Consider the following 131,216-nt stretch of genomic DNA (forward strand, 5'->3'; position numbering starts at 1 on the left):
AACTAAATATCCTTTTAATCTTAGACAGGAACTGCTTTTAGCATGGGAATATTAGCAAACTCTTGGGATAAACAGACCAAAATGCACATCAGAATCTAAGGAATCTTTTTGTTCTACATATGATACAAGTTGTGTTTATTTTAATATGTCATTCTAATGGTTTCTTTTTGCATCAATTTTACTATTGAAAGTTATCTTTTTACTCCTAGTATTACTTCCTTAAAGAAAGCTCTTACCAAGATAAGTCTGAGAAAATGTAAATCTAAGCAAGACAACTTAGAGAACTTAATTTATAGAGATTCACATCTACAACACATTATCTTTTTTTTTAAATCTTAAAGAGATGAACTTAATTCTTATTCTGAGAGCTAAGATGGCCACAAAAGGGTTTCAGCAGAGGAATGAAATGACCAGATTTGTTTTAGGAAGATTACTTTGGCATGTGGGGATAGATTGAAGAGGATGCATTTTAAAAACAGAATCCAGTTAATAGGATGTAGCAGTTACCCAAATGAAAAGAAAACTATACTTGTACTAAGGCAGTGATAAGACAAATAGAAACAGGAAATGGACTCAAAAGATTTTAAGGAGGTGGTATCTACAGTAACTAGATTGTGTATGCAGTGCTTAGAAAGGGAGAGGTTTCAGGATAACTCGTTGATTTTTGGCTTGGGAAACTTGGGAGGATAGTGATGCTATTAATCAGAGAATTCAGGAATAAAGGCAGATTTGGAAGGAATAGATTATGAATTCAGTTTAACATATTAAGAGTTATCTGTAGGCTAAAAATGGAGTTCAATTCATACTGTAAAGTCAGCTGCAAGATCAACTTTAATTGTAAAGTCATGGTGTTAGATGGTTAGTGCATAAATATATTAAAGTCACTACTCAGGACAAAGGTAGAACTAAAAGCAGTGCTCAGGATGGTGAGCCATGTGATATTCCTAATAAATGTGCAAGAGAAGCAAGTTAGTCAATAACCCCAACTAGAAGGATATAAGGGGTAATCTAGCCAGTTGGCATGAACACCAAAAGAAGTACAACATGAAAAGAGGAACAGAAGTTTTGAGGTGGACAAAGAATGCTGACCTCACCTCACCCCCTCCCAGATCTGTGGTTTGGAACACCAAAGAGGAGCGCAGTCACCTGGTAAGGATGCGAAAGGGGTGGGGATTTGGAGAAATGCCAGGTGCTGTACTACAGATTTCTTTCTTTTTGGCCCCCCAGTATCCAAACCCTAGGTGGGAAGCAGGGTTTGGCCTTGGGAGGAAAGAAGAAGCCAAAGAAGAAAAAGACTCTCCTTCCCCCTGGCCCCTGCAAAAAGAGCGCTCACATGTAGCCTAGGTTCAGCCAGCTCCATGTCCCACACTCCACCTTGAAGCAGTCATATAAGGGTGCAGCCAACTTGAAAAATTCTTCAAGGCACAGACAGGCAGCCATTTAAATGACAAGTAGGACATGAGGCATATTGTAAACATTAAGTATTCCAACATATGATATCCTTTAAGTAACATCAACAGGGTAGGAAAACACTCCCAATACTCACTTCATGCTTAAAGGCACCATTTTCTATCATGAGAATGTATTCTTTGGTTTGCTCTAATTTGACAACTGGAGGGAAGAGGGGGGGAGGCCAGAGGGGAATAGCCAGATATGTCAATTTGAAAAATAGCAGCTGGTGGTAATTATAAACATAAAACATCTTGGTATTTTTTAACTCTAAAATGTTAATTTCCACAGGGGTGCCTGGGTGGCTCCGTCAGTTAAACGCCTGCCTTCAGCTCAGGTTAAGATCTCAGTGTCCTGGGATGGAGCCTTGCATTGCTGGGCTCCCTGCTGTGGGCGAGGGGAGAGTCTGCTTCTCCCTCTGCCCCTCCCCCTGCTCGTGCACTCTCTCTCTCTCCCCCTCCTCTCTCTCCCACTCTCTTGCGCACACTCTCTTTCTCTCAAAAAAAGAAAATGTCAAGGTATCCTAAGGGCTTTCCAAAATTAGGAATATCTCCTATCTCTCCCACACTGTGTTTTGGTTGTTTGGATGGCCATGAAAAAGAAATTATATAAAACTTGTTAGGGGCGCCTAGGTGGCTCAGTTGGTTAAGCGACTGCCTTCGGCTCAGGTCATGATCCTGGAGTCCCGGGATCGAGTCCCACATCGGGCTCCCTGCTCAGCAGGGAGTCTGCTTCTCCCTCTGACCCTCCTCCCTCTCATGCTCTCTGTCTCTCATTCTCTCTCTCAAATAAATAAGTAAAATCTTAAAAAAAAAAATAAAAAAAAAAAAGATTTAAAACTTGTTAAAAGATTTTACCCTCTATTTCTTATCAAATGCCTGCATAATTCCGACCTATGCCTGAAAGTGAGATACTACAACCATGTCAACGTTCCCGGGTTTGAGAGCTGAAACTCCCTTGGCAATGAGTTTTTTTGGGTGACAGAGGGATGGTCCTTGAACTTGACAAGAGTTAAGCCTCCATGGGTGTGACAACAGTCTTATCAAGGTAGGGCAGAGGGTGGAGGCAAGGGTAAGAAAAGAGTAATGTTCCCACCCGATTAACTGTTTCACTCAGGCACGAAGTTATGGTTCAAATTATATAGCTAGTCATAATTTTCCTTTACCTTACAAGAGCAACCTAGGGAAACATGTAAGGCAAACAACCATGACTGCTAAATGATGGGGTTTTTAGCAGATAAGTAGACCTTCCATTTTTTCTTGTATTGATTACATAGCCCATCTCTGGGAAAGGCACTGTTAAAAAACAATTCAACTCAGCAAATCTGAAGATCTAATTGGCTTTATCAACAATTGTTAACCTCTCACCTAGCAAATAGAAGGGAGCTCTGAGTAGTTATAAAAAATGGAAGGTTTTTTGGGACGCCCGGTGGCTCAGTCATTAGGCGTCTGCCTTTGGCTCACGTCATGATCCCGCGGTCCTGTGATGGGGCCCTGCATCGAGCCCCCCATCAGGCTCCCTGCTCAGCGGGAAACCTGCTTCTCCCTCTCCCACTCCCCTTGTTTGTGTTCCCTCTCCCGCTGTGTCTCTCTGTCAAATAAATAGAATCTTTAAAAAAAAAAAAATGGAAGGTTTTTATAAGCAGGAGGGTGGGGCATGGAAGGTACATGAGTAGATTACGCTGCTCAGAAAACTCCAGGCTGACTGGTTTACAATTCCACTCCTGGGAGAGGCTGACACTGCAATTAGGTTAGATATTAAGTCTTGGTGGGGCTTAGCAAAAGCGACTCCATTTGGGGCCCACGTTGTTTCTTTTTAACAGCACAAAGACTCTGGTTGCCTCACTTACACACAGCAGTTCATGGTCACAGTCCAGGCATCCTATCTGCTTCCCATGAAAAGGAAAAATAATTTCTCAAGTGTCAGGTCTCATGGAGCAGATTGTCCCCAGGTTCTCTCTATCTATATAAAATCACTTTGGTCTCTGCATCTTGGAATGAGCTTCTATCCCACAGCAATAAACTTACATATGACTGATTATGACAATTAATACATTGAACTCTAATGAGCTCAGTTTTGAAACTGTGAAATCCTTTGTGATGATAAGCAGCCCTGTTATCTGGAGAATTCCCTCATACAGGAGGTCCAAAAGGCACAGTGGAAAAAACTGACAGAGGGCAGTGGAAGGGTTAGTTTGAGAGGAAGGGGTTGCAGCACAGAGCCAAGCCAGAATGGCCATACTGGAAAGGTCACAGGCCTCAGTGGGCTGACATTTCAGGGACATAAAAGATGAGAGAGCTAGACGCAAAGTGAGATTAGCTAGGCACAGTTCTGACTGGAATGCATCACAGATTACTGTGCTGAGACAGAAAAAAGAATTGAGTGTAGCCTTGTTATTCCTGTATGGGCAGCAATCCCTACAGGGGACTGATACGCTCTGGGCTCTGAGCTGAAAACCGGTTGGAAGAAAAAAAAAAGTCTTATGCTTTAGCAAATTACAGGCACCAGTGCACTGAGTCATCAGGTAAGGGTGAGGAAATAACCAACATTCTGGCAACCTTCTAAAGAAGCAAAGCAAAATGTCCTCATACTCAAACTCACACGATTCCTGTTCTACTTTTATCTTTTCACATAACTTTCCAATCAGTCTGCTTCTTTTCTATACTCTGTAAATCTGGCAATTATAAATTGTAAGCCCAGGAGGCCAAGAACTATGTCTGTCTTGTTCTGTACCATATCCCTAGCACATAGTACAGTGCCTGATAAATAGATATATGATAAATATTTGTTGAACTAATGAATGAATCAAATTTTTTACCCAAGTGCCATATACTCTATCATCATATCTCTCACTTTATCACAATATACTGAAAAATTTAAGAGACAACTTCTAAAATATTCTTACATCATTTTTTAGGCCCTTCTTCTTGGGTATGTACAAAGCTATTATGTCCTAGATTAAGGACTTAGAGCAAACTCTATCAATTGAAATAATAAGTAGGATACTAAGAATATAATGAAAGTAAAAATAAAGTATATCAACACATGAAATCTCCTAAGTTTCACTGAGGTGTGGATAAGCTCCAGATATTCATTCCATCCATATGTGTACTACATTTCTATCAGGTGAATGTACTCTTTGCTATATTTGGACAGAAGGTGGTAATTGGGAGGGACTGGAACATGACTATCAGAACAATAGCAGCTGTATAACTTTAAACAGAAATGTCTTAACATTTATAGAGAAAGCTTTCTAAAATATCAATTTGTAGAGGCGTCTGGGTGGCTCAGTAGGTTAAGCATCTGCCTTCGGCTCTGGTCATGATCTCGGGGTCCTAGGATTGAGCCCCACATTGGGCTTCCCTGCTCATCGGGGAGTCTGCTTCTCCCTCTCCCTCTACCCCTCCACCCTGCTCATGCTCTCTCTCTCCCTCTCAAATAAATAAATAAAATATTTTTTAAGAATTAAAAATACACTTTAAAAAATTAAAAATTTAAAAGAATATTAATTTCCAGATATATCAGCAATAAACTGTGAACACTGGAAAAAAAACATGACATAAAAAACATGACTGGTGATACAAGAAATTCAGTAAAATCCTAATTAAAGTATATTTTGCATAATAACAATTCTTTTTTTTTTTTTATTTGAGGGAGAGTGAGAGAGCATGAGTGGGGGGGGGGGTTGGGCAGAGGGAGAGGGAGCTGCAGACCCCCTGCTGAGCAGGGAGTCTGACAGGGACCCTGAGATCCCAGGACCCTGAGATCATGACCTGAACCAAAGGCAGACACATAACCACCCAGGCACCCCCTGCATAATAACAGTTCTTACCAGTATATGTCTTTTAGCAAATGCTTGTAAATACCTCAGAGAAATGTGGCACAGATTTGCAGCCCTTAAACATTTCAAAAAATAATTACTTCCAAATACAAAAAAATAAAAAGGACTAATACTCTCCTGGTACTATAAGTTCTACCACTTTAGCAACTTTAAATTATTTAGAAACTATGCATTTACAGTTGAGCTAATATTATAGAACAGCCTGGAGTTATTCAAATCATTACCATTCTCCAGTTATAAATATGGAAGAAAACTGTTTTGCTTAGAGAAGATTTTTCCCCCATGAAGAAAGTATGGGTATCCACTCTTTCAGTAATCTGCCCATCTTTAACTGTCTTACAAGCTTTCTGCTCCACTGAAATGACTTTTTTTTTTCCAGGAAACCCATAAATGTTATTGCAAAATTATATCTTCCTTAATATTTTTGTAGCTCTGAATCTTCAGTTAATTCTCTTCTTCTGGAAAATGAGAATGTCCCTTCCATTCGAAGAGAAAGGAAAAGTGTGTTTGAGACCTGACTCTGCCTATAGATAAGACAGTAAACAGTCATTTAACCCCACCAGGCCACCTAAGTAAAAAAGAAATAATATTTATCTTACAGGGTTGATGAGAGAAAAATAAGTCATTGTGTGTAGCAATCCTTTGTAAAGTCTTAAGACCTATTAGTGTCTTAATATTTGGCAACTAAAATTGACTCATTCCATCAAAGATCTGTCGTCCCTACATTCATCTTCAACTTTAATGCAAACAACCCAATCCAATTCCAAAACAATACATGTTTACTATGTTAAACATTCATTCATATACTGTACTGGGAGCTAAAGATCCAAAAAAGGAATGCTCAAGGAAGGAGAAAATCATATGGGCTCAGCTGTCCCAATGTATTTAACACAACAGAACAAACTTGTGCCATGCTGTATATAAGCATAATCAAAATGCTTGAATTTTTTTAACTGAAGTTTTTTTCTCATTTTTCTCTCTTTGTTTGTTTACTTGTTAAATTTCAAGAATGCCTAGGGAGGAAACATAAATTATATTTAATTAAAAGCTTTCAGAGCACTGAAGTTGCTATAGAACACTGTGCCCTCAGAGACAACAAACCATCCTTCCCATCAATACATTTAAAATCATAGTGTAGGGCGCCTGAGTGGCTCAGTCGTTAAGCGTCTGCCTTCGGCTCAGGTCATGGTCCCAGGGTCCTGGGATCTAGTCCCACATCGGGCTCCCTGCTCGGCGGAAAGCCTGCTTCTCCCTCTCCCACTCCCCCTGCTTGTGTTCCTGCTCTCGCTGTCTCTCTCTCTGTCAAATAAATAAATAAAATCTTTATAAAAAAAATCATAGTGTAATGTAATATCAAACTTATTTCTTAGTCGTAACACATGGAAAGGCTGACAGAATCTCTCAAGTCCCTGATTCTTTCATTAACTGCCTAACCATCAGAGATCCATAAGCACGTTTCTGGTCCTAAGCCCCTAAGACCTTTCCTATTTGGATGGGCTTGGACAGATCATGTATAAATACAAAGACTACTTTGCCAGCCAAGGCTATAGTCAGACTCTCCATGTGTCTTTTATTCCCTACCTTAGTGCCTGCTAGCCTTCCCAAGTGTGAAAGTGAAAGGGGAGGTAGCCCAGAGCCCTTCTTATCAGGCAGACTGGAGAGAACAGAGAGGACAATGGAAAGGAAGGGAAGAGGAAGAGATCCAAATTACATTACCACTTCCAAAAATATCATGTGAAAAAAGCCCTTTAACCTCTTTATACTTCCCTCTCAAAGTTTCCCTATCATGCCAAATTCAACCCCCCAGTCCAGCTGTATGCACCTGAGGACTCCATTCCAGATCTGAGTTACTTTTCCCTAGATGGGAGGGAGAGGGAAGCATGAGTTCCTTAAGCCCACATAGAGACCAGAATAAGCCACTAATAGTACCAATTTAACCACTTCAATGATAGTTTTCCTTTATGAAACTCAGTCCTGAATGTATCAAAATGATAAAACCATTCACAAAGGAGGAAATTTAAATGGCTATTTTTTCAAATTTGGACCTGCCCATACCTGCTATGATCATTAAGCTCTTGTTTTTAGTTTCGTTTTTGGTGAGCTAAGAGAACAGAAACCTCTCCCTACTGAATGCCCTAAGTACCTCTCAAATTCAATTTTAATGATTTGAGTGGGGTCAAAATATATGTAAATATTGGCCTTTGAAGAATTACTACTTCTGAGATGATATCAATGGAAAGAAAACTCTATATCCAATCCTATAAAAACCTTACTTTATCAGAGGTAGAAGGAACCCTGGATTCCATCCACTCCAATGCTTTGCAAACTGAGCTCTCTACTGTAGTAGAGGAGCTTGGGAATTACTGAGAGATAAAGGGACTTTAAGGGACAGGACTCTGCTGCCTAATCTCATCCCACCCCTCACTCTCACCTCTGTCTTACCTATGAGGTTGCTGCTCAGTTTGTTTGGCTTTGCTTTTAAGAAAAAGTCCCAATACTAAATATAAATTTGAAAACCAATAGACTCCTCATTTTCCATGCAAGGAAATTACCCGGAGAGATAATTTGCCCAAGCTGCTTAATGGCATAGCCGATGAGAATGCAAGCCTTCCTATTCCATGATACTACACTGCCTCCTCTCCAAAAACATCCTTAACAGAATCAACTAAACAGAGACAGAATCTGTGCACACTTAACATGTTTTTTTCTAACTCAAATTGTTATTTTTTTGCAATAGGAATAAGAAAACTCTGTCTAACAAAGTAGCCATTAGCCTATATGATTTAAATTTTAATTAATTAAAATCAAACATTCAGTTACTCAGTCACACTAGCCATATTTCAAGCATTCAATAACTACCTGTGACTACTGTTTGACAGCACAGATAGAGAACCCATCACTGCAGAAAGTGCTATTGGCAAGTGATGGTGTAGACAGTATCCCAGCACTATCTGAACAAAACAGCATTTGACTCGTGTCACAAATGCCACAAACAGACACAAATCACCTCAATTCAGTATTATAATCTCTTTCAAAAAAGAACTGGGAAACATACACATTTTACTTCCCACTTTCTTCTGTTTAGTGAAAACACAAATATATGCCACACAAAAACTTTGGAATTTATCCTGTCACATTTCTCAGTACAGCCAATCATGTTCAAGGAGAAAGTTTACATATGGAAAAAATAATTTTTCAAATGTAATTGTTAATACTTTCCTTAATATAATCTTACATGAAACAAAGAAAAAAATGGAAATAGCATTGCCAAGATTTTTTAAATAGGGTTAGGGGAGGAATCTAGGAACTCTATACTGATACCTTAACTTCATTATTATACATTCTCCACAAGAATCAATCCAAGTAAAGTTGAGCCAGTTTTTTATAATTTAAAAGGAAATTCCTATAGTAAGGTATATTCAAAGATTACATACTTTTCTGACAATACTCTAAAGGACCATAAAGCATGCAAGAAAATAGTATTACCATTAAAAAGATTTCAGTTTAATGTTGAACCTGGCCCTAAGGTAAGTCAAATTGCTTCAGAAATTCTTTGCTAGTATAGTAAAAGAGAAATTTGTTTTTTTTAAGTCAAAAGCATCTTAAAGTGGAACTCAATGAAAAAGAAGTACTCTAAGATAAAAATTATATTAGAGACAGAAAGAAAGGGAGCTGGGAAATTTTACAGCAAGCCCTCACTTCCTGGCATTAATAATAAGTTTTATGTAAAGGTGAATATAAAGTTTAGCACCTTTACTACTCTTTCCTGGAACCGTTTAACAAGTACCAGATAATGACCTATCTAACAAAACAAGGAAATAACCATAATTTAATGTTTTCTTTTTTTTTAAGATTTTATTTATTTGAGAGAGAGACAGAGAGAGAGAACACATGAGCAGGTGGAGGGGCAGAGAGACCAGGAGACTCCCCACTGAGCCCAGAGCCTGCCATAGGGCTCGATCCCAGGACTATGGGATCAAGACCTGAGCCTAAGGCAGACACTCAATGATGGAGCCACCCAGGCATCCCCCCAACAGATGGTTTTTAAACATTTCCCAGCATGCCACTAGATTCTTCCCTCTGCTGTCAACATTTATTTATTAAAAAACAGTATCAACAATGAAATTGAAGAGGGTATTTCCTGAGGTCAGATTATATTGCTATATTTGTTACATCCACAGACAATGAAAGAAGACAGCACACTAGCACTAGAAAGGGCCTCTGTCTACCCCAAGCAGGGGTTGCTGAGGAGGCTTTCAGGCCTCTCCACTCCTGGTAACAAAGATCAGCTGCTTCAGCAGGAAAACTGAGGGCCTCGACTCCACTTCCTTCCTGTTCATTCTTTATTTCTGCCAACTCTTTACTTAGTTATCTCACTCACATCTTAAACTATTAAATCACTTATTTAACTTTATCTCTCAATTCTTTTATTTAATCTACCAAGTGCCTCAGTTTCAACTTTTTATCTAACTTTACTTCTCACTCAGTTTTATTCTTTTACTTTTGTCCTTATTTCATTTTTTTCACTTTTTTTATTATTGAAATACAACTGGCACACAATGTTGTATTAGCTTCAGGTGTACAACACTGATTCAACAATTCTATACATTACTCAATGCTTACCGCAATAAGTCTAGTCACCATCTGATACCATACAACATTATTACAGTATTATTGACAAGACTATATTCCCTAATGCTGTACTTTTCATCTCTGTGACTTATTTATTTTATAACTGGAAGTTATGAAACCTTCTAGTTTGTCCTTATTTCATGTTAAAATTGTTAGTGTTACTATAAAGAATAAAAAAATAAAAAATAAAACAAAATCGTTAATGTTACTGCTGGAATTTTAAGTTGTCTTATCCTAATTCGTTCCTCTTTCCTTTTGTTATTTTTAGCTTCTTATACATTTTTTAATTTACCTTCTACTATCTTAACCCTTTCACGTTTCTCCAGGATGAAGTCTTAATTTATTCTCATGTTTAAATCATTTTCATTGACTTATCTATACATGGGTGAGTATGAACAACATAATCTGGAGAGCATCCATATTAGATGCCTGGCACTTTGGAGGCTTTCTCCTCCCTGCCCTCATACCCTCTATTCATATCCTCCAACTCCTCCAACAACTTTATCTGTGCTCTCAGAAACCCATCTCCCAGCCCAGTGCAAGATGGCTCTGCAAAGCACCCTAAGTCCATTTCCTGGAGGACTTTAAATACAATGCTAACCATACAGTCAATTTGTTATAGATGTTGCCTGTCAATCCCATTTACAATGGCACCAAAAACAATGTAATATCTAAGAATAAACTTAACCAAAGGGGTGAAAGACCTGTACTCTGAAAACTATAGAACACTGATAAAAGAAATTCAAGATGATGCAAAGAAATGAAAAGACATTCCATGCTCAAAGACTGGAAGAACAAATATTGTTAAAATGAATATAATACCAATCTACAGATTTAAAGCTATCCCTATCAAAATACCAACAACATTTTTCACAGAACTAAAACAAGCAATCCTAAAATTTGTATGGAACCACAGAAGACCTCAAACAGCCAAAGCAATCTTGAAAAAGAAAAACAAAACTAGAGGTATCATAATTCTAGATTCCAAGTCACATTAGAAAGCAGTAGTAATTCAAACAGTATCATACTGGCATAAAAACAGGCACATAAGATCAATGGAATAGAATAGAAAGCCCAGAAATGAACCCACAATTATATAGTCAATTACTCTTTGACAAAGCAGGAAAGAATATCCAATGGGAAAAAGACAATCTCTTCAACAAATGGTGCTGGGAAAACTAGAGAGCCACATGCAAAAGAATGAAACTGGACCACTTTCTTTCACCAAACAAAAATAAACTCAATGGATTAAAAACCTAAATGTGAGACCTGAAACCATAAAAATCCTTGAAGAAAGCACAGACAGTAATCTCTCTGACATCAGCTATAGCAAGTTCTCACTAGACATGTGAAGGGAAACAAAAGCAAAAATGTACTGGGACTTCATCAAGATAAAAAGCTTTTGTACAGCAAAGGAAACAGCCAACAAAACTAAAAGGCAACCTACAGAATGGGAGAAGATATTTGCAAATGACATATCAGATAAAGGGCTAGTATCCAAAATCTATACAGAACTTACAAACTCAACACCCAAAAAACAAATAATCCAGTTAAGAAATGGGTGAAGACATGAACAGACATTTCTCCAAAGAAGACACAGAAATGGCCAATAGACCATGAAAAAATGCTAAACATCACTCAGCATCAGGGAAATACAAATCAAAACCACAATGAGATACCACCTCACACCAGTCAGAATGGCTAAAATTAACAAGTCAGGAAACGACAGATGTTGGTGAGGATGCTGAGAAAGGGAAACCCTCTTAACTGGTGGTGAGCTGGTGTAGCCACTCTGGAAAACAGTATGGAGGTTCCTCAAAAAGTTAAAAATAGAGCTACCCTACAACCCAGCAATTGCACTACTAGGTATTTATCCAAAGAATACAAACATAGTGATTCAAATGGGCATATGCACCCCAATGTTTATAGCAGCAATGTCCACAATAGCCAAACTATGGAAAGAGCCCAGATGTCCATCAATAGATGAATGGATAAAGAAGACATGTATATATATGCACAATGAAATATTACTCAGCCATCAAAAAGAATGAAATCTTGCCATTTGCAATGATGTGGATGGAACTAGAGGGTATTATGCTACGCAATATAAGTCAGAGAAAGATAAATATATGATTTCACTCATTTAGAATTTAAGAAACAAAACAGATGAACACAGGAGAAGGGAAGGAAAAATAAAATAAGATGAAAACAGAGAGGGAGGCAAATGATAAGAGATGCTGAACTACAGAGAACTGAGGGTTGCTGAAGGGGAAGTGGGTAGGGGGATGGGGTAACTGGGTGATGGGAGTTAAGGAGGGCACTTGAAGTAATGAGCATTGTGTGCTGTATGCAACTGATGAATCACTGAATTCTACCTCTGAAACTAATAATACAGTATATCTTAATTAAACTGAATTTAAATAAAAAATTTTTTTAAAAAAAGAATTCCTAGCCACAGCAATCAGACAAGAAAAATAAGAGGCAAAAAATAAAAAATTAAGAAGAATAAGAGGCATCCATATTGGTAAACAAGTTAAGCTTTCCCTATTCACAGATAACATGATACTATACATAGAAAATCCTAAAGATTCCACACACACACACACACAAAAACTGCTAGAATAAACAAATTCAGTAAAGTGGCAGGATACAAAATTAATACCCCAAAATCAGTAGTGTTTCTATATACTAACAACAAAGTTGCAGGAAATTTTAAAAATAACATAATTTACAATTGCACCAAAAAGAATAAAATACCTAAGAATAAACTTAACTAAGGAGGTGACAGACCCACACTCTGAAAACTATAAAACACTGATGAGAGAAATTGAAGATGACACAAGTGGGAAAAATATTCCATGCTCATGGATTGAAAGAATTAATATTGTCAAAATGTCAATATTACCCAAAGCAATCTACAGATTCAATACAATCCCTGTCAAAATACCAACAGCATTTTTCACAAAACTAGAACAAAGAATTTGTATGGAACCACAGAAGACCCCGAATAGCCAAAGCAATCCTGAGAAAGAAGAACAAAGTTGGAGTATCACAATTTCACATTTCAAGATATACTACAAAGCTGTAGTAAACAAAACAGTAGGGTACAGGCACACACACACACAAAAAGACACAAAGATCAATAGAACAGGAAAGCGATCCCAGAAATAAGCCCACATATATGATCAATTAAACTATGACAAAGGGGGTTAGAATATACAATGGGGAAAAGACTACCTTTCCAATAAATGGTGCTGGGAAAACTGGACAGCTACATGCAAAAGAATGAAAACGGACCACTTTCTTACACCATACATAAAAATAAGCTCAAAATGGATTAAAGGTCTAAATAAGAGACATGAAACCATTAAAACTTTAGAAGAGAACATAGGCAGTAATTTCTCTGACATCAGCCATTTTTCTAGATATATCTCTTAGGGCAGGAGAAACAAAAGTAACAATAGTAAACTACTGGTACTACATCAAAATAAAAAGCTTTTGCACAGCAAAGGAAACCAACAACCAAACAAAAAGACAACCTACTCAATGGGAGAAGATATTTGCAAATGATTCATCCACTAAGGGTTAATATCCAAAATATTTAAAGAACTCAAACAACTCAACACCAAAAAAATAAACAACTGATTAAAAAATGGGAAGAGGACCTGAATAGGCATTTTTCCAAAGAAGACATACAGATGGCCAACAGACACATGAAAAGATGCTCAACATCACTCATCATCAGAGAAGTGCAAATCAAAACCACAATGAGATACTACCTCATACCTGTCAGAAGAGCTAAAATCTAGAAGACAAGAAACAAGCGTTCATGAGGATGTGGGGAAAAAGGAATCCTCATGCACTGTTGGTGGGAATGTAAACTGGTACAACCACTTTGGAAAATAGTATGGACATTCCTCAAAAAATTAAAAATAGAACTACCATATGACCCCTAATTCTACTCTTGGGTATTCATCTAGGGAAAATGAAAACACTATTGGAAAAGATATATGTACCCCAGATGTCTATTGCAGCATTTTTTGCAGTAACAAAGACATGGAAGAAACCTAAGTGTCCATCAGTAGATGAATGGATAAGGAAAATGTGATGTATATACACAATGGAATATTACACAACCAAAAAAGGATGAGATCATGCCATTTGAGACAACTTGGATAGACCTAGAGATTATTACGCTAAGTGAAGTTAAGTCAGACTGAGAAAAACAAATAGTATATGATTCTACTCATAAATGGAATCTAAAAAAAATAACACAATGAATAAACAAACAAAAAGCAGAATGAGAACTATAAATATAGAGAACTGATTAATGGTTGCCAGAGGGGAGGTGGAAGGTTGGCAAAACACATAAAGGGGAGATGGAGATACAGGAGGAGTATGTTCTAACACATAAACACACAGACACATACATAATACTACTACTACTAATAATAATAATAAAAAGAAGGTAGGAGGAAACTTTGGGAGGTGATGGATATGTTTATGGCCTTGATAGTGGTGATGGTTTCACAGGTATATACTTATTCCCATACTCATCAAGTTGTATACATTAAATATGTACAGCTTTTTCATGTCAATCACTGCTCAGTAAAGTGGTTTAAAAATAAAGAAAGAAACAAGTAAATAATAGTGTGGGATTTGGAGTGAAACAGACTGGGGTTCAGATCCCAGTTTTGCTACTTATTAGCTGTATGACTCTGACCGAATCATTTAAACTCTCTGAATCTCACTTTGCTCATCTGTAGAATGAGGACACCACAGATGGAATAATAGGATGTCTGGGATTGTCTTTTTAACAATCCAGGTGGGAGGAGTAGGCAGGGGTATAAAGTAATCAAAACTAGTCATAGGATGATAATTGTTGAAGTTGAATGATGGGTATATAGAGGTTCATTATAACATTGTCTTTACATCATTATTACATCATTACATCTTTATATTGTTCATTACATAATTATTTTGTGTATGTTTTAAATTTCCATATTATAAAGCTTGGAAAAATTCGTTTAAAAATATGAATACCTCATCAGGAAAATGGATAATCAGAAGGAACTGTTGATAATTCATGAAAGAAATATGAATGACCTAATATTTTTAAATGTTTGGTGTTACTAATAATTTTTAAATATAAATTTTACAAATAAAAATGGAATCTCGTAAGTGATGACCATAGGTGGAATTTAAGCAACAAAACAGATGAACATGGGGAAGGGGAAAAAAGAGAGAGAAAGAGGCAAACCCTAAAAGACTTTTAACTATAGAGAACAAACTGAAGGTTGCTGAAGGGTATTAAGGGGGGCACTTGGTGGGATGAGCACTGGATGTTATATGTAAGTGATGAATCACTAAATTCTACTCCCAAAACCAATATTTTTTTTAATTCTTATGTTAATCCCCTACATTACATCATTAGTTTTAGATGAAGTGTTCCATGATTCATTGTTTGTGCATAACATCCAGTGCTCCATGCAGAATGGGCCCTCCTCAATACCCACCACCAGGCTAACCCATCCTCCCACCCCTCTCCCCTCTAGAACCCTCAGTTTGTTTTTCAGAGTCCATCGTCTCTCATGGTTCGTCTACCCCTCCGATTTCCCCCGCTTCATTCTTCTCCTCCCACTACCTTCTTCTTCTTCTTCTTTTTTTTCTTAACATATATTGCATTATTTGTTTCAGAGGTACAGATCTGAGATTCAACAGTCTTGCACAATTCACAGCGCTTACCAGAGCACACACCCTCCCCAGTGTCCATCACCCAGTCACCCCATCCCTCCCACCCCACCCCCCACTCCAGCAACCCTCAGTTTGTTTCCTGCAATTAAGAATTCCTCAAATCAGTGAGATCATATGATACATGTCTTTCTCTGTTTGACTTATTTCGCTCAACATAATACCCTCCAGTTCCATCCACGTCATTGCAAATGGCAAGATCTCATTCCTTTTGATGGCTGCATAATATTCCATTGTATATATATACCACTTCTTCTTTATCCATTCATCTGTCAATGGACATCTTGGCTCTTTCCACAGTTTGGCTATTGTGGACATTGCTGCTATAAACATCGGGGTGCACGTACCCCTTCGGATCCCTACTTTTGTATCTTTGGGGTAAATACCCAGTAGTGCAATTGCTGGATCATATGGTAGCTCTATTTTCAACTTTTTGAGGAACCTCCATACAGTTTTCCAGAGTGGCTGCACCAGCTTGCATTCCCACCAACAGTGGAGGAGGGTTCCCCTTTCTCCGCATCCCCGCCAACATCTGTCGTTTCCTGACTTGTTAATTTTAGCCATTCTGACTGGTGTGAGGTGGTCTCTCATTGAGGTTTTGATTTGGATTTCCCTGATGCCGAGCGATATTGAGCACTTTTTCATGGGTCTGTTGGCCATTTGGGTGTCTTCTTTGGAAAAATGTCTGTTCATTTCTTCTGCCCATTTCTTGATTGGATTCTTTGTTCTTTGGGTGTTGAGTTTGATGAGTTCTTTATAGATTTTGGATACTAGCCCTTTATCTGATATGTCATTTGCAAATATCTTCTCCCATTCTGTCGGTTGTCTTTTGGTTTTGTTGACTGTTTCTTTTGCTTTGCAAAAGCTTTTTATCTTGATGAAGTCCCAATAGTTCATTTTTGCCCTTGCTTCCCTTGCCTTTGGTTTCTAGGAAGAAGTTGCTTCGGCTGAGGTCAAAGAGATTGCTGCCTGTGTTCTCCTTTAGGATTTTGATGGACTCCTGTCTCACATTGAGGTCTTTCAACCATTTGGAGTCTATTTTTGTGTGTGGTGTAAGGAAATGGTCCAGTTTCATTCTTCTGCATGTGGCTATCCAATTTTCCCAACACCATTTGTTGAAGAGACTGTCTTTGTTCCATTGGACATTCTTTCCTGCTTTGTCAAAGATGAGTTGACCATAGAGTTGAGGGTCCATTTCTGGGCTCTCTATTCTGTTCCATTGATCTATGTGTCTGTTTTTGTGCCAGTACCATGCTGTCTTGATGATGACAGCTTTGTAATAGAGCTGGAAGTCCGGAATTGTGATGCCGCCGGCTTTGCTTTTCTTTTTCAACATTCCTCTGGCTATTCGGGGTCTTTTCTGGTTCCATACAAATTTTAGGATTATTTGTTCCATTTCTTTGAAAAAAGTGGATGGTATTTTGATGGGGATTGCACTGAATGTGTAGATTGCTCTAGGTAGCATTGACATCTTCACAATATTTGTTCTTCCAATGCATGAGCATGGAACGTTTTTCCATTTCTTTGTGTCTTCCTCAATTTCTTTCATGAGTATTTTATAGTTTTCTGAGTACAGATCCTTTGTCTCTTTGGTTAGATTTATTCCTAGGTATCTTATGGCTTTGGGTGCAATTGTAAATGGGATCGACTCCTTAATTTCTCTTTCTTCTGTCTTGTTGTTGGTGTATAGGAATGCCACTGACTTCTGTGCATTGATTTTATATCCTGCCACTTGACTGAATTCCTGTATGAGCTCTAGCAGTTTTGGGGTGGAGTCTTTGGGGTTTTCCACATAAAGTATCATATCATCTGCAAAGAGTGAGAGTTTGACTTCTTTGCCAATTTGGATGCCTTTGATTTCTTTTTGTTGTCTGATTGCTGTGGCTAGGACTTCCAATACTATGGTGAATAGCAGTGGTGATAGTGGACATCCCTGCTGTGTTCCTGACCTTAGGGGGAAAGCTCTCAGTTTTTCCCCATGGAGAATGATATTCGCTGTAGGTTTTTCATAGATGGCTTTTATGATATTGAGGTATGTACCCTCTATCCCTATACTCTGAAGAGTTTTGATCAAGAAAGGATGCTGTACTTTGTCAAAAGCTTTTTCTGCATCTATTGAGAGGGTATGATTCTTGTTCTTTCTTTTGTTAATGTATTGTATCACATTGATTGATTTGCGGATGTTGAACCAACCTTGCAGCCCAGGGATAAATCCCACTTGTTCATGGTGAATAATCCTTTTAATGTACTGTTGGATCCTATTGGCTAGTATTTTGGTGAGAATTTTTGCATCCATGTTCACCAGGGATATTGGTCTGTAATTCTCCTTTTTGATGGGGTCTTTGTCTGGTTTTGGGATCAAGGTAATGCTGGCCTCATAAAATGAGTTTGGAAGTTTTCCTTCCATTTCTATTTTTTGGAACAGTTTCAGAAGAATAGGCATTAATTCTTCTTGAAATGTTTGGTAGAATTCCCCTGGGAAGCCATCTGGCCCTGGGCTTTTGTTTGTTGGGAGATTTTTGATGACTGCTTCAATTTCCTTAGTGGTTATAGGTCTGTTCAGGTTTTCTATTTCTTCCTGGTTCAGTTTTGGTAGTTGATACATCTCTAGGAATGCATCCATTTCTTCCAGGTTATCTAATTTGTTGGCATAGAGTTGCTCATAATATGTTCTTATAATTGTTTGTATTTCTTGGGTGTTGGTTATGATCTCTCCTTTTTCATTCATGATTTTGTTGATTTGGGTCATTTCTCTTTTCTTTTTGATAAGTCTGGCCAGGAGGTTATCAATCTTGTTAATTCTTTCAAAGAACCAGCTCCTAGTTTCGTTGATCTGTTCTACTGTTCTTTTAGTTTCTATTTCATTGATTTCTGCTCTGATCTTTATGAGTTCTCTTGTCCTGCTGGGTTTAGGTTTTATTTGCTGTTCTTTCTCCAGCTCCTTTAGGGGTAGGGTTAGGTTGTGTACTTGAGACCTTTCTCGTTTCTTGAGAAAGGCTTGTATTGCTATATACTTTCCTCTTAGGACTGCCTTTGTTGCATCCCAAAGATTTTGAACAGTTGTGTTTTCATTTTCATTGGTTTCCATGTATTTTTTTAATTCTTCTTTAATTTCCTGGTTGACCCCTTCATTCTTCAGTAGGATGCTCTTTAGCCTCCATGTATTTGAGTTCTTTCCGACTTTCCTCTTGTGATTGAGTTCTAGTTTCAAAGCATTGTGGTCTGAAAATAGGCAGGGAATGATCCCAATCTTTTGGTACCGGTTGAGACCTGATTTATGACCTAGGATGTGATCTCTTCTGGAGAATGTTCCATGGGCACTAGAGAAGAATGTGTATTCCGTTGCTTTGGGATGGAATGTTCTGAATATGTCTGTGAAGTCCATTTGGTCCAGTGTGTCATTTAAAGTCTTTATTTCCTTGTTGATCTTTTGTTTAGACGATCTGTCCATTTCAGTGAGGGGGGTGTTAAAGTCCCCCACTATTATTGTATAGTTGTCAATGTGTTTCTTTGCTTTTGTTATTAATTGCCTTATATAATTGGCTGCTCCCATGTTAGGGGCATAGATATTTACAATTGTTAGATCTTCTTGTTGGATAGATCCTTTAAGTAGGATATAATGTCCTTCCTCATCTCTTATTACAGTCTTTGGTTTAAAATCTAATTTGTCTGATATAAGGATTGCCACCCCAGCTTTCTTTTGGTGTCCATTAGCATGGTAAATGGTTTTCCACCCCCTCACTTTCAATCTGGGGGTGTTTGGGGTCTAAAATGAGTCTCTTGCAGACAGCATATCAATGGGTCTTGTTTTTTAATCCAGTCTGATAGCCTGTGTCTTTTGATTGGGGCATTTAGCCCATTTACATTCAGGGTAACTACTGAAAGATAGGAATTTAGTGCCATTGTATTGCCTGTAAGGTGACTGTTACCGTATATTGTCTGTGTTCCTTTCTGGTCTATGTTGCTTTTAGGGTCTCTCTTTGCTTAGAGGACCCCTTTCAAGATTTCCTGTAGGGCTGGTCCAAAACCAATATTACACTATAAGTTAACTAACTAGCATTTAAATTAAACAAATTTTTTTAAGTGATGACCAAAAACAATGACAACAACAAAGTTTGTGGACTGATCCTATCTGATTTCAAGACTTCTTCTTATAAACTATAGTAATCAAGATAGTGTGGAACTAATATAAATAAAGACATAGTTCAATGGAACAAAACTAAGAATCTGGAAATAGATGCATATATCTTTGTCAATTGTTTTCAACAAAGATGCCAATGCAATTCAGTAGCAGGAAAGAAAGATTTATGAACAATTAGTGCTGTATTAATTGGCTATACATTTGGAAAAAAATAAACATTGACTTTTACCTCACACTATACATAAAAATAACTATACATAGATCATAAACCAAATTGTATAAAAGTCCTAGAAGAAAAAATAACAGAAAATGCAAATGGTCTTGGGTTCAGTAAAGATTTTTTTTAAATATTAGCAAACCAAAAACAGCAGTGTATAAAAAAGGATTATAGACTTCATCCAAGAGGGATTTATTCAGTTTGAAAGGCTACCTCATAATTTGAAAGCCAGTGAATGTTAATACATCATGTTAACAAACTGAAGAAAAATCATATGATCTTGTCAATTGACACAGAAAAGGCATCTGATAAAATACATTTAGTCATGATAAAAACTCTCAAAACAATAGGAATAGAAGGGAACTTCCCCAAGTTGATAAAAAGCATTAAAAAAAAAAATTCCAAACAAGATTCACAAGGTTCTTAAGAATTTATGCCAGCAGAAATGATACCAGCTTGGACTAAAAGGGATAGTGTATAAAATGAAAAGAAGGCTGTCATACCCTACAAATTATACTGACAGGAAGCAGGCTGATAAAAGAAGTCAGCTGTAGACACATGCTACCTTTCATAGAAAAGGGAGGATAACTCAAAGGATGGAAACAAGAGCCGAGACTTGAACCAGAGCTCAGAGGGTGGAGCCAAGAGCTGGAAGCCAAGGTGACAGCCAAGTTTTACTGAATTTACATTGGAGTCTAATCAAGAAGTTCACTTGGCTAGATTTTCAAACTGTTTTGGACAAGTAAGGCCATTTTTTTTTTCCGTATCCCGTCTTTTTAAACTGAAATAGCTGTAACTCCTAAGCTTTGCATGTCCCACCATTGTATGTTGATTATGTTGGAGGCAGGTCACTTGTTTCTTTAGTTCCACAGGTCCACTAATGGAGAGGACTTTTGCCCTGAAGTTGTGCTTAATGGATTATACCAGAAGCCTCTGTTCTTTTTTTTAATTATTATTTGACAGAGAGAGACACAGAGAAAGAGGGAACACAAGCAGGGGGAGTGGGAGAGAGAAGCAGGCTTCCCGCTGAGCAGGGAGCCCGATGTGGGGCTCGATCCCTGGACCCTGGGACCATGACCTGAGCCAAAGTCAGATGTTTAACGACTGAGCCACCCAAGTGCCCCCTGATGCCTCTGTTCTAACCTGATTTACATGACTTAAAGGATGAGATTTGAGACTTTCAAGCTGAAGAAATTTAGATGAGATCCTGGACTTTGAACTGATGGAATGATATCCTTGCAAACCTTGGGAAGGTGCTAATGTATTTTACAGTGGGACAGACATGGATCACTGGAGGCCAGAAACTGGGCCCATGGTAGGCAAAATTCTAAGAATGACTCCCAAAGAGCTTCTCACTTATAAAATCTCCTCCCCTTTGAATTTGGTTGGAACCCGTGAATATGATCACATATCACTCACAAAAGGGAGATTATTCAGGTGGGCCTGATCAAATCACCATGGCCCTTTTTAAAAGCCTTTTCTTTAGATGGCAGCACAAGGGGAAGTCAGAGAGAATCGAAGGCTAAGTACTCAATGTGCTATTGTGACTTTGAAGATAGAGGGAGCCATGGGCAAGGACTGGAGAGCAGCAGCTCCTAGGTGACAGCCATTAAAGAAACAGAACTGTACTTGGCGATCAACCTGAATGACGTTGAAAATGGATTCTTCCCTAAAGCCTCCAGATAAGAGCTCAGTCCAGCCAACACCTTGTTTTTAGTCTTCTGACATCCTAGGCAGTGACTCAGATGAGACTGCCCAGAATTCTGACCTACAAAACTGTAAACTAATAATGAGTGTTCTTTTAAATCGTTATGATTGTGGTAATTTGTTAGGGCAGCAATAGAAAACTAATACATGAAAAGATAAGATGTGGTATGTCCATACAATTTAATACTACTCAGCAATGAAGAGGAATGAATTATTGATACACATGCAAAGAATCTCAAAATAATTATGTTGAGTGAAAGGAAGCTACACAAAAATAAGAGTGAATGCTGTATAATTTCATCTATGTACAATTCTAGAAAATGCACACAATTCTACGGTACAGAATGCATATTATTGCACAGGAATAAAACGTAGATATACAGGGCTTTGACAAAATCTTCCAAGATTATGTTTATTATCTTGTTTGTGATGGTAGCTTCACAGGTATAAACAGAAGTCAAACTTCATTAAACTGTACATTGTAAGTATGTGCAATTTATATCAATTATACCTCAGCACAGCTGTAAAATAATAAAAATAATCCTACTAGACAACTCTAGAAAAGATGCCCAAATAACATTTTCATTCAAAAGGTGGAAAATACAGAGAAGTAAGTAAAAACTCCTGTTAATTTAGCCTCTGGTTCTAACAAATTGATAAAATAAATTGCATGTACTAATATCCTCTGTATTTCTAGAGAAATATAAAATATTTTAAAGTTTACAATCTAGAAAGAACAAAATGCTTTCTTTATAATTCTTCTGAACTCACACATTTTAGCTGCCTACTGTCTAGTAACATCATTACAGTTAGAAAAAAAAAAAAAAATTTAATCAGGACTTGGTTTGCTCCGTTTTCTCACATTGCTTAGTGATCTCTAAGTAATCTGCTTTTCTAAACTTCTGCATCACTTTCTGTCTATTCCACCACTTAATCTTTGACTGTACACTGTGGTTTGCTATGCTGTAATGGTTTCTTACACGAGTCTTATCTACTTAACAGAATTCAAAGATACTTGAAGGCCAAGAGTTAGTTCATTCATTCATTAAATACTGGCAGTTCCAGGTATGCTGGTAGGAGAAACATAAATAAAAATTCGTCCTCCTCTCATAAGGTATTCAAGAGGATATAAAGTCGTTTATTTTTTATTTTTTTCCAGTGAGCCACCTAAAGAATAAACCACTTTTCTCTTTCCGTGATAAATGTGAGGGAAAACCTATTTGGATAATCCATACACGTAAAAAGCGGCTCTAAGAGCAAGAAAAAAAGCCTTCCTTTAGGGGGGAAAAAAAGTGGATCATGAAGTAAGACATGTTGCCAGGAAGACTGTAAATAAAGAGAAATAAGCATATATATTGAATAACTTCTAAGTACCAGGTCCTATGCTAGGCAACTTTACATACGTTATTTCACTTCATCTTCATAATAATCCTACAAAGTCCAAAGATTAGCCTTCTTATTCTTCAGAAAACAGGAAAGCATAGTTTAAATAATTACTCAGTCACTCAGAAGATGAATATCAAGACTCAAAATATAAATCCAGCTGATCCCACAGCCTAGTTTTTTCCTGACTGAGGAAGATTCATGAGCAAAAGCACAGAGTCCTAAATTCAAATAACAACAGTCTAGTTTGACTAACGATCAGGATATATGTGGGCAATTTGGGGAGAAGCAGCTAAAAATCAATCTGGGTACCTTATGTTTTTCCTTAGAGATATTGACCAAAAATGACTTAACACTGTAAGTGACCACTCATTTGCCCTAGTTGTCATCCAAAGTTATCCCATTGTTGTGTCAGTTATCTGATAATTAGGCCAAAACCCAATCAGAGAAAGTGAATAAAAAAATAGTTTCCTCATGTTCTCCACCCCTAGAGATCAATTTGTTTTTACATGGTCCCAAGGACTTGGACTGCTACTGAAAAAGACCAAGAAGTTCCCCTCAAGTTCACATAAGTCCCAGAAGATTTATGTTAACTCCTAGGAATATTTAAGGGAAAAGGCTGGTTGTGGAGTTATCATGGTAATCTGACTTGCTTTCAAGCTGGAGCAGACTCGTCAGTAGAACCATGAATTAAGGCCGTCTATGTAGTTCTGGGTTTGTCCATACATCCAAACACTGGTAACAGATTACTATGGTACATAAAATAATTTGCACCTGTACTTACCTTATTTAATCTCTCCTTTCTCACTACTTGAATAGCCATCTTCAAATCCAAATCTGTATTTTGCATAAGAGTTTCCTTAAAAATGTGAACTTAAAATGGCTAATCTGAGGAACGCATAACTGCATGGTAAATATGCTAACGGCTTATGTCAAAGGATTTCACAGCCCATCTGATTCTGAGTGATTCTGAGTGGCACTCTATCAATCAATGTCACTAAAATCTCTAATGAAAATATTGTGTTAATAACTTAAAACTGATGATATCATATATTGAGAAGGGTATGTTTGGATGATTATATATGAACCATTCTAAATTTACTTCAGGCTACCCAATGGATCCTCTGATTAGCAGCTAATGAGCCTATTATTAAGATCTCAGGTTCATTAGCAAACACGATACATCAAGTGCATTAATTTAGGAATCAGAATTCAAGTCCTGGTTATCACTTATTAGCCATGTCAGCTAGCCTCTATGAACCTGTTCCCTCATTATAACCACAACTTTATAAAACTGCTTTGAGGGTAAAATGACATAACTGAAGTAAAAGAACTCTGATAACCAGAGAACTACGCCAACAGTGCTGTGGTGCTTCCCAGGGTGTGGCAGGCCTTCAGGGAAGGGAGGGCCTTTCATATGTTTATAATCCTCCTCTGAATCACCGTCAGTAGAAAACCCAAAGTTTCACTGAAGCTGAATATATAAAAATTCACTAAAGGTATGTCTCTAGGGTACCAAATCTGAAAAGGTGCATTTGGGGTTTCTGGTAAGAATGAGTTTGAGTCATAGAATTTGAAGGATTAGAATAGGACAAGGTAGATACAGCCTACAGCAAGGACGGAGCAAGGTAGCAATTAAAGCCAGGCCCAGACCTGAGTCATGGACTAATCTCTCTGTCCTCCTCCAAGAAGACAACCAGCCCTCAGTGACACTGGCTTTTTTGAGGGAGCTCAAATGTTGACATCCAAGAAGAAAAACCTATTCTCACTTTCAGACTATCTAAAGAAAAAGGCCTTATTTACTTGATGGGTATCTTATCAATGAGAAAATTTCTTTGGTGGTTCCAGGCTACTATAACAAATTACCATAGACTGGGTGACTTACATAATAAACATTTATTCTTTGGGGTTCCGGAGGTTGAAAGTTCAAGATCAGGTGTCAGCATGGTCAGGTTCCCAGTAAGAGCCATCTTCCTGGTTATGTCCTCACCTGGCCTTTTGTTGGTCCTTGCATGCAGAGTGAGATCCCATGTTTCTTTTTATAAAGCCATTAATCCTATTATGAGGGCCCCCCCCACTGATGACCTAATCTAACCCTAATTGCCTCCCAAAGGCCCCACCCCTAAATACGATCACATTGAGGGTTAGAGTTTCAGCATGTGAATTTTGGGAGGGTGCATTCAGTCCACAGCTGTTGCACATAAAAATCAAGGTCCTGCAAGTGTAACAGATCATCCATCAAAGTGTAACAGATCTATTCTGAACCAAAATTAATGTGACATGAGCCTAAAGTTTCTGAATATAGAAGAAACATCAGAAAGGCCACCAATTAACCACCTATGGAAGTCATCAAAGAACAATGTACAGTAACAATGAAGTTCAGAGTCAAGAGTTGAAACCCAAAGCTACATGTGGCCTTTGTTTTGTTTTTAATTATTTATTTCCAGGCAGGACCACAATGGAAATGATGGATTTCAAAGCTTCCTCGTGTATGAAACCGGGTGCAAGCTAGGAAATCTGATCTCAAGAAAAAGATCAAGAAAATATGATGTTTAGACAGAAAAACTCTGTGGACAGTATGCAGGTGAATCCCCCAAACTGGAGTACAAATTGTGAAAGAAAACCTTTTGACCTGAAACTAAAAAATATGTGAAGAGTTCAAACATTGATTGCTTAAAATATTCCAAGTACAGTTCTAAGTGCCTTACATGTGTTAACTCATTTAATCCTCATAACAACTTAAAAGATAAGAATTATTACTTCCCCTTTCTAAGAAAGGAAGACAAAAAGGACCAACTTATAGACGATCTGCTTCCAAAAGAGCAGTTACCTGCTCTGTGATTTTACTCTAATGGACCCTGAATGGGAAGGTGAAAGAGTGTCAAGAGAAAAGCCACGAATTCTAAGGATACAATCTCATGAGGCAAGATTCCCCAAAGTTTCTCGAGTGTGGTGTCCGCCGTTAACCATGTGCAGGTGAAATGGCTTTTTGTGTGGTTGCTCAGGAAGCCAATTGTGATTGCATGGCCTCCAAATCAAACCAAACTCTAGGGCTGGGCTACAAGTCAGGGAGCTGTGCATTCTAATCCTAGTTCCAATACCTACTATAGGTTTTAGGACAAAATAGTCTCCTGGGCCTCAGTTTTCTTAACTATTAAATGGAGATAATACTCTCAGGACTGCACAAGGATTAAATGCAATAAAATGTAAAAAGCATAGCAAAGAGTAACACACTATTCAACAAACATTAGCTCTATCCCTTTGTCTAAGCATTTCCAAGAGTCCTAAAAGACTTTAAGTCTGTAAAAAAATATGATAGAAAATAAAATCCTTACAGGCTTTAAAAGCAATATAAAAATCTCTGAATGAAGATATAACATTAAATGAATAATAAAGTTCATTAGGTCAGTTGGCTAAAACTCAGGGGTAATGAAGTCAAAGTTCAATGCTCTTAGTCTGGCCTTTTTGTTCTCACAAGGTATGTGACTGTTCCATTTTCCAGAATGATCTTTTGGTCAAAAAAGAGCCCAATAATTAAACAGGTATTACAAACAAGGCCCACAGGTTGTACAACTTAGGAACAGAGCTAAGACTACAACTTCTGTGTCTAAAACAAAACACACACACACAAAAAAAACCAACCCTCTGTGTCTTGAATACCACATTCAGTGAATAAAAATTCTTTTTCTCTCAAGTATCAGTATTTGTGGTGCAAAAATAAAAGTCCAAAAACTTGGTGAGAATAAAACGTTTCCACAAATTATATAAAACCTATAAATAGTACAAGAGGCTGGAAAGAGTTTCAAATAAGGTTGTGAGATGTTTGCTTCAAGTTTAATGCCTTTTTTCATTTCAATAACAAGTAAGAGTATCCCTATAAATACAAAGTTAAGCCTATAATATATATTCACACAAAGAATGAACAAACTTCAAAAATAACATTTTTTCATTGGCAAAATCAGTAAACAAATAGGCAAATGTGTCAGATAACCATCTCAATCTAACATTTTATTTAGGAGATAAATATTTGTAGAAAAGCTGTAAATTATATAAATACTTTTGTCAAAATGCTAAGTGAAAGAAGCCAGATACAATAGATTACATATTCTATGATTCTGTTTATATGAAATTCTAAGAAAGCAAAACTAATGATAGAAAACAAATCATTGTTCACCAAATGCCAGGGATGGGAGGAAGGGATTGACTGTAATTGGACACATGAGTTTTGGAGGTAAAGAAAATGTTCTATATCACGATTATGGTGGTAGACAGACAACCATAGTATATGTTTTCTAAACTCACTGAATCCTATAGTAAAAATTGGAGAATTTTATGTGAAATTGTATCTCAATTTAAAAAAAGGTTATACACAACAAATCAGCATGCTTTTCAAAGAATCATTTCAGTAAAAAATATTTTACTTAGTAAAAAAATATTTGTGGGAAATCTGTAAATAATATAAATATCTTTTAAATCATAAGCGGTATTATCTTCTGACATTTTTTTTTAAGATTTTATTTATTTATTTATTTATTTATTTATTTATTTATTTATTTATTTGACAGAGAGACAGTGAGAGAGGGAACACAAGCAGGGGGAGTGGGAGAGGGAGAAGCAGGCTTCCCGCCGAGCAGGGAGCCTGATGTGGGGCTTGACCCCAGGACGCCGGGATCATGACCTGAGCCGAAGGCAGATGATTAACGACCATCCAGGCGCCCCATCTTCTGACATTTTTATAAGAAATACTCTTTAAATCTTCTAGAAAACCAAGCAAAACTAAGAAGTACTTGAAAAGTGACCTTGAGGGGCGCCTGGGTGGCTCAGTTGGTTAAGCGACTGCCTTCGGCTCAGGTCATGATCCTGGAGTCCCGGGATCGAGTCCCGCATCGGGCTCCCTGCTCGGTGGGGAGTCTGCTTCTCCCTCTGACCCACCCCTCTCTCATGTGCTCTCTCTCTCATTCTCTCTCTCTCAAATAAATAAAAAATTTAAAAAAATAATAATAATAAAAATAAAAATAAATTAAAAAAAAAGAAAAGTGACCTTGAATGCAATTTAAAACCCTCCAAAAAGGTTTCATAAGCTCAGTACAATGATGAGGTACTTGGCAGGTCTCTCAGTATTTTTTCCAGAACGTAACAGTATACCAGAGATCATAAATTTGGGTTGCACAGGGGCCACGTAGACAATACAAGTGAGTGGCATGGAGTAAGTGTTTTTGTGGTAAACTGCAGAGCCCATGTCCCTTCCCAAGTGAGCTGCTACCACTGGGTCCTACTGACTGATGCCAGTAAAGAATACAGACCTCAATGCAGCCAGAGCTTCTGATGTTTAGAGAAAAGCGAAAATCTACACTTTATGTGTAGATTTTTCACAATGATGGTTCAAATTTTCAGAATGATGGTTCAAATTTCTTTTGTAACACCATATGGGCCAAATGAAACACATCCATAGGCAGAATTATGACCTCTGGTCCATAGTGCGTGCTTTCCGAACTTTTTCGATAACAAAGTCTTGTCATTTTTCTAACTGCTTACCTCTTTATTTGCAGTGAATCCGGAATAATGGGGACTACTAGTACAACGGAAGTAAATTCATCTCAAAATTACATAAAGACTAGTCACTTCTGGTCTTTGGCAGAAAAACCAAGTCCTGTTTACATTTCTAAGCATACTGGTTGGTGAGAAAAGGAAATATCAGTTAGAATGAAGGAAAAAGGGGTGAGGAAAAAGTGAAGAAAATCACAACTTTAAGATCATAGTCAGCTTCTAGACTGCAGAGCAACAAAATAATCCATGTGTTGAAATTTGAGAACTTCATTGCCCCAACTAGTCCAACCTGGCTGTAAATTTCGAGCAAACAATTCCAAACATTCCCCATCTGGCTTGATATAGTCTTTTAGAACCTCTGTCCAAAAAAGAGAAAAAACACAAAAATTACTGTTAAGAAAGGAATCAATTTCCTTTTAGCAGTTTAAAGCAGAAAAGCGGGAATGTTTCCTTAAACAAACAAAAAAAAGGACAGCTAATTAATTGCAAGGATTTCATCATAGGCTTTACTATTGGTAGTTAGAAGTCATTTGAAATAACCACTCCTGAGATTGGAAACACACCATCAGAAATTTCAAGAGTCTTGATTATCAGTTTTCATCTGCAGATGAGAAATAAGAATTTTAACACCCTCACAGGTGACTTTTCAGTTTTCCATTACTGCTAACATATCTCCTGAGTACTAACTTAATTTTTTTAATAAATGTAATCTGTGCATGAAAAAGAAGTATATAGAAACAACACAAAAATAACCCACTTAAAAAACTGAGATGATAAAATATAAGTTTCTGCAAGCATATATCTCAGCAAGAGAGCAGTAAATGAAGAACTGGGTACCGATAAAAATACTGAACAATATAAGTAACAAATACAATACCCTCAAAGCTAGGACTTGGTAGCACATTCCATCATTTCTAAAGTATAGATCCTTTTTACCTAAAATTTCACCATCGTATTTCCACAAGTAGTCCTTATGTAATGTAATAATAACTACTAAAAATTGTATTTTTCAGGAAAAAGCTACCTCATACAGATGTTGACTAAATGCTATGATACACAGTAACAGAAAGAAAAAACGATAAAAGCTTTTTTTTTTTTTTTAAAGCACATGTTCACTTGGATTACAAATATTTAAATCAATTTAACCTTGATCATTGCTGGTTAGCTATATTAACCACATTATAGGAACTGGGTATGAAAATAACAATTCAGGGATGAAAAGTCCTAGAAGAGCATTTTTTAAATATAGTTCTTAATTACTATAGAAGATTGAGCTTGGAAGAAATTTATCAAATTCCCTTTAGGAATGGTAAGTATTCCTTAGGAGTACTTGATATAGGTAAAGTTTAAAAGAAAATATATTAAAAAAATTTCATGTTCATAATGTTCTCCCAATCACTCTCACAGCAAAAGAACTGTTTATTTCTATAAAAGTATTGGTCCTGTTTATCAAAAATCAAAGAATTTAAAGCATTCATTGTCTATAACCCAACTGAAGTCACATTTGGGCTTTGATAGCTTTTAGGGGATGCTAACATGAGACTTCTAGTCCTTTCATAAGTGTATAATTAGGGCACCTGGGTGGTTCAGTTGGTTAAGCGACTGCCTTCGGCTCAGGTCACGATCTGGAGTCCCGGGATCGAGTCCCATATCGGGCTCCTTGCTTAGCAGGGGGTCTGCTTCTCCCTCTGATCCTCCCCCCTCTCATGTGCTCTCTCTCTCTCATTCTCTCTCTCAAATAAATAAATAAAATCTTTAAAAAAAAAATAAGTGTATAATTAAATGTTATTAAACCTGAGAGAGAAAGACTTCCCCAGAGTCTTAGAGGACAATAAACTTATATCACTCTTCCATTTTTTCTCCATGAATTCAATGCCTTACCAACCTCAATTCACTTTTAATGTGGTAAAGTTATATGAAGCAAAGTTTTCTTTGTTTCTGTTTGTTTGTTCAGTGTTTTGGTACAAATACATTAGCAACTCTATTCTTAAACCATAATCTGGAGTCCAAACAGGCGGGAGTCAGCCAGTCAAAAATGCTTACTATTCTGAGCATCCACTATAATCAGTATTATGGAACTTAACAAAGGAAACAGATATCCATGTTTTCTAAGAGTACACAATCTAGTAGAAAAAGATGGCCAGGCACTTGGGAGTTGACAAATATAGTACATAAAACCTAAACCCATTTACTACCTCCTACTTTCTCAATGTAACACATTTCTGCATGGTTTTTTTTTCCTTTCTGGTTGAGAAAAATAGAAAGTCAAGGAGTAATATTTTTAAAATGTTAACCACATTTCAAAACAAAGCAAAAGAAATAAAAGCAAATGAATGGAAATGTTTTATTCTTACTAATTTTAAATATCAGTTTAAAAGTAAACTCGAGATCTTAAAAGTTCTAATCACAAAGAAAACATTTTGTAACTATGTGTGGTAATGGATGTTAACTAGACTTATGGTGATTGGTGATCATTTCTCAATATATATATACATCAAATCATTGTACACCTGAAACTAATATACTGGTATATGTTAATTATACCTCAATTTTTAAAAAGTAAATTCAAATGTATAAATTAAAGAATAGGACAGATACATATACTTAGATAATTACATAACATCTGACATTAGCAAAACATACTTCTAATCAAAGGAGAGGAAACAATCCACGCATAGCCAGTCATTCCCTTTTTGCTCTGGGAACAAAGGGCAGGGTTAGGGGAGAAGGGGCTCCAACACAGTGCACAGAATCTTATCAAACTGTGTTTTACTCTTCAGATAGAAACTGTTAGTGAGTAAAGTAGTAAAAGGAGTGGAAATTCCTCTAAGGTAAAATATAAAAAACAATTTTGATCCAAATACTTTTAAATCTTTAAATTTTATAAACATTTATAATTATTAGATTACAAGCCATAGCTATTGAAGGCTTATCTTTTAATCTGTAGCAGGAAACTTCAAAATTTAAAAACAGAGTAAATGTAGCAATAAATTAAAAATGTTTGGGTGGGGGGATGGGTCAGCCTGGTGATGGGTATTAAAGAGGGCACGTACTGAATGGAGCACTGGGTGTTATACAAAAACAATGAATCATAGAACACTACATCAAAAACTAATGATATAATATATAGTGATTAACATAACATAATAAAAAATTAATTACTTTAAAAAATTAAATTTTTTAAAAAATCCTGGTGCCTCTAGAAGCAAAAGAGAGAACATTTTATTTTATGAATTTACATAAAACAGTTTAAGAACATTTACATGTAAAAGTTCTAAGCATTACATATAGAATAGAACATGTACTATCCTAAAACCTAGAGTTAGGATTTCAGAGTGAAATACAATGCAGAAATTGTTTTTTGATGGCTTTAATTTGTATAGCTCTATACCTAAAAATATATGCACTGGCTACGTAGTAACATAAATTCAAAAATATAGGGTTACAAATACTTCTTGTCTACCACCACCTAACCAAAATATAAGGATTACATATCAAGTCATATGGATTACCCCCTGGCCCCCCGCAAAATCTAACTTTTCTTTTTTTAAAAGTTCTCAATCCAAAAAAAAAAAAAAAAAAAAAAATGTGTTTGTGCTGCCCTCTACTGGGCATATGGCAGAACTGCACGTCATAGATACAGGCTGATTTTTATTAGGATTAATAAAAGACTAATTTTTATTTACTATTTTAAAACCTTGTTTTTTTAAGATTAATCTTTAAACATAATTTTATCCTATGTAAAAGGAATTGATAAACAGTTTAACTATAAATTGAGAATGAAAGGCTGGGTCTTGGCTTTTAAAAGTAAAAAAATAAGCCCTAAGACGAACACTAAATTACGCTTTGATACTCACTAAATGATAGAGAAAATTCAAATTAGAAGCATACAAATTAGATTTCCTCCATTGAATACTGGTACCAAACAATTTTTTTCTCAAAGAACAGTACAATGTCACTCATTTAAGTCATAATATTAATGCAATTAAGAGTCTATGACAGTACAAAGCTTAAAGATAATTATTCACTCAGCATGCCTCTAAGTCAAGAATGGATCATCAGGAAAACATCTGAGTATTTCTCAAATGAAGTAACACTACAAATTCTTCTGCATAAGCAATTTAAGATAACAGAAATCCTAAGCGCTATCAATAAAAATTACCTTGAGACTCTGTATTCACTTTCCTATGTATTCTAGCTCATGAACTAGCCCATATTCTACAAAATAATATGATAGGCTGGGGACCCTGTAGTTTTCCTGAGTGGCAGCTTAAATGTTTTGGGTTTTTTAAGCAGGGATCACCAAATTAATAAAAAAAATATTCCTCAAATTTTTTGAATAGGAAACAATCACAAATTGAGTATGTCTCAAGGACTTACATTCCTATTTTTTGGGGGGGAGCACAGAGAAAGGGAGAGAGAGAGAGAGAATCTTAAGCAGGTCCATGCCCAGTGAGGAGCCTGACATGGGGGCTTGATGTCACAACCCTGAGGATCATGACCTGAGCCAAAATCAAGAGTCAGACACTTAAGTGACTGAGCCACCCAGGTGCCCCTACATTCCTATTTTTTTAAACTCTCACTTGAAAAATTTAGCATTTACAGAGCTTCTACTATATACTACAGAATTTCAAATATATTATAAGCAATCCTCACAACTCTAAAAGATTAAATATCATTAGTCGCTCTTTAAATGAGGACTCTGAGGTAAAAAATGGTTAGAGTAACTCATTAAGTAGCAGAGCCAGGATTCAAACTCATGTTAGTCAATCTCCAAAGCTAAAACTTTCCATTATTCCTTGCTGCTTAGTTTCACTGAATGATGCACATTTTACTAAATAAAGCATTAAGGCTAGTAAGAATTCTAGGCTGCAGCAATTACCTTTCCAATAGTTCAGAAAAGCAACACTACCTCAACATAAAACTGAATCTCTACCAAGTATCAAGGGGATTCTCACTCTCTCTCTCTGTCTGCTTTTCTGAGCTCCTGGTTTCAAAACAAGCAAGGGATAGAGCCCTCATAGTGAAATAAAGCCCCTAGTAGAACTACAATCCTTAGCTGCCCCAACAGTCTTTAGCCTATCAAGGACAGTGAGGGAGTAACAACCAATAATAAGGGGAACCTAAAAAAAAATGGTATAAAAGGAAAAGCAGAGGTGAAATAAAACTAATCTATACAGCGCAGCTGGCAATCCCACAAACCTATCTCTTGCTTCAACGGTTCAATAATCTTGTTCAACAGTCTCTGGATGGAACAGACCCAGGGACCCCCTTCTTCCAATCTCTGACCACCTTCCAATCTCCTTTCCAGGAACAACCTCCAGGACCAGCCACCCCATTTTTTGTGGTTAGCTCCTTATTGCTGACAAACGGTGAGCTCCCAGATTCCTCAGAATAATTCTCCCAAGGTGGAGGCCACTGTTAACTGTCTGGTCAACCTGTATTTGCAGACCTCTTACATCCACCTCTCAGGGCTTCTATTTGGACTGTGACGATGTGACTCCGGAAGGCCTAGGCACTTCTTCCTCAAGTTGGCCAGGCATCTCTTAGAAGATGCAAAACCAGTACGGCAGCCACGCCCTTTCCAAAACATGAAGAATCCCTCCCAAAATGAGTGAGGCAAAGCCGTAGATGCCACGGAAGCTGCACGGCCCTGAAGAACAACCTGAACCAGGCCCTTCTGGATATGTATGCTCTGGGTTCTGCCCATTAAATCCCCATCTGTGTGACTTCCTGGAGAGCCACTTCCAGATGAGGAGGCAAAACTCATCAAGAACTTGGGTGACCACCTGACTAACCTCCACAGGTTGGTTGGTGGCTGGTCCTGGGCTGGGCCGGGCCAGTCAAGTATCTCTTCAAAAGGCTCATCCTCAAGCACAACTAGGAGCTTCCAGAGCCCAGCAGCCTTTGACGGGCACCTCCACATCCCCCTGATGTCAGAGTTTCTGCCTGTGCCTCTCCCTGCAGCCACTAGGCAGCCCTCTAACCATCATAGAGCCCTCTCTCAAGTCAGGGACCAAATGAAAACAATAAAGCTTTTGTAACAAAATAAATAAAAACACTATACATAAATTCTGCTGTAAAATTTTAGAGTATTAACAAAAATAAAACATCCAATTTAATTTCCAATCTCTACACCATTCAAATACTAAATTCAATCCTTTCTTCAATTTGACAGACGTCATAACAATTCTATTTTATAAAAACATACCAGCAAGCGGTGGCTTATGTGAATGAAGAGTACAGGGCACACTGACAATTAACTTGTGATCTGGAATGGGAAGTACTTTTACATCTTCATTCCTAATTAAAACAAAACAACAAAGTAAATTATATTTTAAAGACAATTTTTCATATATAAGTCACAGTTGCCTTGATTTTTTTCACCTTTCAAATAGAATCTGAATTTAAAAATAAATTCAAGAATAGAAGCAATAATGTAAATCAGCAATTTAAGTACTGAGACATTACCAAAAATTTCCTTTTCTTCAATAATGACACTTACACACTAGATAAAAGATAATATAAAATTTCATGTACCATACCATTCACACTTTTCTGGTCTGGGCCATTTTCAGATTTTCAAAAATGTAAAAATTAAGGAAAATCAATGATCACTATACTATTAATTTTGTATACATTTATACAATTTTGTATACATTTATACAATTTTGAAAAATCACTTTTCCTACCTTAATGGTACAGCAGTTTTTTCTCGAACTCTCCCCAGTATAAGACCTTCATAAGGCTTTTTGTGTGGAGAATCTAACGGGAACACAAATTCTCCTGAATTGGTGATCTGATAGGAGACAAAAAAACAAAACAAAATAGAACCATACATCTGTAAATATCCAGGAAAGAGTTTGGCTTTTTTCCTATCACTATACAGTTTCTGCCAAAGAGAAAGAAATTAAACCTCTGGGCTAGTGCTATCCAATAAAAATAAATGTAAGCCACAAATGCAAACCACATGAGTAATTTAAATTTTCTACTAACATTAAACATTAAAAAAAGTAAGAATGTGGAAGCAATTTTAATTATATATCTAGTTTAGTCTCACATATCCAAAATACTATTTCAATATGTAATAAATTCAAAAAGTTACTGAGGTAAGTTACATTTCTTCTTTCATACTAGGTGTTTGAAATCCAATGTATATTTTACACTTCACATCAATTCAATTTTTTTTTTATTTTTTTTTTAAAGATTTTTTTTTTTCTTTTTATTTATTTATTTGAGAGAGAGAATGAGATAGAGCATGAGAGGGAGGAGGGTCAGAGGGAGAAGCAGACTCCCTGCTGAGCAGGGAGCCCGACGCGGGACTCGATCCCGGGACTCCAGGATCATGACCTGAGCCGAAGGCAGTCGCTTAACCAACTGAGCCACCCAGGCGTCCCACATCAATTCAATTTTGACAAGCCACATTTCAGGTGCTAAAGAGCCACACATGGCTAGTGAGCATCACTTGGACAGAGCAGCTATAAGGGACTAACATATTTTAAATATCACTTTATCATCTTACACATAAAAATCTACTTTTCATTAAAATGTATTCCTGAAACCATGTTATCATTAATTCATTTATTCATTCAAATAATATTTACTGATTACTGGCAATGTGACTAAGTGGAGTATAATAAAGTATATCTTATTAAACTTTACAGAATACAGTGTCATTAAATACTGTCAGAGCTAGAATTAGTAATAAAAAAACCTCAGAGACTGATAAGATAGACAATACTTAGTCTAATCCCTTGGCATTTTAATCCAGAAATTCAATTTTGTCATTTCATCCTGGAGTGATCATACTCTCAAAGACTCACTTAAAGCTAATCAAATTGAAAACACAATTTATAATAGCAATATCAATTAACTAGCCATTAAAATACATATTTTCACCATCAGAATATTCACAGCTATTATCTATTGAACCTTTTACTAAATATCAAGATAACTAAAAAGCCAAATCAGTAAAGTCCTATTATCACCTCTAGGGTGATTATGGTTTCCATAATCTGTACATTACACAGGGACCCCATCACAGTGAGTCTTGAAACTATCTCAATATTCCACTATATTTTCAACCCTCAATCTATCATCTTGCTTCTTTCTTTTTTTTTTTTAAGATTTTATTTATTTGACAGAAAGAGAGAGCACAAGCAGGGGGAGCAGCAGGCAGAGGGAGAGGGAGAAGCAGGCTCTCTTCCACACAGTGCTGTATAAATACAGGCAAATTCTTATTATTTGGATATATTTTATATTCAATGCAAATTACTTCTTCTGTTATAACAGTACATATAGGTACCTAACAGTGTTTCATATAATATACTGTATTTTTGTTTTAAACTCTGGGCTTATCATATCATCTCTTATACTGATTAGTACTACAAATGAATAGGGTAGTCTTAGATTTTATGTATTAACATTTTACTGGTTTTGATTTCAGAAGGTACCCTTTTCCTGACTTTGACCCCCATCTCTGACAATAAGAGAACTGTCATAATGTACAGGGTAGAATGGAGTTTTATATTCCCATCAATGTCCTATATACCAAATCAACCAAAGCTAAGCCCAAAGTATGTTATAAAAGCAAAGATACCACTGTTAATGTTTGTTTGCTAAGTCCATTAAAATAGGTGCAAATAAACAATATACACACCTTTTAGAAGATATACCAGTATACCACAAAATACATACAAAGTACATAAAAATAGAACTCTCCCGTTTAAAATGAATGTATCAGCTATACAAATATTAAACATTCAAGTGATAACAAGTTGGCTTATCTTTTTGAAATGTAGGAGGACTTTTGCAAAATTCATCTAAGTAGACAACGCATCTTTAAAAGGATGTCCAATGGACTCTGAACTGATGCCTTATTTTTCTGTATTTTTTTGTTCTTTATAGTAAACAGAGATATTAAAGATCATTCAACCAATCCAAGAATTGGGAGTCATCTCTTTCAAAATAGGCATAGCAGCACATAAGGCACTGAGGACCTAAGTTAAAATTTCAAGTACGTAAGGTTCTTGGTTCTTTCCACCTCTTCCAAGCTGGGTTACTTAGCTATTCTCCCTCCCATCCCCAGCAACATAAGAAAAAAGAAAAAAAAACAGGAAAGAACCCACAAAGGGTGACTGAAATTGTGGATGCGTAAAGAGCAAGAAGATGAAGGACAAAACTATTTCTATGTTTCCTGATAGATTCTCCAAAGTTTTTGTTTGTTGTTTTTTAAACTACAGACATCAGAGCTTTTTAGAATGTCATCCTGATATCTCCCTGAATCAATTATTTCCTAAGGCCAGCAGTTTGAGACTCTACCACAAAAAGACACAGAACAAAAAGTAAAAAGCCTTTGAGAATAAGAAGATATAAGTATTTAGCATCAAAAAGAAACAAGTATTTAGTATCAAAGTAAAAGTTTTAAATAGACTGTTTTGAAGAAGTAGAGCAGTGCCATGTTAAGTATTAAAAATTAGATGCTATATTTATGTGACTTATATGTCACACTATATTAACAAATAAGTTAATTTTTCAACTTACTTTTACCCAGTGCCACTCAGCAACTATCTCAACAGACCAAGAAGGATAAAGTTCTTCCTTTACAAAACGCAGGTGCTTCTGTCTATTGGTCACCCAAGTAATGATAAGACAGTTTGCAGCCGCCAATTTAGGAATAGGTATCTGCTTTATTTGCAATGGTGATAAATAGCTGTACCTAAAAAAAACCAGAAAAAGATATTAGCAAAATTCACTGCAAAAAGGAAAAATAAGCAGACAGAAGACCCATGTAATATTGACTCCACAAAGCTCCTGTACCTGTTTATTTGTGTAACTAAACGTGAAGCCACAGTGACACCCAGTGGACACATTATTACATGCAAGTCAGAATTAACCCTTTTTCATTTTTAATAAGAAAATTGTCAGGCTAGCTTTATCATTTCTAAATGTATTACATTCCAGTAATTTCACTAATATGCTTGTCTCCCATTCAAAATTAATCAAATATCATTGTTTGGTTTCCATAATCTGTACATTACACATGGACCCCATCACAGTGAGTCTTGAAACTATCCCAATATTCCACTATATTTTCAACCCTCAATCTATCATCTTGCTTCTTTCTTTTTTTTTTTTAAGATTTTATTTATTTGACAGAAAGAGAGAGCACAAGCAGGGGGAGCAGCAGGCAGAGGGAGAGGGAGAAGCAGGCTCCCCACTGAGCAAAGACCCCCAACGTGGGGCTTGATCCCAGTACCCTGAGATCACAACCCGAGCCAAAGGCAGATGCTTAACTGACTGAGCCACCCAGGCGCCCCATCCTGCTTCTTTCTTATTCCAATCAATTCCACTGGCTCTTTGAAACCCTCATGCTTTCAGGGTGCCTGGGTGGCTCAGTCGGTTAAGCGTCTGTCCTCAGCTCAAGTCATGGAGCTCCCTGCTTCTCCCTCTCCTTCTGCTGCTCCCCCTGCTTGTGCTCTCTCCTCTCTCTCTTTCAAATAAATAAATAAAATCAGAAAGAAAGAAAGAAAGAAAGAAAGAAAGAAAGAAAGAAAGAAAGAAAGAAAGAAAGAAAGAAAGAAAGAAAGAAAGAAGAAAGAAAGAAAGAAAGAAAGAAAGAAAGGAAAAAAAGAAAAGAAACGAAACGAAACGAAACGAAACCCTCATGCTTTCATTTAAAAAAAATTCTATAGTCTTGCACCCCCTAGTCATTAATAGCATAAAGTTTAGTTTCTCTTGCTGGAGCTACTTGCTCTATAAAATCCAATCTAATGAATGTGGGCCTTTCTGTAACACCCAATACACACAACAGAGAGAGGAGAGTCCGTATTCTCCTAGCTCCCCTATTAGCCGCTTCCAGGCTAAAACTCCTCCACATTTGCATAAAATCCACTTCTCTGAGAGGTATGCCATCTGACTGTGCTAGAATGTAATGTTCTTTATTGAACCCATTTCTTCCTCACTCTCCATAATCAATGAAGCTTTAAGCTCTAAGATCCTTCTACCTTACTAACACAAATCTTGCCATTATCCTGGCAATTTCAAGGCACAATTTATATAATGTGTATACCTCAACTATTCTTCCCCTAAACAAATACAATTGCATTCATCCCAATAATCCATTCCAGTTACCTTAACCTGGACCTCATCATTACTCACACTGATTCCATCTCTGAAACTAAACATTGATCTATCTCTGGCTGTAACCTTCTACCCCTAACCTATTCTTTGACCTTATCAAAGCAAACCGTGCCCCATTCCTCTACTTTATTGAGTCTATCATTTCTTCCTGCACACGTGCACCTCTTCTCCACAAACTACCAATCATTTCACTGCCCTCTCATTAGCACCCTAAATTCCCATCCACCCCTTAACCCTTCACCCCACAGCTCCTTCAAACCTCTAATCTTCAATTCAACCCAACTTCCACACAATTCAATTCAACCTCTTCATATGGGGAGAAAAACGCAGAAGTGAAGAACTGGGTCAATTAAACCCATTCTCAGGCTCTCAAAATGACTCATCAATTCTTTTACTTATCCTTAGTCAACTACAAACCCTCTTCTCTTTTCAAATCTCTTACCTAAACTCACTCTTGGCAGATGAAGTTAACTCATGTATCAGTAAAAATAAAGACCACCTGACCCGTTCAACTACCTAACCCCCTCTCTCTCCTTATATACCTTCACTTATCCATTTGTATACATTTCCTCTTAAATCAAATGGTACGGCTTCACCTATCTAAAGCTTACCCCTCCAGCTGTGTTCTTATTCCCATCTTCCGGTATCTTACAATGCTAGTTATTCCTCTCCTTCTGTGTCTCAACCTCTCTAGCAGTTCCTTACCATCAGCCTAGGTTTTAAAGGAAGAAAAAGAGAGAAACAGGGGAGGTAGGGAGGGGAAGAGAGAAGAGAAATTCCCTCAATTCTACAGCTAAGCTAAGGACTGGTATGCATCTATCTTTCTACTTTGTCTCCTTTATTTTATTCCTCAGTTGACTATAATGAGGTTTCTACTACTATACCTGCTCTGGAAAAAAGTAAATGACATCCTAATGGCCAAATGCAATAAACACTGGAATCCAGTTCTCACACATAGCAACTGTATAATGTGAGGATATGATCAATAGTATTTCTTAAATAAATGAGTAAAACAATTCATATCTCATGCACCCATTTCCTACCATCCAGACCAGTGCTCTTCTAGTAGACTAGCATTTCTTATAATCAAAGTGGTAACTTAAAAAAACTAAGTTTGCCAAAGTATGAAAAACATCAGGTCAAAAATTTGAAGTTTGATGTTCCCAATAACTGCAGATTCTTTGATTGCCTTGATTTTATTTATTTGGGTTGATGTGCGGTAAGGGGGGAGGAATGAAATATTCCATTTTTTAGTTTTAATCTCCTAGAAATCACCGAGCAAATTCCAAAATATGCATCTTTATCACTAAAGTAGCATATTTAACCTGAATCTCATGAAGGAACAATCAGACAAATCCAAATGGTAGGAAATCTACAAAAAAGGAACATGGGATCTTAAAAAAGAGTCAATATCCTGAAAAGTAAAAAATGGCCAGGAGACTATTCTGCATTAAAGGAAAAAAAGAAAAATAAAGACCAAATATAATGTGTGATCCCTGACTGGAGCTTAAATCTGAAAACTGAAAAGAAAAATATAGCCATAAAAGAACACTTTGAGAAGAGGTTAAAAAAAAAAAAAATATATATATATATATATATGTATACACACACACACACATAATGTGTATTTGATAATATTATTAATGGCAATTAATGGAGATGGAGAAAGAAAATACACACAAATGTGGTAGAATATTAAAAACGGGTGAATCTAGAGGAAAGGCAATTTGATATTCATGTATTATTCTTTCACTTTTCTCAAAGTTTGGAATTTTTTAAATCAAAAGTTGAAGGAAAGAAACAATATGATAAATCATTACAAAAAAATCATAAACATATACTTACAAGCTAAAAAAATTAAAAATTTCAAAAAAAATTTTTTTAAACAGAAAATTTCAAAACATGCTTATGTAAAAGTATCATAAAATATTATAAAAGGAATGAGTCTATTTTTCAGAATTATAAAAGCTGCCTCCAAAGATATTGCTAATTATGATCAAGCATTTACTTTTTTAAAACTTCTAAAGAGTATTCAAGAATAACATATAAAAAAACTATCAATTTTCATTAAAATAAAAGGCAAATGAAATTTAAATTTAGTATTTAAAAAAAATTCTTACAGAAAACTGGAACACATTACCAAAGAATATAAAATTGGACTCTTTGATTCTTTTGAATTTAACACTTAACTCTAATAATGAGAAATAACTGGGAACAGTCTTCAACAAATGATGCTGGGACAACTGGATATCCAAACGCAAAAGGATAAAATTGTGATTCCACCACACATCATACATAAAATTAAACTCAAAATGGATCAAAGACTTAAACGTGAGAGTTGAAACTCTTAGAAAACATAGGTGTACATCATTGTGACCCTGATTAAGGCAATGGTTTCTTAAATTTTCTTAAATGCTCAGCAACAAAAAGAAAAATAGGTTAAGCTGGACTTCAACCAAGTGTAAAATTTAGTGCTTTGAGAACACGAGAAAGAAAGTGAAAAGGTAACAAGAGAAAATGGGAGAAAATACTTGCCAACCATATATGGTAAGGGCCTAATATCCAGAATGTATAAAGAACTCTTAGAAATCAACAAAAAGTAACTTAATTTTAAAATGTGCAAAGGATCTGAACGGTCAGTTCTCCAAAGAATATATAAGGATGGCCAATAAGGACATGAAAAGATGTTCAATATAATTAGTCATTAGAGAAATGCAAACCAAAACCACAGATATCACTTCATACTCATCAGGATGGCTATAACTGAAAACAAACAAAACAGAAAATAAGTGTCACTAAGAATGTGGAGAAACTGGAACCCTCGTATGTTTCCAGTGGGAATGTAAAATGTAAAATGACACATCCACTGTGAAAAATAGTTCAGTAGTTCCTCAAGAGTTAAAGGTAGAGTTACCATGTGATGCAGCAACCTTACTCCTAGGTATATACCCAAAATAAATGAAAACATGCTGTCTGGAAGTAGGCAACTACAAAGTCTGATGGAGCAGGCCTTAAGACTGCCCTCTCTTGTACAATCAACTAGACGTTTGGGCAGTTTCCAAAACCACTCTGAGGTTCAATAATTTGTCAAAAAGACTCATAGAACTTTACTGAAAGCTATTATAATCATGTTTACAGCTTATTAAAAGAGATGGCTTATTACAATTTATCACATAAAGGTTATCACAGTTTAATACAGATTAAAATCAGCCAAAAGAAGAAACTCAGAGCAGAGTCTGGGGGCTTATAAATACAGAGCCTCCAATGGTCCTCTCCCATGGAATCAGAACACATTACCCTCCTGGCATCTATGTGTGATAATACACACAGAGTACTGCTAAGCCAGCTTCAGAGTCCAGAGTTTTCACTGGAGATGCATTACATAGGCAAAATAGAGTGACTAATTGCCCAGGTGGTTGAACTCAGTCTCCAGGTTGACTAATATCACTGGGACCCAAAGCCTACCCTAAATGACATGGTTGGCCTTTCTCGTGTAGCAGTCCCCACCCTAAGATTATTTATATAGCCAGTCTCCCAACTTCCCCCCCAACCCAAGCACAGGTATAGATTCCCTCCCAGAAGCTGAAGGCAAAGGTGAAACTTTGGGCAAGGCCAAATTCTTTAATACACATGTTCACAGAAAAGCTTGTACAGGGGCGCCTGGGTGGCGCAGTTGGTTAAGTATCCAACTCTTGGTTTCAGCTCAGTGCTGTGAGATCAAGCCCATGTCAGGCTCCACATTTAGCATGCAGTCTGCTTGTGATTCACTCTCCCTCTCCTGCCCCTACTGTTCATGCATGCACGCTCTCTCTCTCAAATAAATAAATCTTAAAAAAAAAAAAGAAAAGCTTGTACACAAATGTACTGGCAGCACTATAGCCAAAAGCTGGAAACCATGCAAACATCACCCACTGATGAATGGATAAATAAAATGTTGTATGTATATATGTGTGTGTGTGTGTGTGTGTGCGCATGCACCCATCCATCCATCCAGTGGAATATTATGCACCAATTAAAAGGAAGTACTGATATATGCTAAAACATGAATGAACTATGAAAACAAATATCAAATGAAGTAAGCCAGACACAAAGGCCACGTGTCATATGATTCCATTTATATGTAATGTCCCAAAAGGTAGGCTCATGGAGACAAAGAGAAGATTAATGGTTGCAGAGACTGGGCAAAGAGGGGAAACAGGAGGAACAGGGATTCTTTTGGGGATGATAGAAATATTCTGGAATTAGATAAGGTAGTAATTGTACAACATTATGAATGAATTAAACCACTAAACTGCACACTTTAAAGTGCCTAAAATGGTTAATTTAATCTAGTTTTCAAAAACCTGAGAAGCCTGGGTGGCACAGTCGGTTAAGCACTGGACTCTTGGTTTCAGATCAGGTCGTGATCTCAGGGTCATGAGATCAAGCCCCGAGTGAGGCTCCGCACTCAGAGTGGAGTCTGCTTGGGATTCTCTCCCCCTCTCCCTCTGCCCCTTCCATTCATGCTCACTCTCTCTCTCTCTCTCAAATAAATAAATAAATCTTTTTTTTTTAAAGATTTTATTTATTTATTTATTTGAGAGAGCAAGAATGAGAGAGAGAGAGAGAGAGCACATGAGAGGGGGAAGGTCAGAGGGAGAAGCAGACTCCCTGCTGAGCAGGGAGCTTGACGTGGGACTCGATCCTGGGACTCCAGGATTATGACCTGAGCTGAAGGCAGTCGCTTAACCAACTGAGCCACCCAGGCACCCAATAAATAAATCTTAAAAAAAAACCTATATTAGGGGCGCCTGGGTGGCTCAGATGGTTAAGCGTCTGCCTTCGGCTCAGGTCGTGATCCCGGGGTCCTGGGATCGAGTCCCACATCGCGCTCCCGGCTCGGCGGGGAGCCTGCTTCTCCCTCTGACCCTCTCCCCTCTCATGCTGTTTCTCTCTCGCTCGCTCTCTAAAAAATAAATAAAATCTTTAAAAAAAAAAAAAAAACCTATATTAGTACCCTTCTCACAAAGAGCACCCAATCTAATGTTTACAATCTAATAATAAAAGAAAAAAGAGATCACTCACCAGGAGATTATGCTAAGTGTAGTAAGTCAAGCAGAGAAAGACAAGTGTCATATGGTTTAACTTTTATGTGGAATATAAGGAATAGCATGGAGAACATTAGGAGAAGGAAGGGAAAAATGAAGGGGGGGAATCAGAGGGGGAGATGAAACATGAGAGACTATGGACTACAGGAAACAAACTGAGGGTTTCAGAGGGGGTGAGGTGGGGGGATGATTAGCCTGGTGATGGGTATTAAGGAGGGCACGTATTGCATTGAGCACTGGGTGTTATATGCAAACAATGAATCATGGAACACCACATAAAAAACTAATGATGTACTGTATGGTGACTAACATAACATAAATAAATAAATAAATAACAGACCGAAAGCATTAAAATTTGCTAAGAGGGTCCAAGATGGTGGCACAGGAAGACTCTGAACTCATCTCCTCCCACACACTAAATCTATACCTATATAGAGAGACATTCCTCCAGATGAAGAAGAGAAGGCTGATTGCACAGCTTCTACACAACAAATGATAAAGGGACCAATAGGGAAAAGTAGGAGAAATATGGACATAACAGGAACCCCAGTCTTGACTAAGTGACCTGCAGTAGAGAAGGATATTAATGAGAGGCCAATGCACAGGCTCACCTGCCCTCAGGACATAGCAGTTTAAACTGCAAACAGACTATAAATGAAGGAAATCCATGTACTAACACTAGAGCCTCCAACAAAAAGGTAGAGAACCAATGGAACTCTCACTGGGGTAAGAGGAACCAGCAAGCGCCATTTTTACATTCTGCATCTACCTTCATAGTGTAAACAGAAGCTGGGTCCGGGTACTTTACCAACCTGGTAGGGCCACCCCAGCACACTCCAGACCCCTGGCCCACTCCAGCCTCCAGCTATCCCTCAAAGGCAGCCCCCACACAATACACCCCCAGTCCCCAACCACATCAGCCCTAGCTCCAGCCATCCTGCCAAGGCAGCCCTGACACAACACCCTCCAGGACCCAACTGGCCTGTGCCCACAGCACAGCACATCCTGAGACATACCAAGCTTAAGCCCACTTCTGCTCCAGTAATTCCACAGAGATGGCCACAGCACAACATGCCCCAGGACCCCCAAGTCATGCCCACTCCAGCTCCAGCCCGCCTGCCAAAGCTACCAGGCATACAGTCTATGCAGCAGGCAGTCCTACATAAGGCCACTCTTTCAATACCAGGAAACTTAGCTCTTACAGCTATTCATAGAAACACACACAGGAAATCAAATAAAATGAGGAGACAGAGAAATACGTTCCAAACAAAACAACAAGATAAAACCCCAGAAAAAAAGGAAGACCTAAAGAAAAGGAGATAAGTAATTTACCTGATAAAAAGTTCAAAGTAATGATCATAAAGATGCTCATCATTCAACTTCAACATAGAGAAAGAAAATATAAAAAACCAATCAGAGCTGAGGCATACAATAACTGAAATGAAAAATGCATTAGAAAGAACCAAAAGCAGATTACATGATAGAGAAGAATGAATCAGCAATGTGGAAAAGAGAATAGTGAAAACAGCAAAAAAATTTTTTTTAATGAGGACAGTTTTAAGGGACCTCTGGAACAACAAGCATACTAACATTCATATTATATGGGTCCCAGAAGGAAAAGAGAGAGGAAAAGGGCCAGAAAATTTGAAGAAATAATGGCTGAAAACTTCCCTAACTTGAGAAAGGAAACACATATCACATGCAAAAAGCATAGAGTCCCTAATAAAATAAAACCAAAGAAATCCACCAAGACACATTATAAATAAAATTGCAAGTTAAAGATAATGAGAGAATGTTGAAGGCGGCAACAAAAAAAAACAAAAAAAAAATTGGGGTGCCTGGGTGGCTCAGTTGTTAAGCGTCTGCCTTCAGCTCAGGTCATGATCCCAGGGTCCTGGCATCGAGCCCCACACTGGGCTCCCTGCTCAGCGGGAAGCCTGCTTCTCCCTCTCCCACTCCCCCTGTTTGTGTTCCCTCTCTCGCTGTCTCGCTCTCTGTCAAATAAATAAAATATTAAAAAAAAAAAAAAGTCATAAATGAAGAAAATCCCGTAAGATGATCAACTCATTTTTTCAGCAAAAACTTTGCAAGCCAGGAGTGCCAGGATGTATTTAAACTCCTGAAAAGGAAAAACTTACAACCAAAAATACTCTATTCAGCAAGGCTGACATTCAGAATTGAAAAAGAGATAAAGGGTTTCCCAGACAAGCAAAACCTAAAGGAATTCACCCCAACTAAACCAGCCTTACAAGAAATGTTAAAAGATCTTTAAGCAGAGGGCGCCTGGGTGGCTCAGTTGGTTAAGCGACTGCCTTCGGCTCAGGTCATGATCCTGGAGTCCCTGGATCGAGTCCCACATCAGGCTCCCTGCTCGGCAGGGAGTCTGCTTCTCCCTCTGACCCTCCCCCCTCTCATGTGCTCTCTCTCATTCTCTCTCAAATAAATAAATAAAATCTTTAAAAAAAAAAAAAAAAAGATCTTTAAGCAGAAAAGAAAATGCCATGACTAAAAACAAGAAAATATATGAAAGAAAAAATCTCACTCATAAAAGCAAAAGTATAGTAAAGGCAATGCATGAACCAATGAAAAAGCTAGTATGAGGTTAAAGACAAAAAAGTAAACTCAACTGTAACTACAATAAGTAGTTAAGGGATATACAAAATAAAAAGATGTAAAATATGATGTCAAAAACAGAAAATGTTAAGAGGCAGTAAAAAAGCAGTGCTTTTAGAATGCATTCAAACTGAAACAACTATCAGCTTAAAACAGACTGCTAAATATCTAGGTCAATATATATATACACTTCATTGGAACCACAGACCAAGAAGCTACAATAGACAAAAAATAAAGACAAAAGGGGCGCCTGGGTGGCTCAGTTGGTTAAGTGACTGCCTTTGGCTCAGGTCATGATCCTGGAGTCCCAGGACTGAGTCCCACATCAGGCTCCCTATCAGCAGGGAGTCTGCTTCTCCCTCTGACCCTCCGCCCCTCTCACGTGCTTGCTCTCTCTCTCTCAAATAAATAAATAAAATCTTTAAAAAATAATAAAATAAAGACAAAAGAACCCAAACATAACTCTAAAGAAAACCATCAAATCACAAGGGAAGAGACCACAGGAAGGACAAATAAACAGAGAAGTACAAAAATAACCAGAAAACAATTAAAGTGTAAATAAGCACATGCCTATCAGTAATTACTTTAAATATAAATGGACTAAAATGCTCCAATTAAAAGACACAGGGAAGTTAAATGGCTGAAAAAAACAAGACCCATCTATATGCTGCCTGCAAGAAATCACTTCAAATCTAAAGACAAACACAGACTAAAAATAAAGGGATGGAAAAAGGTATTCCATGCAAATAAAAACAAAATGAAGGCTGGAGTACCAATACCCATATCAGACAAAACAGACTTTACAACAAAGACTGCAACAAAAGATAAAGAAAAGAATTACATAATGATAAAGAGGTCAACCCAAGAAGATAATATAACAGTTATAAATATTTATTCATCTGATATAGTAGCACCTAAATATATAAACCAAATATCAATAGACCTAAAGGAAGAAATTGACATTAATTACAATAATGATAGAGGACTTCAACACCCCACTTACATCAATGCATAGATCACCCAGAAAGAAAATCAGTAAGGAAACTTTGCCCTTAACACATTAAACCAGATGGACTTAATACATATATACAGCACATTTCACCCAAAAACTGCAGAACGCATTTTTTTTAATGGCACATGGAACATTCTTCAGGGCAGATCATATATTAGGCCACAAAACAAGTTTCAATAAATTTAAAAAGACTTAAATCATATCGAGCATCTTTTCCAACAACAATATGAAACTAGATATCATTTAAAAGAAGAAAACTAAAAAAAATAATAATAATAATAAAAAAATAAACAAGTAGATACTAAGAAACATTACTACACAACCAATGGGTAACAAAGAAATCAAGGAGGAAATCAAAAAATACTTTGAGACAATGAAAATGGAAACACAACTTTCCAAAATTGGAACAAAAGCAGTTCTAAAAGGAAAGCTCATAGCAATACAAACCTACTTAAGAAGCAAGAAAAAAAAAAAAAAAAAAAAAAAGAAGCAAGAAAAACCCCAAGTAAACAATCTAACCTAAACTCAAAAAAGAAGAATGAAGCCCAAAGTTAGTAGAAGGAAGGATATAATAAAGATTAGAGTGGAAATAATTGAAATAGAAATTAAAAAATAAAAAAGATCAATGAAACTAAAACCTGATTCTTTGAAAAGCTAAAATTGAAAAACTCTAGCCAGACTTATCAAGAAAAAAAAAGGGGGGCTCAAAGGAATAAAAGCAAAAATGAAAAAGAAGTTACAACTGAAACCACAAAAATATATATAGGAGACTATCACAGGAGACTACTAAAAAAAATTATATGCCAACAAAACAGGAAACCTAGAAGAAACACATAAATTCCTAGAAACACACAACCTTTCAAGACTGAATCAAAAAGAAATAGAAAATCTGAATATACCAATTACAAGTAATGAAATTGAGTCAGTAATTTAAAAACTCCCAGAAAACAAAAGTCCAGGACCAGATTGCTTCATATATGAATTCTACCAAACATTTAAAGAAGAGTTAGTAAATATCCCTCTCAAATTATTCCAAAAAATTAAAGAGGAAGAAATGCTTCCAAACTCATTTTACAAGACCAGCAGAATCAAAGATACCACTAAAAAAAAGACAGGCCAATATCCCCAGCGAACACAGATGTAAAAATTCTCTTCAAAATATTAGCAAATCAAAATCAAAATACATTAATAGGATCATACTCTATGAGCCAGTGAAATTTACCAACATAATATACCACATTAACAAGATTAAAGATAAAAATATGATCATTAAATAGATGCAAAAAAGCATTTGACATATACAACATCCATTTATGATAAAAACCCTCAACAGAGCAGGTATAGAAAGAACATACCAAGTATAATAAAAGCCAGATATGATAAACCCTCAGCTAACATTATACTCAATGGTGAAAAGCTGAAAGCTTTTCCTCTAACATTAGAAACAAGACAAGGATACCCATTCTCACAACTTATTCAACATAGTATTGGAAATCCCAGCCACATCAATTAAGCAAGAAAAAAAAAATCAAAGGCATCCAAACTGAAAAAGCACTAAAATTGTTACTAATTGCAGGTGACATAATATCATATATAGAAAACCATAATGCTCCACCAAAAAACTATTAGAACCAATAAAATAGGGGTGCCTGGGTGGCTCAGTCGGTTGGGCATCTGCCTCCGGCTCAGGTCATGATCCCAGGGTCCTGGGATCGACTCCCACATCGAGCTCCTTGCTCAGCAGGGAGCCTGCTTCTCCCTCTCCCTTGGCCTGCCATTCCCCCTGCTTGTATGTACTCTTTCTCTCCATCAAATAAATGAATAAAATCTTAAAAAAAAAAAAAAAGAATAAAAGAATTCAGTAAAGTCACAGGATACAAAATGAACATATGGGAAAATTTGTTGCATTTCTATACACTAATAACAAGCTATCAGAAAGAGAAATCAAGAAAACAATCCCATTTACAATTGCATCAAAAAGAACAAAATACCTAGAAAAAAAATTTAACCCATGAAAGACCTGTACTCTGAAGAGTATAAAATGAAAAAGATTGAAGACAACAAAAATAAATGGAACTATATACTGTGCTCATGGACTGGAAAAATTAATATTGTTAGAATGTCTATACTACACAAAGCAATCTACAGACTTAATGCAGTCCCTATCGGGGCACCTGGGTGGCTCAGTCAGTTAAGTGTCTACCTTTGGCTCAGGTCATGATCCCAGGGTCCTGGGATCAAGTCCCATATTGGGCTCCCTGCTCTGCAGGGAGTCTGCTTCTCCCTCTGCCCCTTCCCCCCCTTATTCTCTCAATCTCAGTCTCTCACTCTCACTTTCTCAAATAAATAAAGCTTTTAAAAACAAGGACTTAATGCAATCCCTATCAAAATACCAATGGCATTTTTAACAGAACTAGAACAAAGAATCCTAAAATGTGTATTGAACCACAAAAGACCCTAAATAGCCAAAGTGATCTTAAAAAAAACAAAGCTGGAGGTTATCATGCTCCCTGACTTCAAAATATGTTAAAAAGCTACACTAATAAAAACAGAATGGTACTGGTACAAAAAAACACACATACATCAACGGAACAGAATAGAGAGCCCAAAAATAAACCCACACATATACAATCACCATTTGGCATTTGCCTTAATAATAATTGATTTGGGCAAGACTCATCAATAGATGTTGTATTAGTTTCCTATTGCTGCTTTCGGAAATGTCAATTTCATGAAACACCAGTAAAGACTCAGGAACTTCCAAGTTAAAGGATTCTAAAGAGGGGCATGTGGATGGCAGAATGGGTTAAGCCTCCAACTCTTGAGCCAGATGGCTTCCCAGGGGAATTCCACCAAATATTTAAAGAAGAATTAATACCTATTCTTCTGAAACTGTTCCCAAAAAATAGAAATGGAAGGAAAACTTCCAAACTCATTTTATGAGGCCAGCATTACCTTGATCCCAAAATCAGACAAAGAACCCATCAAAAAGCAGAATTACAGACAAATATCCCTGATGAACATAGATGCAAAAATTCTCACCAAAATAATAGCCAATAGGATCCAACAGTACATTAAAAGGATTATTCACCACGACCAAGTGATATTTATTCCTGGGCTGCAAGGTTGGTTCAACATCCACAAATCAATGTGATACAATACATTTAATAAAAGAAAGAACAAGAATCATATGATCCTCTCAATAGATGCAGAAAAAGCATTTGACAAAGTACAGCATCCTTTCTTGATTAAAATTCTGTTCAGAGTGTAGGGATAGAGGGTACATACCTCAATATCATAAAAGCCATCTATGAAAAACCTACAGCAAATATCATTCTCAATGGGGAAAAAATGAGAGCTTTCCCCCTAAGGTCAGGAACACGGCAGCGATGTCCACTATCACCACTGCTATTCAACATAGTATTAGAAGTCCTAGCCACAGCAATCAGAGAACAAAAAGAAATAAAAGGCATCCAAATCAGCAAAGAAGAGAAACTCTCACTGTTTGCAGAGGATATGATATTTTATGTGGAAAACCCAAAAGTCTCCACCCCAAAACTGCTAGAACTCATACAGGAATTCAGTAAAGGGGCAGGATATAAAATCAATGCACAGAAACCAGTGGCATTCTTATACACCAACAACAAGACAGAAGAAAGAGAAATTAAGGAGTCGATCCCATTTACAATTGCACCCAAAACCATAAGATTCCCAGGAATAAATCTAACCAAAGAGGCAAAGGATCTGTACTCAGAAAACTATAAAATACTCATGAAAGAAATTGAGGAAGACACAAAGAAATAGAAAAACGTTCCATGCTCATGGATTGGAAGAACAAATATTGTGAAGATGTCAATGCTACCTAGAGCAATCCACACATTCAATGCAATCCCCATCAAAATACCATCCACTTTTTTCAAAGAAATGGAACAAATAATCCTAAAATTTGTATGGAACCAGAAAAGACCCCGCATAGCCAGAGGAATGTTGAAAAAGAAAAGCAAAGCCGGCGGCATCACAATTCCGGACTTCCAGCTCTATTACAAAGCTGTCATCATCAAGACAGTATGGTACTGGCACAAAAACAGACACATAGATCAATGGAACAGAATAGAGAGCCCAGAAATGGACCCTCAACTCTATGGTCAACTCATCTTTGAAAAAGCAGGAAAGAATGTCCAATGGAACAAAGACAGTCTCTTCAACAAATGGTGTTGGGAAAATTGGACAGCCACATGCAGAAGAATGAAACTGGACCGTTTCCTTACACCACACACAAAAATAAACTCAAAATGGATGAAAGACCTAAATGTGAGACAGGAGTCCACCAAAATCCTAGAGGAGAACACAGGCAGCAACCTCTTCGACCTCAGCCGCAGCAACTTCTTCCTAGAGACATCGCCAAAGGCAAGGGAAGCAAGGGCAAAAATGAACTATTGGGACTTCATCAAGATAAAAAGCTTCTGCACAGCAAAGGAAACAGTCAACAGAAACCAAAAGACAACCGACAGAATGGGAGAAGATATTTGCAAATGACATATCAGATAAAGGGCTAGTATCCAAAATCTATAAAGAGCTTACCCAAAGAACAAAGAATCCAATCAAGAAATGGGCAGAAGACATGAACAGACATTTTTCCAAAGAAGACATCCAAATGGCCAACAGACACATGAAAAAGTGCTCAAGATCACTCAGCATCAGAGAAATCCAAATCAAAACCACAATGAGATACCACCTCACACCAGTCAGAATGGCTAAAATTAACAAGTCAGGAAATGACAGATGTTGGCGGGGATGCGGAGAAAGGGGAACCCTCCTACACTGTTGGTGGGAATGCAAGCTGGCGCAACCACTCTGGAAAACAGTATGGAGGTTCCTCAAAAAGTTGAAAATAGAGGTACCATACAATCCAGCAATTGCACTACTGGGTATTTACCCCAAAGATACAAATGTAGGGATCCGAAGGGGTATGTGCACCCCGATGTTTATAGCAGCAATGTCCACAATAGCCAAACTGTGGAAAGAGCCAAGATGTCCATCGACAGATGAATGGATAAAGAAGATGTGGTATATATATATACAATGGAATATTATGCAGCCATCAAAAAAAAAAAAAAGAAATCTTGCCATTTGCAATGATGTGGATGGAACTGGAGGGTATTATGGTCAGCGAAATAAGTCAAACAGAGAAAGTCATGCATCATATGACCTCACTGATATGAGAAATTCTTAATCTCAGGAAACAAACTGAGGGTTGCTCGAGTGTTAGAGGTGGGAGGGATGGGGTGGCTGGGTGATGGACACTGGGGAGGGTATGTGCTATGGTGAGCACTGTGACTTGTGTAAGACTGATGAATCACAGACCTGTACCTCTGAAACAAATAATACATTCTATGTTAAAAAAAAAAAAAGAAGAAGATAGTAGGAAGGGAAAAATGAAGGGGGGGGAAATTGGAGGAGGAGACGAACTATGAGACTATGGACCTTGAGAAACAAACTGAGGGTTCTAGAGGGGAGGGGGGTAGGGGATGGGTTAGCCTGGTGATGGGTATTAAAGAGGGCACGTATTGAATGGAGCACTGGGTGTTATACGCAAACAGTGAATCATGGAACACTATATCAAAAACTAATGATATAATGTATGGTGATTAACATAACATAATAAAATAAAATTGAAAAAAAAAAAGGAAATGTCCTCTCAGAAATTAATTGAACTGATTACTCTAAGAGGTGACATAAACAAAAAAGGTGACATAAAACAAATTTAAGATGGATTATACAAATTCATTCATAGCAGCTACTAAGGAAAACTATACAGGCGAGCCTCAGAGATACTGCAGTTCAGTTCCAGACCACCACCACAAAGCTAGTATTACTCTAATAAAATGAGTCAAATTAATTTTGGGGCTTCCCAGTGCATGTAACAGTTATGTTTACACTATCCTGTAGTCAACTAAGTATGCAATAGCATTATGTCTAGAAAAACAACATACATACTTCATTGCTAAAAAATGCTAACCATCATCTGAGCTTTCAATGAGTCATAATCTCTGCCACAGATCACTAAAACAAATATAATAATGAAAAAGTTTGAAATATTGCAAAATATGACATAAAGTGAGCAAATGCTATTTGAAAATGGTGCCAAGAGATGTGCTCAGTGCAGGGTTGCCACAAACCTTCAATTATTTTTTAAAAAGGCAATGTCCGCAAAGTACAATAAAGTAAAGCACAATAAAACAAGGTATGCCCATATTCTGGCACATACTTCTAAACTTTAAAATGTGATATCAAAGGAAACAAAAATGTTGCCCTTTGGTGTTACAGAAATATCCATGAACTGGTTCAGTCAGTAACCTCAATCATTAATAAGTATATTACTTGTGACATTCTTATACCCATATGTCATTCTAGAGCAAGAGAATTACCTAATCAGGGGAATTAAAAATTGAAGTGAAAATACTTTAGTAGTTTCAGACAACCTACATCTCAAAGTAATGCTTTTAGCAATGTAACCAGAATGTAAAAGGACAATAGCTTTTAGAAAAGTATGGGGTGCCTGGGTGGCTCAGTCAGTTAAGCACCTGACTCTTGGTCTCAGCTCAGGTCTTGATCTCAGGGTCGTGAGTTCAGGCCCCATGTTAGGGTCCATGCTGGAAATTGAAGGGAAAAAAACAAGGTGTATCTAATAGACAATTTATTTACACTTACCTGTTACTTCTTTTAACTGATTTGTTCTGCCATGGTGGATCCATCACAATTACATCATATGTTTTCCTACCTGAAAACAAACACACAATTTCAGAAAATACCTACCTTCTGTAGGTGATCACTTTAGAAACTAAAGTGCATTGACTACAGACACATATAATGGAATGCAACAAAAGGACTTACAACATCTATTCAAATAAAATAATCTGAAAAAATTGAGATTTCCCTTATAATTCAGTACCACGGGGATTTTAACATAAGTTTACCTATTGCTATTTTTGCAAAGACTACCTGAAAATAACTACAGGTCACTTAGCTGGACACCAATCATATGTAAATGCCCTTTAGGTCTTGACAGCCATATTAATATGGTCCTTTCAAACCTAAATGTGTTTTGTTTTTTTCATGTTTTTGCTTTACTTTTTTTAAGCTTCGTTTTGAAATAATTTATCTTAAAACTGACACACTGACCATAATAAAACTTCCTCAATTGTCTACAGGTGTCTTTTTTTCTGACCCAAGATCCAAAGCAGGATCACACACTGCATCTAATTGTCATGTCTCCTCAATCTCTTCCAATCTGGGAAAGTTCCTCAGTCTTTCTTTGTCACTTATGACCTTGACACTTTGAAGGCTATTGGCCAGTTATTTTATAGAATGTCTCTTAATTTCGGTTTGGTATTTCCTCGTGATTAAATTTAGATTATTAATGTTTGGCAAGAATTCTACCAAATAATCAGGAAATACAAGATGTCAAAATGTCTCATTATTGGTGATACTATCTTTAATCATTTGGTTAAAGGGTTGTCTACCAGGTTTCTCCAGTTTTCACTTTGTAATTAATAAGTATCTTGTAAAGAGATACTTTAAGACTGCACAAATATCCCGTGTCTCATCTTTTCACCTACTATTTTGAAATCTATTATGTTTTTTGCCAAATAGAAACTTTCTAGTTCTATCGTTCCACCTACATTTATTAACTGGAATTTTACTGTAAGGAAGAGCTGTCCCTTCTGCTTTTATAAATATAGGTATATTTTGGTAAATGTACAATTTCACAAGTAATCAAAAGAGTGCAAATTAAAATGAGGAAGTAATAGTTTTTAAACTATTAAAATGACAAAAATAAAAAAGTACAGAAAACAACGTTCAAACATAACATAATTTTCCCATTAGTTTATTATCCTGTCATTTACCCTGAAGAATTTATGACACTGTGACATGAATAACCACTCATGTGTAACATAGCTTGACAGCAATTAAAAGATAGCTTTTCCTTAATGAACTATGTCATTTAATAACTTAAAATTTTTATATTAAATATCCAAAAAACAAGAGCATATTAAATTAAATTTTCATATAATACATTTCTTTCCTACTTCATTTCTTAGAATATTATGACTTATTAAATACATATAAATCCCTGAGATAAGCAATTGATACAGATTAATTCATTTAATCTTCAAAGTGACCTTCAGAAGTAGATTATTATCATAACTATTTTATAAACTAGGAAACTGAGGCTCAGTTTTGTGAAGTGAATAGCTCAAAGATTAACAGTTAAACTTTAGAATAATCTAAATTCAAATTCAGGTGTATATGAATGTGGACTTCAATCTTTAAATTTTGTTGACATTATACAGGAAAATATTTCAAGAAATTTTAGACAATAAACTGTAACACCAGCTTAAAATGTAACCTAAAAGGCTATGGTGTTAATATTCATATCTAAAGTGTTCCTACTTTGCTATAAAGAAAAGTTAAATAAAATTGTTTGGCCAAGCCCAATTATATCATGAATTCTTAAGTACAGAGCAGCAACTACATTTGCTTTCATGGGGACCAATTACTTTTTGGCCCTTTGTTCATTAGTCTTATTTTTTAATTTTTTCAAATTTTTAAATGTTTTTAAACCAAAAGTCAGAGATTTAAAATTAAATTTGAAAGAAAAAAATCACAGAGAAAATTAAGCATTTAGTCTATCCTCATACTGCTGACCCACATTTAGCATTCAGACTAGCTCTTGACTTCCAAGGCCACAAAAAAATTATATTTTTCTAATAACATAGTAATTACTTACAGTTCAGAAGTGGATGCATGCAAGAAATGTCAGACAAAAGAAAACTGCTTTTTGGTGGCACCAGGTATTTCTGTCCCATTAAAGTAATTATTTTTGTAAAGCTAGAGTTGTTTTCAACAACCCGTGAAAATAAATCCTGTTCTGTAATAGACATATCTTCTTCCATCAATTGTAATGCCTGAAGATCCATTTCATTCAGAGAAGGCAAATGCTTTGCCATTGTACATAATTCTGACAAACTGCAGGCATCAAGTGGTAAAGTAATGGGCTCACTACACTTGTCCCATTTTTCAGAAAGTGGATGAAGAAAGCCACTTTTGAGACCTTCTTGGATTAACTCTGAAGAGCCATCCAAAATCAGTCCCCTGATCTGTAAGAAAAATTTGTTAAGATACATTAAAAGGCCATTTACATTAAGACAATTCTCTAAATAATGAAATTCCTACTATGCTTTGAATATTTGAACGTTATCGATTGAAATCAATATTTTATTTCTTTTTAAAGATTTTATTTATTTATTTGACAGAGAGACACAACATGAGAGAGAGCACAAGTAGGGGGAGTGGGAGAGGGAGAAGCAGGCTCCCAGCTGAGCAGAGAGCCTGATGTGGGGCTCAATCCCAGAGCCCTGGTACTATGACCTGAGCCGAAGCAGACACTTAACAACTGAGCCACCCACCCAGGCGCCCCTGAAATCAATGTTTTAAAGCTTACACTAAAATAATTTTATGATAAAATGTAAAGGCAAGAATGTGTGAGTATACCTTCAAATTGCTGTTTCTTAAATGTGGAATAAAACAAACTTCATAAATTCACTTACAATTAAATAACCAAACAATACACATATAAAACACATTCTTAAAAATGTATTAAGATGAATTTGAAATAAATAAATAAATAAATATGAATTTGATAACATAAATGTTTCTAGAACAAAGCAGAATTTCTAATCTATAAAGCAAACTAAGTTTAAATCACATTTAATATTAAATTTTTCTAGTGATCTAATTTTAAAATAAACTTACCTTTGAATTTATATTTCTTAAATTGTAAAGAAAAAAAAAGTAACTGTTAAATGAACATACAAAATTTTGCAAAAATACAATTACAATAATTAGAAAATTAAAATCTAAGTTCCCCTTCTGGGCAAGATGCAATACCAGAGGTCAGATTTAACTTTTCATCAGACGTTACTTTTTTTAAAAAGTATAAAGTATAAATTTTTTAAAAGGCTATCTGACTTAGATAGATGTCAAGTAGTGAAAAATACTGGTCCCTAAAAAAGGAAAAACGAATGATTGTTCCAGCTTACTGCCTTGAGAAGGTTTGCAGGCGGCAGCGCAGCAAAGGAGACCCATTCAGAGTCCAACAGTCTCTGAGTTGAGAGGATGCAGCTGGAAGTCTGAAAAGGTCAAAGCAGCTAGAGTTTGCAGGGCAGGATACCAAAGAGGAGAGAGCTGCAGAGAGAGACAGTTCTTAAAAGCTGCAGGAAGATCCACTCAAGTCTCCCCAAGGTCAGGGAAAGAAATGATGTCAAATGATCAGAGGGTACAATCCACAGAGCTCACACAGGGCTGGGAACAGCGATCCCACCAGCCAGAATGGAAACTCTCCTAATTTACAAGGCATCAGGTAGACGACTCATAGGGGTATTGCCTCATGAGTGGAGGGAAAAATAGCTCTAAAGACTGCTCTGGTCCTAACTAAAAAACCTTAAAACAAGCTTCAAAACTTTAAAAGAAAGCCACAAAAGGATCAACCAGTTTCAAAGTAACTTTGTCCAAGAACAAAGTTCAAGAATATTTATAGGAATATGAAAATATCTAGTACTCAAGAAGCTAAAATTGAAATGTCTTACAAAAAATAAAGTTACCAGATATATAAAGAAGCAGGAAAACGCAACACATTATGGAGAAATAATCACTCAATAGAAACATACAGGAATAACAGAGATGAACAAACAGTAGAAAAGGCTGGATAGGTTTACTTGCAGCCCATTTAAAAGATTAGGAACAAAAGTAGAAAAATACAATAAGGCACTTATCATAACCATATTCATATGTTCAAAAATGTACAGAAAAAAATAAGAATGTTAAAGAAACACAAAACTACTTAAAAAAATCGAGCTTCTAGAGAAAAAAACTGCATACCACAGAAATACTGTCAGTTGGGTTCCGGACCACTGGAATAAAGTCAAGTTATCACAACAAAATCAGTCATTGAAGGCAAGGGCTGTAAGCTGCAAAAGATTCGCCTGTATTTTATAAATCAGACTATATATTCTTTTCTATAATCATTACCTTTTTCGTCCCCCTTGGTGCAGTCTTTCTCAAAATACGTATTTCGACTACCTCCATTGGAATCACCTGGAGGTTGTTAAAAATAAAAATTTCTAGTCCCATACAGGAGACATTGGGGGTTTAGTTCCAGGCCACCACAATAAAGTGACTATTGCAATAAAGTGAGTCAAATTAATTTTTTGGCTTCCCAGTGCATATAAAAGTTGTATTTATACTGTATCATAGTCTATTAAGGACTCGATAGCATTACATCCTTTAAAACAATGTATATGCCTTAACTTAAAAATACCTTATTGCTAAAAAATGCAAACTACTATCTGAAATTTCAGCAAGTCATATTCTTTTTGTGGGTGGAGGGTCTTGCCTCTGTGTTGATAGCTGCTGACTCATTAGGGTGGTGGTTGCTGAAGGCTGAGGTAGCCATGGCAATTTTTAAAAATAAAACAATGAAGTTTGCCACATTAATTGACTCTTCCTTTCATGAAAGATTTCTCTGTAGCATGAATGCTGTTTGATAGCATTTTACCCACAATAGAACTTCTTTCCAAACTGGGAGTCAATACTCTCAAACCCTTTTGCTGCTTTACCAACTCAGTTTATGGAATATTCTAAGTCCTCTGTTATCATTTCAACAATGTGCACAGCATCGTCACCAGGAGTAATTTCCACCTGAAGGAATAACTTTCTTTGTTAGTCCATCAGAAGCAACCCCTCATCCACTAAAGCTTTATCATGAGCTTGCAGCAGTTGGGTCACATCTTCAGGCTCCACTTCTAATTCTAGCTCTCTTGCTGTTTCCACCACATCTGCAGTGACTTCCTCCACTGAAGTCTGGAACCCCTCAAGGTCATCCCTTAGAGTTGGAATCACCTTCTTTCACACTCCCAGTAATGTTGATACTTTGACCTCTTCCCACGAATCACAAATGTTTGTGGGTTTTTTTTAAGATTTTCTTATTTATTTATTCATTTGAGAGACAGAGAGAGCAGGAGCAGAGGGAAAGGCAGAGAGAGAGGGAGAAGCAGACTCCCCACTGAGCCGGGAGCCCGATGCAGGGCCCAATTCCAGGACCTGGAGATCATGACCCGAGCTGAAGGCAGACACTCAACCATCTGAGCCACCCAAGTGCCCCAAATCACAAATTCTTAATGGCATCTAGAATAGTGAAACTTTTCCAGAAGACTTTCCATTGACTTTGTGCCCAGATCCATCAGAGGAATCACTGTCTGTGGAAGTTACAGCCCTACGAAATGTATGTCTTCAATAAGACTTGAGTCAAAATTACTCCTTGATCCATGACCTGCCAAATGGATTTTGTGTGAGCAGGCATGAAAACAACATACATCTAACTGTACATCTCCATCAGAGCTCTTGGGTCACCAGGTGCATTATTAAAAATAATAAGTACTATTTTGAAAGGAGTCTTTTTTTCTGAGCAGTGGGTCTCAACAGTGGGTTTAAAAGATTCAGTAAGCCATGTTGTAAACAGATGTGCTGTCATCCAGGCTTTGTTGCTCCACCTATAGAGCAAACACATAGTAAATTCAGCATAGTTTTTTTTTTAAAGATTTATTTATTTATATTAGAGAAAGAGAGAGCATGAGCAGAGGGAGAGGCAGAGGGAGAGGGAGAAAATCCTCAAGCAGTCTCCCTGCTGAGTGCAGAGCCTGACACAGGGCTTGATCCCAGGACCCCGAGATCATGACCCAAGCTGAAATCAAGAATCAGATGCTTAACCAACTGAGCCACCAAGTGCCCAAATTAGCATAATTCTTAAGGCCCCTAGAATTTTCAGAATGGTAAATGAGCACTGACTTCAACTTAAAGTCACCAGCTTCATTAGCCCCTAGCAAGAGAGTCAGCCTGTTCTCTCAAACTTTGAAGTTAGGCATTCTCCTGTCTAGTTATGAAATTCCTAGATGGCATCTTTTTCCAATAGAAGACTGTTTTGTCTATATTGAAAATCTGTTTAGTGTAGCCACCTTCAGTACTGATCTTAGCTATGTCATCTGGATCACTTGCTGCGGCTTCTACATCAGCACTTGCTGTTTCACCTTGCACTTTTGATGTTATACAGACAGCTTCTTAAACCTCATGAACCAACCTCTGCCGGTTTCAAACTCTTCTACAACTTCCTCACACATCTTTGCAGCCTTCATAGAACTGAAGAGAGTTAGGGCCTTGCTCTGGATTAGGCTTTGGCTTAAGGGAATGTTGTGGCTGGCTCAATCTTCTAACCAGACCACTCAAACTTTCTCCCTATCAGCAATAAGGCTGATTTCACTTATCATTCATATGTTCATTGGGTTAGCACTTTAAATTTCCTTCAAGAACTTTTGCTTTGTATTCACAATTTCGCTAACACTTTGGTGCATGGGGCTTTTGATCTGCCTTCTTCACTGAACTTAATCATTTCCAGCTTTTGATTTAAAGCATAAGACATGTTGGGGGTTCCTGGGTGGCTCAGGTGGTTAAGCATCCAACTCTTGATTTCAGCTCAGGTCATGATCTCAGGGTCATGAGATTGAGCCCCAAGTCGGGCTCCATGCTGGCCATGGAGCCTGTTTAAGATTCTCTCTCTCCCTCTGCCCTTCCACCTCCTCGCCCCACTCACTCTCAAAAAAAGGGGGGGGGGCACCTGGGTGGCTCAGTCATTTAAGCATCTGCCTTCAGCTCAGGTCATGATCCCAGGGTCCTGGGACTGGAGCCCTGCATCAGGCTCCCTGCTCAGCAGGGTTTCTGCTTCCCCCCTTCCCCTGCTCGTGCTCTCTCTCTCACTCACTTCTAATAAATAATTTGAAGTATGAGACATGCAACTCTTCCTTTCACTTGAACACTTGGAGGCAACTGCAGGGTTATTAATTAACCTAATTTCAAGACTGCTGTATCTCAGGCAATAGGGAGGCCCAAGAAGAGGGAGAGAGACGGGAATGGCTCGTTGGTGGAGGAGTGAGAGCACACATTCATCAATTAAGTTTGCCATCTCATATGTGTGCAGCTTGTGGTGCCCCAAAACAATTACAGTAGTAACATCAAAGATCACTCATCACAGATGGCCAAGACAAATGTCATAACAAAAAAGTTTAAAATACTGCAAAAATTATCTAAATGTGACACAGAGACACAAAGTGAGCAAATGCTGTTGGAAAAATGGCACTGATAGACTTGCTTGATGCAGGGTTGCCACAAACTTTCATTTTTTAAAAAGTGGGATATCTGCAAAGTGCAATAAAGCAAAGCACAATAAAACAAGGTATGCCTGTTCACTGCAAAAAGGAAATACATACTAGGTTGTATTAACAGCAAGTATTGAAGAAGAAAAGATTAGTGCACTTGAAAACAACGTAATAAAAGTGTCCAAAATGAAGAGGACAGAAAAAATATTTGAGGAGGTAATGGCCAAAAAAATTTCCAAATTTGCTGAAACTATTAATTCATAGATTCAAGCTCAACAAACAGAGGAGGAGGGGAAAACTGCATTAAGGAACATCATAATCAAATTGCTAAAAATCAATGATAAAGAAAAAATATTCAAAGCAGCCAAAGACTTCTCCTTTCAACCAAAATGGAGTCTTAGGAACAACAGCTTTCAAGACACAGGACATCAGGCAATAAAGGACAATGAAAGAAATCATAGGTAAGCCCTATGACTGCCCCAGGCAACTGCCTGGAAAATTTCCAGGCCAAAAGAAAGAAGAATCTGAACAGAGCCTTGGAAAAATCCAGAGCGAGTAGACAAAGCAGAGAATATAGGGAGGTCAAGACAAGAATTCATAGGACAGAGTACCAAACAGAAAAGAGCTACCCAGAGAGAGAACTATGTAGATCTGTAGGCATTCACACTGGAGAAATTCCCCTAAGTACTGATGTGCTTAAGTGTATGAGGGAATTATCCAAGGCCAGGAAAAGAACTACCCAAAAGACAGAAGAAATAGTGCAGGGAGTTCCCACAGGGCCAAGAATGGTGCCCATTTCCAAATATTCAGACTGAGAAACCTCATGATTCACCAGGCAAATGGGAGATAATTTACCATGCATCTCTGAGTGAGGAGAGGCACTGACAGCTGGTCATCTGGAATATATACTACAAACAGAAGGATGGTTACACATAAGGAAAAATCAAAGGGAAATATTAGTAGAAAAATCACCTATTCAATCTCCACAGATGCTTAAAAAACATTTCATAAAATTCAATAACCATGTTTGATAATAACAATAAATAAGAACAGATGGGGGGTGCCTGGGTGGTTCAGTCAGTTAAGTGTCTGCCCTTGGCTCAGGTCACAGTCCCAGGGTCCTAGGATTGAGCCCCGCAACAGGCTCCCTCTTCCCTCTCCCTCCGCTCCCCCTCGTCACTCCCCCGCCCCCTGCTCCCGCTCATGCTCACTCTCTTACACTCTCTCAAATAAATCAATAAAATATATTTTTTTAAAAAGGTAATAAAAAAGAACAGATGGAAACTTCCTTACATGCTATTTGCAGGTCAGTCCAAAAGCCAGTATTATGCTTAGTAATGAAATCATCCCCACTGAGTCGGGAACAAGACAAGGATATACAATGTCATAAATATGATTTAATATTGTATTGTATTTTCCAGCCTATTCATTTACAAATGAGAAGTAAATCAGAGATAAAATAATTGGAAAGCTGTAATTTAAAGTATTTCTATTTTCAGGAGTTATAAGTATTAACTGGAAAACCCCAGAGATTAAAAAAAAAAACAAACACTACAGCAACTTAAGAAATTGGCAAGACTTTTATGAAGAAAATCTTATGGAATGACAATAGAAACTGAAACAAATGGAAAGAACAAATTTGTGTTATCAACATCTTAAAGATGTCAGTAGGCCCTAATTTAATTTATAAATTTCACTTGATGCCATAAAAATTCCAATTGCTTCTTTTTTCTAACCAGAATTAAACTGATCCTAATGGGAAATTCATATGGGAAAATAAACAAACAAACAAAACAGAAAAATTCTGTAAAAGAGAAATACAGAAAAAGGAGGGGTAAGCATACCAAATATTAAAACATACTCATGTTATAAAACCTGAAAAGAGACTGGAAGATAGACAAATTAAGACATAAATCCAGAAATAAACTCAAATACATATGTGTATGTGTAACTCACACTTCACACCACAATGAAATCTAAATGAATCAAAGATATAAATGTGAAATGAAACAATATCCTAGAAAAAGCATGAGAAAATTCTTTCATTTTTTTCCCATGGGAAAATTCTTCTAGAACCTTGAAGAAGAAATACCTTTTTAATTATGACTCAAAAATCCAGAAATCATAAAAGAAAAAAAATCACTCCACTATTAAATTCTAACTTTGATCAAAATAATTGTTTAATTTTTAAGAACATCCTTATTTATATAGTTTTATACTACTTCACATTAATCTTCAAATGTCATCAATGAACATTTTACACCTTACCTTTGTATGATATTCCATAGCATCCAATTCACCTTGATTGAAAACAACACATCTTTTACGCTTCTAAAGAGTAAATTACAGGAAGAAAATTATGTTGCCATCTATCACAATGTTGATATTTGGAAATATATTAGTATTTCTTTTTTATCACATTTTCCCTAGTGTGTATCTCAGTCTTCAAGAGCTTAACCAAGTAAGCTAGTAAGGTCAGAATCAGTGAAAAGTGTATGGACTAAAGAAATAAGCTTTCCCAAATAAAAAATTACTATTTATTATTATTATTATTATTATTATTATTACAAGCTTAATAAGTGATATAAGGTCACCTAAGCCTTATCTGCTATTAACAAGAACTAGTACCAATGATAAAATGTAGCACAGACATCCATGGAACACAAGAAAACTGTGACACTGTATAAAGTTACTAGTATCATCTATCAGTTGATATATATTGTACAATCCTCAACGTCATTTCTGAGGAGATGAACTACGCATATACTATCATTAAAAAAAATCCAGTACACTTTCTTTTTTTTTTTTTTTTTTAAAGATTTTATTTATTTATTTGAGAGAGAGAGAAAACCTGAGAGGGGATAGGGTCTGAGGACGAAGCAGACTCCCTGCCGAGCAGGGAGCCCAATGTGGGACTCGATCCAGGGACTCCAGGATCATGACCTGAGCCGAAGGCAGTCGCTTAACCAACTGAGCCACCCAGGCGCCCAATCCAGTACACTTTCAATAGCTCTTTATGATTGATCTGAGGGCTAGGTACAAATCAGATATACTAACACTGTTCTGTATCTAACAACTGCATAGAAAAGAACATGTAAGACAGTGCAAAATAGAGCAAGGACTTTATACCTCTTATTGCTGAAACACCAGGGCTTACATGGTAGCATACTCCCAGCAGGCTAACAATAAATGTTTGCTGGCTGAATAAATAAATGGACTGAAGATTAAGCTAATTGTACAATTTGCCTTAGCATATCAGAATTAAGGTAAGTTTTGTCAAGATAACTCATTGCATACACCCATCTATATTTTTCCATATTAAAATGAGAAATTTACCCAACATAAGTGAAAACATTAAAAGATGCCCATACTTAGTAAACTGTAAATGCTTGTTATTATTTTTCTGAATTAGTAATAGTATTGATAAATAATCTATATACTATTTTACTGAAATATCAGACATTATATATTTTCTTTCCTATGCCTGACACACAGCAAATGGTCAATAAATATTTGTCCAAGGAAAAAAAAGACACAAGAAATTACAAGAATATTAAAAGTTCTACTTCAGGAAACTAGAACAATGTAATAAATTATCCCTATTACTTGCCTTATTTCTAATTCTCAACATGCTTTCTTATTTAATAATCTTTCCTCATGGATCTCAATTGTAAGATCCATGAGGGTACCAATAATGTTTATCTTGTTTAATCCCTGTATGTACAACAGCACATAGAAAGATCTCAAACATTTGTGGGTGAGTAATAAAGTTATTCCTATCTCTATCAAAGAAAATGTTAATATAATCTATCTGAAATGGACTTTGTATAATCATCTCTGAACTCTTCAGAAACATAAAAAGTATTAAAGCATAATTAATTTGATCCTGTATAGCATTCTTGAAACTTCACCAAAAGACTGCACCAGTGTATACACAAATACATATGCTTTAAGAACATATACAATTTTCTATAGTAGCTTTCTACTTTTATTATTAAAAACTTTATGAAATATCACCCTTCTTGCAAACTTCATTATAGGAGCTTATCCCCAAAGGACAGGTCTCTAAGAATCTCCCAAAATCCATAAGCTGCTTTAGGATTTTGCAGACAAAGCGGCACGTTGTTGAACAAAAACAGTTGTAAAAACGTGCAATTAATACAAATTGAGTAAGCAAAAAGGGTTTTTTGTTATTGTTGTTTAGTTTTGTTTAATTTACAGAGCATTCACTTTTGAGCAAACTTTGCTTACTTTTGAAATATGCAAATTTGGTCTTCTAAGAATGGTAGAACATTAGGAAAGAGTTAAAAATTACACTGGCTATAACTAAAGCCTTCCTACGCTTTATGGATTGTTTTTTAGACTTAGTAAATTAGAAGATATTGGAATAATAAACTTCTGCCTGTTCTGCAGAAAAATAAAAATGTGTTAAAACTTTCTACCTTCCCAATAATAGAAATGCGGTTTTCTTCTTTAATACCATCCATTGGATCTTCCTTTTCATTCCTTTGTTGGCATTCTTTGTGAACAGCTGGAGTTATATAAGGTTTGGTGACATTAAATAGCTCAGATCGAAAAACATATCTCTGTATGAAGATTTCACAATTTCCTCTGGCATCATTATCTGGCTTAGTGGTAGAGTCAAAAGCAATAAAGGTAGCAGAGGTTCCCAAAGAGATCAAAGAATCCGTTTGAAGAGTATCAAAGTGGACAGATGAAGTGGGCTCATTTTTACTGCAACAAGGCTTATGATGTTGGTGAAGCTGATAGTTTATGTTGTTAATGAAAGAAAGATGATCTAGTAACCATCCTGGTGACAGTTGGTGCACCACAGACATTCTCTTCTCTTAAAAAAGAAAGAAAAAAAAAACTCTGAAAATGAGAGTCTAGATGTAAAATCCAATTTTCCAGATTAACTTCTTAAATGTCCTGCATTTCAATAAAAATATACTTCACATACACAGGTAGAATTCATGTGCAAGTATATAAACTTAACATATACACAAAAGAGAATTTGACATTCATGATACGTTAAGGAAAAATGTAATGTTTTAATATAAACTTTTAATTACAGGGTTGATAATTCTAATTTTTCAGCCAATTTAGCAAAAGAGAATTAAAATGGGATCTTATTTCTGGAATCCCAATTGAATCCTCTTATCTTCCTGGGCCCTCCACACAACCTCCTGTTCGCTTTTAATCTAGCCACTAGGTCCACATCCTCCAAGTCAGGAAGTCATTCAATTCTTAAAGGTGAGCGTGTCCTGTCAAAGCAAAGAATACTACATTACCTATGTGAATTCACCCTTTTTAATGAGATAAACCTAGAGAGGTCACAGAGAGGTCAGCTCTTGTTTTTTCAAAGCACATCTGCCGCAATAAGTCAGCCCATTAACACTGCCATACTTAACCACTGCTACCAACGGAGTGCAAAAAAGCATAAAATGAAAGACTGGTCTAGGCTAACTAAGCACGATGCAATTTTAACGGATTTCAGAAGTACCAAACCCTAACAAAATTGCAAGGTTATTGGTTCTGAGCAGTCCTCCTTCAGCAACTATGTTTTTTTCAAAACTTCCTTATCTTTTTACCAAAAAAAAATGATAAAGTTCTGGGTATTACCTACTAAATCTAGTATAATGGAGAACTTAACAGGGGGACAGAATAAGTATTTAACAGCACAGCAGTAATAGCAGCATTTAGAACCAAACTTCCAACTCCATGTAGTGTTAGCAGTATGACCATAGTCAAGTTATTTACTCTCACTACAGAGTCTCAAATTCATCATTTTTTATGACATCTCAGAAGGCAGCTTAGAGAATTAAATGAGATAATCTCCATGAAGTGCTGTGCAGTGCCTGACACATAGCAACTGTTCAAACAAATGCTATTAGTGATGGTAATCCTGGTACTGGCCCTCCTTTCACAGTCACCACTTGTGGTGAGGAGGTAATGTAATGGCTAGTGAGAGCAAGAAATGTAGTCAAGAAAACTGAAACTCAGAAAAGGTGACGTGCCCAAAATTACAATTCTAGTTAACCGCAAAACTGCTCCAAGAATCAGTGTCAGGACTTTGGCTCAAAGCTTTTCTCCCACCCCCATCACTTTCCAGGTACTGGGCAGTGCATGTCTTTGAGTTCAAACTCAGGGAAGCAGGGAAGTCCTATTTTAGCAAAGTGAACTACTGTGCTTTAAACTCTCTCTCTCTCGTGCTCGCTTCGGCAGCACATATACTAAAACTCTCTCCTACCTCTCCCCTTCACACCCAAACCTCCACCCCTCACCCCCTTGGGTTCCTCGTTGGCCACCACTAGAAGACCATGGAACCCCAGCGAGCACACTGCGAACCCGAACCCTAGCGGCAGCCACACCGGCTCGATCCTCGAAGCCAGCTACACCCACACTCAGCAGTTACTATCTCCTACCTCACTGCTTCCCCTGTCAGAAAAACTGCACGACGTCTCCCAGACTTGCATCATGAGAAGCAACCCTCTAAACCGTGGTCACGAAAGACGCCACTTTCATGGCAAAGGAAATTTCCTTTTCTACGAGCCAACGGGCGCGGCCATGTTGCTGTACGGAAAAGACGTTTCCAGGGCGACTTGGAGAGCTCTGTCAGCTACTCGGAGACGTACAGCGCTCGTCTCTTCGGCACTAACTTTAGAAATCCGACCAGACTTTGTAGGAGCCGCTCACACTTACCAGAGATGCCAGTGTGCTGAGCGAGGCGACAGGACGCCAGCAACACGCAGAATCCCCGCGACGGGGAGCGGCGCGCAGGAGATGAGCACGCGTTCGACGTACGTGGTGATGTAGACGCCGGCGGAGATTTTAAAATTCGAACTGCGCCGGTGGGTGGAGGGAGGAGTTGGGTGTTTTGGCGGCTGTTGTCCTGCCGGGTGAGTAGTTGCACAGGTTACAGAAATTCGGTCCCTGGGTTGTGTCAGGAAACTGGAAGAAAGGTAACTAATGACTTTGAGTTAATTTTGTGCCGGCAGAAGTGTTCTCAAGGGAGAGAGCGATGGCGCCAACACCGTAGATTTAGAGGCCCTGACAACGTTTTAGTCTACTATTCTGAGAGGCCTCCGGGCCGAGTCTGTGCGAGGCGCCAGTTTCCCGGAGTACAATAAATTTCTACTGACAGTGACTTCCAAGGGCGAAGAGGAGGACCTGGGGGCACACTGGTAGGGAGCAGAGAGTCTGGAGGGAGGAATTGATGGGAGCAGGGACAGGAGGGACAAGATGAAGAACTGTTTGAGGTGTGGCGTTTGAGATACTAGTGGGTGTGTAGGAAAGTCTTAATCTTAAATTACATTTTAAGTGGAGATTTGGAGTGCACATATAGGTGGATGGGAAAGTTGAATGGATAGCAGAAATGTATAAAGTAAAAGAAATAGGTGGCCAAGCCAAGATAGAAAGCGTGTAATCAGGTTAAAAGACAAAGGAGAGCGCAGAGAAGTGACAGGATAATCACAAATGTCCACTTCGCTGGAAACCAAGACAGAACTTGAGAGATCTAGGTGTGTAGTGTCTAATGCCAAAAGATGAGATAGGATCAAAAGATTTGTCAGTCATGAGTATTCTAGGAGGCAACTGTTTCAGTAGGTATGAAGGAAATGAAATGTTAATTTTCTGAGACATAAACTGTAGACCATTTTGTGGACCATATAATTGATCCTTGCTGGAAGGGAGATTGAAGTAAAAGGGGCACTAATTTAATATAAATGGGAAACAGTGGGTTAAGGACAGAGCAAGAGGGATGGACGTTAGGAAAAGAAAACAGAATAGCTGTATTCTCTAAGACCAAAGTAAAGGAAACATCTTGAGGTAGTTCTTGTCAGATAGCCTCTGACTTTCCCAATGAAAAGGTGCAGCCAACAGCAGTAAGGTGATCTGGGTTAGGTTTCAGGGCTTTAACTGCTGAAGATATGTGAAGGCAGAAATTATACCTTATTTATCATTGTGTCATTTCAATTGCCTTGCACACTCAGGTGTACATGGTAGGCAGTTAGTAAATATTCGTGTGTGTTGAATATTTTTAAATGAGGTTAAATACACATTCCCTGCAAATGAGAACTTCACCTTATATGAACAAAAGGGCCCAGGAAAAGATTATCTTGAAGGAACAGTGGAACTTGGCTGCTTTCTGTTTGAGGATGAAGATAACAGTTGGTGCTTAATGTAGCATCTATATCTGGAAAGATGTTTTAATACTGAATTCATGAATGCAGGTAGTAAGAATGAAGCGCAGTTCAGTTTCCACCGGTGGTGCTGGCCGCCTCTCCATGCAGGATTTAAGGTCTCAGGATTTCAATAAACAAGGCCTCCATACCCCTCAAACGTAAGTACCTCATGCGTTACCATTTTGGACAAAGAAATCTGTAAAGATGATTAACACAAAAATGTACTATGAGTGATGTTCTTATGAATCTTGTTTGTTCACAGTGGTACCTAATTTGGGTTAATGAAGGCTAAAAATTGGCATGTTATTAGGTGTGTTTTATCTCATTTGTTCCTTAAATTTCCAAAGCTACATACTTTGCCCAGCAACCCCTAAAAAGGATTGTTAATTCCCTTTCAGCACTTTTTCTTATTTTCCTCCTTTATTCTAGACCTGCTTATGTGAGCAGGCTTGTTGCTAGAACTTTGAATTTACTGAAGTATATCCAATTGGCAAAATTGTCAGAGTTATTACTTACTTGCTCAATGATAAGCTGCAGTTTAGAAGAAACTACAGAACACTTCTCCAAACTGTTTTCTCAGTATTCACTGGAAAGGGGTATTAATTATACTATCATAAACTAGTTTTTCTCTGTGAGTTTGTTCTAATTAAGAGAAGGCTGTTTGTAAGCCACTGAGGGCTATATCAATCCTCTGATACCAAGGTACAAGTTAACTGCTAACTATACTTAAATTACTTAGGTGTACATTGTATAAGCCTCAGCTACTTTTAGAAATTTGAATTATTTGTGTCTTTAACTTCTGAAATCAGAAATTTTTTGTATTGTTACACATTACATGCACTAAAACATTTATGCCTTGAATTATATTGAAAACTAAAAGGCTGCCATTGGCAATGTTTTAGGTTTGTTTTTTACATAATGTATGTTCTTAGGTGGAGCTGCATTCTAATAGAGTAGGCCTTAAAAGAAAATTGTTAAATGTAGCTATCCTATGATTGAAGATACCTATCTTTAAATTTTTTTCCTTTAAGGTTATCCATAAATGTACATATGTTAAAATGATTGAAATGAGAATGTAGATATGGTTTTTTTCTGCTTTCTTCTTAACATTTTAGCATTATTATTCGTGCATGTTGTTAGCCTATCCCATTGTAACAGCTGTGATTGCTACTAAAAATTTTCATGATTCTGAATTATTTTTATAGGTACTGGGAAAGAGGTGCTAGTTCCAACATATTTCCAAAAATTTCTTAAACTAATATTTTTTTATATTTATTTTTTAAAGTTTGTTCTTTTCATTTTGTTAAAGCAAAGAGAAACCAGCCTTTGGAAAGTTGAATATAAACAAACCCACATCTGAAAGAAAAGCCTCTGTGTTTGGTAAAAGGTAATGATATTTTTTATTAGTTTTAATGAAAGGATTCTTAAAAAAATAGGATGGCATGATTCCCTCACAAAAGAAAGTTAAAAGCTAGCTTTCTTCCATTTTAAATGGTGAAATGGTTATATCTGTTTTAGATAGTGCTAAGAGACATATCAGCACATTCAGACCACTATTTCATGTTATAAGTGAATAGTTGATTGAAAATTCTACACCTAGCTTTCAGATAGTATGGAATCATAGCATTTTAAAATTCGGAGGAACCATCATCTAGTTCAACAATTTAGTCCCAGGCTTTTTTATACTCTTAAATATTAAGATTCCAAAGAGCTTTCATTTTGTGGGCTGTATTTATGGATATTAACAATATTAGAAATTAAAACTGGAAAGTTTTTAATTATGTATTCATTGAATGTAAAATAATAATAACCCCTTACGTGTTAACAAAAATAACATACCTTTAACGTAAAAGAATTTTTTTTCCCAAAAACAACTATTTCAGTAATAAAAGTGATGTTGTTTTACATTTTTGCAAATCTCTTTAACATCTGGCAAAATAGAAGATAGCTAGCTTCTCATATCAGCTTCCCATTCAGTCTGTTAAAATATCATACATCATGTAGCCAACCTCTGAAAAACTCCAGTGTACACTCATGAGAAAATGAGAATGAAAGGGGCAAATAACATCTTAGTTTTTCAGCATGAAAATAGCTTTGTCTTCTCAGATCCCCAAGATCACACTTTGAAAACCACTGTCTAGCATAGATCAGTGTCGCCTGTGCTGAAGGTGGGGCAAGGATTGAATGTTAAGGAGTAAAAAACTTTTGCGATGATGAAAATGTTCAATATCTTTATGTCTTCATTGTGGCAGAGATTGCACAGGTATATACGTTGTCAAACCTCATCATACTGTACACTTTAAACAGGTACATTTTACTCTAAGCAAATTACACCTCAATAAAATTTATTTTTTAAGGAATGATCAACCCCAAAATTGAAAAAATAATTTGTTCTTTTATCTCACCAAAACAAAATATAACTGTTTTAAGGCAAACCTGTTCAATTGTTTTGAAAATATTTAGAGATGAAATGTTTGTTACCTTAGAAAAGTCTTTGCCTTGAAACCAAATTAAGCTCTTTCTGATATTCATTCCAGTTGGTGAAAAATCTTAAGGCATTTTTGTAATCTAACTCTTCTCTCAGTGGTGAACTTCACAGATAATGATGATAATTACTATAAAATCTAACATTTGCTGAGCATTTTTATAAGCCAGACGTTGTTATAAGTGCTTTGTCTGTATTAACTCTTTTAATCAATCCTCAGAACTGCCCTATGAATAGATACTATTATTGTATCCATTTTATAGAAAAGGAATTGAAGCACAGAGAGGTTAAGTAATTTTAAGACAGAATTTGAAACCACAGACTCTGATTCTGGACCCTGTGCTCTTAAGCTATAAATTGAATGATGCAGTATTTTGACTGGTTAGGAAATTCTCGTATAATTTAAAGATTTTATTCATTTATTTGAGAGAGAGAATGAGATAGAGAGAGCATGAGAGGGGGGAGGGTCAGAGGGAGAAGCAGACCCCCTGCCGAGCAGGGAGCCCGATGCGGGACTCGATCCCGGGACTCCAGGATCATGACCTGAGCCGAAGGCAGTCGCTTAACCAACTGAGCCACCCAGGCGCCCTTTTTTTTAAAGATTTTATTTATTTATTTCTCTTATAATTTAAAAAGATATCTAACAGTGCAGTTCTGTGTAGAATAAGAGCTGAGTCTATACATGTATTCCTTTTGGGTAAAAAAAAAAAAAAATTAAAGATTAAGTAATAGCAGTATGTAGAAAAGTGGTTCTCAAATTAGCAAATTCTCAGGGGAGAAAATAGCCAATCTGGGCTGTGGAGTGAGAGGGCCCAAGCTAAAGAACTTTTAGAGCATTGGCAGGAGAGAAGTTGAAAGCAGTAAGCAAATTTGCAGGGACAAATAGAACTCTGATGAACAGAGTTCAGATATTACAGCAGTGTTCATTGCAACTCAGTTTTGTGGCATCTGTTCAATAAGGAAAATTGTTATTCTAAGGATATTTAATAAACTGCAGTTGGTAGCTAAATCAGGCCACAAAGTTAGGCAAAAGAAACCATTATAAAAATACAAACAAATTAAGTTTTGTTTTGCAGAGGAAGGGCTTAAAATGGAGTACATATGTTTTATCCATTAATGACTAAAAAGTTGCACCATGTAAATTTATAGTAAATAGCAATCAGATACATAGGGGCACCTGGGTGGCTCAGTCGTTAAGCGTCTGCCTTCGGCTCAGGTCATGATCCAGGGTCCTGGGATCGAGCCCCACATTGGGCTCCCTGCTCCGCGGGAAGCCTGCTTCTCCCTCTCCCACTCCCCCTGCTTGTGTTCCCTCTCTCACTGTCTCTCTCTCTCTGTCAATAAATAAATATTAAAAAAAAAAAAAAATCAGATACATAATATTGCATGACACAAAAACGTTTAAGAGAAAAAGCATACACTGCCCATTTTAACATCTCAAAAACAATTTTCCCGCAAGAAATGATGGCAAATGAAAGGGTTAGGAGTGAAGGAGCAATCGTGGAAGGCTAAATAGGATGGCGAAAGGACTTGGGTTACTGAATAGACTTGGAGAATGGTTGTACAGAAGATCTAGTGGACTCAAAATACACTCTTAGGTGATAGTGGATGTGTTAGGAATGCAATGCACCACAGTGCATTTTTCTTCCTACCTCATTTTATAGTTATCATTATTTGCTCTTTTTCTCTGCTTTGAATAAGAGAAAATAATTGAACTTTAATGTTTGTTGCTGCTAGTAAAATATAAAATCACCTTGAAATAATTTAGACTTGACCACAGACTGAAATAGTTTTGACTGTTTATATTTCCAGAACTAGTGGACATGGATCTCGGAATAGTCAATTTGGTATATTTTCCAGTTCTGAAAAAATCAAGGACCCACGACCACTTAATGACAAAGCATTCATTCAGCAGTGTATTCGACAACTCTGTGAGGTATTTTATATTCTCTTAAGTATTTTCCAGTAATTTTTCTATTATAAAATGTTTGATGTTTCTTAAAAATTATTGTAGTTTCTTACAGAAAATGGTTATGCATATAGTGTATCCATGAAATCTCTACAAGCTCCTTCTGTTAAAGACTTCCTAAAGATCTTCACTTTTCTTTATGGCTTCCTGTGCCCTTCGTATGAACTTCCTGACACAAAGTTTGAAGAAGAGGTTCCAAGAATCTTTAAAGATCTTGGGTTTGTATGTTATATTTCTTATTAGCCTTAAGAGATTGTAGGAACACAGAGAAGAATCAGACTCAATTGATTTGTAAAGATTCTGAGTGAGAGAAATCATATATTTTAAGATGGTCACTGTGGGCAGTATATCTTAGGATAAATTTAAAGGCAAGAAAAACCACTGTTTGGAGGTTATTCCTGAACTGTAGAAGATAGTTCATAAGGCTTTCCAAATACTGAAGTGACGAGGAATAGCTAGGATGGACTGGATACCACAGATTTAATAGAAGCAAAAAAGACAGGATTGGCGGCCTGGAGAAAATGGGGTGGGATGAAGTCAAGAATGGCTGTGTAGAGTAAACACGGGAAGGAATGGATTTGAGGATGAAGAGTATACACATGTGGCTTATTTGGAGTACATTGAATTTGAGGGAACAAACAATTTTTTAGGAGAGGAGTCCAACATACTGGTTGTAAATCAAGTTCTGCAGTGTTAGGGATATACGTACAAAGAGAAGAAACCAAAAAATACACAAAATCATTTCAGAGTAAGATGACCAAGAACAAAATCTTAATAAATATCTTCTAAACAAGTCAAGACTGTTGGTATATATGTGGAATTTTTCTAATGTAACTTGCCTAATTTAGTCTTATTTTCACAAAATTAACATTGTTGGCTTCTATTTTTTTTCCTAACTTTTCATAGGTATCCTTTTGCATTATCCAAAAGCTCCATGTATACAGTGGGGGCCCCTCATACATGGCCACATATTGTGGCCGCCTTGGTTTGGCTCATAGACTGCATCAAGGTATTTGATTTTTCATTTTAAAATGTATATATAGGAAAGATTTTTTTTTTTCCTTGAGATAGTATTATTTCTCTCTCAGTCTGTCTTTTGCCAGTTATCTTAAAGTCTACATCTGTTTTCATTTTTCAAAGCACATTTGATTTTAAATTCTTCAGACTATTAACAAATGCTTCTCGAGGTGAGAGGAATTACCACATTGGCAAGGAAATTATTTGTTTTTGCGAGGTTTTAAAGCTTTAAAAAAAAAAGTAGGAAATTATTTCCCCCATTATATACATAACATTACTTTGGTTTTTTTCCCTTTTTTAATTAAAATCCATATGCATTGCAAAAAGTTTTGGAAAATACAGAAATACACAGAAAGTGATATACCCATAATCCCACAACTCAGAGACAACAATTTAAAACATTTCCTTGGGCTATAGTTTTAAAGGTGCCTTTTTTGCTGCACAAATTATGTGGGTTTTTCTTTTTAACTTTTGATATATATATTGACAAATTTCCCTTCAGAAAACTTGCACCAGTTAAAAGCTCCTCAGCAATGTATGAGCATATGCATTTTCCGAAAACATTGTTTTAAAATCTTTACCATTTGAAAGGTGAAAAAATAGCTTGTTTAATATATATATTATTAAAGCAATTGTCTTTTTGTATGGTTTGTCATTGATATTTCTTGTGGGTTTTTTTGGTCCTATTATGTATATTTTAATCTTTATAAATTAAACTGCTTATATATTAAGTTTATCAATATTTTAAATGAACAAGTGAAAACTTTTTCATATTTGCAATCTTTTTCTCAACTTGAACATATTTCACACTTATTACAACTGCCTATTTGTGTCTTTTGCCATTTTTCTATTTTCTTATTGATTTGTAGGAGCACCAAAAAGAGTCAAACTGGGGTAATTAGCTCGTATGGATATGGTACAAATATTTTTTCCCTTTTGATTTATGTGCTGTATTTTGACTGTTGAGAAATACAGATCTTTATCTAGTCTAATTCAGTCTCTCATAGTTTCCGAGTTCCTGTCCTTAGTGCTGGAATCCTTAAAACTAATACTGTCCTCCTGACATTCTCTTGTCCATTGACAGTCCCTTAACAAAATATAGGCAGGCACTAAGTGGATGGATTTTTGACCCAGAAGACATCTCAGTACTTTCAGCACCACCATTGTCAAGATAAGAGTAGAAATCCAATACCATTTTACTGAACTTAATGTATAACATCTGTGCATTCAGTTTGTCTCTCCTCAGCGATATCCATCGACATTGGGTAACTACCTCTCTTTTCCCACCACCAAATACTCCTGTTGTCAATAGAACACTTTACCCTTGTTTCACTAAACAACTTATGTCATTCTTTTGTGGTTAGGAGACAGCATTTCCACAGTGATGCAGGAGCTCATGGAGTACCTGCTTTGGCTTCTGTTGGGGAGGGACCTCTTGAGATGCCTCCAACTCTATTATATAGGTTGAAATTTCCTCTTTGCTATCTTGGTTTGCTTGAGGTGGTAGAACTGAACACTATAAGAATCAATGAGAGATTGTAAGAATCAATGAGACATCATAGGTTTCTTGTTCTAATTATCTTTCCCACTTAACAGAATCCTAAAAATTTAGCCAGATTTAGGATGGCCTCCTTTAGTCTCTGATGTTAAAAAAAAAAAAAAAAAGATTCTTCCACTTTTTTACCTATTTTTATTACTTCTTTGTATTTAAATAATCTTTATTGTTTCCTTCGTTCTGCTAACTTTGGACTTACTTTGGTCTTTCTAGTTTCTTGAGGTGTAAATTTAGGTTCTTATTTAGGATCTTTCTGTTTCCTTGATGTATGCATTTATAGCTACAAACTTCCCTCTTTAAGCTGCTTTTGCTACATCCCATAAGTTTGATATGTTGTGTTTCCATTTTCATTTGTCTCAAGATACTTTTTCATTTCCCCTTCAATTTCTGATTTGTTACATTGGTTGTTCATGAGAGTGATGTTTAACTTCCATGTTCCCATGACTTTTCCACTTTTCCTCCTATTGTTGATTTCTACTTTCATACCATTTTGGTTAGAGAAGATACTTGGTATGACTTCTTCTTTAATCATACTAAGACTTGTTTTATGACTTAACATATGATCTCTCCTAGAAAATTTTCCTTGTACTCATGAGAAGAATGTATATTTTGCTATTGTTGGATATGTTTTATATATGTCTGTTGAGTCCATTTGGTCTGTAGTGTTGTTCAAATTGCTATTTATTTATTCTCTGGATGATCTCACCATTGTTAAGAGTGTGGTATTAGGGGCACCTGGGCGGCTCAGTCATTAAGCGTCTGCCTTTGGCTCAGGTCATGCTCCCAGGGTCCTGAGATCAAGCCCCGCATCGGGTTCCCTGCTCCGCGGGAAGCCTGCTTCTCCCTCTCCCTCTCCCTCTCCCCCTGCTTGTGTTCCCTCTCTCGCTGTGTCTCTCTCTGTCAAATAAATAAAATCTTTAAAAAGAAAAAAAATTTTTTAAAAAAAGGAGTGTGGTATTAAAGTCTTCCAACTATTATTGTATTGCTGTTATTTCTTTTTTTTTCTTTATTTTTCCTTTTTTCTTTTTTTTTTTAAAGATTTTATTTATTTGACAGAGAGAGACACAGCAAGAGAGGGAACACAAGCAGGGGGAGTGGGAGAGGGAGAAGCAGGCCTCCTGCGGAGCAGGGAGCCCGATGTGGGGCTCGATCCCAGGACCCTGGATCATGACCTGAGCCGAAGGCAGACGCTTAACAACTGAGCCACCAGGCGCCCCTGCTGTTATTTCTTTTAGTTCTTTTAGTATTTGCTTTATATATTTAGGTGCTCCCATGTTGGTTGCATAAATATTTATAAATGTTTTATCTTCTTGATGGATTGACCCTTTTATCATTATATAATGACCTTTGTCGTCTCTTTCTACCACTTTTCATTTTTTGGTTTTTTTTAAGATTTTATTTATTTATTTATTAGATAGAGCACAGCAGGTGAGAGGGAGAGGGAGAAGCAGGCTCCCTGCTGAGCAGGGAGCCCGATGCGGAACTCGATCCCAGGACCCTGGGATCATGACCTGAGCCGAAGTCAGAGGCTTAACAACTGAGCCCTCCATATCCCTCTACCACTTTTCATTCAAAGTCTATTTTGCCTGGTATATCTTTTTCATCCCTTCACTCTCAGTCTGGATCTCTAAAACTAATGTGAGTCTCTTGTAGGCAGCCTATTTTTGGATCTTGTTTTTGTCCATTCAGTCATTCTGTGTCTTTGGTTGGAAAGTTTAATCCATTTACACTTAATTATCCATTGATAAGGACTTACTGCCATTTGTTCATAGTTTTCAGACCATTTTGTAGATCTGTTGTTCTGCTTGGTTCTTATTCTACTATCTTCTTTTGAAATTTGATGATATTTGGTATCAGCATACTTTGACTATCATTTTTATGTATCTATTTCATGTTTTTCCCTTGTAGTTATCATAAGACTTACATAAAATATCTTTAAAACTATAACATTCAGGGTGCCTGGATAGTTCAGTCGGTTAAGCGTCCAACTCTTGATCTCCGCTCAAGTCTTGATCTCAGGGTCATGAGTTCAAACCCCACATTGGGCTCCATGTTGGGTGTAGAGCCTAATTTAAAAAACAAAAACAAAAATAACAGCTATAACATTCTATTTTAAACTGATAGCTTCAATAACATTCATAAATTTTACACTTTCACTTCTCCCTTTTACATTTTAGGTTATTGATGTTACAGTTTACATACTTTTTTATATTGTGTTTCCAATAACAGGTTATTGATGTTACAGTTTACATACTTTTTTATATTGTGTTTCCAATAACAGGTTATTGATGTTACAGTTTACATACTTTTTTATATTGTGTTTCCAATAACAGGTTATTGCAGTTATAGTTCTTTTTAATACATTTATTTTTTAACTATTAAGCTAGAGTCATAAGTGAATTACACACCACCATATTAGAAAAGCAGACTTTGTATGTTTATTGTTACTAGTGAGTTTTACATTACCTTCATATGTTTTTACAATGTTAATTAGCACCTTTTGCTTCCACTCAAATAACTCCCTGTAACTTTCCTTGTAAGGCAGGTCTTGTGGTGGTGAACTCCCTCAGCGTTTATTTTGGAAAGTCTATATCTCTCCTTCATTTCTGAAGGGCAGTTTTGCCAGATACAGTATTTTGGGTTGACGGTTTTTTCCTTTCAGTATTTTAAATATGCCATCCCTTTCTCTCCTGGCCTAAAAAGTTTCTATTGAGAATTCCACGAATAGTCTTATGGGGGTTTTCTTGTATGTAACTTCTCCCTTCTCTCTTGCTGCTTTCAAAATTCTTTGTCTTGATTTTTGACAATTTAATTTTAATATGTCTCAACATAGCCCTGTTTGGGGTCCTGTGGGCTTCGTGGATCTGGATGTCCATTTTTCTTCCTACATTTGGGACTTATTGCTTTAAGTCTCCTATTGCTTTATACTTTCTTTTTATACTTTATACTTTCATCTCATTGCTTTAAGTCTCTTATTGCTTTATACTTTCTGTGCCTTTCTCTTTCTCTTCTCTTTTTGAGATTCCCATAATGCAGATACTGTATCATTTGATGATGATCCATAAGTCCCATAGGCTTTCTTCACTCTTTTTCATTCTTTTTTTCTGTTTCTGTGACTGGATAATTTCAAATGTCCTGTCCTCTAGCCCACTGACTACTTTTTCTGCATGGTTGACTTTGCTTTGGAAGTTCTCTGTTTAATTCTTTAGATCAGTCTTTTTTTTTCAGCTCTCATTTGTTTGATTCTTTTTTTTTTTTTAATTTCTCTTTGTTGAATTTCTTGTTTTGTTCATACATTGTTTTCTAATTTTGTTTAGTATGTTCTTATAGTTTACTAAACATCTTTGAGAGGATTATTCTGAATTAGTTCATAGATCTCCATTTCTGTAGGGTTAGTTATTGGAGCTTTATTAGTTTCCTTTAGTAGAGTCATGTTTACCTTATTTTTCATGATCCTGATTCCTTATGATGGTACCTGCAAATTTGAGTAAGTGGTCTCTTCTTCCACATTTGACAGGTTCTCTTTGGTAGAGACAGTTCTTTACCAGTCAGCTCAGATGGGGGTTTAGATGTATCAGCTGGTAACGTACTTGGGCAGGTGGGGCTTATATCAGGGTTTAGTTTTGGGAAAGGTCACTGCCCAAGCTGTGAGGTTAGGGGAGAGGGGGAAGTGCTACTGTCTGAGAACGGTTCCCTGCCCAAATGAGATTATAGGTTAGGCGCCACGATCTCCTGGATAGTTGGGACTGAGTACCATACTCAGCAATAGGCAGTGCTGTAAATTAGCTTCCCTGCCCTCATGGTGCAACAGAACAGCCCCAAAGCCTGCATGGCTTGTTTAGAGTCACAAACCAATGGTATGAGTATGTGCTGAATTCCCTGAATAGAAGGAGCCACCACTGGTTTTGCTCTACATACAAGGAAGGCCATGAGCTGTGCTCTCCAAATGTCACTGTAAGTAGGGCTGTAGGATGGGCTACACAGCATCGCATATGCTCTGGTTAGGTTTCCTGGTCAGGCAGGCTGAAGGCTGTAAAAAGCAGCAGGCAAAACTGCAATTTAGTTTCCACACCTGGGAGGGGGCCCTCATACATGCTTCAAGATTAGAAAGGCTCTTGTTTGGGGTTCAAATTAAGCGGAACTCCAAATTCCCTGGCCTAACAAGGCCACCATCCCAGCCCTGCAGATGATAGGGCCACCAGCCAGACTCTCCACTCCAATGCCACTCTAATCAGAGTTGTCAGGTAGGTTACACATATACCCAGGTGCTCTGGTTAGGTTTTTCTGGTCAGGTGGGCCTGGAGACTGTATTCAGCTTTGGACAGCACCATAAATTATCTTCCCTGTCCCCCTGGAGCTTCAGACCAAGCCTCATGACCAGCAAGGCTTTTTGGGAATCAAATCAGAGAGAATTGCATGCTTAACTCCCCAGATAACAGGGCTACTGTCTTGGGTCTGCAGAAGCAGAGCCACTGAGCAGGTTCTCCACTCAACTGCTGCTGTACCTGGGGCTAGAGGGTGAGCTATTGAGATTCCCATGAGCTCTGGTAAGGTTTCCTGATTAGCAGGGTTGGAGGCTATATTCAGCAGTGGGCAGGGCTATGGATTAGATTCCCTACCAGAATGGAGTAAAGAGACAGAACAGACCCCAAGACTGGCAAGATTCTTCTCGGGAAGCTAATCAGGCAAACCTGGGCACCAGACTCCAGCCAGATGGGGTTGCTGACTTGGCTCTGCAGATGATCAAAGCCCCAGCCGAGCTCTTTTCAACTGTTATATGAGTCTTATATGAGTATCTTTGGAATAGGAAAGAAGTAGATATGGCAAGCAACTCCGGGCTAAGAACGTAGGAATCTGATATGTAAGTCCTAGGATAAGAAAAATTAATGAAATATTTTTAGCAGAAACTGCATTCTCCTTTTCATTCCTAATGCATGGTGCTTTTCTTAGAAGCTTAGTGTGCATTATACTAGATATACATTTACATCTTTACATTTCATATCAGTTTCATTTACACTCTAGTTATTTTTTCATGTTTGGAAGGTGGTATTTTTAAAACAATTTATAAGGGCGTCTGGGTGGCTCAGTTGGTTGAGCGGCTGCCTTCGGCTCAGGTCATGATCCTGGAGTCCCGGGATCGAGTCCCATGTCGGGCTCCCTGCTCAGCAGGGAGTCTGCCTCTCTCTCTGACCCTCCCCCCTCTCATGCTCTCTATCTCATTAAAGAAAAAAAAAAAAAAAAATTATAAAAACAGGTGCTCCAAAATGGAATTTATTTGCCTTAAAAACCTTTAGCAATTTTCCTTTATAAACATCTGACTGTTTTTGCTGTAATGTATTATCACTTTCAAGCTTAAACAATTCTGTTTCTGAGTATTTCATATTGTAACGAATCTGAAGTTCATTTTATACACACTGAAGCAGTCTGTGGATAACATTTAAGCACCAAACTTGAGTTCATAGAAAAGAAATAATCCTTTTTGGTTCACCTTTTATGTGGCAGTTTTTTTTTTTTAGATTCTCAGAGTTGCATTAAAATGTGTGTATATGCTCTTAATGAATTAATAGTAGCATAAAGATCAGCATATTTAATAGAACTAAATATGGAATCCATCCTTTTTTAATTCTAATGGATTTAGTTACTAAAATATTAGAAGGATTACATTTTAATGCTCAATAAAATGACCTCTCTAGAGACTTTGTCATGCAGTAATGTAAATGCTTCTAAAAATGACACTAAAACAAATGTTACAAAACATGAAAGCTATGTGTTTTTCTCACATTTTATCAACTTAAATATGTTGCTTGTGTACTTACTAGTTACATAATGCCATGAAAGAAAGCTCACCTTTATTTGATGATGGACAGCCTTGGGGAGAAGAAACTGAAGATGGAATTATGCATAATAAGGTACCTTACATTACCACGAACATTATAGTTATCTTGGTATTATTAACTGTGTAACTATTGAAATTAATATAGTCGGGCGCCTGGGTGGCTCAGTGTCTGCCTTTGTCTCAGGTCATGATCCCAGGGTCCTAGGGCAAGCTCTGCCCCAGGCTCCCTGCTCAGCAGGGGCTCTGCTTCTCTCTCTGCCCCTGCCCCCGCTTGTGCGTGCACGCGCACGCACGCACTGTCTCTCTCTCTCGCAAAAATAAATAAAAATATTTTTTAAAAAAAGAAATTAATATACTCTTTAGTGGAGTCTTTTTGCTTCCCAAAAAACTTCTAAAATTGAATTTTTTTTAACATAAATAGATTTATTCTTGGAATCACATTGTCATTTCTTAAAATTAAGTAGGCATAGAAATTTAAAATGGTAACTAAGTGGGCCACTTGGGTGGCACAGTTGGTTAAGTGTCCAACTCAGGTCATGATCTCCGGGTCATGGGATCAGGTCCCGCATCTGGCTCCACACTCAGCTTGGATTCTGCTTGAGACTTTTTCCCTCACCCCTGCTCCTCCTCTCACATGTGCAGCCACATGCTTGCGTAGTCACTCGCTCTCTCTCTCTCTCTCTCTAAAATAATCTTTTTTAATAAAATGTTAAGTAAGTAAAAAATGCACGGAAATTGGAATTAAATCATAACATGTTACTGTTTTGTATATAAATGTAACATTTCTTTTCTCCCGTACCTTTTAGAATGAAGATATCAATACTGGCAACATAAGTCTTTGAGTCTTAAATATTACATGTGGGTCTTATGTTTTGTTTTGGCCTTTTATTTAGGCATATTACCACTTAGATCTGAGTTACCACTTCCAAAAGGGATTGAGATAAAAGTAAACATGGTCTAAGTTGGTTCCCAAGCCATACTTTATTGGAGCCTAAACTATGTAACTGACCCCACCCTATTTCCTAAAATAAGCAAATTTATGTGTCTAAATAGAGCAAACACCAACTCCAAGGAATAGATTTATAATATTGAGGTTAAACATTAATGTGCCCTAGCACATGTAAAAGATCGATCACCATGCATGTCCCTAAAAAGAAAAACTATTTTCTGTGCTAATTCTAATCTACACTCTTTGGAGCATTTGACATTAAAAAAAAAAAAAAAAAAAAAAAGTGGCAAAGAACTTTAGTCTCATTTTTTATTACTACTTTTCATTACTTTTTTTTTTTTTTTTTAAACAGAGTAACCATACCTTTTACTATTTCAGCAATGTCCCCTGCTGGAGAAGCAGTTAGAAAGCCTTTGATCCTACTCTTGAGAGAACTCTCCTCCCATGTTGCAATATGTGCACTGGACTAAATTTATCTGTACCTCATTTTGCAGCCAAATACAACACTTGTTAAATATTAAATTTTTTGACGTTTATCCTACAGGTTAAACCAGTAAGTTATTCTTGCTATTTTAGCTATTATTTCAAATAACAATATAAAGGGCAGCACTTTGGAAATTATAAAGTGCTGCTCTGTATAGAATATTATAAAAAAATATTTTAAAGAAGGTTATCAAAGTGCCCAATTTCACCAAATTATGAGCCTCACCTTTGTGGATCCAGAAACTCAATTTGTTAGTAGCAGAGCATTTGACTGCAGAAATTTAATTTGTTTTTTAATCTGCAAAATCAAAATTAACAAAGCTTAAACTGATTCACTGTCACCAAATTCACAAGAGACTGATCTGAAATAGAATGAAAATGTATTATTTTATCATCAGTGGTATACCTTTCCAGTTACAGGAATACTCATACTGCCTATTCAGGGTAACCTTTCCATATCAACCAAGTAATACAAAGGTTGGTTAGTTGGCGGAGAATCAGCACAAAGGGAATTGGTTTGTCTTGAGGGATATTTATTTATCAGCCATCCTCACCTCCTGACAAAGCATGCATCTTCAGTGACCGAAACACCTCATAACTGCAGAATATAGTGTTACTTTCTCTTGGATAAATATTAAGAATGCTAATATTCTGCTATTTGGATCTCTACTAACCATGCCATTTTTTTAGACTGAAGTTACAGTGTAACTATAGCCTTCATTCTGATTTTCACAGCTAGACTTAGTTTAATTGGACTTAGATCATCATCAGTTCATTTAAGTTTTTCATAAGGTTGATTGCATAAAGATGAATGTGCATTTTATGTTGAATTATATTTATTAATAAGCTTCCTTGTTTGACCTCAAAATTCTGGAGGTATGGTTTCTTTACCGTTTACTAATTTTAACCTTTATCCAAATTTAAGTGTTCTTTATTATCCTCATTCACATTAGAAGTAGCAGACGGAGTAAGTCTGTGCAGCATAATTAATTATATATCCTAGGTTTGTGTCTCATTTATAGTTCTTATAACTACTTAGTATTCCTGACTTTTTTTTAATTCAAATTTAAATTTTCACTTAGAAAAATGAAACAAACTAAATAGAGAATAATAGCTTTTTTTCCTTAATGTGCTTAACCCAATCAGTTGTTTTTGGACTACACCATAAAATGCTATGAGAGTTTCATGACTGGTGCTGACAGTTTTGAAGAGATGAATGCAGAGTTGCAGTCAAAGTTGAGTAAGTGTTCTCATTCCTAGTGTGCTTGCTTAGTCATGTATTAAACTCTGTTCGTGGAGTTGTAGCTCATTTTACCACACCCAGTGTTTATATGAGCTACTCTAAATGTGTTGGATGCCTACTAATTTTTGTCTTCATTGTTTCTTTGGTGAAGAGAAGTGATAGTTAAGCAGAAGAATACCAATTTTGGAGTCAGACCTGAGGCAAAACCTCTTCCTGGCTACATGACTTTAATAGATTACTTAACCTGTCTAACAAAGTTTTGCAAGATTAGGTGGCCATGTACATAAAGTATCAAACACACTACCAGGAACACAGAAGATAATCAGCGAATGTTATTCCTATGATATTCTTGCTTTACTGTTTGAGAAATTAAAGTACCAATTAATCAAAAGACCTAAGGTCCCTTCAAAATGTGTGGCACACAGTTAATGGACTATTATATTTCCAAAGAAAGAAATTGTTTATGTTTCCACTCTATTTTAACCTAGGGACATTCAGTGTTTACTAGCTAACTCTAAAATGTTCCAGAGGAATTAATTTAATTGTTTTTTTCTTTTATTGAAATAGTCTTATATGTAAAATGGTAGAATGGTGGGTAAAACAGATAAATTTAAGATGTGTAAAACTGTTTCTCCAATGAAATCAATCAAAACAGGAGACTATCACCTTGCCAGTATTGGCACAAAAGGTAAAAACATTTCTCCTATGTTCCCATTGGACATATCTTCCTGAACTAATAGGACAATTTCAGCTTGTCGACATAAGAAAAGGAGCAAGGTAAATGAAGTTTCATTTTGAAAGAGGAAAATTCATAGTGATCTAATATAAAAAGCAGTTAGTGAATTCATTTACTCACACAGTATTTATTGTATATCTACAGTGGGCAAGCCACTATTTAGGCACAAAGGATAGAGTAATGAATAAGAGATAGAAAATCCCTGCCCTGTGAGGTTACCTCTACTACAGAAAATAATCAAATAAACAACTATAAATCAAAGGTTGATAAGTGCTATGAAGAAAAATAAAGCAAGTAAGAGGGTAGAAAGTGTAGTGAAGGGAAAGGTTTGCTATTTTAGAGGGTAGGATATCCTTAACTGGTAGCATTTTGAGCAGAGACCAAGAAGGAAGTAAGGAGACAGCAATGGTGAAGACCTGGGGAAAAATGTTTCTAGGCAGAATTGAGATCTTACTAAGTTTTGGGGTTTTCTCTCCAGAGGATTTATTTAATGTTGATGCTTCCAAGCTGGAATCATTAGCAGCAAAAAACAAAGCATTGAATGAACAGATTGCAAGATTGGAACAAGAAAGAGAAAAAGAACCGGTTAGTAAACATGCTTATTTCATCAATAGGCTTATATACTTAGCTCTTTTGGACTCTTGGATCTCCTTAAAGAATACCAGCTGTTTCTTTATTAAAAAATAAATAAAATAACAAAATAAGCTTCTTAAAAATTAATTTTTTTACATAGGATAAAACTCCCCATGAAAACATGTTTGGTATCTCTAGAGCTTTGTTTTCCCTTGTGATCTATCAGTCTTGAACTAATGGTGTTCAGAATATGATGAAAGAGTCTTACCTATTTACATAAGACCAAAAAGATCTTTTGAACAAGATCCCCATGTTATATACCTTTAGGGAGCACAATTTACAAGAAGTCCTGAGTTATGTAGTTAGTGAAAAGGGAATGGTGATAAGTGGGTTTATGTAATATACTGTATTCTAAGGGCTTTCTAAAAGCTAAATGATAATATCCAGATACCTAATTTTATTTTGGGTGTTATATTACTGAAGTGCCCAGACTGTTCTGTAAAATATCAGATTTTAAATGTTTGTGCTTTTTAATTCTGACCCTTGACTTTTTGTATCCCAAACTGACTTCCTGAAAAGTACATCTTCTTAATTAGGTAATAACAGCAAAGTTACCTTTTAGTTCTTTGGCTTCCTCTAAAAGAGATAGGAAATGCTAATACACCTTTTTCTAAGATGAATTTAAATAATATTGTGTTATTTTCAAGTAAAGGAATGGTTATCAATTAGAATAATATGGTTTTTTTTCTTTTAAAGAATCGTCTAGAGTCATTGAGAAAATTGAAAACTTCCTTACAAGCAGATGTTCAAAAATATCAGGCATACATGAGCAATTTGGAGTCTCATTCAGCCATTCTTGACCAGAAATTGAATGGGCTTGATGAAGAAATTTCTAGAGTAGGTAAGCACAACCAATGCTAAAAGAGGACATTCATACTGGAATGGGGACCTGCCTGGGTTTTAATCACATACAGAGACAGCTTTGTCATCCATATTGTTTTTCCTTTAATGGTGAATGGCTATAGCAGGCCACCAAGTTTTCAATGCCTTCTACATGTATTAGTTTTCTGAGGCTGCTATAAAAAAATACCACAAATTTGGTAGATTAGAACAATAGAAATTTGTTCTAAAGGCCAGAAGTCCAAAATTTATTATGGCCAAGCTTCCTCCAAAGACTCTAGGGGAGAATTCATTCCTTGTCTCTTCCAGCTTCTCTTATCTGATGGTATTCCTGAGCTTTTGGCCATGTCACTCCAATTTCTACCTTCATCTTCACATTGCCTTTTCTCTGTATGTGTGTCTCCTCTTCTGTTTGTGTCCATTTCTCATAGCCTCTATCTTTTAAGGACATTTATGATGGCATTTAGGACCCACTAGATAATCCAGGGCAATCTCATCTCAAAATATTTAATGTAATCATATCTGCAAAAACCCCTTTTCCAAATAAGGAGATGTTTACAAATTCCAGGGATTAGGATTTCATATGTTTGGGTGACCATTATTCAACCTGCTACATGTTTTCAGGTGTCTGATTTTTTAAAGCTAAAAGGGACCTAACCTAAAAACATATGCTGCCTAATATAAATATATATTCTATTCCACCTTGTAATTAATAAGCCAGATTCTTAATTCTCTGCTGGCTTCAGGCTGCTACAATGGTCTTATCCTCCCTCACTACCTTCTAAGCCACTTGGCAGCTTAAGCTGTTTGAAAAGTAAGATGGAGGGGCGCCTGGGTGGCTCAGTCATTAAGCGTCTGCCTTCGGCTCAGGTCATGGTCCCAGGGTCCTGGGATCGATCCCCACATCGGGCTCCCTGCTCGGCGGGAAGCCTGCTTCTCCCTCTCCCACTCCCCCTGCTTGTGTTCCGTCTCTCGCTGTGTCTCTCTCTGTCAAATAAATAAATAAAATCTTAAAAAAAAAAAAAGATGGAAATACTACAATTCTTTGGAAGCAAAAGCCCAATTAAAGAAAACATATTTATATCTTGTTTTTCTTAAGCACGTATCAATCATAATCATAAAATTGAAAATACTGTAACACATGGATTGATGTTTCTCTACTGCCAGAAGGAAAGCAACGTATTCATAAATCACAGAGCCATTGGATGGCAAAATGAATAACTCTATGGACCTATTGTACTATTTTTCTAGGTGTTTGTCTGCTTCAGTTTTATTCTTGTAGGATTTTACAGGCTGTGTCTGTCCCACATAGGATTTGTGTAGATAGTCCCTAGGATATTTGATTTAATGCTTAGTATTAGTAATATTAACCATCCATCAAGTCAAAGATAATTACATGGAGTATTTGCTTAAATCAGGTTATTTTTTTCCAAATAACTCTGATTACATATATTAGATTTTCTCTAAACCAAGCCTTTAAATAATTTACATTTGGCCCCTAATGTTTGTTCTCCATGATGACAAGAAACCATAGACTAATTTTTTATTATAGCAATATTTGTAATGCAATTAAATCAATACTTTATAATATTCTGTCTTCCTCATTGGTATTTATCAAGAGAATTTTCGTACTTCCTACTTTTCTTGTGAGAATTTTTTTCCCAGTAATTGCAAGCTAAAGAGGTGAGAGATATATTTTAGCGATCATTTGCCATTCCAGATTGATTTAGTTTGTGATAATAATTTGATAGCCTACGATGTTTTTGTTCTGAATATTTTAACTTTCATGATTATTTAAAGTCACTCATGGCCAAGAATCAAAGAGACCTATTAAAACTGTATGGAGACAGAAAGGAAAGGAAGGAAGGAAGAAAGAGAGAGAGAGAGAGAATAATGTACATTGTGGATTTTTTGTGCAGATTCCTGTGATAAATGTATAAAATTTTACTTCAGCTATTTTTATTTTGAGCTCAAGTGTGGAACTTTCCAAGTACAGTGCTACAAATGAGTTATAACAAAGCCAAGATCTTGATCCTGTCAGCCCATGGAATGATTGTCTTGGCCCCTTTGGTCATGCATATTCTCATCCATCTACCCCAGCCTGCTTAAAAGTACTATCCTATTGGGGCGCCTGGGTGGCTCGGTCGTTAAGCGTCTGCCTTCGGCTCAGGTCATGATCCCAGGGTCCTGGGATCGAGCCCCGCGTCAGGCTCCCTGCTTGGCGGGAAGCCTGCTTCTCCCTCTGCCACTCCCCCTGCTTGTGTTCCCTCTCTCGCTGTGTCTCTCTCTTCAAATAAATAAATAAAATCTTTTAAAAAAAAAAGAAAAGTACTATCCTATTCTTTATAAGCTATGAATAACAGGTTGGAAAACACCATCCTGTATAACCCCAAATATTTTAAGTTTGATAACTTTTCTTGCCCTTTGTATAATCATTTGCTGTTTGTAAGTACCATTTTGTCTTAGTAAAATAATATAGTCATTCTTGCTTACAAATTTTGGTAAATAGAGGGGTGCCTGGGTGGTACAGCCAGGTAAGCGTATGACTCTTGGTTTCAGCTCAGGTCATAATTTTGGGGTCCTGGGATCAAGATCAAGCCCCACATCAGACTCTGTGCTCAGTGTGGAATCTGCTTAAGATTCTCTCTCTCCCTCTGCCCCTCCCACCTGTACTTGCGTGTGCGCTCGCTCTCTCAAATAAGTCTTTAAAAAAAACAAACAAATTTTGGTAAATAGAGCAAGAACTTAACCGCTGTAGTGACTTAATATTTGATCAAACTACTGAAAATGTCAGTGAAATAAGAATAAAGTGATGTATTTGAACATAAATATTTTTATATTTGTGAAAAACTTGTGGGTTTTCTGACTTATTGCAGAGAATCATGCTGGAGTATTAAAAGCATTCGAAGTGGTCATTGGCAGACTATCCGTCTTAGGTGTAATAATTCTTAATCCTAGTCATTATGTGTGAGGCCATATTTTTTTCATGTAGCACTTTCTGAAAATCATGCAAGCCAATAAGGAAGTAAGTTTCTAACATAAAACTTTTATTGTATCATCTTTCAGGAATGTTATTACCAAAGTGGGATCAAATAGAATCACCCCCAAAAAGAGAAGAGAAAAATATACATGTAAATAACCTGGAAATTTAGACCTATTAATCAAGTCTCTTAAATAATGGCATCGGAGCACCTGACTGGCTCAGTTGGTAGAGTGTACGACTCTTGAGCTTGGGGTTGTGAGTTTGAGCCTACACTGGGTGTAGAGACTGAGTTAAAAAAATTAAAATCTGGTTCAGCAATGTTTTAAAAATAAATAAATAATGGCCTCAATTTCTTTGTAGGAATTGAAAGAACTTAACAAATTTGTTTTCTTTAATGCAGAACTAGAATATGAAACAATGAAACAGGAGAATACTCGCCTACAGAATATTGTCGATAACCAGAAGTACTCAGTTGCAGACATCGAGAGAATAAATCATGAAAGAAATGAACTGCAGCAGACCATTAATAAACTAACCAAGGACCTGGAAGCTGAACAACAGCAGTTGTGGAATGAAGAGCTAAAATATGCCAGAGGCAAAGAGGCGGTATGTCATACCATTTCCAGAGTGGCAACTTAGAGCTGACATTTGTAAAGGTCTATCCCTGTTAAGAAAAACTGAGTCGGTAGAATAAATTGGCTAAGAGTTAAAACTTTTTAACATTGACATTTTACTAAAACACACTCATCCCTTTATGTCAATTCTCTCAGTCAGATTTAAGGTAGACCGTACTTTTTAGCAGTGAACCAAGAAATAAGCAAAAATGTCTCTAAGTACATGAAAATAATGTTCATAAATCACATGCCTTTTATTCTAGAAGAGGATATGAGTCGATTCTTCATTTACCTAGTCACTATTCAAACATTTGTTTAACATCTGCTGTGTGCCACTTCCCATGCTGAGCTTAGAAGAATAAAGATAAAAAGACAGACTCTCCCCTCAAGAAACTTCCAATCTAGTTGATATGAGACCATGAGATCAGACCTCTAAAAAATGTTTGCACAGGGTATTAAGGAAGCATATAGTATTCCTAACCCAGATGTAGTGTCTGTGGTGTGGGAAGATATATGAGGTGATTTTTAGAAAGGTTTCCTTGAAGAGATAATACCTGAACTGAATTGGGAAGTGTAAGTAAGTTATCTTGGCAAGGGTAGGGGAGTCAGCAAACAAGTATATGGGAAAGCCCAAAGAGAAAATTGCGTGTTGTACTCTGACATCAGAATCTTTTCATATGGCTGGAGCTTAATAGCAAAGGATAGGGGCACAGCAAAAGAGAAGACTCAAGAGAAAAAGCACAGACCAGACAATAAAGATTCTTTTCATATTTAAAAGTTTGGGCTTTATTCTGAAAGCTCCAAGAAGCCCTTAAGATTTTTAAACAGATACTACATTTCAGAAAGATCTCATTTTTGGTCATGTGAAAAATGGATTGGAAGGGAGCAAAACAGATAAGGATCTGTGGCAGTAATGTGGTGAGAAGTTATGAGCTGAATTTAGATAATGCTAGTGGAGATTCAAAGAAGTGGGTGACTTCTGACTACTTAGGAGGTAGAGGGAATAAGACTTGATGAAAGACAAAGGGTGCATTCACAGTGTCTGGTTTGGGCAATGGGGCAAGCAATAGTACCGCTCACTCCAACATAGAAGAGAAATGGCCAGTCAGGAATAGAGATGGTATGCTGAACCTGTTATGTCCATGGGGCATTCTAATAGGCTATTGTTCTGTGAGTCTGAACCTCAGCATAAAATATGAGGGTTTGCATTGTAGACTAAGTAAAAATCAGAATGTATTGTGATTGAAACCACATGAGTAGATGAATTCACCAAGGAAGAATGCATAGGAGGAAGGGAGCACCAGCATCTTAAAGTGGACAAAGGTCCCTTAAGAGAGGCCTAAAATTAACTGAGGACTAGCCAGAGAGGTCAAGAGGACAGAAACTGAAAAAGGAAGTCAGGAAGGAATTAGCAGTATCAAAGGCAATAACGGGATTTAAAAGTTTCTGTCAGATTTGGTAACAGCAGTCACTAGTGACCTTCACCAGAATCAAAGTATTTGACTTCATTTCAGTTTTAGAGGTAGCACATTATCCTTGTAGATAACATTGTTGAGAAAGTGGGCATATTGGCCATATGAATTTCTAGATAAAGTTTATCTTTATTTTTGTTGGCAGTCCCTTATAAATATTCTATACTTCTGCCTTGCTAGCTGTGCACTCTTTACTCTTACCTTTTAATGTAGCTCTCAGTAGACAAGAACTTTTTCTTAATGATTTAGCATAATCATGAATGTGACACCAGTATATTCTAAAACAACAATAAGTTAACAGGTTGTCTAGGGACCAAATAATATTTTTCTATCAAATAGTTCCAAAGTGATTTTTTTCTGCTATATACACTATTGCATTCCTAAGAAAAATTATGTAAGTTAAGACTCTTTTAAGAAAAGGTAATAAATCGTGTCTTTCAAAGGGCTCTCTCTCTCTCTCTCTCTCTCTCTCTTTTTTAATGGAAAAAATAAACTAGAGAGTTTCAAAATTAAATTTTGAAGTTTTCTACCCTAGTATTTTCAGGTACAATGTTTGTTTATTGGTAGGTATAGTACTAAAATTTATACCTCACTGAGAAAAATTTACTCTCTGTTTTGCTCCAGAGGTAATGGCATTTTTTATCCTATTACTTCCAGCACTTTCCTTAATACATTATTTCTTATATTTATCACTATTGTTAAAATAAAAAAGTAGATCAAACAAAGCAGCTCTTTTTGCCCAAAGAGACAATATTGGTTTTTCATCCTGGTCACCTTATAAAGTACATTATAGGCATGATACAAATGGTTTCTTAATCAGTCAGGTTTTAACTATTTTGTATTTTTAAAAATCTGTATTTTGCATACCTACATATGTAATTTTTCATGTGCAGTAAACATTGCCTCCTTTTTTTAATCCCTGTCTCACCATACTTTTGCTTTGCCTTGACTATCTTTACTCCCTCATCCTAACCCTCTAGGTAATCTCTGTCCCTGTGTATTAAGGAGAAAGATAGACATTTATAAGAAGTAGACTGTAGGGGCACCTGGGTGGCTCAGTCATTAAGCATCAGGTCATGATCCCAGGGTCCTGTGATTGAGCCCCACATTGGGCTCCTTGCTCAGCGGGAAGACTGCTTCTCCCTCTCCCCCTCCCCTTGCTTGTGTTCCCTCTCTCGCTGTGTCTCTTTCTCTCTGTCAAATACATAATATCTTTTAAAAAAGAAGAAGTAGTAGACTGTAGTGGTGATCCCAAAAGTCTTTGAACCTAGAATTTGGTAAACCTGTATTTTAACCCTGGATTTTCCATCACATATCTGTGTGAACTCAGCATGTTATTTAACCTCTCATAGCCTTGGTTTCCTTATTAATAAAGTGAGGTATGGTTAAACTACATCAGTGAATCTGAAATGAGTTCCTTCAACAAACATTAATATATTTTATCTCTCAAGCACTGTGTGGGAATGGGGAAGTTATGAATCTCTGGACCAGGTGAGCTCTTGAGTTTAGTTGGCTAAGATTAGCTGTATAAATGCTATTCTTTATTTTGGAGGATCAGGCTGAAAGAAGAAAATTATATGGGAACTAGGTAAGCAGTGATCTGATTAGGGCAGAGTAAGCCATACACAGTGAGAAGAAAACCTTAGGGTACTAGATGAAAGAGATTAAAGAATGATAGCAGAATGCAAAAATTTAACATCAACATTTGATCCATCATCTTTTTTTCTGAATTAATTTTTATTCCACATGTCACCTCTGGCTGATAGTAGCCTTCTGGATCTCTATGTTGAAATAGAGAGCCAGCATCTGCTGATCAGGAAAATGTGTGATCAGTTTTCACTGTCTGAATTGCTTGTGGGAAGAATAAATGTGCCACACATTTGCTCTCCCTGCAATTAGACTGGTAAAGTGCATGGGCTTGTGAAAACTGTTTTCATTTAAATAAAATCCTAGTGAAGAACAGAAGCAACTACGTATAAAACCATTTAGTAAAAGAACAAACAGAGCTACACATTTTAGTAATCCCTGAAGAGCTACTATATTACAAATTAGAGTAGTTGAAATTATTTCCTGATTCATTAATAAGAATTCTTAAATTAGGGGCACCTGGCTGGCTCAGTCTGAAGATCCTGCGACTCTTGATCTTGGGGTCATGAGTTTGAGCCCCACTCTTGGTGTAGAGATTACTCAAATGAATAAATAAATAACTTTAAAAAATCTTAAGTGTAGTGCGCCTGGGTGGCTCAGTTGGTTAAGCGACTGCCTTCGGCTCAGGTCATGATCCTGGAGTCCCGGGATCGAGTCCCACATCGGGCTCCCTGCTCAGCAGGGAGTCTGCTTCTCCCTCTGACCCTCCTCCCTCTCATGCTCTCTGTCTCTCATTCTCTCTCTCGCAAATAAATAAAATCTTTAAAAAAAATCTTAAGTGTAATATATTAAGTAGCATTGCTTTTGAGAGCTGATAAATTTTTGGAAATTACAGATTAAGCAAGTTTCAATGGGTGCTCTTCCCTCATTGCATTCTTTCACTCAAAGTGTTCAGTTTTGTGGATAGGTAACAACGGTGAGAAACTATGTGTGTATTAAATGGAGGAAGCAGTATGAAAATAAATTGTCTAGACTCTGCAAATTCGTTTATTTAATCAAATATTAAGTACTACTAAATGCCAAGTACTGTTCTGAGTCCTGAGGGGACTGTTTTCATGGAGCTTACAATGAAAGTAAATTAAATAAGTAATATCAGATAGTAGTAAGTGTTATGAATAAAAATAAAGAGGATTGAGAAATTCAGAGGGCTATATTATAGCAAAAGCCTTTCTGATAATGTAATTTGAACAGAGCCCTGAAGACAGGGAAGGAGACCAGGAAATATGGAATTGTTACTAAAATATTTTTGTTAACATAACATTTGTGACTTAAATTATTATATTTCACTTATTTTGGATAAATGAAATATTTTATTTTGTACATTGACAATACTAAGTTTTGTTTGGTTTCATAATTTTTCTGACACCTTAAAAAGTAAATTTTAGTTAATACCTAAATATTGATTCTCGTTCCAAACTATTTGTCCGGTAAATGAAAGAACAGTGGTATGTTGCTTACTAATTAATTACAGTTTTTAAATTATCCCACAGATTTAGTGTGAATAAAACCTTTCATTCTTTTATTTTATATATACCTTTATATTTTATTTTGAAACTGCCACCCTTACTACTAAAATAAACCAAATTACTAAACTACAAAAAATACTATAATTTTTATGTGTAATTGCAGAAATGTCAATTGAAAACCATATGGAATGGGGCTGTTTGGTTTACTTTAATGTTTCTTTTTGTGTTCTCTTTTTACAGATTGAAACACAGTTATCAGAGTATCACAAGTTGGCCAGAAAATTAAAACTTATCCCTAAGGGTGCTGAAAATTCCAAAGGTTATGACTTTGAAATTAAGTTTAATCCTGAAGCTGGAGCCAACTGCCTTGTCAAATACAGAGCTCAAGTTTATGTAAGTAATCATGAGTACTTCAAAAGATTTTTAAATGATATGACTAATGTCTTGTTCATTTATTTATAAGTAAGAGTTTAAACTTCAGCGTGTTTATAACTGAGGACTGAACATAGAAATAAAACTCTGAAACTTTTAATCTTCCTTCGTTTTGGTACTTAAAAGTCGCTATTGTACCGTCTTCTTTGAATTATAAAGCCTTTTCTTTCTCTCTACCTACTTTATTTACTTAGCTAACCAAAAGAAACTTTGATTATATTTAATATAGACACCGGGATTATAAAGAGAAAAATTACCTGACCCTTGCTCTTAAGTTGCTACTTAGAGAAGAGAAAGACATAAATAAATAATTGCTATATATGTGCTTTATTAGAGGTGTTTACAAGGTATGGTATTGAGATCAATTCTTGCCAGAACTGAGGGGAAAGAAAAGTGTCCACAGAGATGGTGAACCTGGAATGAAATCTTGAAAGTTGAGGTATTTATTGGGATGGTCTTTGGGGAAAAAGCTTCAGGCACAAGGACACACATTGAAGGCATGTGTGAAGGCATGAAATATAATAGGGCATTAAGTAACACCAGCAGTCAATAATGAAAAATCTGCACCTAATTTTTAAATGTGGCCAATGATGTAATTTGGAGAAAATTTTTAAATCGTTCTATTGCAACTTCTCAATTATTCACAGATTTTAGTATTTTAGTGGCCCCCTCAAAAATGACACTTTTCAAAATACATAGTTTTTGAATAAAGAATGTCAAAGTCTAAAGCTATGCATTTTTCCCTTGAGAATCATTCATTCATTCAATAAATTATTGATTAAGTACATACTATGCTCCATACCAGCTAGGTGCTGGAGATGAAATACCCAGAAAGATACAATTCCTACTTTTCCAGAGATCACAATTTATTGGTGAACAGACTTTGATTAAATAAAGCTGGACTCATTTTCAACAGAAAAAACCTACCCAGTAAACATACAGTCTTTTACTGAATTGTTTCTTAAGCAGTAGCTAGGTAGGCAGGTAGACAGACAGGCTGGCAGCCAGATAGTTTACGCACCCACTATTTTGAGTAGTTTGACACTGATGCAAGAAAATAATTACCGGGGCGCCTGGGTGGCTCAGTCATTAAGCGACTGCCTTCAGCTCAGGTCATGATCCCAAGGTCCTGGGATCAAGCCCCGCATCGGGCTTCCTGCTCCGCGGGAAGCCTGCTTCTCCCTCTCCCACTCCCCCTGCTTGTGTTCCCTCTCTCACTGTGTCTCTCTCTGTAAAATAAATAAATAAAATCTTTAAAAAAAAAAAAGAAAGAAAGAAAAATAATTACCTGCATCAAATCAGTGTAGAAAGAATTACCCAATACAAAAAGAATTCACATTCTAAGAAAAGAGGGAAAGGCTTTATTGTGATCTCTGAAAATAGTTTTACATACTAATAGAACAATAAAAATAGAAATAGCATCCAGAAGGAGCAACCCCAACTGTTACAAGTAGTATTTGGAGAAGAGTTCTTAAAGAGGCATTGCATCTTTCAAAAAGGAGCAGCCAAAATTAAAACTCAGCAATAACTTCAAAAGACCTACTAAAAACATAGTAACACACAGGGTTTTCTTTTGGTGATGAAGATCACTTGGAATGAGAGGTGGTGTTTATACAACACTGAATGTACTAAATGCCACTGACCTGTACGCTTTAAAAGAGGTAGTTTTGGGCACCTGGGTGGCTCAGTTGGTTGGGCGACTGCCTTCGGCTCAGGTCGTGATCCTGGAGTCCCGGGATCGAGTCCTGCATCGGGCTCCCTGCTCAGCGGGGAGTCTGCTTCTCCCTCTGACCCTCCCCCCCCCATGCTCTCTCTCTCTATCTCATTCTCTCTCTCAAATAAATAAATAAAATCTTAAAAAAATAAATAATAAATAAATAAAAGAGGTAGTTTTATGTTAAATTCATTTTAACTTAATTATTTCAATTTAATCATTTTGAAGTGTGAGTTTGACCTCAATAAAAAAATGATGGGAAACAATGAAGTACTGTGTTGAAAGAAAATTAGTAGAATAGAGGATAAACATAAGAAATACAAGCAATAAGAGCTTCAAGGTTGGTGAACACATGGGGATGCAGGGCACACCCAGAGGGTATGGAAGCTCTGCACCCCTTCCAAGTACCTTGCCCTATGCATCTTTTCCGTCTGGCTGTTCCTGACTTTGATCATTCTTAAATGAACTGGTAAACATTTGCATGTTCTGGACACCCACCTTGCTTTTATTCCCAGAACAACCCACCCTGGCGATCTCTCTGCAGTAGTATGTCGAGATCTTCCTGGTTCTTTTTGCAGTCTCAGAGTCTTCATTGTGTAGCTTATTCAACCGGTCCTGGCTGGTGGACATATGCTATGTTTCAAATCTTGTGCTATTAAAACAGAATTCCAATGAATAGCAGAAAGAAGAAATATAAGCAGATAATTGTAAGATTAAACAGTTGAAAAGGATTAAGAGAAAAATATAAATTGTTTTCAAGAAAGATACTGCATTAATATAAGTGTACTTATAAAAAATGTTTAAATAATAGCAGTGAATCTCCAGAATCCATAAGCAAATCTAAAATTTTGCAAGTATTCAAAACCAAAAGCAAGTTGCATTCTATAGTTATAGAAATTACATTGAAAATTAGTTTTATTGGCACTCCTGGGTGGCTCAGTCAGTTGAGCATCATCTTGGTTTCTGCTTAGGTCAGGATCTCAGAGTCGAAAGATCAAGCCCCATGAAAGATCAAGCCCTGCGTCAGGCTCCTCGCTCAGCAGGGAGTCTGCTTGAGATTCTCTCCCTCTCCCTTTGCCCCTGCCCCTGCATGAACACTGTCTCTCTCTCTAATAAATCTTTAAAAAAAAAAAATTACTTTTTTGCCTTATTTATAATGTATTAATTTAGTTCAAAAACATCATGGCTTCACTTTTTTTCCTCTAAAAGTGGCTCCTTCTATCACAATGTGTAGATGCCTCATGAGAAATTTTGTACTAGGTATATAGTATGTAACCCATATTCCTATATATTTTATAGGTACCACTCAAGGAACTCTTGAACCAAACTGAAGAAGAAATTAATAAAGCTCTAAATAAAAAAATGGGGTTAGAGGATACTTTAGAACAGGTAAGTAACAAAACAGTTTTTAAAAGCAAAAATAAGATTTTTTAACACTTAAGTGTGGTTTGTAGTTTCTATGGAATGAATGTGTAGCTTTTAAGGAATGAATTTTTAATAAGATATTATGGAAAATGAGAATTTGGTATACCCTTGACTTAGAAACATTTGAAGTAATTTTTTAAATAACTTAAACATCTTAGGCTACACATATCATTGATGATGAAATAAATTACTGAGTAAATTATCCTTGATTTTAAATGGAGAATTGCCTCCTTCAACTTGAGATAACTTAATATACCTTTTTTTTTTTTTAAGTTTTATATTAAGTTAAATCTCTACACCTAACATGGGGCTCAAACTCAAGACCCTGAGATCAAGAGTTGCATGCTCTTCGGACTGAGTCAGCCAGGAGCCCCTTAATATCTCTTTATACTATAAGGAATTTGAGATGGCTATCTTAAAAGTAGATATGTATCATTTGGGGCTTGAGGCTAAGTAGCCATGATAAATTAAGAGATTTTTATTAACCACACTTTTCATTCTGCACCATGAAATTCAGGGGAACTCAAATGCCTATAAAAGTCTACTTCCAAAAGTAGGTTTCAGAAAGTTCCTGCTTCTAAGATACTTGAAACATAAAATGACCAATATCCCTGAGAGATATACTGATTCTATTATTGATTCAGTAACCTTTAAATATTGTTAAAGTTGATTAAGAAAAAGTTAAGAAGCTACTTCTCAACTGCACACAAAAGGTATTGTTTGTATGACAACAAACAATTGAAGGAAAACCCTAGTTAATTCAGCTCTTAAAGAAGTATTATGCCATTTCAAGATTCCAAGATACAAAATCCTATCTTTACTCAGAATAGAAACTTGTTTTTCTCATCTGGAAATAAAACCTATGCATTTGGGGCGCCTGGGTGGCTCAGTTGGTTAAGCGACTGCCTTCGGCTCAGGTCATGATCCTGGAGTCCCGGGATCGAGTCCCGCATCAGGCTCCCTGCTCGGCAGGGAGTCTGCTTCTCCCTCTGACCCTCCTCCCTCTCATGCTGTCTGTCTCTCATTCTCTCTCTCTCAAATAAATAAATAAAATCTTTAAAAAAAAAACAAACCTATGCATTTCACAAATTATGCAAGTAACCCACATTTTTTTCATGTTAACAAATTCTATCAAAACTTACTTTGTATTAGAAAGAATCCCCACTCCTCAAAAATAGCAAATAGTTAACATTAGATAAGTGGGCAGTTTCATGATACTATTGTTATTATAATTTGGGGTTTCTGTAACATCACACAGTGGAAAGAAGATAAGGAATTATGACTGCTTTAACAGGTACTCTGCAGGTGTGAGGTCATTTAAGATGAAGTCTTCACTTAACTTCTTTCAGTTTGGTTTCTCTCTTTTGTTGGAGTGGGCACTGAACCTGTAGACTTTCAAACTGACTTGAAACTTTTTAAAGGCTATAGGCAGGAAAACTTGGCGGGGAGGCCCGGAGGAGTTATAAAATGCCTACTATAGGTGGGGTACCTGGGTGGCTCAGTTAATCATCTGACTCTTAATTTCAGCTCAGGTCATGATCTCAGGGTCCTGGGATCAGGACTCCATGCTCGGTGGGGAGTCTGCTTGAGATTCTCTCCCTCTGCCCCCCCTGACATGCTCATACTCTCTCTTTCTCTCTGTCTAAAATAAACAAATCTTTTTTTAGGGGCGCCTCAGTGGCTCAGTCTAAGCGTCTGCCTTCGGCGCAGGTCATGATCTCAGGGTCCTGGGATCGAGCCCCGCATCGGGCTCCCTGCTCAGCCGGGAGCCTGCTTCTCCCTCTCCCACTCCCCCTGCTTGTGTTCCCTCCCTCACTGTGTCTCTCTCTGTCAAATAAATAAATAAAATCTTTAAAAAAAAAATCTTTTTTTAAAAATGCATACTATAGTATAGGCTAGGCCCAATGTTAATATTCCGAAGATAAATATAACAAGTTTGAATGAAATATAAGCTCCCATTTGGAGAAAAAGACTGACCTGCAGTTATGCTAATCAGATTTGCATTTTTCAAAACCCTTTTGGGCACAGAAAAAAGTGACTTGTGGGGAAGCAACTGAAATTGTTAAGAAGCTAAACCAAAGTATTACAGTAGAAATAGAAGGAAGGGGACAGGTTTAGGAAATGTTGAGGTAGACTCCAGCATTTTTTGGCAGATGGTGAAAGCTGGGAAGGAAAGAAGTACCAACAGTAACTTCCATTTTTCCAGTGTGGGCAACCTTGGGGAGAAAAAAGTGAGTGCAGCTAACCAGCCCAGTACTAGAGATGTTGAGCTTGCTGTCTGCAGAACATAGCCATCCAAAAGGAAGCCGAAGCAATAGATTCAGAACATGGGGAGAGATTGTATCTGAAAATACAGATTTCAGAGTCTTTACCATATAGGTGGTACTTGAGCCCAAATGTGGGTGATATTTTTTAGACTATGTAGAGGACAGTGGCAGAGGATTAAATCTTGAGAAACAGCACCACTTAAGAGATAGGCAAAGGAAGGAGGTTCTGGGAAAAACTCTTAGAAGTGGACAAGGAGCGCCTGGGTGGCTCAGTTGGTTAAGCGACTGCCTTTGGCTCAGGTCATGATCCTGGAGACCCAGGATCGAGTCCCACATCGGGCTCCCTGCTCAGGAGGGAGTCTGCTTCTCCTTCTGACCCTCCCCCCTCATACACTCTCTCTCTCACTCATTCTCTCAAATAAAGAAATAAGATCTAAAAAAAAAGGACAAAATAGTCGGAGAACAATCACAGGAGGAGAAATGCTATAAAAGCCAAAGTAGGGAAGACTTTTGAAAAAGCCCTGATTCTAACTAAATTTACTGTAGCAATTATTTCACATTATATACATATATTAAATCATAATTTTGTACACCTTAAACCTATACAATGGTATATATTAGTTATGTCTTAAAACTAGGGGGAAAAGAAGGAAAGATCAGTAATGTTTCATATGCTTCAGAGACTAAAGACTAAAACAGTTTTTAAAATTTGACAGTTTGGGGCACCTGGGGGGCTCATTCGTTTAAGCATCTGCCTTCAGCTCAGGTCATAATCACAGGGTCCTGGGATTGAGCTCCGCATCAGGCTCCCTGCTCCGTGAGAAGCCTGCTTCTCCCTCTCCCACTCCCGCTGCTTGTGTTCCCTCTCTTGCTGTGTCTCTCTCTGTCAAATAAATAAAATCTTTTAAAAAATTTAAAAAATAAAAAAATAAAATTTGACAATTTAACCAAATTAAGATAGCATAAGGTAAAACAGCTATTTGAAATAGTAATGGTTAAACATAAATTAATGAATTAAAATAACTAAATGTTAAATAAAATTTCAACTGAGTAAATTTAAAGATCTAATTGGCTTTATTTAGCAAGTCAGAAATTGGGCAGCATCCCATTTAGCAATTAGACAAGAACTCTAAAGGAAAACAATTTTTAAGGCAGGACAAGGAAGTCATAAACTAAAAAAAAAAAAAAATTATTCTGAAATAAAGGGTCTTATTAGGGGGCTCCTGGGTGGCTCAGTAGTTAAGTGTCTGCCGTCGGCTCAGGTCATGATTCCAGGGTCCTGGGATCCAGCCCCACATCGGGCTCTCTGCTCAGTGGGAAGCCTGCTTCTCCCTCTTCCACTCCCTCTGCTTGTGTTCCCTCTCTCGCTGTCTCTCTCTCTCTGTCAAATAATAAATCTAAAAAATAAATAAATAAAAATAAAATTGCTTTGCTGGAGACTTGTAAGCATGGTATACAGATCAAGCCCCGCATCCTGGCTGCCTGCTCAACAGGGAGTCTGCTTTTCCCTCTCCCTACCCTCCCCACAACCCCTACCCCCCGCCACCCCCCCCACGTGCACTTGAGTTCTCTCTCCTCTCTCAAATAAATAAGTAAAATCTTTTTAAAAAAACTCCTAAATTCATTCCAATCTTACAACCCTGACCACACATAGAATGTCTTTCCCTTATTTTTTTATTTTTTATTTATTTATTTATTTTTTTATTCATGAGAGACAGAGCGAGAGAGAAAGGCAGAGGGAGAAGCAGGCTCCCAAGGAGCAGGGAGCCCGATGCGGGACTCGATCCCAGGACCCTGAGATCATGACCTGAGCTGAAGGCAGACGCTTAACCATCTGAGCCACCCAGGCACCCTCCCTTATTATTTCTAGCAGTTTTAATTACACATACTAGAATTTTTAACCCTTAGAAACTTTTAATTTCTAGTGAAATCTAAGAAGTAAGAAATTATAAACTGTCTTTTACATTACCATTCTGTGGATTAGCAGGTAGCATCCCATTTAGCAAATAAAAGAGCGCTCCAAATGGCTACAGAAAGGGAAAGAGACTAGAGGCACACAGTTAAGAAGCCTAATAGTATCCTGAACGATAAATGGTAAAAACTCAAACCAAGGCTATTGCAGTAAGGATGGAAAAGAGAGATTTAAAGATTGAAACAATGTAATTTAGTGGTCCATTTGGATGTGGGGCCCGCGGGGCTCGATCCCATGACCTGAGCCAAAATCAGAAGTCAGGCACTTAACTGAATGAGCCGCACCCGGGTGCCCCTGAAGATTTTTAAGTCAGGGCATAACACCCTTGTATTTTAGTTAGCCCATAATGTTGGCATTTTGAAGGCTAATTTAGAAGTACATGAAACTAGAGGCACACAGTTTGGAAGTCTAACAGTATCCTAAGTGATAAATGGTAAAAACTCAAACCAACGCTATTGCAGTGAGGATGGAAAAAAGAGATTTAAAGATTGAAACAATGTAATTAGTGGTCCATTTGGATGTGAAGGTTAAGGAAGAGAGAAATTAAGAATGTTCCGGTGTCTAGCTTTGGTATATGATGTTAAAGAAAAAGAAAAATTATTCATGACACTTGTTAAAGGAAGTAAGGTAGATTTCATTCAAGGGGAACTATTACAAAGAGGTTTTCTAGTAGATGAGAGAGATTAGGCTCAACTCCAAATACAACAACAGCAAAAAAGGGGAATTTGTAACCAAGGAGAGTAGGGTACAGATCAGTAGATAAAGTATGATTGAGAAGAAACTCTGGGGGTAAAGGAGAATACTATCTAAACCAACCTAATAGCGTTCTTGCTGAAAGCAGGCCAAGGTGACCAGATAACAGCTGGAGGATGTTGGAGGAGGAGGGACTTGAGTAGATATTGAGGTTAGGGATTCTGATTAAACTGTCTTAAGCATTATTCTTACTAAAACTGGACAATACAAAGACAAACACAGAAGCCAAAAAGTCAGCCTCTTTGAGAAGACAGTTCAGAAGAGCTGAGTAGTTTGGTCAAGGAGAGAATCTTTTGGTGGTAATGTTCTAGAGCCTTGATAAAGAATACAAGAGAAGGGTGTAGAAGAAAGAATTTCAGGCTGGGATATGCTGAGATTCAGATCTCCAGAATATCAGAGTGGAGAATGTCCTGTAGGCAGTTGGAGTGTGTACATAGATATAAATAGGTATTTCTTAGCATGCAGTTAATTAAAGCCAGGAGATTTCCCAGGTGTGAAAATGAAAGAGCAAGCTCTCCCAAGTGAGCAGATGAGAATACAGCCAAGATCAGAATCCTGGGAGAACATCCACAACCAAAGTACAAGCAGAGAAAGAGAAACCTATAAGGAAGAATTAGAAGGACCTCCCAAGACTTAAAGAAAAAACTAGGAGCTTCCATGGTCGTAGAAACCAAGGAAGGGGATTTCAGAAGGGAGTGATCAACTATTTATGTTACTCAGATATCAAATAAGATTAAGTCTGAAAGATGTTCATTGACTTTAACAATTAAGATGTTAATGGTGACCATTACAAAAGCGACTTCATGAAGCAGAGGAGCCAGAAAGCGTATTGCTGTGGATTAAAGTTTGAATGGTAGTAGAAGATACTATAGTATGAATAGTCTACTTTCCAGCGAATGCTACAAATTAGACCATTACAAAAGTTTGAGTCTAAGGAGAAAAGATGGAACAGTAGTTAGAAAGTGGTGTATGGGAAAGATTTTCATTTTTGGAGGGGTGGGGGAGGGGCTTGTTTGGGTTTAAAGATGAGAGAGTTAGAGTTCAAGGGAAAGAGGGTAAAGTTTTAAAAATTAGGAGGGAAAGGGATTGATGGATTTGAATGTGGTTCATGAAGAAATACTAAGGCTTGGGGTCTAGAGAAGAGCTGAAGTGGTTGTTTCTCCTCATGAGGAAAATGGGTATCCTGCATCCTGAAACTGATTGGAAGGAAGAAGGAAAAAGTCTCATACAAATATTTTGGTTGATGGGAGGCAGGAAGTGATGGAAATTCAAAGGAAAAAGTCTCATACAAATATTTTGGTTGATGGGAGGCAGGAAGTGATGGAAATTCAATCTAGTGTCTTCTGTCTTCTCAATGACAGAAGAAAAAAAATTAACTACAGTAACTAATGATATCTTCTTTGCTTATAAGCTGCTGGACAGTTGTTTATTGAATGAATGAAAGAAATACTGGAGGAAGTATACCAAATATTAATAGCAGTTCTTTGGGATTATAGAATTATTAGTAATTGTTATTTTCCTTACTTTTCCCCATATTTATCACAATGGAAATGTATATTTTTGTAATGGGGTCGGGGAGGGGGGGAATGTTTAATTGGTGAAACTTTAGTAAAGCTCACATGAAAGTTAGAAGCTGCTCAGAGATTAAGTAAACATGATTTTGACCAAATGTGACTTCCTAGTGGAAGTTCTGATTATTTGGGTATCCAGTGGTCTTACCGCAAGTAAATTTAATGAAACAACTTGTTTAACTTAGCACTTACTTCAGAAGTAACATATCTTTAGACTGGAAGTTTATAGTGTAGGGGTCAAGGGCGAATCACCCCAAGATGTGCCACTCTGGCATGCAGCTTATTTAGTATATGTGCTGCCGAAGCGAGCACTGGCATGCAGCTTATTTAGAACTGAAAATATTCAAAACCCAAAAGACTCAGGAAGAAATATTGATCTCCACCTAACCCCTAACTGCCTAAAAGAATTTAAAGGACCTCCTCCCAGAAGGGAGCTATCACCATAGCTAACTACAGTATAATATAAACTAAGGATGGTAGACAGGGAGGAACTTTAGCAGTCTCTTTCTTAAAATTCCTCTCTATGTCCCATTTGTGTCTGTGTGGCCCAGCAAACATTTGTTTACCAAACATTTACTCTTCCATCTTCCTATGAATTGCTTTCCTTTTCTTGAAATCCCAGACCCCTACCCTCTTATGTTTAGTTCAGGATGACAAATATACTTCATTTTGCTTGTCTTTAGAATCTCATGTCTTTGTGGATTCCCCATACATACAAAATTATATTTGACTTTCTCCTGTTAATCAGTCTCATGTCACTTTAATTCTTAGACCAGCCAAAAGAACCTTAAGGGTAGAGAAAAATGTTTCCTGCTAAAGAATAGCTTTCGTAACTCTAGAGAGAGAGGAGAAAGAGAATCTTAAGCAGGCTCCATGACCAACACAGGGCTCAGTCCCACAACCCTGGGATCATGACCTGAGCTGAAATCAAGAGTCAGATGCTTAACCAACTGAACCACCCAGGCGCCCCTCTAGTCTTCAAATAACTTGAAAGTCAGGTGGTGTAGAAAAAGTCCTTGGAGTTAGAACATCTAGGTTGGAGTTCTGGGCATATGCTTGCTGCATGATCCTAAGTGAATAGCATTCATTCTAGCCAACTCTTCTCATTTGTAAAATAGGAAAGGAATATCCCTTACAAAGAGACTTTTGATAATTGAATGAGAAGTATATGCAAGTTTATCTAATAAATATATAGTCATTTTGCCATCCTATCGTATACCAAATAACAATTGCTTTACTGAATTTTTCCCAAAAATATGTATATGTAATTGTTTTGCAAATTCATATATGTGTTGAATCATCCTTTTAAAGAAAGATCCAGCTTATATATACCTTTTGCTATTTTCTATTTCCTACAGCAAATATCTTCTTGGTCTAGCTGGAAAACATTCCATATTAATTACTGGTATCAACTGGTATTAGCTGTATTAGCACTTGTTGGCAGGAAATGAATTTTGGAAACACTTTTTTTCTTTAGTTTTGGTTTCAACAGATCTTAAAGCTCAGACTTTAATAAGATTAAACGTGTTTATTATTCTTTGGAAGAATGCATTGACTAATAACCAGTTAGCAAACATCCAATAAAATCAATATGAAAACCTCTTTAACATCCTAGAAAGTAAACACACAAATGGAAAGCTAGATAACTAATAAAATAGATCAAATCTAAGTAAAGCTAGACTTCAAAACTAGAGGGCAAAAACAACTTATATGTATTAATATAAAAATGTTAAGAGTGTATATAACACATGTAATATTTATGTAATATATATGAGAGCTTAAAAATACTCCCACAGCAACTAGTGGAAAAGTTACTTGTATCCTTCTTTTACTGAGAATTAAGCCAGATTTTTGATTCCTATCGAATGCCACTCTGCATTTAAGTATTGTACATTTAAAAAATAATAAGTTTTTTTGTGTGTTTGTTTTTATTTAACTCCTCTCAGGGGAATAATAAATTCTGGGAACAAATGATAGGTGAGAATCCAAAAGGACTAGAAATAACATGGTCAGTCAATAATACGAAAGTTTTATAACTAAAATGTTTTTGATGTATGGTTATGATTTCTCAACCAAAGTTTTATTCTCCAAGTTAAATACAATGATAACAGAAAGCAGGAGAGGTGTAAGAACTCTGAAAGAAGAAGTTCAAAAGCTGGATGATCTTTACCAACAAAAAGTTAAGGTAAGAACTTTGCCACAGTTTGTATAGGTGAACCTTGACCTGTTCTGACATCTAACTAAATCTTTAAGCTATATCCTATAACTTGTGTTTAAGTTTAATCTTCTGAAGTTTATTATAAGGAGTTTTTTTTCCAGGATTTTTTTCCTGGAATTGGGCTGTTTCACACTAGAACACGTTTACTGTTCCATTAATATTTTAGACTTGAATATGAGATTCTGTATCCTTGTAAGACCAAAACATGTTTTAAATGTAGTCTCTTCTACCTTTTATAGAAATTTAGTATTAAGCACTCCTAAAGCATAAACCTTCGTTATATGATTGCCTGTAAAGAGTCATTGCAAACGGACAACTATCTTGGCCAAATTCCAAAGATCATTTATATGAAATTGGGAATGTAGGTAAAATAATAGGATTCATTTCCCACCACCTCTAATCCATCCACCTATGGCCAGCATTTTACTTAGGGAAGCACTCAGATGACTGCTCATTACCACTTATATAACTTAGGTGAAAATTTTAGTCATACCAATATTTTTTACTTAGTTACACCAACAAAGTATTAGGAATTGAAAACTTTCTCTTGGCCTTGTAGTGTATTTAGGGCCTATACATTTTGTTAAGCAGTGAGAAAATTTTAGAAAACACACGACAGTAATACGATCTACATATGAAATATGAGGCAATTGGTAATCATTTTTGTTCTTTCATATGTTGTCCATGACAGTACTTGCATTTTTCCTTTTTAAAGCACTTCAGTGAAAGGCTTTCATATTTCATCTTAAAAAACTTAGGAGTTGATGACTTTGGGCTCCTTTGCCTGTGCATAATGAATACATATGTGAAATGAAGGTAGTGTGAAAGTTACCCACATTTTTGCATATAAAAAGGCCTCTTGATGATCATAGGAAATATTTAAATCAGTATCTGATTTCTAGATAGGCCTATTGAGAAGGTCATATTTAGGTTTACAGTATAAAATTCCCAAAGGAGCATTTTAAAATCTCTTACATGTAAAACAGTATACATTCTGAGAATACAAATGATGATGCAACCTGATTTTTTTTTAATATGTTACATATATTTGGTATGTAGAGTATATTTAGTATATGGAGTAGTGTAGTATATGGAATATACAGAACATAAACTTCAAAAACCATAACCATGCCCTTATCTTGATAGGAAGCTGAAGAAGAGGACAAAAAATGTGCCAGTGAGCTGGAGTCCTTGGAGAAACACAAACATCTGCTGGAGAGTGCTGTTAACGAGGGCCTCAGTGAAGCTATGAATGAATTAGACGCTATTCAGAGAGAGTAAGTTCACGTAACCAAGATTTATAATGTTTATTTTCAGATTAATTATTTAACATTTCTGTAAAACTAGATCTATGTTTATTAGCTTTAATTTATATTATAGAGCAATTTGGGGAAGAAGAGGTAACAAAAAGAGCTTGTAACTTGAAATACTGTCCCTAAACATATTCTGCTTCTATTAGAGCTCTTGGCCCCTAAGAAATCATTCATTTTTACATCTAATTAAGAAGCAGCTTTTAAACCCTGAAAACAGCATAAAATTTTCAGTCAACTGAAATACTTTGTTACTATTTTTAAGATATTTATACTTTCTAGAAATTATGTGTAAACTATATACTATAAATTGTATGGTCATTCTACTGTAACACTGTATGTGCCCTCATAATAATCACCACACTGCAAAATCATGCAGTAAAAAATCAGGACTTATAGTAAAATTGGGATTGGGTACAACACTTAAAATCTCTGTCAGTGACACACATAAGCAAAAGATGGGAACCTAACTAAAATGTTAGCACAATTGTACACATGTTAAATGGTTGAGAAATACATAATTGCTATGATAAATATGACACTTTATCTTAAAGAGACCTGAAGTTTGCCTGGGGAAAGGGGCATTCAAGGGGTTGCAGCTTGTAAATTATTGAGATGAGGTAGAACGATTATCTGAAATCAGATGGAAAGTTTTAATACCAGATGTGGATGCATGTGACTCATCACATAATGCAATGAACTGAGGGAGCTGGTACATGTTTGAGGTGTGTTTTTATATGTTTAGTGTATTCCTTTGCATCTGGATTCAGCTGCATGCAGTTTTCTGCATTCACCTAGTGTTTCTCAAGAAGGAAATGGCATAGGGCGCCTGGGTGGCTCAGTCGGTTAAGCGACTGCCTTCGGCTCAGGTCATGATCCTGGAGTCCCGGGATCGAGTCCCACATCGGGCTCCCTGCTCGGCGGGGAGTCTGCTTCTCCCTCTGACCCTCCTCCCTCTCATGCTCTCTGTCTCTCATTCTCCCTGTCTCAAATAAATAAATAAAATCTTTAAAAAAAAAGGAAATAGCATAAGGACACCTGTTGACTCAGTTGGAAAAACATGCAACTTTTTTTTTTTTTTTTAATAGCATGCAACTCTTGATCTCAGGATTGTGAGTTCAAGCCCCACATTGGGTGTAGAATTACTAAAATAAATAAATAAACTTTTAAAAAAAGGAAAGAGATGGCATAAACAGATACAAATTTTTGCATTATGGTCAAATTGCTATGTAATATATCAACCCAACTGGAACAAATACGTATTTCCAAACAAACAGCAGAACTAACTGTATATGTTACATTTCTTAGTTCTTCATTGTCAAGTTTTCCCTCTTGCTTTCCCTTATTATTTTAAAACTTACATTGGAAGAGTTTTAGCCACATTGTGTATTAACGGTAACTAAATGGTGACATCCCTTTTTTAAAGAGTATTCTGCCTTTGTGTATATAATTCTCTCATGAAACCTATATAAAGTCAATATACTGAATAGTTAATCCATAGGCTCTTTTTGTAGAAGTCTTAATTAAGTGGCCCTCAACTAAAAAAATCTGACTTTGAGGTTAGAAGTACAATCCTTAAGAAAAATCACACCTCTTCATTTGCTTATTTGTAGTTTAGGGATAAAAAACTCAGCTGAAGCATTTTTTTTTTTTTTGGCTGCAGTCTGTTTTTAATTTGAATTTGCATGCCTAAAAGTGAGACTCCCACTCCCCTATTCAAATGTATTGAATGCCTTCTCCCTGAAAGCATTTAAGTTTACAGTCCTTTTGGAGACTCAATCAAGACCATTTGCTCCCAAGTTTTATATGTTAAAGCACAAGGTTTTGGTGCTGTTTTGTTCTGTTGCTTGCAAAAGATCTTTGAAATTTTTTTTCTGTTTTAATGGTTGAGAAGCAAACAGCACAAATACCAAGCACAGTCTGGCTTTATTGAATATGAAAAGGAGAAGTGAGCTAACTAGAACTGATGCATTAGGTTTTTTCATAGATAACTCAAACAAGAGTTTTTATTCTACAGATACCAACTAATTGTGCAAACCACAACTGAAGAACGACGAAAAGTGGGAAATAACTTGCAGCGTCTTTTAGAGATGGTTGCCACACATGTAGGGTCTGTGGAGGTAAGTGTATGAAGGTCTTTCCTACATTCTAATAAAGCTTTTTAAAACTACATTTCTGTTTTGTTTCTACAGAAATTAAATGATAAATTTTATTTCTGTGGAAAATATGTTCTAGTAAAAAGTTATCAAAAGAGTCCTTTTTAGTGGTGTGAAAGGAGCATCTGCATTTCATAAAGCAATCTGTTCACATAAACAACATATAATGGTATTTATTACATCAGTAGTATATAATGATGTGCCAGGCCACATTCTATATACTGAAAACATATCAGCACATTTAAGATTTCATTAAGATTAAGATGAAACAGCATGTGTTAAGACAAATATTTTTCCTTTACGTTTATTTCATGTAAAGTACTGATAAAATATAGAATAAAGTACTTAAATGAAACATGAAGCATAGCTTAAAAGTTCAACAATAATACTATTCCTCCAACCTGCTGTACAGAGCCTAGAAGCCAAGATGAACTGCTAAACTTTAAAATTCCTGGATAGTGGCGCCTGGGTGACTCAGTCGTTAAAGCGTCTTGCCTTTGGCTCAGGTCATGATCAGGTCATGGTCCTGGGATCGAGCCCCGCATTATCGGGCTCCCTGCTCCGCGGGAAGCCCGCTTCTCCCTCTCCCTCTCCCCCTGTTTGTGATCCCTCTTTCGCTGTGTCTCTCTCTGTCAAATAAATAAATAAAATCTTAAAAAAATAAAATAAAATTCCTGGGTAGTCTATTAGGTGATAATATTATATTTCCAATTGTGAATGGTTTAAGAGAAAAAAACCTCATTTGTTAGGCTTCCATTTATTGAAAACAGAGCATGTGATATCCTACTTCCCCTCCCCTCTTTCTCCTGAAAGACATTGAGCTGCATTTTCTTGTTTGCCAGTGTTCTTCACTGCTTGGTGAAAAGAACTAAGAAAATATGCTGGATCCTACATCAGAAAACCTGGATTCTCCCCACTTAGTGGCTCTATAACCTTTCATAGATTCTTTTTCAATCAGTATTGTTAATTTGAACAACAGACCAGATAATTATATGAGTAATTACTTTCTTGTTCTCTCAGGGATGATGTATAATAAATGCATAAGAGGAAAATTCATTCACAGTCTGTGATGGTTGGCTCAAATTGAGAAAGTCTGTTTATATGTATCATTTTGCTTCTTTTGGTCTTCACTTTCTTCATCTGTATAATGAGAGGATTGTACTAAATCATTGCCAACATCCTTTGCATCTCTATCTATTATCTGTAACAATTAGTTTGACCTCAATGTTAATCCAATAGTGATTTATCACGAGGGATTTATATGAAAGGTAACCACAACTGTTAAAGTTTTAATCAGTTAACATGAAGTTAGATTTGAAACCCTAATGATAATTACTTTTATTTGCTATTTAGTTCATTGTTGTTCAAGATCAGACTGCATTTACAGAGCACTTACTTTGCACTATGTAAAATTCGCAATTAGCCAGTGAACTATGAAAGGAGCCCCTAAAGTCAACCAATCATCTTTAAAACCTAATGTGGGGAAATTTTACAAGTGATAAAATTAGACTAGAGAAAACAGAGGACTGTGGATCTAGTGGTATCTTTAGATGGGATATTCTTCCTCTGAGCTAAAACTTTTCTTTGAGCAGTTCCTGATTGGAGCCCCATGCAGGTCCTGTATGTGGCTTGATAGTCTAGCCTAGGAGACAGCAAACTACAGCCCACAGACCAAATTGTGCCCACGGGCTGCTTTTGTAAATAAAGTTTTATTGGAACACAGATACTTCATTCACTTCCATACTCTTTATGGTTGCATTCCCACTACACTGGCAGGGTTGAGCAGTTGCAACAAAGGCCATTTGGCTTACAAAACCTAAAATATTTGTTATTTGGCCCTTTACGGGAAAAGGATGCTGACTCCTGTTCCAGACTCCTACCTCCTTGAAGGGCACAAAATCTTTTTTGTCTGTTTAGATGTTAATAAATTATTATAAAGCTACAATAACGAACCCATTGTAGTACTGATGCATATAAACCAAGCTCTGATTCAGAGTCCAGAAGAAGATGGATGAGCATAGACAGGAAACTAATTTATAAGAGAGGTTGTATTGTAGACTAGTGGGGTAAAATGAATTGTTCTATTAATGGAGTTGGGATTCCTACCTAGACAAAAATCACTTCAAGATGGATTAAGAAGTTAATGTGAGGCTAAATTTATTTTTTTTTAGAGAGAGAATGAGAGCTGGGGAGAGGGGCAGGGGAATAGGGAGAGAGAATCTTAAGCAGGCTCCACTCCCAGTACAGAGTCCGATGTGGGGTTCGATCCCACAACCCTGAGGTCATGACCTGAGCTGAAATCAAGAGTCAGACATTTAACTGACCGAGCCACCCAGGCACCCCAATGTGAGACTAAATTTTTAACTTTTAGAAAAATTATAGACACAGTCTTTACACCTCAGGAGTTGTAAAGGAGTTCTTAAATTAGACATGAGTTAAAACCACAAAAGAAATTATTTATAAATTCAGCTTTGTTAAAATTAAGATCTCTACATCAAAAGACAAAGAAAGACTAGAGGGGCACCTGGGTGGTTCAGTTGGTTAAGCTTCTACCTTCGGCTCAGGTTATGATCCCAGGGTCCTGGGATCAGCCCCGCATCCAGCTCCCTGCTTATCGGGGAGTCTGTTTCTCCCTCTCCCTCTGCCCCTCCCCCCCATCACTTTCTCTCTCTAAATAAATAAATGAAATCTTTAAAAAAAAAAAAAAAAAGAGTGGAAAGACAAGCCACAAAACAGTAAATGATATTTTTTAAAACAACTAATAGCATCCAGATATATAATGACCTCTGGAAAATAAGTACAGAAGGTGGGCAAAAGACTTGAATGGGAATTTCACAGAAAGCTAAGGTGGCCAATAAACAGGAAAAGATCTACCACTTCCCACCCTCAGGAAATTGGCAAAAAAAATGAAAGTTTGAGAATACAAAATGCTAGCAAGAACGTGGAGAAATGCAAGTTTTCATTTATACTGCAGGGGTTGTAAATTGATGTTAACAATTTTAGAAAACAGTTTGGCAATCCCTAATAAAATGGTGCAATTCCGTTCTAGGTATTTAATTAAATGTTTACACTGTGTGCTGGAGTAATGTACTAGGTTGAATAGTATCCTCTCAAAATTCATGTGTATCCAGAATCTCATCATGTGACCTTATTTGAAAATAAGGTCTTTGTGGATGTCATTAGCTAAGATGAGGTCGTACTAGATTAGGGTAGGTCCTCAATTTAGGGACCGGTATCCTTATAAGAGTCCGTGTGAAGATGGAGGCAGAAATTAGAGTGACACAGCGGTCAGCTAAGGATTGCCCAGAACTGCTAAAAGCTGGTAAGAGGTAAGGAAGGATTCTTCCCTAGAGCCTTCAGAGAAAGTGGCCCTGTCAGTATCTTGATTTTGGACTTCAAGCCTCCAAAACTGAGAAAATAAATTTCTGTTGCCTTAAGCCATCTAGTATGTTGAAATTTGTTATAGTATAATTGAAATAGTAAAAAACATAACCCAGTATATTAGTTTCCTGTTACTGCTATAACAAATTACTACCAACTTAATGGCTTAAAGCGACACATTTATTTCCTTATATATCTGGAGGTCAGGAGTACAAAATGGGCCTCCCAGACTGCAATCTTTCTAGAGACTCTAGGATGGAATTTATTTGCCTTTTCCCTTTTATAGAACCATCTATCCCCCCTTCATGCAGCCTCTTCATCTTCAAAGCCAACAGCACAACATCTTCTATCCCCTCTGACCACTCTTCTGTCCTTACGTTTTCTCTCTCTGACTCTCACATTGACATTGCTGATTCCCTCTTACCAGGACCCTTGTGATTACACTGGACCCACCAAGACAATGCAGAATGATCTCCTTTTCTCAAACTCCTTAATCACATCTGTCAAGTTCCTTTGCCCTGTAAGATAATGTATTCACAGGTTCTGGGGATTAGGCCATGGACATCTTTGAGGAGGCTGCTATTCAGCCTACCACACCTGGAAATAAATTAAAATTCATAAATAGTAAAATGGATAAATAAATATTGATATATTCATGCAATAGAAAACTATTTGGCAGTACATGAATAAATGAGCTATCTGCATTAACATCAATGAATCAAAACACTGAGTGGAAAAAAGTCAGAGTATTATATTTAATATCATTCAGTAAATATGAATGTTAAAACCAGGTACCACTAAACTATATTGTTTAGAGATACATACATACATACATATCAGTGGGGGGTAGGGGGGTAAAAGTATAAAGAAAAGCAAAACATCGTTGAGGAGAGTGGTTAGCTCTGGGAAGAAAAATGGGGATATGATTAGGAAAGGGCACAAAAAGGGATTCAAGAGTATCCCTTAAATTTCCTGTTCTTACAAATGTTACCACTTGTTTGTATATTTCACAGTTAAACTCTTTCTAAAAGAATTTAATGTTTTTTCATTAACAATTGCTCATTGTTTTCACTAGAAATATCTTGAGGAGCAGATTGCTAAAGTTGATAGAGAGTATGAAGAATACGTGTCTGAAGATCTCTTGGAAAATATTAGAGAGATTGGAGACAAGTATAAGAAGAAAGCTGCTCTAATTAAGCCTTCTGATGAATGAAGATAAAATATTGATTAAGCAAGAACTTTATTAACAGTGTAAATTTTTAAATGTCCTCTGTAGGTTTGAAAAATCTCTAACATATCTTATACCCCTCCCTACAATGAAGTCTTATGACCATATCTTCCCAAGCCTGTGAAATATTTTTATATCTTTTATAAATCTAGTTCATTAATTTAAAGTATGTATAACCTGAAATTATGATAACTTGTTTTTTTGTTATCTTTAGATGTGAAAGACTAGTTATATTATGTATCCAGAGTTAATAAAATTATATCAACAAAGTGTGTTTTCCCCTGATTTCTCAACCTAACTTCAGATGGTTAGAAGATAGTTATTTTGATCTAAACCAGGAATCAGCAAACTGTGGGCCAAATGCAGTCACATCCAATCATTGATATATCATCTATGACTGCTTTCACTCTATAGTGGCAATGTTTATTATATGGGACAGAGACCATATGGCTGCAGAGCCAAAAATGTGTACTATCTGGCTCTTTACACAAAGTTTGCCAATCCCTGGTATAAGCTATACAAAGGTTGGGGCTCTTTAAAAAATGTATTCCAACTCATTCCTTATTCAGAGCCAAGAAGCTAAATTTCTTTCTGGCTTCATGCCACCATTACTCTGAAATGAGCAGAAGAATATGGAATGTGAAAATCAGAAGAAATAATAAAATAGTTCAATCCCCTCATTTTAGAGATGAGAATTCATTTCTACAAATGTTCTGATTTACCTCTGGTCACACCTCTTTGTAGGGGTAGAAGTCACACAGGAACTTACTTGTAACAGTACACAATCCTGACTGTGTACAGCCAGCCACAGGAGCTGTAAGATAGGAATTTTCTGGATGGTGAGGAAGTCATGTTAGAACGTAAGATTATTTGGTCTAAATTGTTAGGAAGCTCCTCACATTCAGCTGATATCTGCCCCTAGTTGAACTTTCTATTCAAAGTTATTACAACTCATGCAAGTCAAAATGAAGAGCATGATAAAATGAAACAATATAAAAACCCAAAATGGAATTCCACCAAAGCTTTATGAAAGAACAGCATGCAGCCTGAGAGGGTGGGATGAACAAAAACAGGTTATAGTTAGGAGATAATAGGACAAGATTAATAGTTGCCAATGTACTCACGAATCTTGGCCATTAACATCCAACAGAACTTTCTTCAGTGATGGAAATATTTTATCTGCACTATCCAGTATGATACCAGCCATATGTATCTATTGTGCATTCAAATGACCTCTGTTTATGACAAAGACAACTCAGACTTTGCCCCTCAAAAGTGTGGTATGGAAACAGCAGCATTAGCATCACCAGGGAGTTCGTGTTTTAGTTAAAAACACAGACTCTTGGCCCCACCCAAACCTACTGAATCAGAATCTGAACCTTTCATAGTGTATTGACAAACTATACTTATTTAAATTTTTCGTAAGTTTTGACATCCATATACACCTATAAAATCATCACAAACTGATGAATAATATCCATCACCACTAAAAGTTTCCTTGTGGCCCTTTGCAATCTTGTCTCTTTCCCCTGACACTTGCCCATCTATCCCCAGGCACGCACTGATCTCCTTTCTGTTATTATAGATCAGTAGAATAATATGTACGCTTGTATGGCTTCTTTCAGAATATTTTGAGATCCAAGATTATTTTGAGGTCCACATTGCATTGAATATCAGTAGCTCATTCCTCTTTGCTGACTAGTGTTCATTATATGAATATACTGAGTTTGTTTATCTGATGGACATTTAGATTCTTTAGTTTTTGCCTTACAAATAAAGTCATTTATTTGTACATTCATGTTCAAGTGTTTGTATGGACATATGCTTTCATTTCTCTTGGGTAAATACCTAGGATTGGACTGGCTAGTTCATACAGGGTAGGTGCATATTTGACTTTTATGAAATTTAGATAATGTTTTCTGAAGTGATGGTACCATATGTTCCTACCTGCAATGTATGAGACTTCCAGTTGCTCCACATCCTCACCCACATGTGGTATGGCCAGTCATTTTAATTTCAGCCATCCTAAGGGGGTGTGGCTCTATCTCATTGTGATATTAATTTGCACTTCCCTAATGTTAAGCATTTTGTCATATGTTTATTTGTCAGCCACGTATCATCATGGTGAAGTGTCTCTTCAAATATCGGCCCATATTTTTACTGGATTGTTTCTTATCAAAAAAGCCCAATTTGTTGCTTCTTTTATACTTTCTGCATTTTGTGAAGTTTTCAAGGTATCTTTGCCAGCATCAATATGATTTTCATCTATATTTTATTCTAGAAGTTTAATGGGCTTGACTACTGAATCAAAATCAGAATCCAAACCTGAATCTTTAAAAGGTCCCCAAGTTGTTCATATGTACATTAAAATTTGAGATGTACTACTTTAAAAGTGACCACTAGTTAAGTATTATTCATAGTATAATACTATTTAATAGTGACTTTATTTTTTTTTAAGATTTTATTTATTTGCCAGAGAGAGCGACAGCGAGTGAGGGAACACAAGCAGGGGGAGTGGGAGAGGAAGAAGCAGGCCTCCCGCTGAGCAAGGAGCCCGATGCGGGATTCTATCCCAGCCCTGGGATCATGACCTGAGCCGAAGGCAGATGCTTAAACAACTGAGCCACCCAGGTATCCCTAATAGTGACTTTAGAAATGACAGAAAAGACATACTAAGTTCAAACAAAATGACTGCCTAAGCACAACCTAGAACATGTTCAAGAGACAAAAGTGATCAGTAAATTTGCAGTAAACTTTTCACTCAACATTTTTTACCTCACTCTATAGTTTTCTTCTAAATTCCTAAGGACATGCTTATCTTCAGAACTAACACCACTGAGGTAGATATTATTCCAGTTAAAAATTCCAAGAATCCTAGAGTCAGAAAAGGCTTTAGATATACAGTTCAACCTCACAATCAATAAGGAATACCAACCTTGGCATTTTTGGTAGATGGCTTACCTAGTCCTGAATACTTCCAGGGAGTATTCCAAATTGCTAATTATTTCAAAGCATCTCATGGTTGAGCAATGCTACTTGCCAGGAAGTTCTCTATCTTATATTGGCCAAAACCTGCCTTCATGTAATTCATTCCACCTTTTTGTCATAGATTGTTGAGTTATCAGTTTCCAGTTACATTTAGGGATATCAGTTATCTATTATTGTCTTATGTTTGACTCTGTGTTTGATTAACTCAATCTTTTCTCAATTATTTTAATCTCTTTGTTATTCTACCTTGCTTTCAATGTTACTAATACAAATAACCCCCTTCACACAAATTCCCTAGCTAATATTTTACTATATTTATCATTCTTTTCCCCTTTCTTATTAACCTTTTTTTTAATCTATCTTAACTCACTTGTAAGTTGCAGATGTGATACCGCTTTACCTCTAAATATTTCAGTCTATATTTCCTAAAAACAATGACAATCTCTTAGACAACCATAGGACAATTATCAAAAACGGGGGCACCTGGGTGGCTCAGTAAGTTAAGCGTCTGCCTTCGGCTCAGGTCATGATTCCGGAGCTCCAATCGAGCCCCACGTAGGGCTCCCTGCTCAGTGGGGAGTCTGCTTCTCCCTCTCCCTCTGCTCTTCTCCCCCCCTCTACCCCCTTGGCTTGTGCTCTCTCTCTCGCCCACTCTCTCAAATAAATAAATAAAATCTTAAAAAAAAAAGACAATTATCAAAAACAAAATTAATATTGGTACATTAGTACCTAATCTACAGAATGTACTCGAATTTTGCCAATTGTCCTTTATTAGGATTTTTTTCCAGGGCGCCTGGGTGGCTCAGTCGTTAAGCGTCTGCCTTTGGCCCAGGTCATGGTCCCAGGGTCTTGGGATCGAGCTCCGCATCGGGCTCCCTGCTCCACCGGGAGTCTGCTTCTCCCTCTCCCACTCCCCCCCACTGCTTGTGTTCCTGCTCTCGCTGTTTCTCTCTCTGTCAAATAAATAATTTAAAATTTTAAAATTTTTTTAAAAAATAAGATTTTTTTCCTAGTCCAGGATCCATTCCAGGATCACACTACCAATAGTTGTCAAATCTATTTACTCTACTTTATGATGGAAGAGCTGGTCATTACATCTTTGACTTTCATGATCTTGGCATTTTTGAAGAGTCCAGTCAATTTATAGACTGTCCCTTAATTTTTGCTTAATTTATTCTCACAGTTAGATAGGATATGTTTCTTGCAGGACACCACAGAAATAATGTTACATTCTTTTCAGTAAATTGCATCAAAAGGCACATGATATTTATTGGTACCATTAATGTAATTTAATCACTTGATTTTGTTAGTATGTGCAGTTACGATTTTCCCCTTTGTAATTAAGAAGTGAGGAGGAGGAGTGGCTCAGTCGGTTAAGCATCCTACTCTTGATTTCAGTTCAGGTCATGATCTCAGGGTTGTGAGATGGAGCCCCATGTCAGGCTCTGCACTGGGCAGAGATACTCTCTCTCCCTCTCCCTCTGCCCCTCCCCCAATTCTCTCTCTCCCTCCCTCTGTAAAAAAAAAAAAAAAAAAGGTGGGGAGGCTACTTTGGGACTATGTAGATATTTATCATTAAGCTTTCACCTACTAGTTTTAACATCTATGTCTCTTGAATGAATTACTACTGTGATAATTGCCCAAAAAAAATGATTTTTTATTGAGAAATAATTGACATATTAGTTTCAGGTGTACAACATAATAATTTAGTATTTGTGTATATTGCAAAATGATCACCACAATAAGTCTAATTAACATTCATCATCACACATTTACACATTTTTCTTGTGATGAGAACTTTTAAGATGTACACTCTAAACAGCTTTCAAATATACAATACAGTGTTGTTAACTATAAATGTCCTGCTATACATTAAGTGATTTTTAAATTTCTAATTCTAGAAATTTTTAGGTGCAAAGTGATTTTTAACTTCTAATTCTATTACTCATTACTTCTATACTAATCACTTGGCATTCTACTCTAAGAAAGAACTTTCCCTTCTCTCCTATTTATTTATATCAGTATGGACCCATGGATTCTTATATTAATCAATGGGTTATAATCTATAACTATCATTATTTATTTTGATGTTTAAATTGTCCCAGGTTTGACGAGTGGGAGCCCCCTTCAGGCTGACTTCTCTATCCTTTTTGACATTTCTCTGTCATTCTTTGAGTATTTACTTGCTTTCTGGCACAATCCAATATTTCAGGCCCAGTCTTTACTTTCCCTGCTCAATCCCTGGAATTGACCAGTTCTCCAAGGATGACTGGTCCCTTTTAATGGACAATAATATTTGGAAACCAAAACCTAAGCACTGTATGTGTTCATTGCTCCTAACATGCCAATGTTTCCAGGCCTTCCCCAAGGACAGAGCTAGAAAATATAAGTATTGAGAGGCTGCCAGGAAGATGGTGGAGTAGGATGACCCTGTGCTTACCCCTTGCCACGTGGTGGCCTAGAGAGCACCCACATCGGCATAAATAACCCAGAAAGCAACCCGAAAACTGGCAGAACAGACTCTGCAGCCCGGCATACACAAGAGGCCACAGTGAAGCAGATCTACCCCCTCTGATCGCTCTTGGCAAGATCCCATCAAAGCAGTGCCACAAGCCTGGCAGTGTGCGTGCAGCCCAGACAAGGGCCAGCACCACTCCAAAGTGAGTCCTGCTCCAGGGAGAGGGGAAGATAACCACACACCAGTCTGACTCTGACCCCACCAGTGGGCTGGGGCCAGGCAGCTGGTCTGATCACAGGCCCCACACACCAACAAAAGCTTCTCAAGGGACAACACAGGGAAAGTGCCTGCAGTTTGGTACTACTTCATCTCTGGCAAACACCTGGTCTGACTCAACTCAAGCCCAAGGCAGCCCCGGACCAGCCCACTAACACGACAAGCACCAGACTCTACCCACAACAGGCAGAGAGCCATCACAGGCTGGACTGAAGGCAAACACATCCCAGCCATAATGGTAGGAGACCCCTGTAGCAACACACATAGGAGACCCCCTGAAGCACCATTTTCCTGTGAAAAGGAGACATTGAGCTGCAGGACCTCTTCTTCATAAAGCCACTAGCTTCAAGTGTAGGAGACGTAGCTGACTGATGAATCACTGAACTCTACCTCTGAAACTAATAATACACTATATGTTAACTAATTGAATTTAAATTAAAAAAAGGAAATCCCCCAAAAAAGAAAATATAAGTATTTATATACATACACATATCTATATAGTTCTATCTGTATTAATATATTACAAACCATGAGTTCATATCAATATCTCCAGTTCCACTCTAGTACCACACAGGTGCTTAACACAGAGAAACAGACATAGCAATAGACAGAATGAGGAGACAGAGGAATATGTCCCAAATGAAAGAGCAGAACACAATCAGAGCAGGAGACCTAAGCGAAATGGAGATAAGTAATATGTCTGATAGAGAATTTAAAGTAATGCTCATAAAGATACTCACTGGACTTGAGAAAAGAGTGTAGAACTTCCATGAGACCCTCCACCAAGAGATATGAGACATAAAAAAGAACCAATTAGAGCTATTGGACTCACTAAATGGAAATAAAAATAGACCACCTAGAATAAATAGCAAACAAGAGGAAGTAGAAGAACAGATCAGCCACCTGGAGGACAGAGTAATAGAAAGTAAGCTGAGCAGATGAGAGGGGGAAAAAATACGCAAAATGAGAATAGACCCAGAGAACTCAGCAACACTGTCAAGCATAACAGTCACATGATAGGGATCCCAGAAGGAGAAGAGTGAGAAAAGGGGGCAGAAGATTTGTCTGAAGAAATAATAGCTGAAAAATTCCTGAATCTGGGGAAGAAAAGAGAAATCCAGATCCAGGAGGCACAGAGAGCCCCCAACAAAACCAACCCAAAGAGGTCTGCACCAAGACACAAAGTAAATAAGAATGGCCAAAAGTAGTGATAAAGAGAGAATTTTAAAAGCAGCAATAGCAGTTACATATAGGGGAAACCCCACAAGGCTATCAGTGGGTTTTTCAGCAGAAACTCTGCAGGCCAGAAGAGAGCAGCATGATCAATTGAATACTCTATCCAGCAAGGCTTTCATTTAGAATAGAAGGAGAGATAGAGTTTCTGAGAAAAACAAAAGTTAGAAGCAAAACCAGCCACGTCCCTGTCACACACTATGCCATCGGCCTGTAGGTCCCAAATTCACAGTCCAGCCACCCTCCTGCCCGAGTCAACATGCAGGGTCTGCCACCTGCTCAATGCCAAGTCAACACGCCTTCACCTCGATTGCCAAGGGCTCAAACTGGCATTCTTCCTCTCAAATTCCAGCCCCTGTGCTCAAGTTTATGCACAAAAGTGGGCATAATTATAACAGCAGAATGAAGCAACCTGAACAGTGACACTAATTCTGTGGAATATATAATGGATAAAAGGAGTGTGCTAGGCTGAGAATATCTCTAACAAACACATCAAAGGACAATACATATGGCATGATTCCAGTTAGTAAAAGAAACAAACCTGGGAAAAATAAAATAAGATGAAAACAGAGAGGGAGACAAACCATAAGATACTCTTAACTATAGGAAACAAACAGTGTTGCTAGAGGACTGGTGGGTGTAGGGATGGGGTAACTGGGTGATGGACATTAAGGGGGGCACATGATGGAATGAGCACTGGGTGTTCTACACAACTGATGAATCACTGAACTCTACCTCTGAAACTAATAATATACTATATGTTAATTAATTGAATTTAAATTTAAAAAAGGAAACCCCGCAAAAAGAAAATATAAGTATTCATATACATACACATATCTATATAGTTCTATCTGTATTAATATTACAAACCATGAGTTCATATCAATATCTCCAGTTCCACTCCAATACCAGGTGCTTAATACATAGGCTCAATAAGCAAGAATTGGCTTAGGGACACTTTTTCAGAATATGGAATTTAATACCCTGGAAAGGACCCCAGCTGATGTGGTAAACTCATGGATGAGGAGGCTGGAAGAGATGATGCCTAATTCTCAGACAAGTGGAAATGCCTCAGTTGTTCTGGTAGAGAGTAGAAATAGAAATAGAAGAAATAGAAAGGCTGAGTGAAGTGAGAATGCTGTAATACACAACATAAAGCCAGAAGAGCCCCCAAAGTTTCAGAGGAGGACCTTGAGGACAACCCATGCATGAAGGCCACAAGGAATGTCCTGGTGAGAAGGGCAGTAGTATCACTAGAAAGTTCAGTGGTAGCTCTTCTATAGACTGGGTTGACAGAGGAAGAGGCAGGCATAGCGCTGAGCTCATGAACATCCATGGGGATAATGGAGCTCTAAAGTAACAAAGGCCAGGAAGCTGCCCACAGTGATGGACAAGGTCAGAAAAGCGGTTGAAGGGGCTTAATCTGAAGAAGTTGTGGAGGTGGTTAATAGAGATGGTGTCCCTAGGGGCAAAAGAGTAGGACAGAACTATACTCTCCTACTCTCTGTGATAATAAAGTCCAAAGAAATATACGAAGGAGGGGGTAATTTTTTTTTAATTCATAAACTATTTTTTAGAGTAGTTTTAGGTTAACAGTGAAATTGAACAAGTATGGTTTTTTTAACTCTACAATCAGCAAAAAGCAAGAATACTAGAGCAGGGGGCTAAGGGTGGTCATAACCCTATAAAAAGTCATAATCCCTTGCTCAGGTCCCAGATCTGGGCCATTTTCAGATCTGAATCCCATTGACTGAAGAGGTAGCTGAGTCTCTAGAAGGAAGGACCTAGCAACATCATGGCAAATGTATACAATGATGAGGGGCCCCTGGGTGGCTCAGTCGTTAAGTGTCTGCTTTCGGCTCAGGTCATGATCCCAGAGTCCTGGGATCGAGCCCCACGTCAGGCTCCCTGCTCTGCAGCAAGCCTGCTCCTCTCTCTCCCGCTCCCCCTGCTTGTGTTCCCTTTCTCGCTGTGTCTCTCTCTGTCAAATAAATAAATAAAATCTTTTTAAAAAAAATGTATAAGGTGATGATTTCCCCAGTCCTTCCCCCAAAGGGACCCATAGCCAATTACTTAAGTGATTGTACAGTGTGAGAAGAAGACTAACCAGACTGTTTTAGGACTATTTGACACAGGATCTGAGTTAACATTAATCAAAAGCACCAACACAGATGGCCCCTCTATGAGAGTTGGACTAATTAATGGAGGACTAATTAATGGAGTCCTGGCTAAAATCTGACTCATCATATACCCATTGGGTCTATGGACCCACCCAAAGGTCATTTCCTCAAACCCCAAGTACATAACTGAAATTGGTATATTTGGGATTTGGAGTATACCCCACAACCCCAATATGCAAGCATAAAAGCTGTAATAGTGTGGAAAGCCATGTGGAAACTGCTGAAACTACCAGCTTCGCCAAGATAGTAAATAAAAATAACATCATATACCAGGGACGATGGCAGACATTAATGCCACCATTAAAGACCTGAAGGATTCAAAGGTGGTGAAGGATTCACTATCATATCTCCATTTAATTCACCAGTCTGGCTCTCTCAGAGATGGCCCCTGGAGAATGACATAGATTAAAACGATGAATAAATTTACAGGTGTAAATGCAAAACCTTTTCCAATTCAAAGCAAGTAATGACCCACCGTGTTCTGGCAGGGAAATATCAGGCAAGAAAGGAAACTGAGTGAGAAGGCTTGGACTTTGCCAACCCTATAAGACTAGCAAGACAGAAATAACAAGTGGTCCAAGAACTCTTGCCAGCCTCTAGAGAAATCCTGGAACAGTCAGTTCTTACACATTAATACTCTGCACATATCAAGAAATTGATGGTCTTGCAAATTCTCACCAAGCCAATGGATTTCTCTTCTATAAACCTGTTCTTTCACCTTAGTTAGAAAGTAACTAAGCCACATGTACTAAGGATTTAAATCAAAGATATATGCAGGGTTTTAAACATATACAAGGGAACACTTAACTTGAATACAACATCAAAGTCGGCAGCAAATTCTACAATCCAGTGCTAATAATAGATACAACCTTCAATGATAACTTTCTTTCAAAGGTTTATTCCAGTTTCATGAGGCCAGCAGGAGGGGAGGCAAACGTATACTTCTGAGGCACCTCATGCAGCAAATGCAGTGAATCTTCTTGCAGACCATGTAGAAACATCTGCAGTGAATGATGCGGGGGCCCGACTTGTCCTTCTTCTGCTTGCTGATCCACATCTGCTGAAAGGTGGACAGTGAGGCCAGGATGGAGTCTCTAATCCACACTAAGTATTTACTTTCAGGAAGAATGATGATCTTGACCTTCATTGTGCTGCGAGCCAGGGCAGTAACCTATTTCTGCATCTTATTGGCAATGTCAGAGTACATGATGGTCCCACCAGACACACCATGTTGACATACAGGTCCTTCTAAATGTCAACATCACACTTCATGATGGAGTTGAAGGTAGTCTCATGGATATGGTCTCACAGGACTCAATACCCAGGAAGGAGAAATGAAAGAGCTTCTCTGGACACCAGAGCCACTCATTGCTCATGTGATCACCTGGCTATCTGGATGCTCATAATTATCCTGGTAGGAGGAAGAAAAAATGGTGGCCATCTCCTGCTGCAAGTCCAGGGTGACACAGCAGAGTTCTCCTTGATTTTTGCTCAGTGGTGGAGGTGAAGCTGTTGCCATGCTCCATGAGGATCTTCATGAGGAAGTCAGCCAGGTCCCAGCCAGCAAAGTCCAGACCCAGGATGACTGAGGTTGGGTGTAGCCCTAGTAGATCCCTAGGGCCCATGACAATACCAGAGGTGTGAGCAGACACATAAAGGGATAGCACAGCCTGGATGGCCATGCACATGACCCAGGTGTTGAAGGTCTCAAACATGATCATAGTCATCTTCTGTCTGTTGCTAGGTTCAGGAGTGCCTCAGTCAGCAGTCCCAGGTGCTCCTCCAGAGCAACATGTAGCTCATTATAGAAGGTGTGGAGCCAGGTTTTCCCCAATTCAGTTGGTGATGATGCCGTGCTCCATGTGGTACTTCATGGTCAGGGTACAGCAATTGCTCTGGGCCTTGTCACCCATGTAGCTGTCCTTCTGCCTCATGCTCACCATGACGCCCTGGTGTTGGGTGCCTGACAATAAATGGGAACACGTCTAGGGGTCATCATCCCCAGCAAAGCCAACTTTACGCATGTCAAAGCCATTGTCAATGGCTAGTGTGGTGATTTCTTCCTGCATTGCAATCTGTGGAGGCTGGGAGCAGAGGAGCCAGGAGGCTGAGACACAGGAACACGTGGAGTGCAGGCTGGCTGCAGCAAGTGACATCACAAGTCTGTGTATGTTATCATTGTCTACAGTTTCAGTTGGTGACTTCTCTTTGTTCTAAGCATTGTTTAAAACAGTTTTAAATTTCCACAAAGAAGTTTTGTCCCTCTGATTTTTATTAAATTTTAGTTAAGTTGTGTTGTAATTAGAGAATACTGTCTTTACTGTTTACTGTTCGGACTTTGCTGAGGCTTTTCTTTGTGGCCTAATAGTTTTTGTGAGTATTCATGGGCAATTGAAAGAGAAGTGTATTCCCTTTTTAGGATATTTAATTGGACATATTATCAATCAGATCTACCTTATCAACTATATAACTAAGGTTTCCATAATTATTTTTTATTTACTTGAGAAACAGAAAGACTAAGTAATTTTATCAAGTTCTTGTTAGTAAATGGTAATGTTCTTTAGGGAAGGGCAAAACTGAATTGAGGCAGTTTGACTTCAGAACCTCAACTCTTAATTATATCATGCTGACTTGTGTGGGTATTCATTAGATTTTTCTCTGTGTGGCATCACTGGGGTGTCAAGGCATTCAGTAGGAGGAAGAGATATCTCCCAGGGGAAATCAATAAAAAGGATTGTGAGGACATGGGAGTTTGTGAAGCAATTTAGCAAGGTATCCACGAAGTCAGGTAATTCTCTGAGGAGCTCAGGAATTGTGCAAAATATAACACAACTAGAGAGAAAGGATCTGTAAATTAATGGAATATTGGTCAGTGAAGTTGCCAAGGGTGTGCCATACTTAGCAAGGTTGCAGTGTGGTGGGACAGGGGAGATGCAGTTAAATTGGGGATTGTTAATGGTTAATGTCAAGCAAGAGAGTGATTAGGGACAAAGCTCCACCAACAATCTGTAAGAGGGTTATGATAGTGAGATAGTCACCCCTTACAGACCTCTCAACCTCTGATTGGGGAGGAAGATAGGAGCTCTGAAGCAGGAGACTCCACCCACCAGACAACTGCAGGGGTAAGATACAAACGGGGAAGGCCCCTGAGTTGTTTGCCTGTGAAAGGGAGGTGACAGCTCCATTGTGGTGGAGGATAGGGTAATGAGTAGCTCTCTACTGGCAAGACTTTCAACTCCTAAGAAAGGAGAAAGACATGTGCTGAGGAAGCTAGTTTGTTCACTAGCAGAAATGAGCTCACCTTAGGGAAGTCCTTTGATATTACGCCTAAAAGAGGACACAAACCAGAGCAGTATAGTTACAAGGAAAAATTACTCCCTGCTTATCTTTAGGCCTCAGAAGTAGAAAGAATATTTGTTCTCGGGGCACCTGGGTGGCTCGGTCAGTTAAGCATCTGCCTTCAGCTCGGGTCATGATCCCAGGGTTCTGGGATCAAGACCCACGTGGGGCTCACTGCTCAGGGGGAAGCCTGCTTCTCCCTCTCCCTCTGCCTGCTGCTCCCCTTGCTTGTGCTCTCTCCCTCTTAGATAAATAAATAAAATTTTTAAAAGACTTTATTTATTTTTTTGACAGAGAGAGAGAGACAGAGGAAGAAGAAGCCTTCCCGCTGAGCGAGGAGCCCAATGCGGGGCTTGATCCCAGGACCTTGGGATCATGACCTGAGCCGAAGGCAGACGCTTAACTACTGAGCCACCCAGGTGCCCCAATAAATAAAATCTTAAGGAAAAAAAGAATATTTGTTCTTTACAAATTAGTTGCCCAAGTTCATAAGAAAAGGTCTTTCATCTTTGCTCACAAGGACAGACAATGCAAAACTCCACCAATATGCTGGGAGAGAAATGGAATGGTTGTAAAACTGATTTCCTAGGTATCTGACAGTTTTGGGTTGGGGAAGGTGAGATTAGGTCTGACTGAGAGGTTTGGTTTCTTAGGCACAAAGTTATTTGGACTGTGGAAAAGGAATTCCAGGTCTGCTCTCATCCCTACAGCCTCATGCCTCATATCCTGGAAGAGAAATATGGAGAGGTAGAACAGCTGGTTACTTGAAATTGTCCATTCTCAAGCAAGCAAGAGAAGGTGTGGAATTAAATCAGGCCAGACATGGAGGTGGCTGTGGAGGAGGGGGAGAGGCTGCAGTGGCTCTCACACATCCAGCACACATCCTTCTTTGGAGGAAGGTGATGAGCAAGCAGTAGGTGCCAAAGGCAGCAAATCCCCTATCAGCCTGTGGTGGATATTCCCTATCTGTACGTGAAGACAAGGTGAATAATTGGGTAACTAGCAACTGAGGACAGCATATCCTGGTGTTTTTCCTTAAGGAAAGCTCTATTCTGGGGCAAAGAAAGGGAACTTGGGGAGCTTCATCATGTAAGGGGGATAGTGTGGCTTCTAGGGAAAAGGAAAATAAGGAGACTCCAACTGTATGGGACAGACACTCTGAGCGTGGAAGAAGTCACCCAGAACTAACAAAAGACAGTTATAGCCCACCAACCAAAGAAAAGGCCATCAGGTCATACCTGGGGTTTATTGTTAGGAAGAACTGATCATGGGATGTCTCAGTAAGATAGAATAGGGTTTGTGTGTGTGCTGGTCGGTTCTAAGAAGGGATGGATCATTAGCCATGCTTGCAACTGCAGTAGAGTCTTCAGTGTGTTTTGTTAGAAACACTCTTCTGTTGGCCTAAATCCCATTGA

At 37.2% G+C, this 131,216-nt stretch overlaps 2 protein-coding genes and 1 pseudogene across 10 annotated transcripts; 1 reads left to right on the forward strand and 2 right to left on the reverse strand.

Moving 5' to 3' along the window:
- Nucleotides 1–25,283: 25,283 nt before the first annotated feature.
- On the reverse strand, nucleotides 25,284–69,610 carry METTL4 (methyltransferase 4, N6-adenosine). Of its 6 annotated transcripts, none has more exons than XM_064577864.1 (10): nucleotides 69,492–69,610; nucleotides 67,973–68,053; nucleotides 67,232–67,635; nucleotides 65,058–65,120; nucleotides 57,314–57,683; nucleotides 55,234–55,303; nucleotides 38,212–38,386; nucleotides 35,361–35,467; nucleotides 34,880–34,971; nucleotides 25,284–29,026 (listed from the first exon to the last, which is right to left on the reverse strand). In XM_064577864.1, the coding sequence occupies exons 3-10, from the start codon at nucleotides 67,625–67,627 to the stop codon at nucleotides 28,881–28,883; spliced, it is 1,419 nt and encodes a 472-aa protein (XP_064433934.1). In that variant the 5' UTR covers nucleotides 67,628–67,635; nucleotides 67,973–68,053; nucleotides 69,492–69,610; the 3' UTR covers nucleotides 25,284–28,880. The 6 variants fall into 6 exon arrangements, with proteins under 6 accessions (XP_064433934.1, XP_064433933.1, XP_045742930.1 ...); XM_064577863.1 differs by lacking the exon at nucleotides 69,492–69,610 and adding an exon at nucleotides 69,215–69,481; XM_045886974.3 differs by having other exon boundaries at nucleotides 67,232–68,053.
- NDC80 (NDC80 kinetochore complex component) lies at nucleotides 69,449–119,042 on the forward strand. Of its 4 annotated transcripts, none has more exons than XM_045886977.3 (17): nucleotides 69,449–69,688; nucleotides 71,021–71,130; nucleotides 72,282–72,359; nucleotides 75,270–75,393; nucleotides 75,472–75,644; nucleotides 76,333–76,435; nucleotides 83,818–83,907; nucleotides 86,413–86,506; nucleotides 87,724–87,830; nucleotides 88,575–88,719; nucleotides 92,102–92,307; nucleotides 97,141–97,293; nucleotides 100,346–100,435; nucleotides 109,127–109,219; nucleotides 110,399–110,529; nucleotides 112,580–112,682; nucleotides 117,175–119,039. In XM_045886977.3, exons 2-17 carry the CDS (start codon nucleotides 71,030–71,032, stop codon nucleotides 117,310–117,312), a joined length of 1,929 nt encoding a protein of 642 aa, XP_045742933.2. In that variant the 5' UTR covers nucleotides 69,449–69,688; nucleotides 71,021–71,029; the 3' UTR covers nucleotides 117,313–119,039. The 4 variants fall into 4 exon arrangements, with proteins under 4 accessions (XP_045742933.2, XP_064433932.1, XP_064433930.1 ...); XM_064577862.1 differs by having other exon boundaries at nucleotides 69,601–69,688; nucleotides 75,607–75,644; nucleotides 117,175–119,042; XM_064577860.1 differs by having other exon boundaries at nucleotides 69,646–69,751; nucleotides 117,175–119,040.
- An 8,327-nt stretch (nucleotides 119,043–127,369) lies between these two features.
- On the reverse strand, nucleotides 127,370–128,531 carry LOC123853268 (actin, cytoplasmic 2-like; annotated as a pseudogene).
- Nucleotides 128,532–131,216: the final 2,685 nt, after the last annotated feature.

This window comes from Mirounga angustirostris, unplaced genomic scaffold, assembly GCF_029215605.1.
Source record: "Mirounga angustirostris isolate CCGP_5_RB_7025 unplaced genomic scaffold, mMirAng1.0.hap1 SCAF_14, whole genome shotgun sequence".
Taxonomy (NCBI): domain Eukaryota; kingdom Metazoa; phylum Chordata; class Mammalia; order Carnivora; family Phocidae; genus Mirounga; species Mirounga angustirostris.

Bases quoted from the DNA above. Each gene is read 5' to 3' on its own strand.
- METTL4 (XM_064577864.1), bottom strand. From the start codon at position 67,627: ATGTCTGTGGTGCACCAACTGTCACCAGGATGGTTACTAGATCATCTT. The intron at 57,684-65,057 runs GTAAGGTGTAAA...TTTTTCTTACAG, and splicing joins CTATGGAATATCATACAAAG to ATCAGGGGACTGATTTTGGA. The intron at 35,468-38,211 runs GTAAGTTGAAAA...GTCTCCTATCAG, and splicing joins CTGAGTGGCACTGGGTAAAA to ATCACCAATTCAGGAGAATT.
- NDC80 (XM_045886977.3), top strand. From the start codon at position 71,030: ATGAAGCGCAGTTCAGTTTCCACCGGTGGTGCTGGCCGCCTCTCCATG. The intron at 72,360-75,269 runs GTAATGATATTT...TTATATTTCCAG, and splicing joins GCCTCTGTGTTTGGTAAAAG to AACTAGTGGACATGGATCTC. The intron at 75,394-75,471 runs GTATTTTATATT...AAATTATTGTAG, and splicing joins GTATTCGACAACTCTGTGAG to TTTCTTACAGAAAATGGTTA.